Below are 144179 nucleotides of genomic sequence, written 5' to 3' on the forward strand. Positions count from 1 at the left end.
CCGAACTGAAAAGAGGAGCGACCCAGGGATGTGTGTGCTTTGGGGACCTTTAACAGAATGTGACTGGCAGAACGGGTGTTGTATGTGGAGAATGAGGGCTGCAGTAGATATTTCAGATAAGGGGGAGTGAGGCCGAAGAGGGTTTTATAAATAAGCATCAATCAGTGGGTCTTGCGACAGGTATATAGAGATGACCAGTTTACATTTCAGGCTTCAAACATAAAGATATAAAACTGTATTTTTTTGTGAAGAATCAACAACAAGTGCTGCACAATCATGAAGTGGAACGACATTTATTGGATATTTCAAACTTTTTTAACAAATCAAAAACTGATTGGGCGTGCAAAATTATTCAGCCCCCTTAAGTTAATACTTTGTAGCGCCACCTTTTGCTGCGATTACAGCTGTAAGTCGCTTGGGGTATGTCTCTATCAGTTTTGCACATTGAGAGACTGACATTTTTTCCCATTTCCCCAAAAAATACAGTTTTATATCTTTATGTTTGAAGCCTGAAATGTGGCAAAAGGTCGCAAAGTTCAAGGGGGCCGAATACTTTTGCAAGGCACTGTACATGGATGAGAGAGCTTCCTACTGCCTGAGCTATGTTGTTGATGTAAATTGAGAAGAGCGTGGGGCCTAGGATCGAACCTTGGAGTACGCCCTTAGTGACAGGCATTGGCTGAGACAGCAGATGTTCTGATTTTATACACTGCGCTCTTTGAGAGAGGTAGTTAGCAAACCAGTCCAAAGACCCCTCAGAGACACCAATACTCATTAGCCGGCCTATAAAAATGGAATGGTCTACCATATCAAAAGCTTTGGCCAAGTCAATAAAAAATAGCAGCACAATATTGCGTAGAATCAAGGGCAATGGTGACATCACTGAGGATCAGTCCACGGTAAGACAAATTGTCTAGAAATTGAGAAAGTTCAGCACTGTTGCTACTTTCCCTATGAGTGGCCGTGCTGCAAAGATGACTGCAAGAGCACAGTGCAGAATGCTCAATGAGGTTAAGAATAATCCTAGTGTCAGCTAAAGACTTACAGATATCTCTGGGACATACTACCATCTCTGTTGACGAGTCTACGATACATAAAACACAAAAAAAATAATGGTGTTCATGGGAGGACACCATGGAAGAAACCACTGCTGTCCAAATAAAACATTGCTGTGTGTCTAAAGTTTGCAGAAGTGCACCTGGATGTTCCACAGTGCTACTGGCAAAATATTCTGTAGACAGATGAAACTACAGCTGAGTTTGGAGGGAACACACAACACTATGTGTGGAGAAAAAAAAGGCACAGCACACCAACATCAAAACCTCATCCCAACTGTAAAGTATGGTGTTCCCAAGTTTATCAAGACATTTTGACAGGAGAATGTTAGGCTATCTGTCCGCCAATTGTAGCTCAACAGAAGTTGGGTGATGCAACAGGACAACGACCCAAAACACAGAAGTAAACGTACAACAGAATGGCTTCAACAGACGAAAATACGCCTTCTGGAGTGGCCCAGTCAGAGTCCTGACCTCAACCCGATTGAAATGTTGTGGCATAACCTCAAGAGAGTGGTTCACACCAAACATCCCAATAATATTGCTTAACTGGAACAGTTTTGTAAAGAGGAATGGTCCAAAATTCCTCCCGACTGATCTGCAACTACAGAAAACGTTTGGTTGAGGTTGTTGCTGCCAACCAGTTATTAAATCCAAGGGTTCACATAGTTTTTCCACCCTGCACTGTGAATGTTTACATGGTATTAATAAAGACATGAAAATGTATAATTGTGTGTTATTAGTTTAAGCAGACTGTGTTTGTCTATTGTTGTGACCTAATTTTATGACCAATTTATGCAGAAATCCAGATATTTCCAAAGGGTTCACATACTTTTTCTTGCCACAGTATATGCCCTCCAAAGAAAGGTCGGTGGACCAGGATTCAAAGATCAGATTAGGAAAAAAGAGGTGATGTTTGTTCAATTGCATTTAGGACATTGTACATTGAACTCGGCAGGGTAGCCTAGTGGTTAGAGCGTTGGACTAGTAACCGGAAGATTGCAAGTGACCACACACTCCAGTAGGTGGCGGCATGCACGTTGGTTTGTGGACTGCCATTATATCGTAGACGAAGAAGCAAGCAGCAGCAGCAAGCAGCAGCAAGCACCTAGCTAGCTATCTTGACCTAATGTCAAATTTGACTTTGCTTTGAAAGACTAGCTAAAAGGAGCTGTTCACTTGAATACATGGTACAATGTGTTAATATATGTTTTTTTAGCTGTAAAAGTAATGTGTAATATAAACAGGTCCTTAGCTAGCTAGCCAGCTAACATTAGCTAGCAAGTTTGCACATGAATCAGCAATTATTTTCTTATTTTGTTTATGTTTTGGTTGTCAGTTGAGCAGACATTGTAAACAAACAATATACCTACAGTGGGGCAAAAAAGTATTTAGTCAGCCACCAATTGTGCAAGTTCTCCCACTTAAAAAGATGAGAGAGGCCTGTAATTTTCATCATAGGTACACTACAACTATGACAGACAAAATGAGAAGAAAAAATCCAGAAAATCACATTGTAGGATTTGTTATGAATTTATTTGCAAATTATGGTGGAAAATAAGTATTTGGTCAATAACAAAAGTTTATCTCAATACTTTGTTATATACCCTTTGTTGGCAATGACAGAGGTCAAACGTTTTCTGTAAGTCTTCACAAGGTTTTCACACACTGTTGCTGGTATTTTGGCCCATTCCTCCATGCAGATCTCCTCTAGAGCAGTGATGTTTTGGGGCTGTTGCTGGGCAACACGGACTTTCAACTCCCTCCAAAGATTTTCTATGGGGTTGAGATCTGGAGACTGGCTCGGCCACTCCAGGACCTTGAAATGCTTCTTACGAAGCCACTCCTTCGTTGCTCGGGCGGTGTGTTAGGGATCATTGTCATGCTGAAAGACCCAGCCACGTTTCATCTTCAATGCCCTTGCTGATGGAAGGAGGTTTTCACTCAAAATCTCACAATACATGGCCCCATTCATTCTTTCCTTTACATGGATCAGTCGTGGTATGGTGTTCTTTGGATGCAACTCAGCATTCTTTGTCCTCCAAACACGACGAGTTGAGTTTTTACCAAAATGTTATATTTTGGTTTCATCTGACCATGTAACATTCTCCCAATCTTCTTCTGGATCATCCAAATGCTCTCTAGCAAACTTCAGAAGGACCTGGACATGTACTGGCTTAAGCAGGGGACACGTCTGGCACTGCAGGATTTGAGTCCCTGGCGGCATAGTGTGTTACTGATGGTAGGCTTTGTTACTTTGGTCCCAGCTCTCTGCAGGTCATTCACTAGGTCCCCCCGTGTGGTTCTGGGATTTTTGCTCACCGTTCTTGTGATCATTTTGACCCCACGGGGTGAGATCTTGCGTGGAGCCCCAGATCGAGGGAGATTATCAGTGGTCTTGCATGTCTTCCATTTCCTAATAATTGCTCCCACAGTTGATTTCTTCAAACCAAGCTGCTTACCTATTGCAGATTCAGTCTTCCCAGCCTGGTGCAGGTCTACAATTTTGTTTCTGGTGTCCTTTGACAGCTCTTTGGTCTTGGCTATAGTGGAGTTTGGAGTGTGACTGGATCTGGATCTTGAACTTCTTAACCTGCTCCACTACAGCCCCATTGATGAGAATGGGGGTGTGCTCGGCCCTCTTTTTCCTGTAGTCCACAATCATCTCCTTTGTCTTGATCACGTTGAGGAAGAGGTTGTTATCCTGGCACCACACAGCCAGTGTTCTGAACTCCTCCCTATAGGCTATCTCATTGTTTTCGGTGATCAGGCCTACCACTGTTGTGTCATTGGCAAACTTAATGATGGTGTTGGAGTCGTGCCTGGCCATGCAGTCATGAGTGAACAGGGAGTACAGGAGGGGACTGAGCACGCACCCCTGAGGGGCCCCCGTGTTGAAAATCAGCGTGGCGGATGTGTTGTTACCTACCCTTACCACCTGGGGGTGGCTCATCAGGAAGTCTAGGATCCAGTTGCAGAGGGAGGTGTTTAGTCGCAGAGTCCTTAGCTTAGTGATGAGTTTGAGGGCACTATGGTGTTGAACGCTGAGCTGTAATCAATGAATATCATTCTCACATAGGTGTTCCTTTTGTCCAAGTGGGAAAGGGCATTGTGGAGTGCAATAGATATTGAATCATCTGTGGTTCTGTTGGGGCAGTATGCAAATTGGAGTGGGTCTAGGGTTTCTTGGATATTGGTGTTGATGTGAGCCATCACCAGCCTTTCAAAGCAGTTCATGGCTACAGGCGTGAGTTCTACGGGTCGGTCGGTAGTCATTTAGACAGGTTACCTTAGTGTTCTTGGGCACAGGGACTATGGTGGTCTGCTTGAAACATTACAGACTGGTATTAAAGACTCAGTCAGAGACAGGTTGAAAATGTCAGTGAAGACACTTACCAGTTGGTCAGCGCATGCCCTCGCATTATACGTCCTGGTAATCCGTCTGGCCCTGCGGCCTTGTGAATGTTGACCTGTTTAAAGGTCTTACTCACATCGGCTATGGAGAGCGTAATCACACAGTCACCCTGAACAGCTGATGCATGCTTCAGTGTTGCTTGCCTCGAAGCGGGCATAGAAGAAAATGTAGCTTGTCTGGTAGGCTCGTGTCACTGGGCAGCTTGCGGTTGTGCTTCCCTTTGTAGTTTGTAATAGTTTTCAAGTCCTGCCACATCCGACGAGTGTCGGAGCCGGTGTAGTACGATTCAATCTTAGTCATGTATTGATGCTTTGCCTGTTTGATGCTTTGTCGGAGGGCATAGTGGGATTTCTTATAAGCTTCCGGGCTAGAGTCCCGCTCCTTGAAAGCGGCAGCTCTACCCTTTAGCTCATTGCGGATGTTGCCTGTAATCGATGGCTTCTGGTTGGGGTATGTACGGAAAGTCACTGTGGGGACGATGTCATCGATGCATTTCTTGATGAAGTCAGTGACTGATGTGGTGTACTCCTCAATGCCATCAGAAGAATCCCGGAACATATTCCAGTCTATGCTAGTAAAACAGTCCCGTAGTTTAGCATCTGCGTCATCTAACCACTTCTTTATTGACCGAGTCACTGGTGTTTCCTGCTTTAGTTTTTGCATGTAAGCAGGAACCAGGAGGATAGAATTATGGTCAGATTTGCCAAATGGAGGGCGAGGGAGAGCTTTGTTTGCGTCTCTGTGTTTGGAGTAAAGGTGGTTTAGAGTGTTTTTTCCCCTCTGCTTGCACATTTAACATGCTGGTAGATATTAGGAGAAACGTATTTAAGTTTCCTTGCATTAAAGTCCCCGGCCACTAGGAGCACCGTCTCTGGATGAGCGTTTTCCTGTTTGCTTATGGCCGTATACAGCTCATTGAGTGCGGTCTTAGTGCCAGCATCGGTTTGTAGTGGTAAATAGACAGCTACAAAGAATATAGATGAAAACTATCTTGGTAAATATTGTGGTCGACAGCTTATCATGAGTTACTCTACCTCAGGCGAGCAAAATCCTGAGACTTCCTTACTATTATTTTTCGTGCACCAGCTGTTTACAAATAAAGACAGACTACCACTCCTTGTCTCGGAGGCAGCTGTTCTATCTTGCCAATGCACCGAAAACCCAGCCAGCTGTATGTTATTCATGTCGTCGTTCAGCCAAGACTCAGTGAAACATAAGATATTACAGTTTTTAATGTCCCGTTGGTAGGATATACATGATCGTAGTTCAACTATTTTGTTATCCAATGATTGTAGGTTGGCTAATAGGACTAATGGTAAAGGCTGATTACCCACTCGCCGTCGGATCCTTGCAAGTCACCCCGACCTACCTCCCCGATATCTCTGTTTCTTTCTCCTGCGATTGACAGGGATGAGGGCCTTGTCGTGTGTCTGAAGTAAATCCTTTGCCTCCGACTTGTTAAAGAAAAAATCTTCTTCCAGTGTGAGGTGAGTAATCGCTGTCCTGATATCTAGAAGATATTTTCGGTCATAAGAGACGGTGGCAGAAACAGTATGTACAAAATAAGTTACAAATAACGCGAAAAAAACACACACAATAGCACAATTGGTTAGGAGAACGTAAAACGGCAGCCATCTCCTGTGCCATTGGAATACATGACTACCTCCAATTACCTCATACCCCTGAACATCGGCTTGGTATTGGTACTCCCTGTATATAGTCATGCTATTTTTAAAAACGTGTTATTCATTGTTTATTTGTATCATTTTATTCAGATCCCAATTAGCATTTGCCAAAGCAGCAGCTATTCTTTCTGGGTTCCACAAAAAAACACAAGTAATATAACACTGATACACAAGGATAGTCACACAAATGTAAAATACAATGAAATACAAACAATACAACAACAAAAAAATGGTATGTTAGTGTGTCTGTGTGGCCTTGAATTTGTTTTGGACTTGAGGACTGTGAATAGACCCCTGATGGCATGTCTTGTGGGGTATTTTTTACATGTATTTTTATTTCACCTTTATTTAACAAGGTAGGCTAGTTGAGAACAAGTTCTCATTTACAACTGCGATCTGGCCAAGATAAAGCATAGCAGTGTGAACAGACAACACAGAGTTACACATGGAGTAAACAATTAACAAGTCAATAACACAGAAAAAAAGAGAGTCTATATACATTGTGTGCAAAAGGCATGAGGAGGTAGGCGAATAATTACAATTTTGCAGATTAACACAGGAGTGATAAATGATCAGATGGTCATGTACTGGTGTGCAAAAGAGCAGAAAAGTAAATAAATATAAACAGTATGGGGATGAGGTAGGTAAATTGGGTGGGCTATTTACCGATAGACTATGTACAGCTGCAGCGATCGGTTAGCTGCTCAGATAGCAGATGTTTGAAGTTGGTGAGGGAGATAAAACCTTTTTCTGTATGTATGGGTGTCTGAGCTGAATGTTATTTGATTATGCAGACAATCTGGAATTTTCATTACAGTAATACCTCTCATAACTATAAGAGAAGCAGTTAATCTATCGTCAACCCTCAACCAGGATAGACTGGCATGCATGTTGATGTTAGCTCTTTATGCGCAGTTAAGGGCAATGCCTGCTGTTCTGTTTTGAGCCAGCAGCAGCTTTGCTAGTTCTTTCTTTGCTGCACTTGACCATAATACTGGACAGTAATCAAAAGTGTGTGTATTGACATTCATATTGCACTGTACAGCTTTACCTAAGGATAGGGGATCAATGAAATGGGCTATCAGTCTACTCAATACCCAATATATTTTTTTCTAACATCCTCCTCAGAGCTACGATGCTAATGTTCTCTGGGTGTCACTGAGTAGACTGATAACCTAATCCATAGAGGCTGTACAGTGAAATAAGAATGCCTCCAATGCAATTCTAAAGTCTAATAGATCCAGTGTGATTTCAACAGATTTTTGTCAAATTAAACGTTTGTTGAATTTATATAAGAACATTTCAACCTCATTTAGCATGATCTATTTCAGTATGGCATGATTCCACTATTTGTATTATTTGCATTTGACATTCATTGAGAGACCTTTATGTTGAAAGCAAACAGCAAATTCCACTGTTGTGGCTAATCTTTATTGTGGGTCTGACCACCATTAATCAAATAAGAACCGTTTTATAAATTAGGGGTATTTTAGATGTAGTTAGCTAGCTAACTACAGCTACTGAAACAGATTGTCGTTGTAGCTATGTTTTTTGGGAAGAACATAGTTTGCATCCATCAGCTAGCTAGCTTTTTTTAACGACCAGCACTGTCTCTAGAGCTTGTGTCTGCGCTCGTGCAGCAGCGGCATGGGCGCCAACTGTCTCTAGAGCTTGTGTCTGCGCTCGTGCAGCAGCGGCATGGGCGCCAGACACAACTTTACCAGCATCATAGTGTAACAGTATAACTTTAGACCGTCCCCTCGCCGCGAACCAGGGACCCTCTGCACACATCAACAACAGTCACCCACGAAGCATCGCTCCACAAAAGCCGCAGCCCTTGCAGAGCAAGGGGAACCACTACTTCAAGGTCTCAGAGCAAGTGACGTCACCGATTGAAACGCTATTTAGCGCGCACCACCGCTAACTAGCTAGCTATTTCACATCCGTTACAATAGCATACATATTGGTGAATCGTTGTGACATGAAATACGAGTGATAGTGTAATCAATGTGTAATAACTATGTAAAAAATGAAATGTTAAATTATTATGTGACGTGCAGTAATATTCGGGTCCTGATTGGTCAACATGCTTAGACACGTCAAATAGCGTTCCATACCATACAGTGTTTGTTTACATTTATAATGTTTAAAAACATTGGAGCAAAACAAGCTTATATTTTGGGTTCTCATGGAGTGTGTCAGTTTATAAGTTTTTATTTGATAAGTTAGCATTCAGAAGTTATATTCTTCAAAGACCAATTGATATATAATTTAGTCCAAAAATGGATGTAGCAACTACAGATTGACCCTTTTAAGTCTATCAAAAGTGTGCGAGTTTGAGCATATGTCCATTAAGCCTATGGATTTATTTTATCAGCATGAATTGGATTGAGCAATTAAAGCCCCACTTTTATTCCATAGGCTTGGATCAGCACTATGCAGCTGTTACAAGAGAGCATTTTTGACTGGCTGTCCACAGGTTTCAAAAACAATGATTGATAGGCAGTTTAAACTTCTTGAATTGAACCATTATGGGTTCAGCTACACATTTTAGATTTGTGAACAGCCATCCACAACAACCACCATCCGTAAGGCGTAAATAGCTAAATGAGAAAGCAGCAGTGATTCACATCAATGCGCTATGTAGATATCAATAATAAGTGATATCCGTATCACCATAGACTGCACCACTGCTGTCATCCTTACCTCCAAGCGTTTATTCAAATTGGTTAATATTTGGATAACGACAGCAATCTCACTATTGGAAGACATAGCTTGGACTGTAGCCTACAAAAGCCTATTCTTGCTCTTTTCCCGCGATTGATCCAACTAATTTGGCGTGTCATCATAGTTGGCTCTGATTTGTGGTCAGACTCGTTCAGGTGGAACAAATTTAAACTTTCGCATTTTTTCAATACTGATTTGAATGTCATTGAGAAAACAGCAGTGTCCGATTTTTTCTCGCTAACATCCTTTCTGAATGTAAAAGTAATCATCGAAGTAATCATCAAATTTTTCAAAAATATCCAATCTGATTACAATATTTTTGCTGATAATGTAAGATGCTGTTTATTCAGTCTATGGAGATGAATACACAGGGGATTAGTTGGAGAGCAAGACGCATGGTACTACTGTTGCATGACATAGCCTAGGTTTAAAGGCGTTAACCCTCCATCTTCATTGGCCGTGCAGCATTTAGGGTGGGTGATATGGCCTCTGTAGGGCATTCACACTTCTTGCGCTTCACGGAACAGTGCAGAGCTGTTGTGAAGGAAGTTGTCAAGGAAGTGAGTTTGTGTTTATACTAGACCTCCCGCCTCCACTTACCATCAACCAATCATGTCAATGCGGACCTATACGGATCCCTCTGCATTGTTAAAACATTTTCGTTATGCACGGCGATGCGGTACAGAGCTCAATTTGGCCACTGTGTCTCAAGAGGCTCGGCAATTGCGTCACACCATCCATACCGCGACTCCGACCACCTTTCGGATCAAGCATACATTTTATTTTACTGCGTCACCATTTAGACCCATGGACCGTGACTGGTTCTCTTCATTTCTTTCTTAAAAATATTTCAACAGGTAATAAGGATGTAACTATAGGACCTACACTTTTTTCCTTTCCCACTATACTGTATCTGAGGGAGAATGGCTGAAGACAAACATCATGGACAGGGCATATTATCTTACATGGAAGTCCCATGACTGTCACCACGGGTGCGTTCAAGACAAAGTTGATTTCCAGTGTGTAAATGGAGAGTTGAGGTATATTAAGCAATTGTAGCCTACATTTGCATGCATCTTTATTAGTGTAGATGAGCTGTCCACAACTTTCACAATTTGTCTGGAATTCAATGAAACACTGCAAGAACGAAATATTGCACACAAGTCTGTTACTACTGTGGCAACAGCAATTACTTCATAAAACATGTATTTGGTAGAACAACGTGACTGAATTCGGTTTGGATTTGCATGGATTTGGGTGTAAACTATAACAGTATGTCAGGTTTTGAGATTGGCTTCAACTCAAATTAGGGAATCAAGGGAAAAAAAAACGGTATGAAGGCAACTGTATGGGCATGGGGAGTTATTTTACCTGGACAAAGGTCAGCTTTATGAGGGCTTCTGGGTGGACCGAGTGGCCAAATGGACTTTGGAAGAGAAGAGGCAACAACAACAACCACAATATACACAACTCCTAAGGTACATACTTTGTATTTTGAAGCATTTAAAAGTTTGTATTTTACTGGGTGTTGCAGGTATGGTGCTGAGCCCCCAAGCAGACCAGGGTTCAAATATCTCAATTACTATCACATACATTTCAAAGTATTCTGATATTTGTTAAGACAAGTAGTTTAATATTGGAATGTAATTGGGAAAGTATTGGCAGCTATTTGAAAATACTCAAATACACTTCCATGCATTAAACCCAGGTATTTGAAAATACTTTAAAATGACTTCCAAAGTAAGTAATTGCTTCAGGCTGCATTATTTGAAAAATAACAAATAAAATACATGTATTTGAACCCAGGGTGATGATCAATTCACTGTATGGTGAGGTGTCCCACCTTTCTCTGCTTAAGGTACATCTGTTGGATGTAAAATCAGTTTTAATGGAAACATAGTCAACATACCACAGTGAATAGGACATACCACAGAAGGACAACAGGAGGACCACCCTCCTGTTGTGCTTCATCTCTGTTGATCTCTGGACACGTAGTAAAATGCCATTAATTGTTCAATTAAGAGAGCATATCATCATGAGTAAGATCTTAGTAACTTTACTTCTCTGAAACAGGACCACTGAACATGATCAGACTTGTAATGAGGTCACAGCGCCATCTGTCTATCATTCTCCAATGGCAATTTGAGGTATTAAAAAATGTATCCTAGAAGCAAAACAAAAAGAAAAGGTTTAAGGATGTGCGTATGACCAAACTTTTCTATATTTACCAAGACCTACCAACTCAATGTACAAACAAGTCAGAGGGTGCACTTTTGACAGGAAATTAAAGCAACATAACACCTTTTACGAAGTGAATTGTGTTGAGAAAGAATATGTGCAGTTCATTTCTGTATTCACTGTTTAAGCAGCAGTGAAAATAGCTTTTCAATGTCACAAAAACATTGTTCAGACAACCACGGTACAAAATGTTTATTTCAATAACAAATAGTTTACATAGTAGTAAACTGTTGTGAGTTTATGCAGTAACATTTGGACTACAAATAACTTAAGCAGGCCGATTACATTTAATATCAAACGTTAACTCTAAAAAGTAAAAGTCAGAATATTAGGTTGAATACGGAACATATTCACCTCTTACAGAAGTAATGCCACATTCAAGACAACTCGAAACTGACCTTCCCTGCTTGGAAACTCATTGTAGAAAGATGAGGAATGGGTTTCCCACTTCGAAAATATCAGAATCGTCCAATAGGAAGCTCTACGCAAATGTTAACTTGCGAGGTTCAGAGTTGTCTTGAAAACACCATAAGACCTTCAGTGGTGCTCATAACAATAAAGCAAGCCACCTTATCACAATAGATTGTTAATGAGAGCCCTCTTCAGCCCCATGCACTATTACCTGCAAGGTAAATAGATTTTTTTTTAAACTGTCCACAATACAATCCTCCAAGTGCCAGTTAAGACAGTGGTGTTTTTTTCTGTTGAAAATGTGTACATGCGTTAAGTGGCATAGTTTTACAGTTATATGCAAGTAAAAAAAATCTAGAAATGTCAACATTTCAAACAGTGAGTAGCACAACACTTTCATATAAATTATTTTGTGTTTTTAATAGAAATGTCAAACTAATGGCAAAAGTATTGTCGTGGTAGAGATATCTATCTTGTCAGAGTGGTCAGTCTTTAAGGGAATTGAGAGCTGGGGGATTGCATGAGGGACTCCCCTCTGCCGTCCAGCTCATTCTGCAGCCTGGTCAGGTTGGATAGCTCCTCCAGCTCCTGGAACTGCCTATCTGTCTTGTGGCTGACAAGGGAACGGTAGAAATGTACAGCAAATACTATAAATATCAGGCCAAAAGGCACCATGATAGAGGTGGAGGTGATGGCAGCAGCCACACCTGCAGATATGGTCCCATTGTTGGGGTTGTGGTTCTTAGGCCTAATGGGTAGAAATTTGACCCAGCAGAGGAGTACAACCTCAGCCAGGAAGAGCAGGGTGCCAATGACTGTAGAGAAGGCCCAGGCCAGCTCGATGTGGTGGTGCATTCTCTCATGTGGAGACTCCTTCACTGAGTTGAGGTTGTGAACGTTGCTGACTGCCTCAATGTTAGGCAAGATGCAGGTACTAACCATCAGGGCAAAAAGGTGAACGGCCACCAACACAGTGGTGCAGGCACTGAATGCAATGAGGAGACCAGGTGGGTAAGGATAGGTTGTGTCCAACTGTACCTCCACCATTGCTACCTAGAGAGGAGAAAGGGATAGTAACAGTATGAAATGTATCAGAAAAAAATAGCATTCAAGACAGACCGTCTGGAACTAGAGATCTATAAAGGGGGAAAAACGTGCTGTCAAAATTCCATCCAGACATGATCTTTAAAAATGAAGAAAAACTGCAATGCAAAACTAGGGGGTGCAAAGAATCTATACAACATGAGATGAATACACAAGGATTCTGCTTTTGGATGATGCCTAGCCGTCATCATGCTATGGACAGCAAAGACTTGCCTTTGCTGCAATGCATCTTTGGGCGAGTATATTCCTTACCATAGCGAACCCAGATAGTAGAGCAGACGTTCGACTGGAAGCCTTCAGTTTTGCTCGACTCAAGTAAAGCTTCCTCCAAGACAGTGCTTGCAATGAATGCTCGTTCAGACTCATTGTGCCGCTGAAATTGAATAGACTGAACAGGCGTTGTTTGATTCGTATGTGGCTGTTTAATAATAACGATAGGCGTTAGCTAACCAGAGATAACATCCTCGGTGTCCAAATAAATTGATGTAGAAATTGGCAGCAGTTCAGATACTTTCAATCGATTTTCGTTAGCGCTATGTTGACATTAAATAATGACAAAGTATTGTAAGCATAACGCTGTTTAAACTTCATACCGTCTACTTCTTCTGCAGCGCCTCTGAACCGAACACCTAGACCCTGCTGTTTCGCTCGAGCTGGCTGCACCCATAAGCCATTGCGGCGAAGCTTAATAAACTACGCACAATTCTGCCTATCCATAATAAGTATAATAAGTTAGTTGGATCATACAAACAGAAATACTTTAAACTTTCACATTGTAACTAGTTACTCTGAAACGATATTTATAGTGCGTACAATAATTTGGTTACTGTCATTAGTCAGTCATGCAGGGCCACTCGTGGAAAATAGAACCTGGCTATCTGAAACGTATGCCGTTGAAGAATGCGAAACAAACAGTGTCAGTTATACTTGCAAATTATTTATAATAATTTGAACGACAGTGGATGATTATAATTTAGCTATTCGCATGACACGTTGATACAAATGTCTAGCTATTAACTAACAATTTGCAATAATCAATTGAATCATTTTAGACAATGTTCCCACTGCCCATTGTGCCCAATAGCGTACATGCATGCAATATATCCATATTGGAGGGATCTAAACTAGAGCGAGCGAGCATGCATGCGGACTCCAAGCAGCCTTTGTTGTGCATGCAATTGTAGGTCTATGACAGACCGCGAAAAAGTCGGATAAATAAATGTAATAGCATTTGTTTGTTATACATTCAGAACTATTTTCATAGTTGACGTGAAGAATAAGTAGTGTGGGAGGTGACGCATGACGTTGTCCAACAATGTTTTGATTCTGTCGGTGACGTTATCCAGCACAAAACAAATATGGTTACCACTTAGTTGAGTCGAAACGCAGTGATAATTAGTTTAAATGTGATTATAATAATTTTTTTAATGAAGGGCTGAACAGATACACTAGGCAAGGGCTCAGATCATGGAAGCTGGTGCAGATTCTGGACGCAAGCTGGTGTGTAGCATTATTACCCTATTCTAGCATAGCTAGCCTCGCTTTTAACTGGACTAGCTAGCTAGGTTAGCTGAGATATCAGTGGTAGCCTAGTTTATCGTCATTTCATTGACCCTCAGAACAGAAGATGTCATATGTTAAATTTTGACAAACGTCAGCTTTATGTAGTTACTTAGGCTATATTTTACTTGGAAAATGATAGACGTCATTCACAAGCCCACTCAGACTTTGCGTACCGTTGTTATTGTGCATCTTAGCACGTTATGTTAATGTTTGTCTTGGACATAACGATTGAGGTTATTAACTAGCATTGTTTAATCATATGTAAAAGGTGTTTGCAGCTAAAGGCCCACCTACAACCACAAATACAGCATAGCCACGTGCACCACTGTTTTATTGTGGTCTCTTCTCGAGCCTACATAAGATAATGTACTGCCTGGCCTATGCGTTTTCTAATTTGAAACGACCGCCCTTATTCAAAGCTATACTTGCATATTCATTATATACTCTAGTATTTTGAGAACATTATTGGTAAGACGTGATAAATATTGTCTCATACTTTTATAACCTGTATTTTCATTCCTCTACTAGCGCTCCATCTGCCGGACAATGTACGACGAAAATGAGGACTTCTCTGATGTTGAAGAAATTGCAAATGTCAGGGGTTTTAATCTGGAGGAGAAACTTGTTAGCAATTCGTACAACAGACATTTCGTTCAGTTGATGGACGGCAAAGGTAATTTAAAATAAAATGCTTAATTCATAATTTTAGCTTACCACACTCACTGTCCCCTCACTGGTGGACACGCTTAAAGGCCAGGGCAGTCAAACACGTAATTTCCTTGTATTTCATATATTTCCACACTGAGGTTGGAATAATATTGTGATAATGCCCATTTAGTGTAAGAGCTGTTTGAAAAGACTGCCTGAAATTTCAGCCTGTTTTGGTAGGATGGAGTTGTGGTGTGCCTTGTGACATCACCAAGTGGTAAATTAGTTAATACACCAATAAGAAAGAGCATTCCAAACCTCTGCCAATAACAGCTAGTTTTCCCATTTTCCCCTCCCCACTCAGACCACTCCCAGACAGTCTTAGGAAAATGATTGCTTGAGAAATTGTTCTTTGCTAAGAAGCTACTGTATTATTTTTTGTTTGCATTTTAATTGAAAACAATCACAGCAAGGTACTTAATTATTACAGAGAAATGATTTGATATTGAGATAAAAATGTCTGCATTGGGCCTTTAAAATGTTCTTCCTTTTCATCCATTGCATTCACACACATTAGGGGAGAAGTTCCATTTGGTTAATTCGTCTTTGTGCATGATGTCCTCACACATCTATGGCTGTGTTTAGACAGGTAGCTGAATTGTGATATTTTTTCCACTAATTTGTCTTTTGACCAACCACAACAGATCTTTTCACATCAGATCTTTTTCAGAGCTGATCTGAGTCGTCAAAAGACCAATTAGTGGAAAAAAATACCAATTAGTGGGGAAAAAATACCAAAATTGGGTTGCCTGTCTAAACGCAGCCATTGAGACACACACAAATTGTACTCTACTGTACCATGTGCAGAGTGAAGATATAATGAACACCTACACTTTTCTTCTTCTCAGATTTCACTTATGAGTATGTTCAAAGAGAAGCACTTCAGACCCCTCTTATTTTCAAAGCCAAAGATGGACTGGGGCTCAGGTGAGAGATGAGTACAATATGAAGACGTGTGAACAATAAAGTCCTATTTAGCCTATTAAATGTTATTGTTTGCCTTGGTTAAATATTAGGTTTTGTGGAATGGTTTGAAGGTAATATGCTTATCTTGACTTCATTCTTGAAAAAATACAGAATGCCAGACCCGGAGTTCACCGTCAGTGAGATTAAGGGTTTGGTTGGTAAGTCTATCTTTTAAATATTAGGCATATTCCTTTCACTGCATAAATACTTCTCTTAGACTCATCATTTAGTTTGGACAGCGGGGCCCACACTGTACTCAACAATACCCTGCATTTGTTGATGAATGAAAAGCATGCTGCCGGAAAAGGTGTCAAGTCAAAAAGTGTGTGGGTGTTGATGGAAACCTTTTTTAAGCCTGTAATGCAGGGTTCTTTCACTTATGGAACAAACATTAGATGACTCACTTTACCAAGATGCATTTCAGAAATTTCCAGTGCAGACACAATACACATAGGCCTATCCATCTATATTACAGAAAGTCAGACTGAAATCAGTTATAGTTAAATGCCACTTTTTACTAAATTACCTCTAATAGGATCTCTCATGTGACATGGTAGTGTTCAGGTTTACGGTAAGACTGCTGTGTTTGTGTTTGCAGGTAGCCGTCGTGCCGTTGATGTGATGGACGTGAGCACTCAGAAAGGCTCTGAGATGAGCATGGCCCAGTTTGTCCGCTACTATGAGACGCCTGAGGAGGAGCGGGACAAACTCTTTAATGTTATCAGCCTGGAGTTCAGCCACACCAAACTGGAGAACCTCGTCAAGAGGCCCACTGTGGTAAGATGGCACCGCCAGTTTTTGATTAATTTATCCATTATGAACAAGGGCAAATTTGACAGTGAATGCCAACTGTCAACTCTCTCTTATAGGTGGATCTAGTGGACTGGGTGGACAACATGTGGCCCCTTAAACTGAAACAAAGACAAACTGAAGCCACTAATGTCATCTCAGAGATGAAGTACCCCAAAGTACAGAAGTAAGTAATTTGTCTTTTAGAAATTCAGTTAGTTATTGTGTGCAATGTCAAAGTTACTTTTGATGTGTGGACCTGTTACAAAAATGCAGTTGGTTGTACATAACAGGAAAACACTGAAGCACATGCCAAAGTTTATTTTAAAAAGCTGTGAGAAAATTGCTGCTTTGCTGGGAGGAAATATTAGCTTACTCCTCCTTTTTCCAAAGTCCCTTTGCCCTCTCTCTTTTAGCCCCCTGCTGTCATTCACTTCCTCTGATGGTTCTAGATGGTTGCTAGGCAGCAGGGCTCTTTCATGGTAGAGGGCGGTTCTTCACAGGATGCCGAAGTGACTTCATGGCTCATCCTCAGCCAATCAGCTACCAGCATTATGACATAGAGGGCATTCAAGAGCCAATTGTGCCCTCCCTTTCACCCTCACTCTTCCCCTCTCTCTTTCTAGCTCTCTTTTTCACTCTAATATTCTCTCTCTCCTTCTACTCTCACTCCTCTCTATTTTTTACTTAATGGTGCAGGGCAGAAATAAAATCCGGAGCAGTTCTCTCCTGTCTGGTCGGTGACCAGCGCATGGGGGGTAGGGTGGGGGGTGGTCCTGAGCGAACCGGGTCAGAGAGAGGAATAGCTGTCGGGTACGTCTCTGTCTTTTATTGGGAAAAGCTGTTCAGATTGAGAGATGTCGGGAGTATTCTACCATGTCATTTGATTTATTTACCCTATTTTTAATGGAGATGCTCAAGGGCTGGTGTGATTGATCGTGAGTGGTGTTTTGTAGTGGGATGTTGGGCTTCTATAGCCCAGGGTCTGCTCACTCTCTGTCCAGAGGAGAGCTGCAAACTGCTGTGCAATAGGCTGGGGATCTGTGTGTGTGATTATGTGAGTGTCTCACAGGTTCAGCAGATGGGCCCTCAGTGAAGTCTGTAAGCCAGACAGTATTATGCGTCTCGACATGTTCTGTTCAGTGTCGGTGATATGTGTCTATATGGATGAGGTGACCTTCTCCCTCTGAGTGGGAGCATTTATAATGTGCTTACACTGGCAGTTTCCACCATTACCTCAGTCAAGGTCATACTCCGGTCTCCAGCCCATGTGAACCCTCTCCTCCGGTGTCTCTGTGGGAAGGTGCAGATACACTGCTGTGGGATGGATGACAAGCCTGTATCTGTCTGACTGGCCTCATACAGTAAGAGTCAGCCGGGGCTGGAGAACTATAACTTAGCCATGCAACTAGACCAAATCAAATGATATGTATGGACAAAATGAGCCGTGTTGACAGGATGGGAAGTTGTCTGTATTTTATGAGCTACTGCTACTGACTGGATCAGAGGAGGCAAACAAGCTTGTATTGATCAGCTGCCTGGTGTTATTGAGGCTCCTGGAGGGTTTGTTCCCCCTGCATCAGGACCAGGGTTTATGTTGATCAGTGCCAGGTATAGAATTAGTATATGGTTTATTCATCACTCATTTTGGATGTCCCATGGCTTAAAGAGTGGAATTTCTACCCTGCCATATCCACAGTAGAAGTATCACAGCCTTTTTACTAGGGCTGTGATGATACCAGTATCACAATTTTTTCCATGACAAAAATGGAAACATGAAGCAGACCAAAACTCTAAAATATTGTGTGCTATAGCTTGGAATTATTATTTTTTTGACTCTGGAGGACAACATAATGATGTTTGTTTCCAACATTAGGGCTGTGATACATACTGGTATCGTCTCGTCCCTACTTTTTATTTGGCCTTTTTTTAATCTATCACACACTCTGTGTGGTATGCACTTGTTATTAGCAGATTTCAATCTGATAAACCTTGAACGTAGACTAACTGTGCTGGCTGCAAAATGATACCAAGACAACAGATGCACCATTTTACAGTAGCCTACATACAAATAAAACCACCTAACAAAACTCATGACTGTGGCTCTAACAATAATGTGCCATGTAATGATAGTATGGGATGGTACCAGTATCGCGAAACTCATTAGTATCGTGGCAAGGAAACAAAACACAAAGTGTCGCCCCAGGTGGTGAGGGTAGGTAACAACATCTCCACCCCGCTGAACCTCAACACTGGGGCCCCACAAGGGTGGGTTCTGAGCCCTCTCCTGTACTCCCTGTTCACCCACGACTGCGTGGCCATGCATCAATCATCAAGTTTGCGGATGACACTACAGTGGTAGGCTTGATTACCAACAACGACGAGACGGCCTACAGGGAGGAGGTGAGGGCCCTCGGAGTGTGGTGTCAGGAAAATAACCTCACACTCAACGTCAACAGAAACTAAGGAGATGATTGTGGACTTCAGGAAACAGCAGAGGGAGCACCCCCCTATCCACATCGATGGGACAGCAGTGGAGAGGGTAGTAAGTTTTAAGTTCCTCGGCGTACACATCACGGACAAACTGAATTGGTCCACCCACACAGACAGCGTGGTGAAGAAGGCGCAGCAGCGCCTCTTCAACCTCAGGAGGCTGAAGAAATTTGCCTTGTCACCAAAAGCACTCACAAACTTTTACAGATGCACAATCGAGAGCATCCTGTCGGGTTGTATCACCGCCTGGTACGGAAACTGCTCCGCCCACAACCGTAAGGCTCTCCAGAGGGTAGTGAGGTCTGCACAACGCATCACCATCATCAACTACCTGCCCTCCAGGACACCTACACCACCCAATGTCACAGGAAGGCCATAAAGATCATCAAGGACAACAACCACCTGAGCCACTGCCTGTTCACCCCGCTATCATCCAGAAGGCGAGGTCAGTACAGGTGCATCAAAGCAGGGACCGAGTGACTGAAAAACAGCTTCTATCTCAAGGCCATCAGACTGTTAAACAGCCACCACTAACATTGAGTGGCTGCTGCCAACACACTGACTCAACTCCAGCCACTTTAATAATGGGAATTGATGGGAATTGATGTAAAATATATCACTAGCCACTTTAAACAATGCTACTTAATATAATGTTTACATACCCTATATTACTCATCTCATATGTATATGTATATACTGTACTCTATCATCTACTGCATCTTTATGTAATACATGTATCACTAGCCACTTTAAACTATGCCACTTTGTTTACATACCCTACATTACTCATCTCATATGTATATACTATACTCGATACCATCTACTGCATCTTGCCTATGCCGTTCTGTACCATCACTCATTCATATATATTTATGTACATATTCTTTATCCCTTTACACTTGTGTGTATAAGGTAGTAGTTTTGGAATTGTTAGGTTAGATTACTCGTTGGTTATTACTGCATTGTCGGAACTAGAAGCACAAGCATTTCGCTACACTCGCATTAACATCTGCTAACCATGTGTATGTGACAAATAAATTTGATTTGATTTATGTTGTCATTCAGTCACATTCATTTATTTCCCAAGCTATAGCACACTAAGTTACATACAGATGGTTTTTAAAGGATCAAAGAGTTTTGTCTGCTTCGTGTTTTCAGTTTTGTCATGGAAAACATATTGCGATATTGGTATCGTCCCGGTCGTAAATGATACGGTTCCATTTTCTCCACTGAAGCCCTGGAGTCATAGCCTCGCAAGCCGCCTGATTTCGCGAGCTTACATTGTTTTACTATAGCGCAGCGGTATTCATTCTGGTTTATATGAGGCTACTGGAGTCAGTGGTCGGGTCCCATTCTATTAATAGACCTGTTCTCATTCTTATCTCACTGAATTACTGAATGATTTATGTCCCACGGAGCCATAATCATTCCACAATTAACTTCCAGAGGAGAGGCTGTTGTGAGGCTGTCCTCTAAGCTTATTTGTGGTTACTGATTTTTGTTGTTGTTGGTGTTTGTTGGAATAGGGTACTGGCAGTTGTAGTACAGTAGAGAGTAGTGGATTTCAAACAGATGTTGTGGTTGAGCTGCTTGTTTCTTAGAAATTAATCACAAAGATTTATTTTATTTCCCCCTTTCGGTTTCTGATGTTCATTCAGCTCAGCCCCTAACCCATGGTCGTCTTAGTTACATTTGAGTCATTTAGCAGATGCTCTTATCCAGAGTGAATTGTGGGAGCAATTAGGGTTAAGTGCCTTGCTCAAGGGCACATCAACATATTTTTCACCTAGTCGGCTCAGGGATTCAAACCAGGGACCTTTTGGTTACTGGCCCAACGCTCTTAACGTCTAGGCTGTCAAACAAAGAAAATATGCTTCCCTAGGTTCGTCATAACTATTCAGATCCAGTGGGTCATCATTCACCTGTCTCATGTCCCTCTGTAGGTACTGTTTGATGAGCGTGAAGGGCTGCTATACTGACTTCCACATTGATTTCGGGGGCACGTCTGTGTGGTATCACGTGTTCAAGGGAGGAAAGGTAAGTTGTCATGTTTGTTTTCCAGATTGTATGTGGCAAAATAATGCATCCTGAGGCTCTCTGGTATACCCTCCCCCAATCCTGGTACTGTACATGTATTCTATTTCTGTTGAGGCGCTACAAATGAACCTGTTCCCTGTTTGTCTCAGCAATTGCTGCAGAGTCAGCAGACATCAGAGGATTGTTGCTAGGGTGTCCGTATGCACACCTTTGACGGATCACATTATACAAACTTGCAAAGGTCAAGCTAAGGCATGAAGAGGAAGCGAGGGGGAAGAACATTATGTGAAAGGATGAACAAATCTCCGAAATGTGCTGACTTCTCTAATATAAGCTGTAACCTTGAGAAATATATCGCCCTTGTTGTTAGATGACAACCAAAGCCACATCCCCAACTTTTATCTCCCTGTCCTGTGCTCAGGTGTTCTGGCTGGTGCCTCCGACACCTCATAACCTTGCACTGTATGAGGACTGGGTTCTGTCAGGCAAGCAGAGTGACGTCTTCCTGGGAGATCGTGCAGATGGCTGCCAGAGAGTTGAGCTAAAACAGGGCTACACCTTCTTCATCCCCTCTGGTGAGCTGCCTAGCATTTTGTTTTGATCTATTCCTATCATAATATCATGAATATCATTGTAACAAACCATACAGTATATGCACTGCTTTATTCAGGCATGTGTTTGAGAACATGTTTGGACATACCATGTCTGTCTGCCTGAGCATGTTTTGAGTGGGTCAGCTGGTTCTCATGATGTTTGGCTGGCTGTCCCGTTTCAGGCTGGATTCATGCAGTCTACACCCCCGAGGACACACTGGTGTTCGGAGGCAACATTCTGCACAGCTTTAACATTCCCATGCAACTCTCAATCTATGAGATAGAGAACAGGACTAAGGTAGGCTGTCTCATACAGGTGTTCCAGTACTGATGCTTCACTCCACCTCTGACCTGCTCCATTAGTGAAACCATTAGTGAAACTAAACTGTGTCTCTACAATGAAGATGGATGGGGAAAAAGCCTCACCTCATACAAACAAGTCTAGGTCACTTAGTGTGCTATGTCAATGAGTATGAGAACTGAATAGTCTCTTCCTCAGCCCCTACCTCTGTTTTTTTTACAGATCTGAACTGGATAGGGGAAGTTGGGAAGCTAGGGATTGAAACGAGGCAGGAATGTGACACAAAGGCCCAGGTGCTGAACTTTCTGTCATTGGCATTACCATCCAATTGAGAGACAGACTGATGTGCTAATGATGGCACGGATGAGGTCTGTGCCCGCAAACAAAAATCCATCCATATTCATGTGGAAATAGTCTGTGACAGCGGTTCATGTAAAATCAGAATACAGCGCTAAAAGGGCAGAAATGAATCACGGAGCTTGTTGTGTCATATTGGCTTAATCTCTCGTGGAGAGATCCTGTGCGTAAACCAAAGAATCTGACACTGACTATTTGGATGTATAATTGGGCAAAGGCGGTGCTTAAGCAATTTTAAACTCCAGGGGTGATAAACACAGGTTCAATTAGTGAAGGGGAGGGGGTTTTGGCTGAGAGTTTCTTTTTGCTAGGGTGGAGACGCAAACCGAACCGTATGGACCCAACACAGCTGATTAAATGACCCAATATTTAAATTCTGGGTTAACTGAGATTACATACTGGCAGCCTGAGACTGAAATACTTAAAGGAAAGAGTGTTTCTCTTCTTTTCACAAACTCCCAGGGGCTTCTTATGTTGATGAAATATAGTGTATATGAGCCTATTGCTTTTGTGTGTATGCATGTGTTTGTACTGTATATGACCTAATTAGAGGAATGTCTAGAAATATTTCACTATTTTTATTCCGGTATTCTTTCCAATAATAAGATCGGAGTAGTTGCTGTAATGATATGGATGCTTGTCCTGCAGGCTTTGAGATTTATATGGATACTTGGCTAAATGTAGCTTTCTCAGTTATGATGGATAGCTGGTTAGAAGAGTCAGCTTTGCTGAAAGTACAGTACTATTTTTGTTTCTGCTGGAAAAGAGGTATGAGAGAAACAGAGACAGTTTCATATGCTCCCCAGGGCTTGGCACGTTGCGTTCACTCTATTTTTACACCTCAACACAGAAATGGAGCTGGAGAAAGAAAGGATTATCACTGAAAAGTGTTGATCTGTATGAAATCATCTCAGCGAGATAAATATAGCTGTGTTTCTTAGAGGAGAGTGGGAATCAGATCATGCTGCTGTGTCTGAGAGGGCAAGCTCTCCCTGGAGAGATGGGAATGAATGGAAGAGCTTGGCCTTGAACAGGGCCTCTGGTTTGCCAGTGTATGTTTAACGTAACTGTTGTCTCTATCAAATGCAGTTGAATTGTTCAACTAGTTTCTTACACGACATGACCAAAAGTATGCAATCCAGTCAGACACAAGCATTAGTGAGGTCGGAAGCTGATGTTGGATGATTATGCCTGGCTCGCAGTAGGCTTTCCAATTCATCACAAAGGTGTTTTATGGGGTTGAGATCAGGGCTCTGTGTAGGCCAGTTAAGTTCTTACACACCGATCTCGACAAACCATTTCTTTATGGACCTCGCTTTGTGCACTGGGGAATTGTCATGCTGAAACAGGAAAGGGCCTTCCCCCAAACTGTTGCCACCAAGTTGGAAGCACAGAATCGACTAGAATGTAATTGTATGCTGTAGTGTTAAGATTTCTCTTCACTGGAACTAAGGGGCCAAGCCCAAACCATGAAAAACCGCCACAGACCATTATTCCTCCTCCACCAAACTTTACAGTTGGCACTATGTATTAGGGCAGGTAGCGTTCTCCTGGCATCAGCCAAACCCAGATTCGTCCGTCGGACTGCCAGATGGTGAAGCTCGATTCATAAAATCACATTTTATTTGTCACATGCGCCGAATAAAACCGGTGTAGCATTCCACAGTAAGGTCGAGTTTACAAGCCCTTAACCAACAATGCAGTTTTAGAAAAATATTTACTAAATAAACTAATGTAAAAAATAAGAGCAACAATAAAATAACAATAACGAGGCTATATACAGGGGGTACCGGTACTGAGTCAATGTGTGGGGGTACAGGTTAGTTGAGGTAATATGTACGTGTAGGTAGAGGTAAAGCGAAGATGTATAGATAATATACAGCGAGTAGTAGCAGCAGTGTCAAAGGAGAAGGGGGGGGGGTCAGTGCAAATAGTCCGGGTAGCCATTTGATTAGCTGTTCTGCAGTCTTATGGCCTGGGGGTCGAAGCTGTTAAGGAGCCTTTTGGACCTAGACTTGGCACTCCGGTACTGCTTGCCGTGCGGAAGCAGAGAGAACAATCTATGACCAGAGTGGCTGGAGTCTCAGGCAATTTTTAGGTCCTTCCTCTGACACCACCTGGTATAGAGGTCCTGGATTGCAGGAAGCTTGGCCCCAGTGATGTAATGGGCCGTACACACTACCCTCTGTTGTGCCTTGAGGTCGGTGGCCGAGCAGTTGCCATACCAGGCAGTGATGCAGCCAGTTAGGATGCTCTCGAGGGTGCAGTTGTAGAACCTTTTGAGGATCTGAGGACCCATGCCAAATATTTTCAGTCTCCTGAGGGGGAATAGGTTTTGTTTTGCCCTCTTCACGACTGTCTTGGTGTGTTTAGACCATGATAGTTTGTTGGTAATGTGGTCACCAATGAACTTGAAGCTCTCAACCTGCTCCACTACAACCCCATCGACGAGAATGGGGGCGTCCTTGGCCCTCCTTTTCCTGTAGCCCACGATCATCTCCTTTGTCTTGATCACGTTGAGGGAAAGGTTGTTGTCCTGGCACCACACTGTCAGTTCTCTGACCTCCCTATAGGCTGTGTCATTGTTGCCGGTGATCAGGCCTACCACCGTGCTTGGCCGTGCAGTCCTATCAAGAAGTCCAGGATCCAGTTGCAGGGGGAGGTGTTTAGTCCCAGGGTCCTTAACTTAGTGATGAGCTTTGAGGGTACTATGGTGTTGAACGATGAGCTGTTGTCAATTAACAGCATTCTCACATAAGTGTTCCTTTTGTCCAGGTGGGAAAGGGCAGTGTGGAGTGCAATAGAGATTGTGTCATCTGTGGATCTGTTGGGGTGGTAGGCAAGTTGGAGTGGGTCTATGGTTTCTGGGATGATGGTGTTAATGTGAGCCATGACCAGCCTTTCAAAGCACTTCATGGCTACAGATGTGAGTGCTATGGGTCGGTAGTCATTTAGGCAGGTTACCTTGGTGTTCTAGGGCACAGGGACTATGGTGGTCTGCTTGAAACATGTAGGTATTACGGACTCGGCCAGGGACGTGTTGAAAATGTCAGTGAAGACACTTGCCAGTTGGTCAGGGCATGCTCGGAGTACACGTCTTGATAATCCGCCTGGCCTTGTGAATATTGACCTGTTTAAAGGTCATTCTCACGTCGGCTATGGCAAGCGTGATCACACAGTTGTCCGGAACAGCTGGTGCTCTCATGCATGCTTCACTGTTGCTTGCCTCGAAGCGAGCATAGAAGTCATTTAGCTCGTTTGGTAGGGTTCATCACTCCAGAGAACGTGTTTGACCTGCTCCAGAGTTCAATGGCGGCGAGCTTGACACCACTCCAGCTGGCACTTGACATTGCGCATGGTGATCTTAGGCTTGTGTGCGGCTGCTCTGCCATGGTAACCCATTTCATGAAGCTCCCGACGAACAGTTCTTGTGCTGACGATACTTCCAGAGGCAGTTTGAAATACGGAGTGTTTCAACCGAGGACAGACTATTTTTATGCGCTTCAGCACTCTGCGGTCCTGTTGTGAGCTTGTGTGGCCTACCACTTTGCAGCTGAGCCGTTGTTGCTCCTAGACATTTCCACTTCACAATAACCGTACTTACAGTTGACCAGGGCAGAAATTGGACAAACTGACTTTTTTGAAAAGGTGGCATCCTATGACGGTGCCACATTGAAAGTCTCTGAGCTCTTCAGTAAGGCCATTCTACTGCCAATGTTTGTCTATGGAGATTGCATGGCTGTGTGCTTTATTTTTTTTTACATTTTAATAACCCTGTCACCAATGGGTGTGGCTGAAATAGCAGACTCTACAAATTTGAAAGTGTTTCCACATACCTTTGTATTATATAGTAGCAGTAAAAAGTTTGGACATGCTGTGGTAGCCATGCTGGTTAAGTGTGCTTTGAATTCTGAATAAATCACTGACCGTGTCACCAGAAAAACACACCATCACACCACCACCTCCTCCTCCTCACGATGGGAACCACACATGCGGAGATCATCCGGTCACCTAATCTGCGTCTTACGAAGACACGACAGGGAACCAAAAATCTCAAATTTGGACAGATCAAAGGACAGATTTCTACTGGTCTAATGTCCATTGCTTGTGTTTCTTGGCCCAAGCAAGTCTCTTATTCTTATTGGTGTCCGTTAGTTGTAGTTTCTTTGCAGCAATTCGACCATGAAGGCCTGATTTACACAGTTTCCTCTGAACAGTTGATGTTGCGGTGTGTCTGTTACTTGAACTCTGTGAAGCATTTATTTGGGCTGCAATTTCTGAGGCTGGTAGCTCTGATTAATTTACCTTTGCAGCAGAAGTAATTCTGGGTCTTCCTTTCCTGTGGCGATCCTCATGTTTTAGCCTAGAGTAAATGATAACTGTCTAGTCCCAGACATTAGGCCTACTGCTTGAGTATTAATATAGAAGGAAGTAAATAAACCACCAGACCTGCAGTGAAGATTAGGCGTTAACTCTTGTTAATCATTACAAAATGGAGGCAGACTAAACATGGGAATGACTTCCCTCATTGTCTTTTTAGAGACTTTTGTTCTCTTAATTACATTTTCTCTCCAAACTCGTTTCAGGTTCATTCCAAGTTCCGCTACCCGTTCTACAATGAGATGTGCTGGTATGTCCTGGAGAGGTACGTGCACTGCCTGACCAAGCGCTCCCATCTCGCTCCGGAGTTTCACAGAGATCCTCTGCTAATCGGTGAGTGAGCCCAACTAATGGAGCTGTTTAACCAGTTCCCCGGGTGTGTCAATGAATGCTGCTTCAATCTTTCTTCTATCCCGAGAGCTCCTGCCTTGCACTCTTGTTGTAATTACCACTCACAAGTGGGTAACACTCTAATCCTTTGCTAAGAGCCAATGTTATAACACTTCTGACCTCTGTTTAATCAGTGAGACTGCGTTATCACAGAAATGATAGCTAGCATGATGAAAGTGACAGAAATTATAATCTGACCGGAATGGTTACACATATGGAGCACATCAGACTGGTCCTTTAGTCTTCTCTCATCCTCCTCCTGCACTTCTTCAGATTTGGAGACGAAGCTGAGCACTGAGAGCCCCTCCTCTGACTCGCGGAGTCAGGACATGGACGAGGAGGACTCCTGCGAGACGCAGCAGGAACAAGATGAACGGAGTGACAGGTCAGCATTTGATGACCCTTGCTCTCCTGATAACAGGAAGGGTAAACCCAGCGCCCCTCAGCCTCTTAAAGCTGCCTTGGATGATAGCTGCATCCCCACCTCCATCCAGCCTCCAGAGCTCCCCAAAACCCCCTCTGGTTCACCAGGCTCAGAGTCTCAGAGTAAATGGACTCATTTGACTGAGTTTGAACTGAAGGGCCTTAAGGCCCTGGTGGAGAAGCTGGAAGCACTCCCCGAAAATAAGAAATGTGTCCCAGATGGCATGGAGGACCCCCAGGCCCTGCTTGATGACATGAAGGTATGTGCCTAGCCCAGCTCAGCTCTAATGTATTTTCTGTCTCTGTGTAAATATCTGGACGTACCATTACAAAACACAGGAACTTACATTACTCTTTTACCCGTTCCCCAGGTTGTCTTGAAGGAACATGAAGACGATGATCCCAAAATGGCTGCCACTGGTGTACCTGTGGTGTGCTGGCCCAAGAAGTCTTCCAAGGTGAGAATGCGGTGTTTGTAGCCTCATTATTGTCATTCATCTGTCATCTGAAAGCCTGCCCATATTCATACTCTGTCTTGGCCTAGTAGAGCAGGGTGTATATCGTGATTTTGGTACTCGTGTCTCTCTCTCCTCTCTCTCAAACTAGATTATCTTCTTCCCTAGAGCAGTGGTTGTACTTATTTGCATAATTTTGATTTAGCGGGCTGCAGAATTGCCTAACGAGGGAGATAATGAGATTTTCTGTATTTTTTTGCTCCTCATCTCTTCCATGTCACAGCTGGGTCTCATCCACAGTGTCTGTCATTGTTGGATAATTAACACTGTTCTGCTTCATCTTGTTTACGAAGTGAGGGCTTTGAGTTTACTGATAAAAGGTTAACTAAAACTATGCTCCTTATGGGTGATCTATCTAGGCCTATTGATCAGCTTGACAAATAATTTGCAAATAAGTCTGATTTATTATTTTGTATCGAAGTCCCAAAATGCTTAATTGTGTCACTGCATCTCATTAGACATCACTTCTACTGTTGTATTGACTAAGACAGAATGGGGATTGAGGGGAGGAGTGGCGGCATGATAGAAAATGATCTGTGTGAAGCCCCTTTTGATCTTTAACTTCCTGTACTGCATTAAAAGCTCCAACCACAGTACAGCTGGACATAAAGTAGAAGCCAGAGCAGAGCAATCAAAGCCAGATTCACTGATGCAGCGGGCAGGCAGGAAAGCAACAGACTAGATCAATCCCTTACAAAGAAGTGTGCTGTGGACACAGTAGCACATAGCTGCATATGGGATGGATTTTGATCATAGAAATCTGTTGTCTGCTGCTCCCCCTACACGTCGTTGATCAATTTAAAGGCCAGCTGCTGATTCTGTGGGCTCTTTGTGTGTTCCTTTTGGAATAAAACACCATCTGTCTCTCTATTGGCTGAATTTGTCTGGTCTTCCTTCCCAGTGATCCGGCTCATGTAGGAATATTCCCAAACTGGTTCTGCATTCTCCTTCCTAACTGGAAGAAGGTGGGGCTCCACTGCACATATTCAAATACCTTATCTGCATATGGTCTCCCCATTGGCTGCACTGTCTCCCTGTACTCCTTCCTCCCAGAGACCTAACCATTCCCTATTCATGAGCTAGCCTGCTCTGCTCTGCTGTGTATATTGCCTTTGCTGGAAGATTGTGGAGCAGGAGGGAGGGCTGTGCGGTAGACGGCAGCAGCAGCTGGATGAGGAGGAGGCTCAGGCTGGGGCGGGCTGCAGCCATGTCAGTTTGCTGTGAGTTGGTCAGGGTATGAAAAACAGCCATGGCCATGTCGCTGAGCACTGACGATGAGGATTACGACTCAGAGGCTGAGCAGGTTGGTTAGCGCACTGAACTCCTCGGAACATAGCAGAGGAGAGGAGAGAAATGTGTCTGTCGGTGAGGCACAGTTAATTGAGCTGATTGTTGTATGGAAAGGGGCCACCTGAAGAGAAATGCTGCTTCTGTTTCTGTGTTAGCCTCCTTTCTTGTGTTCTTTATTTTCTTCCCTGTGCTTGTAGGTTGATTTACAGGTTGTGTGTGGGTGTGTGTGTGCCTGAGAAATGCAGTAAGGAGGTGAGATGGCACAGACCGTTCAGACAGCAGCGTCAGTCCTCAGGGAAACTACTGGTTGTTCCAGAACAGGGAAGAGAAATGAGATAAACAACAAGAATGTGTGTGAGAGATCAGGCAGAAAGATGCAGATTATAGATGAATATTTAATAGGTTCAGTTGTATGAACAGGGAAGAATACATCTGATGCATTTAATATATTTATTGTGCCTGCAATTGTGTATGATAATGAGGGAATATAGTTGATGTGTACCGTATCAATTGGCCATGTGCATGTAAACGCTGAGGAAGATTGTGTTTGTGTATAGACTCCTCTGCCACATAGTCATAGCACTGCATTCCACAGCCCCTTCCAATTATACACTGACTGTGAGTGTGTTTATCATTGGATACAGTTTAATTCTTTTCGATCCTGCCACAGATGAGATGGCGGAAGATCTTTTTTTCCTCCCTGTTGCCGTTGATATCAACACAGCATTTGTACGTGGTGTTCTTGTTCGATAGGGATGTGCATGTTTTTGGTGTTAAAAAACAACAACATATCACCTCCATCTCAACGGTCTGGTTGCAGATTATTATTTTTTTTTTTACAGTGCCTATGAGATGATAGGTTGATTGAGATAAATGCTTTTGAGTTGTTATATCAAGAGCAAATTCATCAGGCTTGTAAATCCCCCAGAGGCCCACAATAACAGTGTCAATGTTTGGACAACTGTTTTTTTTTTTTTACAGTACTTCTGGGCGCTCACTGTGCCTCAGTCTAAGAGAGCCTTGTATCTATTATTCCTCGCTCGCATTTCCTCTTGAAGTTTACCAGCAGTGGTGTTTTATCTAAGGTCCCACATCGTGTTTGTTTGTGCTGTATGACTGATTGGGCGTGTGCCTGTGTGGATATGGGCTATTCAAGTTGAGCAGGTCTTCCTGTGTTCCACTGTGACGCAGTAGGTTATTACACTGTGGCACATACTCCCAACGCCTCTGCTGAACCTCAGCTTTGCTGAGCTAAGGAATAGCACGCTGGTTTGTAGAGGAATGTTCATCATCATACCTTAGATCTAGGGTCCTGTGTCTTGGTTAATCATGTCACATGACCTGGATTTTCAGCATTATTTTAAGCCTTTTCCAGAAATGAGAATTAGACCAAAAATGAAAGCAATTGTCTGAGGATGGTTCTGGACTATCTGACATAAAAAGAAAATGGGACAGCTTTGATAAAAAAGCTTTAAATAAAGGTTAAAATCCATGTCATGTGACATGATTAACCAAATCACAGGGCCCTACTAGCTAGCTACATAACATGCCTACATGTGTGCTCTGGTAATAAATTACATAGTTTACAGATAACAAACTTTTTAGGCATGGAAGGCTTTGACGCTGATGAGCTGGATAAGCTACATTTCATTGCATGTCCTTGCAAGGAGATATTATGCTCCCTGTACAGTCTCCATTTGGGATATGATGAGGAACATCTTATGTCACTCAGTGACCTGGGCTTCCTGAGACTGACTGATGGGTCAGTTCAGGTTCTGTACAGTTAGTTTCACTTCCTCTTTTTAGATGGAGATTTACACCCTTCTGTCACTGCCCTGCAGGATTCCCAATCCTATTATGTTTTTGTGTTGCTGGGAGACGAGAATTTTCAAGACAATGTGGAGGGCTGTCTGGAACATATTTTCTCATGTAAGGTCCGTTGTCCTTTGGGGTCAGGTCCGATCTGACAGCGATAGATCTACTCCTTTGAGGCAGGTTAACTTGAAAATCACTAAATGCTGTCAGGTAACCTGTTGGGTTATGACTTTTGATATGGGCAAATGGATCCTCTGTCATTGTCTATGGTTGCTTGTGACAGATATGTCAAGGAGGTGACCGGTGACAGGACAGATCATAGAACACTGTATGTTAGGGCTGGGAATTGCCAGGGACCTCACGGTACAATATTATCACGATACTTAGGTGCCGATACGATATGTATTATGATTCTATATGTATTGCGATCCGATAATGCGATTTGATGTTTCAAACATATTGCTGACTGTACAGTGCATTCGGAAAGTATTCAGACCATTTGGACTTTTAACACGTGTTGTTACATTACAGCCTTATTCTAAAATTGATGAAACAAACATTTTTCCATCAATTTACACACAATACCCCATAATGACAAAGAGAAAACAGCTTTTTAGAAGTGTTATCAAATTTATAAAATACAAAAAGCATACCTTGTTTACATAAATATTCAGACTCTTTGCTATGAGACTCGAAATTGAGCTCCGGTCCATCCTGTTTCCATTGATCATCCTCGAGATGTTTCTCCTACTTGATTGAAGTCCACCTGTTGTCCAGAAGGACAACCATCTCTGCAGCACTCCACCAATCAGGCCTCTATGGTAGAGTGGCCAGACGGAAGCCACTCCTCAGTAAAAGGAACATGTCAGCCCGCTTGGATTTTGCCAAAAGGCACTTAAAGAAACAAGATTCCTCTGGGCTTTTGCCAAAAGGCACTTAAAGAAACAAGATTCCTCTGGGCTGATGAAACCAAGATTGAACTCTTTGGCCTGAATGCCAAGTGTTACATCTGGAGGAAACCTGGCACCATCCCTACGGTGAAGCATGGTGTTGGCAGCATCATGCTGTGAATATGTTTTTCAGTGGAAGGGACTGGGAGACTAGTCAGGATCGAAGGAAAGATGAATGGAGCAAAGTACAGGACCTGAGATGGGGCGAAGGTTCACCTTCCAACAGGACAATGACCCTAAGCCAAGACAATGCAGGAGTGGCTTTGGGACAAGTCTCTGAATGTCCTTGAATGGCCCAGCTAGAGCCCGGATTAGAACCCAATCGAACATCTCTGGAGAGACCTGAAAATATCTGTGCAGTAACACTCCCCGTCCAACCTGACAGAGCTTGAGAGGATCTGCAGAGAATAATTGGAGAAACTCCCCAAATACAGCTGTGCCAAGCTTGTAGCGTCATACTCAAAGACTCGAGGCTGTAATCGCTGCCAAAGGTACGTCAACAAAGTACTGAGTAAAGGGTCTGAATACTTATGTAAATGTGATATTTGGCATGGGTCCCCAGATCCTCAAAAGGTTCTACAGCTGCACCATCGAGAGCATCCTGACCGGTTGCATCACCGCCTGGGATGGAAACTGCTCGGCATCTGACCGCAAGGCACTACAGAGGGTAGTGCGAACGGCCCAGCCAAGCTTCCTGCCATTCAGGACCTATATAATGGGCAGTGTCAGAGGAAAGCCCATAAAATTGTCAGAGACTCCAGTCAACCAAGTTATAGGCTGTTTTCCCTGTTACCGCACGGCAAGAGGTACCTGAGCGCCAAGTCTCGTACCAAAAGGCTCCTCAACAGCTTCCACCCCCAAGCCATAAGATGACTGAACAATTCATAAAATCGCCAATGGACAATATACATACATACCCCCCCCCCTTTTTTGTACACTGCTGCTACTCACTGTTTGTTTGTTATCTATGCATAGTCACTTCGCCCCCACCTACATGTACATATTACCTTAACAATGACTCGGTACCGGTGAACCCTGTATATAGCCTTTTTATTCTTATTGTGTTACTTTTTATTCTTATTTATTATTTTAGTCTACTTGGTAAATATTTTCTTCTTCTTGAACTGCACTGTTGGTTAAGGGCTTGTAAGTAAGCATTTCAAGTCTATACTTGTCGTATTCATGTGACAAAGTTTAAAAAACATATTTTAATTTTATCTTGATACATTTTCAGAAATGTCAACCTGTTTTTGCTTTGTGATTATTGGGTATTGTATGTAGACTGATTTAGGGAAAAAACGATTTCATCAATTTTAGAATAAGGCTGTAACGTAACAAAATGTGGAAAAAGTCAAGGGGTCTGAATACTTCCCACTGTATGTCTGCTGCAGAGAGACAAGAGAGAGCATAAGAAAACAAGTCTTCTTTAGTTATCTGCACTTCCTTTCTGGCTCAGTCAGGCCCCGAGTCTGTAATCCAAACAGAGATCCTTGGATTCCACCACAGATTATAGATGCCCCCAATATCTAAAATAAAATATTATTTTGCCTAGATCTCTGATCACCCCAGCCTAGCCACTCTGCTTGGTGTACACTTGTTTTAGGATAAGTCTATAACAAGGCAAGGTTTAGCCTCTGACCCTGATGTTCTTCTCTGATAGGTTATTTGCGTTTTCTCTGTCCAGTGGTAGCAGCACTTGGTTGGCTACCCAACTCTCTCTACATGTCACAGGAATAGTAGGAAGTCTGTTGTTGCTATGCTGATCCTTGGAAAATGTGCACTGCTGATGTTGCTATAGAAATCTGATACACCTGATTGGCTGTGGCTGTTTTTTGTTCCGTTCCTTGCTGTAATTGTGATCACTGATTTCTCTCATCTCTTCCTACTGCTCTCAGTAGGCTAGGTGGAGAATGTTATGATGACATAACCATTCTATTGAATTCAAACACCTCATTACATCATGCAAATTCTTCCGAAGCGGTTTGTGGTTTTATTCTTGCAAAACCTGTTAGTCCCGCTGGTTAGTCATTGAGTGAGGATAGGGAGGAGGTGGAGTGTGCACAGCTTAGTGATTTAGTATGAGGATCAAAGGGATTAGTGAATTAGCAATTTCAATGTTGTTATTATTCTGACTCACATAGTGTTTTGCATAATGCTCTTCAGATAGAAATATAAAGCAGTACACACCCAGTGTTGCTGGTGCAGCTCTGAGCAGTCAGTCAGCATTCACCTGCATTTCCTTAGTACATGCCCTTTCCAACTGAAAATCACAGGATGGTGGGAAAGTAACACATGTTCTGTACCGTGGGTTGCTGTGGAAACAAGTGCCTGCTGGATATCTGCCATTTGAATTCACAGTAACCACATTTCCTCTGGTATAGCTCGTGCCCCATCACCATATACTGTACACAGCTAGGTTATATACTGAACAAAAATATAAACGCAACATGTAAAGTGTTGGTCCCATGTTTCACGAGCTGAAATAATAGATATGAAGTCAGTATGAGGGTTAGCTCAAGATAGAATGAAAGGTGGCTAGTGCGTGGAAGAGTATCTGTAGAGTTCAAAAAGTACTTGCACTCAACCATGAAGAGGAATAACCCAAAGAGGCCAAGATGCAAAAATATTATCATTAATTTAATCCACACTCAAAATAATACAGAAAGTGCAAGGTGCTAATAAAACAAATTCATTAAACTGAGCATACGTTTTGGCCTCATGCCTTCATCAGTGCTGTACAAACAAATTAAGAAGATACGCACTTAAAACACCTGCTGTGCGTAACAGGCGCAACAGGTGCAAGCAGATAGTTAATTAGAGATTGGCAAATGGGGAGTCGATGCATATTAAAAAGGAATATATAAAGTATCAAAAATTGACAATTTGTCAGGTATAATTGGAAAGAGACAATCTGGGCTACATAGCAATATCAGAAGCAATAGATATGAAATACTTGAGTAGGCTAAAAAGCTCAGAGATCCCATACGCACAAAAAGCTTATTTCTCTCAAATTTTGTGCAGACATTTGTTTACATCCCTGTTAGTGAGCGTTTCTCCTTTGCCAAGATAATCCATCCCCCTGACAGGTGTGGCATATCAAGAAGCTGATTAAACAGCATGATCATTACACAGGTGCACCTTGTACTGGGGACAATAAAGGCCACTCAAAATGTGCAGTTTTGTCAAATAACACAATGCCACAGATGTCACAAGTTTTGAGGGAGCGTGCAATTGGCATGCTGACTGCAGGAGTGTCCACCAGAGATGTTTCCAGAGAATGTTATGTTCCTTTCTCTACCAAAAACTGCCTCCAACTTAGTTTTAGAATTTGTCAGTACGTCCAACCAGCCTCACATCCGCAGACTACGTGTATGGTGTTGTGTGGGCGAGCGGTTTGCTGATGTGAACAGAGTGCCCCATGGTGGGGTTATGGGCAGGCATAAGCTACGGACAGTGAACAAAATTACATTTTATACAGTGGGGCAAAAAAGTATTTAGTCAGCCACCAATTGTGCAAGTTCTCCCACTTAAAAATATGAAAGAGGCCTGTAATTTTCATCATAGGTACACTTCAACTATGACAGAAAAAATGAGGAAAAAAAAATCCAGAAAATCACATTGTAGGATTTTTAATGAATTTATTTGCAAATAATATAAGTATTTGGTCACCTACAAACAAGCAAGATTTCTGGGTCTCACAGACCTGTAACTTCTTCTTTAAGAGGCTCCTCTGTCCTCCACTCGTTACCTGTATTATTGGCACCGGTTTGAACTTGTTATCAGTATAAATGACACCTGTCCACAACCTCAAACAGTCACACTCCAAACTCCACTGTGGCCAAGACCAAAGAGCTGTCAAAGGACACCAGAAACAAAATTGTAGACCTGCACCAGGCTGGGAAGACCGAATCTGCAATAGGTAAGCAGCTTGGTTTGAAGAAATCAACTGTGGGAGCAATTATTAGGAAATGGAAGACATACAAGACCACTGATAATCTCCCTCGATCTGGGGCTCCACGCAAGATCTCACCCCGTGGGGTCAAAATGATCACAAGAACGGTGAGCAAAAATCCCAGAACCACACGGGGGGACCTAGTGAATGACCTGCAGAGAGCTGGGACCAAAGTAACAAAGCCTACCATCAGTAACACACTACGCCGCCAGGGACTCAAATCCTGCAGTGCCAGACGTGTCCCCCTGCTTAAGCCAGTACATGTCCAGGCCCGTCTGAAGTTTGCTAGAGAGCATTTGGATGATCCAGAAGAAGATTGGGAGAATGTCATATGGTCAGATGAAACCAAAATATCACTTGTCGTGTTTGGAGGACAAAGAATGCTGAGTTGCATCCAAAGAACACCATACCTACTGTGAAGCATGGGAGTGGAAACATCATGCTTTGGGGCTGTTTTTCTGCAAAGGGACCAGGACGACTGATCCGTGTAAAGGAAAGAATGAATGGGGCCATGTATCGTGAGATTTTGAGTGAAAACCTCCTTCCATCAGCAAGGGCATTGAAGATGAAATGTGGCTGGGTCTTTCAGCATGACAATGATCCCAAACACACCACCCGGGCAACGAAGGAGTGGCTTCATAAGAAGCATTTCAAGGTCCTGGAGTGGCCTAGCCAGTCTCCAGATCTCAACCCTGCTCTAGAGGAGATCTGCATGGAGGAATGGGCCAAAATACCAGCAACAGTATGTGAAAATCTTGTGAAGACTTACAGAAAACGTTTTACCTCTGTCATTGCCAACAAAGGGTATATAACAAAGTATTGAGAAACTTTTGTTATTGACCAAATACTTATTTTCCACCATAATTTGCAAATAAATTCATTAAAAATCCTACAATGTGATTTTCTGGACTTTTTTTCCTCATTTTGTCTGTCATAGTTGAAGTGTACCTATGATGAAAATTACAGGCCTCTCATCTTTTCAAGTGGGAGAACTTACACAATTGGTGGCTGACTAAATACTTTTTTGCCCCACTGTAGATGGCAATTTGAAAGCACAAAGATAACGTGACAAGATCCTGAGACCCATTGTCGTGCCATTCATCCGCCGCCATCATCTAATGTTTGAGCATGATAATGCACGGGCCCATGTCGCAAGGATCTGTACACAATTCCTGGAAGCTGAAAATGTCCCAGTTCTTCCATGGTCTGCATACTCACCAAACATGTCACCGATTTGAGCACGTTTGGAATGCTCTGGATTGACGTTTACGACAGCATGGTCCAGTTCCCGCCAATGTCCAGCAACTTCACACAACCATTGAAGAGTGGGACCACATTCCACAATCAACAGTAAGATCAACTCTATGTGAAGATGTTGCACTGCATGAGGAAAATGGTCACACCAGATACTTACTGGATTTCTGATCCACGCCTCTACTTTAAATTTTTTTTTTAAAAGGTGTCTGTGACCAATCGATGCAGATCTGTTTTCCCAGTCATGTGAAATCCCATAGATTAGGGCCTAATTGACTGATTTCCTTATATGAACTGTAACTCCAGTAAAACTTTTAAAATTATTGCATGTTGTGTTTTGTTATATTTTTGTTCAGTGTATATACAGTACAAAAGTACATGGACACCTGCTCGTCGAATATCTCTTTCCAAAATCATGGGCATTAATATGGATTTGGTCCCTCCTTTGCTGCTATAACAGCCTCCACTCTTCTGGGAAGACTTTCCACTAGACGTTGGAACATTGCTGCTGGGACTTGCTTACATTCAGCCACGAGCATTAGTGAGGTCGGGCACTGATGTTTGGCGATTCGGCCATACCCAAAGAGACTTGCAGCTGTAATTGCTACAAAAGGTGGCTCGACAAAGTATTGACTTTGGGTGGGAGGTGAATAGTTATGCACGCTCAAGTTTTCTGTTTTCTTTGTGTCTTATTTCTTGTTTCTTTCACAATAAAAAATATTTAGCATATTCAAAGTGGTAGGCATGTTGTGTAAATCAAATCATACAAACCCCCAAGAAATCCATTTTAATTCCAGGTTGTAAGGCAACAAAATAGGAAAAATGTCAAGGGGGGTGAATACTTTAGCATGCCACTGTATTAAATTTTAAAAAATCATCTTTGAGAACTAACTCACCAAAATAAAAGCTAGGGGGAAAAAAATAATACATTCGGGATTATTTATTTTATGTTTGAGCATAACACAGCATTAGCCATGGCAAACTGCATAGAATTGCAGGAAATTTGGAACTGCACATTTTTCTCATCTCCACGGCAGGATGTTAAATTGCAGGGAATTTGCAACATTTTTGCTTCGCTCCATGTGTAGAATTGCAGGTAATTGGCTTAAAATGCAAACATTACTCTGCACATGGTCGATGGGCCGACCATGGCATTGCCACATCCCCCTGCCACACCCACCTTTTTGATCCAGAAAAATATTTTAACATGTGTGTGTGTGTTTTATGAGCAGCACATACAACGTTGTCTCAACATTGGCTCAGAGCCAGAAATAAGAGGGGAAAATAAACACTCTCAGGAAGAAATAGACTCAATAATGGAAAATGCTCCACATCAAAGCAGGCCCTCTCCCCTCCCCTCCATCTCTCACTGCCTTCAATTTAATTTTACAGCATATTTAAACTTGTGCCCTCTCGTTGTTACGTAAAAGTGTTAGTGTTTTGGCATACAATGTTGCTAGGGAAACATGGAAATACTTTCAAACCAAGCTTTTAAGATGTTGGAGTGCAGATGATTTGAGTTAGAAAAATTGCATGTTCTCACTTGAGTGTGGTCAGATGTTGATGACTTCAAATTGTATTAGTCACACAGCCGAATTCAACGAGCCATTTGCAATGCAAATAGTCTGGGTAGCCATTTGATTAGATGTTCAGGAATCTTATGGCTTGGGGGTAGAAGCTGTTTAGATGCATCTGGGACCTAGATGTGGCGCTATGGTACCGCTTGCCTTGCGGTAGCAGAGAGAACATTGTACGACTAGTGTGGCTGGAGTCTTTGGCAATTTTTAGGGCCTTCCTCTGACACCACCTGGTATAGAGGTCCTGGATGGCAGGAAGCTTTGCCTCAGTGATGTACTGGGCCGTACGCACTACCCTCTGTATTGGTGGCCAAGCAGTTGCCATACCAGGCAGTGATGCAACCAGTCAGGATGCTCTCGATGGTGTAGCTGTAGAACCTTTTGAGCATCTGAGGACCCATGCAAAATCTTTTCAGTCTCCTGAGGGGGAATATGTTTTGTCGTGCCCTCTTCACGACTGTCTTGGGGTGCTTCCTTGGACCATGTTAGTTTGTTGGTGATGTTGACACCAATTTAACTTGAAGCTCTCAACCTGCTCCACTACAGCCCAGTTGATGAGAATGGGGGTGTGCTCGGTCCTCTTTTTCCTGTAGTCCACAATAATCTCCTTTGTCTTGATCACGTTGAGGGAGAGGTTGTTTGCACCACACGACCAGGTCTCTGACCACCTCCCTATAGGCTGTCTCGTCGTTGTCGGTGACCAGGCCTACCACTGTTGTCATCGACAAACTTAATGATGTTGTTGGAGTTGTGCCTGGCCGTGGAGTCATGAGTGAACATGGAGAACAGGAGGGGACTGACCATTCACCCCTGAGGGGCTCCTGTGTTGAGAATCAATGTGGCGGATGTGTTGCTATCTACCCTTACCACATGGGGGCTGCCCGTCAGGAAGGAAGCTTATTGATGAGCTTTGAGGGCACTATGGTGTTGAACGCTGAGCTGTAGTCAATGTATAGCATTCTCACATAGGTGTTTCTTTTGTTCAGGTGGGAAAGGGCAGTGTGGAGTGCAGTAGAGATTGCATCATCAGTTAGGATGGTATGCAAATTGGAGAGGGTCTATGGTTTCTGAGATAATGGTGTTGCGGTGAGCCATGACCAGCCTTTCAAAACACTTCATGGCTACAGACGTGAGTGCTACGGGTTGGTAGCCATTTATGCAGGATTCCTTAGTGTTCTTGGGCACAGGGACGATGGTGGTCTGCTTGAAACATGTTGGTATTACAGACTCGGACAGGGAGAAGTTGAAAATGTCAGTGAAGACACTTACCAGTTGGTCAACGCATGCTCGCAGTACACATTCTGGTAATCCGTCTGGCCCTGTTGACCTGTTTTAAAGGTCTTACTCACATCAGCTGCGGAGAGCGTGATCACACAGTCTAACGGAACAGCTGATGCTCTCATGCATGTTTCGGTGTTATTTGCCTCGAAGCGAGCATAGAGGTAGTTTAGCTCGTCTGGTAGGCTCGTGTCACTGGGAAGCTCTCGGGTGTGCTTCCCTTTGTAGTCTGTAATGGTTTGCAAGCCCTGCCATATCTGACAAGCGTCAGAGCCGGTATAGTATGATTCGATCTGAGTCCTGTATTGACGCTTTGCCTGTTTGATGGTTCATCGGGGGGGCATAGCGGGATTTCTTATAAGCTTCCGGGTTAGATTCCCACTCCTTGAAAGCGGCAGCTCTAGCCTTTAGCTCAGTGCGAATGTTGCTTGTAATTCATGGCTTCTGGTTGTGGTATGTACGTATGGTCACTGTGGGGATGACGTCATCAATGCATTTATTGATGAAGCCAATGACCAATGTGGTGTACTCCTCAATGCCATCGGAGGAATCCCGGAACATATTCCAGTCTGTGCTAGCAAAACAGTCATGTAGCTTAGCATCTGCTTCATCTGACCCATTTTTTATTGATTAAGTCACTGGTGCTTCCTGCAGGAATCAGGATAGATTTACGGTCAGATTTGCCAAATGGAGGGCGAGGGAGAGCATTGTATGCGTCTCTGTGAGTGGAGTAAAGGTGGTCCAGAGGTGTTGAATTTATTTATTTAAAAAAAAAAAACCTCTTCCTCTGTTTGCACATTTAACATGCTGATAGAAATTTGGTAAGACTGATTTAAGTTTTCCTGCATTAAAGTCCCCAACTACTACGAGCACCGCCTCAGAATACATGGCAGAATACAGCTCATTCAGTGCGGTCTTAGTGCCAGCCATCGCTATCAAAGAGTCTTTTGGCAACAGCAATTAGCTGCTAGGGCATTTACCATGAAGATATTAACTTTGTCTGTTAGCTTGCTAACGGACGTATGTACATTTTTGTAATATAATGTCTGTGGTGGTATGTAGACCACTACGAAAAATACAGATGGACTCTCTAGGTAGGTGTATAGCTTATCAGGAGATGCTCTACCTCAGGTGAGCAAAACCTTGAGACTTCCCTAGATATCGTTCACCAGCTGTTATTTACAAAAATACATAGTCCGCCGACCATTGTCTTACCAGACGCTGCTGTTATATCCTGCCGATACAGTGTAGAACCAGCCAGCTGTATGTTGATAATGTTCTCGTTCAGCCATGACTCCATGAAGCATAAGATATTACAGTTTTGAATGTTGGTAGTTTAATCTTCCGTGTAGGTCATTGATTTTATTTTTCAAAGATCGCACATTTGCTAGCAGAATGGAAGGCAATGGGGTTTATTAGATCGCTAATGAATTCTCAGAAGGGAGCCCGCCCTCTGGCTCCTTTTTCTCTGCATTCTCTTCACTCAAATGACAGGGATCTAGGCCTGATCCCATGGTTCTTTGTTTTCCGTAGTAGATGGTTAGACCAGCGAACTAGGTATCACAGGTCATAATAAAAGCTCTGCTTGTGGCGCAGAACTTAGTTGGTCAACTGCTGGGATTGATTAGATGAGTCAATTCACCTGGTTTCAATAAAAAGCTGCCAATTCCGGGGTCAATATGACAGCAAATACTGCAACACCCTGCAGACCTGATCCTGTATTACGAAGCCTTTTAGAGTAGGACTGTTGATCAAGTGTCAGTCTTTTTGATCATAATGAATTGGGAGTATTGGGACTGATTGGGACCTGTTTCTAGATGAGCACTCCTACTCTGAGATTCTTTGTGAATATAGGCCCAGATCCATCTGTCTATACTAGACCTTGCTTTCTTGCTTTTTGGGTTGTTGTACTATAAAGATACCTGACTCTCCTACCTCTTCCTCTTCTCCATTCAGCAGCAGAGACCTCCTAACAGGCCCAAACCCAAAATGGTGGCCTCGTCTCCTGCGCCTGCGGTCAAGCTGTCGGCCAGCCGGAGCACGTCTGGGGCCCGGAGAAGGAGGACGCGATGTCGGAAGTGTGAGGCGTGCCTGAGGACAGAGTGTGGAGAATGCCACTTCTGTAAAGACATGAAGAAGTTTGGAGGGCCGGGTCGCATGAAACAGTCCTGCATCATGAGGCAGTGTATCGCGGTAGGCCTCATAGTAACCTGCAGAGTATTTGGACATTCTTTGTATGTGTGTGGACATTTTATCTGGTGACTGTGTGCAGAGGGGGAGTTTCTAATATACTAATGTGGTGTTTGTTTGTTGTCTCCAGCCTGTCCTGCCCCACACTGCGGTGTGTCTGGTGTGTGGGGAGGCAGGGAAGGAGGACACGGTGGAGGAAGAGGAGGACAAATTTAACCTCATGCTCATGGAGTGCTCCATCTGCAATGAGATAGTCCATCCCCTCTGCCTAAAGGTAAACTGCTCAAGACATTATGCTGTTTAATTGATTCAGTGTGAGCACTTACATTACTGCAGTGTATTTGTTTATGGTTGCCCTTCCTCCTATAGAGCAGGGGTCGGCGACTGAGAGTGGTTTGGTTTTGTCCCGCACCCCCAAAAAAAAGTATTTCGGATTTTTAAGATTTATGTTTTTGGTCAAAAGCATGTAAAGTCACCAGGAATTCAGCAAAAAATGAGTTTAATTTAGGAAATCTGTTCCCAGGTATTCCCAAAAATAAAGAGACGTACGTGAATGTGTCACAATGTATTCAAGGTATGAAATTATTGTTATTAGGGGTTCACAGCAAAGCCGTGGCGCAGTTATAAGCAGTCTCACTTAAACTCCCATATCCGCTGCTCCGTTTGCCATTTGTTACGTTACAGCCTTATTCTAAAACGGATTACATGTTGTTGTTTTTTCTCAATCTACACACAATACCCCATAATGACAAAGCAAAAACAGGTTTTTAGAAATGTTTTCAAATGTATGAGGGAAAAAAACGGATATCACATTGACATAAGTATTCAGACCCTTTACTCAGTACTTTATTGAAGCACCTTTGGCAGTGATTACAGCCTCAAGTCTTCTTGGGTATGATGCTACAAGCTTGGCACACCATTCTTCTCTGCAGATCCTCTCAAGCTCTGTCAGGTTGGATAGGGAGCGTCGCTGCACAGCTATTTTCAGGTCTCTCCAGAGATGTTCAAATGGGTTCAAGTCCAGACTCTGGCTGGGCCACTGAAGGACAAGGAGACTTGTCCCGAAGCCACTCCTACATTGTCTTGGCTGTGTGCTTAGAGTTATTGTCCTGTTGGAAGGTGAACCTTCGCCCCAGTCTGAGGTCCTGAGCGCTCTGGAGCAGGTTTTCATCAAGGATCTCTGTCCTTTGCACCGTTCATCTTTCCCTTGATCCTGACTAGTCAGTCTCCCAGTCCCCGCCACTGAAAAACATATCCACAGCATGATGCTGCCACCACCATGTTTCACCGTAGGGATGGTGCCAGGTTTCCTCCAGACGTGACGCTTGGCGTTCAGGCCAAAGAGTTCAATCTTGGTTTCATCAGACCAGAGAATCTAAATCTTGTTTCTCATGGTCTGAGAGTTCTTTAGGTGCCTTTTACTGAGGAGTGGCTTCCATCTGGCTCCTCTACCATAAAGGCCTGATTGGTGGAGTGCTGCAGAGATGGGAATACCTTCCAGAAGGACAACCATCTCCACAAAGGAACTCTAGAGCTCTGTCAAAGTGACCATCAGGTTCTTGGTCACCTCCCTGAACAAGGCCCTTCTCCCCCGACTGCTCAATTAGGCCAGGTGGCCAGCTCTAGGAAGAGTCTTGGTGGTTCCAATCTTCTTCCATTTAAGAATGGAGACCACTGTGTTCTTGGGGACCTACAATGCTGCAGAAATGTTTTGGTATCCTTCTCCAGATCTGTGCCTCGATACAATTCTGTCTCGGAGCTCTACGGACAATTCCTTCGACCTCATGGCTTGGTATTTGCTCTGACATGCACTATCAACTGTGGGACCTCATATAGACAGGGAATTGCCTTTCCAAATCATGTCCAATCAATACATTTACCACAGGTGGATTCCAATCAAGTTGTAGAAACATCTCAAGGATGATCAATGGAAACAGGATGAACCTTGAGAAAAGATAAGGGTTTAGTTAAGAGATGGCTGAGTTATTGATAAATCAGGAAATGCTGATTTCATGTGTCAATTTTAAATCCTTTGTAAATCCTGTGTAACGTCATCAAAGACATTACATTGATGAACCATGTTAAGTTTGGCATTGATATCTTAACAAATAAGCAAACTAACAATTCACTTGTTTAACTATGTAATGCTACAACTTAAAATAATCATAACTAATCTTCTCATTGACAAAAGCCAGATTCACTCCACATTTGGTTGTTGGACTCATCACAATGATCCATCAATGTTCGCCAGTAGATGCATATTAGCACATATTTTAAAATATGCCAAAATACTTTCAAAAATAATCTTCTTCTCATGAGCCATAGGACCAAATGACACCAAATTTGGTCCTGATCAGTAAAAGATGGCTGAGTTATTAACAAATCAACTATCGACCGATCAGCCTATCGACTTGAAACTTGTCATTGTTATCATGGACGTCCTTAAGATGTACCACGCTGAATTTGGTATTAATATATTTCTTGGTTTAAAAAAAAATATATCAACAACTCACTCTTTGCGTATGTAACGCTAATGATTTTGTATTTAGTGCACATAGAGGAAGATACAGTAGTTCCTACACGATAGTGCTTTGTTATCCAACTGATCTCGTGTTCCTTTTGTCACACTGTGAACCCTGTTTATTGCTGCTCGTAGCTATATTTTTCACCCCCCAAAAATATGAGGGTCTAAGTTGTGGTCAATTTGCAGTGTACATATTATCATAATTATGTTCCGGCCCCCCCATCATCCGCTCCGACAAAAATTGGTCCGCAGATTAATCTAGTTGCCTTCCCCTTCTATAAAGGACTTATTCTGCTAATGATAAATGATAGCTTTGTTTCGTACTTTATCACTTTTACTTGTGCTTCCTATCACCTTCACCCACTCACTACTTGTGCTCTCTTGTTCAGGTGAAGAATTCTGGTGGAGTTGTAAATGAAGAGTTGCCAAACTGCTGGGAGTGTCCAAAATGCAACCATGCAGGGAAGACCGGGAAAGTAAGCATCTATGTGGTTGTGGAAATTAATGTTCTAGGCAGAATATCTACGCTCTGCACTGTTCAATAAATCACTTTCATTATAAAAATACTTGAATTGTCTGGAAACAAATAGGCAAAAGGTATAAAGTTGTCTTCCCTTGTTTCTTCCCTTTTGGCTGTCAAGCAAAAAAGAGGACCAGGGTTCAAGTACGCGTCCAACCTTCCCGGGTCGCTGCTGAAGGACTCGCGATTAAACCGTGATGTTAAGGAAGAGTCCGACCTGCCCGGGTCGCTACTGAAGGACTCGCGATTGAACCGTGACGTTAAGGAAGAGTCCGACCTGCCCAGTGTGCCAACATCACCCACTGCAGTGAAGAGGAAGGCAGAGCGTGATGACACCCCCAAGAGGAAAGCTGAGGAATATCCTCCTCTGAAGAAACGTTCTCCCATGTTGTTACCTCATCCCCGACCCAGGCCTGAGGACAACCCTCTGAGGAAGAAGAGGAAGCTGTTCGACATCAAAGATGAGGACGAGCCTCCTGTTGTCAAGAAAAAGGTAATTTATCCAGCAGGCTTTGGGCTGGCCATGGATAATTATTTTTATATTGACTGTCTTTACTGAGCATTCCTCTTGATTTGAGAAGAGACAGATTTGATAAGGCCCAGAGTTTATTTTGTCAAGATTCTATTACCAAACAATAACCCTTTTGATTTGAGAATTTGTAGTCCACTTACTTGTCAAACACTGTTTGGAGAAAAATATATGATAAATAAGGTCTTTATAAAAATGAAAATTAAAACTGTAAAGATGATTATGACAAATGAATGTCAGAGTAATTGATATGCTCCCCATGTTCCCTTACAGAAGAAGCCCCCAAAACCTGATGACAACTTCACCTCCAAGCTGTTACGGCCCATCAAGCAAGAGAAAGTTGATGAGGACGAAGACCATGAAGATGACAGATACACAGGGGACAGGGTTGCAGCTAAAGGGAAAAGAGAAGAGGAGGAAGATAAGGAGGATGATGAGGAGGAAGAAGAGGAGAAAGATGGTGTAGAGGACAGTAAAGACGGTAAAATAAAGACTATGCTGAGTCCACTGCTACGGACGTCTGCAGCCAGAGAGAGTGACCAGTCCTGCTCCAGCTCTCCCCGGGCAGGGCCCAGCAGTGAGGGGGGCGATGCCCCAGACAAGACACTTGGCCAGCTGAAGGCACACCAGCGACGCCGCCTACCCAACAAAGAGCTGAGCAAGGAGCTGAGCAAAGAGCTCAACCTGGAGATCCAGAAGACCGAGGACTGCTTGGCCAATCAGAACCGCAGAACACTGAAGGGGGAGAACAGCCCAACCAATAACAACCGTCGACCACTGAAGACTGAGGACTCCTCTATCAATCAGAACCGCAGACCACTAAAAACAGAGGACTCCCCCACCAATCATAACCGCAGGCCAATTAAGACAGAGGATGGCCTATCCAATCACAACCGTCGACCATTGAAGACAGAGGACTGCTTGGCCAATCAGAACCACAGGCCAATGAAGACGGAGCCTGAGAGTGACGGGGAGGAGCCTAAGCCCAAACGGCCACTCGACAACGGCAGCAGTGACCTCGGAGACTGGCTCCACCCCAGGGGGCGGGAGGTGAATGGGACGCCCCGCCAGCTCTCGCCCCTGGGGTGGAACCGCAGCCCTCCGATCACACCTATTTGCCCACGCCCCCCTCCCTGCCACTCACCGCCCAAGTGTGTACAGATGGAGCGTCACGTGATCCGGCCGCCTCCCATCAGCCCCCCACCAGACAGACTTCCCCTGGATGACGGACAGGCCCACGTGATGCGCAGGGAGGTGTGGATGGTCGTGTTCAGCCACCTCGCACACAGAGACCTGTGTGTCTGCATGCGTGTCTGTAAGACCTGGAACAGATGGTGAGCTGTAGCTATCGGATGTCGTGTCTACACTTGACAATTACATGCAACTTCTGCTATCAGAATACGAAGATCGCATGGGTCTAGACGCACAAAAGTCACTTTGGTCTGATTCTGTTCAGATCTGTCTGACCACTTCAGGAGGTGGTCAGGGATGCTTTTGTGCGGATTTGTCCTCAATCTAGATGCAATCAGGCTACCAAAAGCGCATACAGTGGACGACGTCATCAGTGTCTAGAAAACTTGTGTTTTGGGACCGAAAGGCACTTTTATATTTATTTATAAAGCCCTTCTTACATCAGCTGATATCTCAAAGTGCTGTACTGAAACCCAGCCTAAAACCCCAAACAGCAAGCAATGCAGGTGTAGAAGCATGGTGGCTAGGAAAAACTCCCTAGAAAGGCCATCATTATAACATTGGAGGAAATGCGTTCCTAGCGTGTGAGGATCGTGTTTGCTGGCCTCATAAATGCTTTTGTTTGGCTAGAGTTATGCAATCCCTTCAGCATTGCTTGCTAGCTACAGAGGTTAGCTGGCTACTTAGCTATACAGTAGTTAGCTACTGCCGTCTGTTGTTGTTGTTATCATATTTAGCTTATTCCAACTCCATTATCAGAATACTAAAGCTGCATGGACTGTCATGTCCAGACAGGGCCTGATAGACCAAAGCGTCTGATACGAAGTTGGACAAGTCAATCTTGTGAATAGTGGGTTGTGTTTTTCAAAGTGGCCCTTGTTTATTGGAAAGACCGTATGAACACTGAGCTGTAAGGCTCTCTAGCCTTAAGCTCTCACCTCAAGTGTAGTCTTTCCACAGCTGTAGCTATGGTGACTGTGTGATCTTGTAGTTACCTTCGTCCCTACCTCCCCAGGTGCTGTGATAAGAGACTGTGGACGCAGATCGATCTGAACCGCTGTAAGTCAATCACTCCCCTCATGCTGAGTGGCATCATCCGCAGACAGCCTGTGGCTCTGGACCTCAGCTGGACCAACATCTCCAAGAAGCAGCTCAGCTGGCTCATCAACAGACTGCCAGGTATATTAAACACCAGCCAGCAGTGTTGTAACGGAGGCATTGTGCATATCCCTCTTTGGCTTTATAATAGAACGGTCTACAGTATACAGTATACACCTAGCCATTATACTGTGTCTCTGTCCATGGCTTTGGGTACACACTGCAAACCTGATGTCACCACTGCAGCCTGTTACTGTGCTTCTCTGTACTGAGAGCATTGATAGGAACGTATTTAATGTGACTAGTTTGGTGATAATGTAACGCTGTCTTTGTTTCCTTGGTTGGGTGAGCTGGAAGTTTCAGAGAATGCTGCCGTATGACTGCGACTCTGCTCCATAATAATGGTATCCCCAGGGGTTCCTCAGTGTTTCTGACGATTGGCTTTGTTTCTTCTTAGAATTAATTATGCGGTGACTGTAATTACATTTACATAGTGATGGTTTTTGTTTGCTTGATTTTGCACCCTCAGGTTAATGAACTGTTGGAGACTATTAAGATCCCCCCCAAAGGATTGAACGGGGCAGCAGATAATGTTACACATTTTGAGTTACTTAATTAGGACTGACTTAGTCCAAGGGAGGCAAACCCAATTCTGTATTATTATGGCGTTTTGGTTTCGTTCATTTTGACAGTGCTGACAGGGTGTGTTTAGTAGGAATTGAGAGAGCGAGCGATGTCGTTGAGTTTGACCCCTCTTAACCCCTGACTGTTGTCCCTGCAGGTCTGCGGATGCTGCTCCTCTCAGGCTGCTCCTGGGTGGCTGTGTCTGCCCTCTGCACCGCCAGCTGCCCGCTGCTGCGGACCCTGGACGTCCAGTGGGTAGAGGGTCTCAAAGACGCCCAGATGAGGGATCTGCTCTCACCCCCCACAGACAACAGACCAGGTAGGTTTTCGCCATCCTGCACTGTGTTAGTGACCATCTGGACACATGGTGTGAAGTATTGAACAGTATGTCAATCTGCTTTGCATTCCAGTCAGGCTGCTGCAGACCATCCATGTCAGGTCTTGCTGTGCTCTCTGCTGAATGTTTGTGTCGGTCTTTATAGCCACACAGCTGGAAAAGCTTGCATTCAATTTTGCTCCTAGTAGAAGTAAAGAAGCTTTAAAAAAGGATGAAAATGAACTTGACAAGCATTCAATCTTTGTCTCTCTCTCCCTCCCTAGGTCAGCTGGACAACAGGAGTAAGCTGCGAAATGTGGTGGACCTGCGTCTGGCCGGGCTGGACATCACGGACACCTCTCTGCGCCTCTTCATCCGCTACATGCCCCAGCTGACCAGACTGGACCTGAGCTACTGCAACCACGTCACTGACCAGTCAGTCAACATCCTGACCGCTGCAGGGACCACCACCAGAGACTCGCTCACTGACATCAACCTCTCCGGTAGGGGCATACAAGGCCATGTCACAATGCCTACTATCACTATAGACATTGGCCATGTCAGAATGTCTCTACTAAAAGTAATCACTGCTAACAGTACTATTCACTATTTAGAACATACTGGTGACAATCCGGACATGGCCATTGACCTCTCATTGCAAAGTTAATTAATTGCTTCATAGGTCTTATTGAATAACAAATGTTCCCTACTGAGATGAATGTGTGCCTCGTAAAGTCATATCACGACCCCATAAACACCAGTATAAAGTATGAATAGATTTAATTGTCTCTATTTCTGATGCACAGTTGGAGCCATGGGGTGGAGTAAAACTAGGCTCCATTCCAAACACCATAACTGAAGTACCCCCATGGTTCTCCTCTCCCTGAGTAGTGCTGTTAAAGGTTGGGTCAATGTGGGACAGACAGACAGGGCACCACTGTTTTCTAATTATCCACTGTCAGTCACTGTTCATGGGGGAAGCCGTCACCCATTGACTGCACTCAATATGCTCATAACGATGGTGAGGTTTTGGTTGGAGCCTTTATTCTAGAAAACAAATGACTGTTATAGCCAAGTATATAGGAGGCACCTATCTTTGTGTATTAACTGAAGATGATGAATGGTCTCATATTACAACAACTTAATGCTGTATCTTCCTCCTCCCTAATCTCTGCAGTGTGCAACAGAGTCACGGACCAGTCCCTGACTTACTTCAAGCGCTGTGGAAGCATCTGTCATATTGACTTGCGATACTGCAAGCAGGTGACCAAAGAGGGCTGCGAGCAATTCATTGCTGAGATGTCAGTGAGTGTACAGTTTGAACTAGTAGAGGAGAAACTCCTGCTGAAACTCAGCTAGTGGACAAACAGCAGGTTGACGAAGACTGTACTGTATGCACTGGCTAGCTAGGAAACTCGTCAGAATAAGGAACTGGCAAGGGTGATGTTATCACCATGGAGACAGTGTTGTATTTCACGCACCTCTGTGCAAAAAAACAACGGCATAAGACATTTTGAAAGTGACTGTTGCCCTGATACTCATTGAATGGCTCTTGTGCTGCTGAAGCAAGAATGTTTTCCAAAACAGGATGTTCAACATGTAAGGCAGGACACCTGGCTGTACTGGAAATTTGACAGAGCATGTTTTGTTTTTTTTCTTCCTTTGTCTTTGCTAAGATATTGAAGTATTTAATTTTTTCTTTCTGCAAGTGAATACATACATACATAAATACAGTGGGGCAAAAAAGTATTTAGTCAGCCACCAATTGTGCAAGTTCTCCCACTTAAAAAGATGAGAGAGGCCTGTAATTGTCATCATAGGTACACTTCAACTATGACAGACAAAATGAGGGAAAAAATCCAGAATATCACATTGTAGGATTTTTAATGAATTTATTTGCAAATTATGGTGAAAAATAAGTATTTTCAGCTACAAACAAGCAATATTTCTGGCTCTCACAGACTTGTAACTTCTTCTTTAAGAGGCTCCTCTGTCCTCCACTCGTTACCTGGCACCTGTTTGAACTTGTTATCAGTATAAAAGACACCTGTCCACAACCTCAAACAAACAGCCACACTCCAAACTCCACTATGGCCTAGACCAAAGAGCTGTCAAAGGACACCAGAAACAAAATTGTAGACCTGCACCAGGCTGGGAAGACTGAATCTGCAATAGGTAAGCAGCTTGGTTTGAAAAAATCAACTGTGGGAGCAATTATTAGGAAATGGAAGACATACAAGACCACTGATAATCTCCCTCGATCTGGGGCTCCACGCAAGATCTCACCTCGTGGGGTCAAAATGATCACAAGAATGGTGAGCAAAAATCCCAGAACTACACGGGGGAACCTAGTGAATGACCTGCAGAGAGCTGGGACCAAAGTAATAAAGCCTACCATCAGTAACACACTACGCCGCCAGGGACTCAAATCCTGCAGTGCCAGACGTGTCCCCCTGCTTAAGCCAGTACATGTCCAGGCCCGTCTGAAGTTTGCATTTGGATGATCCAGAAGAAGATTGGGAGAATGTCATATGGTCAGATGAAACCAAAATATAACTTTTTGGATAAAACTCAACTCGTCGTGTTTGGAGGACAAAGAATGCTGAGTTGCATCCAAAGAACACCATACCTACTGTGAAGCATGGGGGTGGAAACATGCTTTGGGGCTGTTTTTCTGCAAAGGGACCAGGACGACTGATCCGTGTAAAGGAAAGAATGAATGGGGCCATGTATCGTGAGATTTTGAGTGAAAACCTCCTTCCATCAGCAAGGGCATTGAAGATGAAACGTGGCTGGGTCTTTCAGCATGACAATGATCCCAAACACACCACCAAGGCAACGAAGGAGTCGCTTCGTAAGAAGCATTTCAAGGTCCTGGAGTGGCCTAGCCAGTCTCCAGATCTCAACCCATAGAAAATCTTTGGAGGGAGTTGAAAGTCTGTGTTGCCCAGCAACAGCCCCAAAACATCACTGCTCTAGAGGAGATCTGCATGGAGGAATGGGCCAAAATACCAGCAACAGTGTGTGAAAACCTTACAGAAAACGTTTGACATCTGTCATTGCCAACAAAGGGTATATAACAAAGTATTGAGATAAACTTTGACCAAATACTTATTTTCCACCATAATTTGCAAATAAATTAATAAAAAATCCTACAATGTGATTTTCTGCATTTTTTTTCTAATTTTGTCTGTCATAATTGAAGTGTACCTATGATGAAAATTACAAGCCTCTCTCATCTTTTTAAGTGGGAGAACTTGCACAATTGGTGGCTGACTAAATACTTTTTTGCCCCACTGTACGTACATACATACATACATACATACATACATACAGTTGAAGTCGGAAGTTTACATACACCTTAGCCAAATACATTTAAACTCAGTTTTTCACAATTCCTGACATTTAATCCTAGTAATAATTCCATGTTTTAGGTCAGTTAGGATCACCACTTTATTTTAAGAATGTGAAATGTCATAATAATAGTCGAGAGAATGATTTATGTCAGCTTTTATTTCTTTCATAACATTCCCAGTGGGTCAGAAGTTTACATACACTCAATTAGTATTTGGTAGCTTTGCCTTTAAATTGTTTAACTTGGGTCAAATGTTTCGGGTAGCCTTCCACAAGCTTCCCAAAATAAGTTGGGTGAATTTTGTCCTGTTCCTCCTGACAGAGCTGGTGTGACTGAGTCAGGTTTGTAGGCCTCCTTGCTCGCACACACTTTTTCAGTTCTGCCCACAAATGTTTTATAGGCTTGAGGTCAGGGCTTTGTGATGGCCACTCCAATACCTTGACTTTGTTGTCCTTAAGCCATTTTGCCACAACTTTGGAAGTATACTTGGGGTCATTGTCCATTTGGAAGATGCCTTTGCGACTAAGCTTTAACTTCCTGACTGATGTCTTGAGATGTTGCTTCAATATATCCACATGCTTTTCCCACTTCATGACGCCATCTATTTTGCGATGTGCACCAGTCCCTTCTGCAGCAAAACACCCACACAACATGATGCTGCCACTCTTGTGGTTCACGGTTGGGATTCTTCAGCTTGCAAGCCTCCCCCTTTTTCCTCCAAACATAACGATGGTCATTATGGCCAATCGGTTCTATTTTTGTTTCATCAGACCAGAGGACATTTCTCCAAAAAGTACGATCTTTGTCCCCATGTGCAGTTGCAAACCATAGTCTGGCTTTTTATGGCGGTTTTGGAGCAGTGGCTTCTTCCTTGCTGAGCGGCCTTTCAGGTTATGTCGATATAGGACTCGTTTTACTGTGGATATAGATACTTTTGTACCTGTTTCCTCCAGCATCTTCACAAGGTCCTTTGCTGTTGTTCTGGGATTGATTGGCACTTTTCGCACCAAAGTACGTTCATCTCTAGATGACAGAACGCATCTCCTTCCTGAGCGGTATGCCGGCTGCATGGTCTCATGGTGTTTATACTTGCATACTATTGTTTGTACAGATGAACGTGGTACCTTCAGGCCTTTGGAAATTGCTCCCAATGATGAACCAGACTTGTGGAGGTCTACAATTTATTTTCTGAGGTCTTGGCTGATTTCTTTTGATTTTCCCATGATGTCAAGCAAAGAGGCACTGTGTTTGAAGGTAGGCCTTGAAATACATCCACAGGTACACCTCCAATTGACTCAAATTATATCAATTAGCCTATTAGAAGCTTCTAAAGCCATGACATCCTTTTCTGGAATGTTCCAAGCTTCTGACTCACTGGATTTGTGATACAGTGAATTATAAGTGAAATAATCTGTCTGTAAACAATTGTTGGAAAAATGACTTGTATCATGCACAAAGTAGATGTCCTAACCGACTTGCCAAAACTACAGTTTATTAAAAAAACATTTGTGGAGTGGTTGAAAAACGAGTTTTAATGACTCCAACCTAAGTTTGGGGTCATTTAAAAATGTCCTTATTTTTTTAAAGAAAATATCCGTTTAAAATAACATCAAATTTATCAGAAATGCAGTGTAGACAGTTTTAATGTTGTAAATGACTATTGTAGCTTGAAAAGGCAGATTTTTTTATGGAATATCTACATAGGCGTACAGATGCCCATTATCAGCAACCATCACTCCTGTGTTCCAATGGCACATTGTGTTAGCTAATCCAAGTTTATCATTTTAAAAGGCTAATTGATCATTAGAAAACCCTCATGGAATTATGTTAACACAGCTGAAAACTGTTGTGCTGATTTAAAGAAGAAATACAGCTGAGCAAGAGGACAAGTACATAAGAATGTCTAGGTTGTGAAACAGACGCCTCACACGTCCTCAACTGGCAGCTTCATTAAATAGTACCCGCAAAACATCGTCAACAGTGAAGAGTCGACTCCAGGATGCTGGCCTTCTTGGCAGAGTTGCAAAGAAAAAGCCATATCTCAGACTGGCCAATAAAAAAAAAGAAGATGGGCAACAGATCACAGACACTGGACAGAGGAACTCTGCCTAGAAGACCAGTATCCCGGAGTCGCCTCTTCACTGTTGACGTTGAGACTGGTGTTTTTAAAAAACAAGGACATTTTTAAGTGACCCCAAACTTTTGAACGGTAGTGTATGTATGTACACACACACACACACACTGAGTGAAAAAAACATTAGGAACACCTTCCTAATATGGAGTTGCACCATTTTGCCCTCAACAGCCTCATTACGTTGGGGACTCTACAAGGTGTCAAGTTTTCTCCAATGCTTCCTACAGTTGTGTCAAGTTGGCTGGATGTCCTTTGGGTGGTGGATCATTCTTGATACACACGGGAAACTGTTGCATGTGAAAAACCCAGCAGTGTTGCAGTTCTTGACTCACTCAAACTGGTGTGCCTGGCTCCTACTACCGTAACCTTTTGAAAGGCACTTAGTGTTGCAGTTCTTGACTCACTCAAACTGGTGTGCCTGGCTCCTACTACCGTAACCTTTTGAAAGGCACTTCAATCTTTTGTCTTCCCATTCCACTTCTGAATGGCACACATACACTAGACATGTCTCAATTGTTGCAAGGCTTAGAAATCCTTTTTTAACGGGTCTCCTCCCCTTCATCTACACTGGTTTGAAGTTGATTTAACATCACATTAATAAGGGACCATAGCTTTCACCGGGATTCACCTGGCCAGTCTGTCATGGAAAGAGCAGGTGTTCTCTTTCCACAAGGAATTATTGTTTTGGGTTAAAAACCACTCCAGGCCACTCTTGAACATCTAAAACTAGATAGATATTATAATGGGCCGATATATTTTCAAATAACTGCCTTTTTTTCTGACCTGAAAATTTGCTTTTGACGAACACATCGGTCCGAAAATAAATCTTTGCGGCTCAACGTTTAATTTTGAAAAGCTGATGTGGCCCTCGAGCCAAAATGATAGGCCACCCCTGGTGTACACATTGGTCATGTTTTTCTAATTTGGTTAATTATTTTATTTTGTTGCAGCGCACCGTTTATGCATTATACACAACCATTTTTTTAATCAAAGTGTTTCATACTTTTGTGCAGTACTGAATGTACTGATTTACATGTACCATTTTGATTGAAAAGTGTCAATCTGCCTCACTGTTTGTTATTTACTATTTAGACTCAAACCTCTGAAGATTTATGCCAATAGAGCAGTAGCTTGTTTTCTGTGCAGGTGTTTTATATTGTATTTATTTAAGTGCTGCTATTTCATTTTGATATTTGTATTTGTCTGTACACAGGTACTTTCTCCTTTCCATAGAACAGTTGTTTTTACTCCACTTCAATTTCTAAATATCTATAAAAATCGATTTCCACTGGTTGACAATTTGTTTTATATTACTGTACTTTCCCAGGTTTATCAAGCCAGTGTGAGTTGGCACCAGTGACCGTTTGCTAGAGGAAGCATCATGAGACTGATTTAAAGTCTACTGTCAATCAGTCTCCATATACTAGGCTGTTTTTAATTGTATTTATTTTTTACAAGAGATTCTCACACCTATAGATGCAGGTTTTAAAGACATGCTCCTGAACTTTGCCGACTAGTGAGTCTTTTTTAAACCTCACACTTTCGACTGAATGTGTCAATGCCGTTCATACATGCATAATCTAGGAACAGAATTACTGTTCCACGAAATCGCTAGTTTGAAAGTGACTGTTTACTGGAAACTGTAGGCTCTGCCATTTCCCCCCCACGTGGGCTTGCCCCCTAGCAATTTGAGCTTCAGCCCCTCGCAATCAAATTATATTTGTCACGTGCGCCGAATACAATGGTTGTAGACTTAACCGTATAATGCTTGAGTGACAGCTAGCAAGATGTACACATAATAGAGCGAGAGAGAGAGAGCAATGATGTGCTGCACATATCTGATGTGGTATGCAGTTTTCGGGGACCAGTTTTATCTTATGAGCACTACTTTCAGAGCTACTGGCTAAAAAGTATACAAAAGTACTGAAGAATCTCTTTAACCAGACACAGTATAGTATGTGTATATGGTATAATAATAACCTGCATACACAAGTAAAGCCACTACTTACTACTGGTGTAATATAAGGAATGTAGTTAGTTACCTGTCAGACACTGACATACAGTTCCCCAGTTTGTATTTAACTCGTGTTAATTACAGGAAATAACAAAAGTATGGCTACTGGGGGGTCCTAATGTGTATATAAATCTACTTTTTTTGTATGAGGACAGGCCTAACTACCAACCATGTCTTCCCTGTGCAGTTGGGAAATATTTTAGTACTAGTATGTCATTGGTTCAACTGTATATACTGTATAGAGAACTGTTTGTGACTTGAGTTATAAAAATTAATTCTAAATACTGAACTCTCTATTTTTGGTCATGTTTCCACGATCGTCTTAATTTATCTTTTTGGTCATGTTTTTAAGCATTGTGTGCAATATGTAAACAAAAACATTTGTGAAATATGTTTAAAGTATGTCATATGTTGGAATATCTATTCACGGTTTTTACATTCTGAAATAAAGACCTTAAACATCAACATTTGGAATAGTTTGCCATTTTGTCAACTTGCATTCTTTTAAACTGGGGATAAACAATTGATTTGGGGTAACCGGTCAGATACAGCAGCGTTAAAAAAACAACAGGATCTCTGCTTATTATATGGTACAGTATTTTTATTAAATCTATTAAATACTTGTAATTACCAAAATAAAAAGTTCAACATTCCAAAATACAAAGTTCCAGGATTCCATAGAGTGCTCATAGCTATAACTCATCCTACTTTGACATCATATAGCTGCCTACAAGTGACATCTGAGATATCGCAGCATTATTATAAACATACATGTAAACACAGTGACAGTGTTCGCTACCGTGTGCGATGTACAAATATTCAGAAGGTTTTGAATCCCCTAGCAGGTAAGGACAAGAAATGCTCCAAAATAAAATGAGAACTTTAATGGGGAAATGTCATGATCAGTGATCTCTCTGTTTTTGATTGGAGTCATATTAATTTGATCAAATTAAGGGAATTTACATTCTGAAAAAAATTATTCAGCCTCTTAAAATATCAAATGCTAATAAATTATATTACGACATCCAAAGCAAATGGAAAAATATATATTTATCAATAGCTTACATATCATATGCAATTATTTTACAGCAATAAGCTTTTTGTCTAACGATCTACATGCATTAGTAGATACTTTTTTTTTCAATAGACATTTGAATAAATATAATTTCATGAAAGAACAGAAGTTATATTTGTATAAACAAATCAACTTCGACTGAGTTTATGCATCCTTTTCTTCTCTTGAAAAGAGATATTAAAAGACAAATCCACAACGTGATAAAAGATGTTTAAATATGAGCTCAGAACAGAGGAATTAGCACCTGTCACCTTCAAGAGGTGAACACTGAGCCAATGGACAACACACCTAAGAAAAGTAATGGAATGATATTGCTTAATTAAGCTAAGTAGCAGACACATTGTCAGTCATGCCCGACTTTAATAAAAGATACACCGACGAAGAGCATAGGAACGTAAAGCATGGGATGACCCAGCCACAGTGTATGGTATGTTACCACAGTAGACAGGAGCCTCATCTAAACCAAACAAGACCATCAACATAGACATTAATCATAATGTGATATCACTTGTGACTGATTCAACACATGCAAGGAGAACATGGGTTGGACAGCCTTGAACTGAAGTCCCTATAACCCATAGCATGTGGCTCAAGAGCTTCCCTACAATTCAACCAATCACTGAGCTTGATGGTTTACATATTGATTGGGTTGGATGCTGCTCAAATCTACAATGCATGGTCTGAAGTGAGGAGTGACACTTGGCATAGAAACAGCAATCAGACATCAGTAATGTAGTTGTGGTATGAAGTTTGGCACCTAAAACACCCTCCCCTGTGTGTGTGTGCGCGGGCGTGTGTGTGTGTGCGTGTGCGTGTGTGTGTGTGTGTGTATATAGAATGGAACAGCACAGAGACATGCAGCCTGGTTGAGTTTCTCAGATGAGTTTCATAGACAGACATAGAAGTCTATTTTTTAATATTGCACATACTAAAGAACATTGAAGGAGATACGTATAGTATAGCCTGGTGTGGTATGAGTGTGTAAACCATATTGACTCTAACCCTGGGACATCATAATGATCTCCACCTTAAATCACCTAATACCTACTCACCATGAAACATCCAATTCAAGGATCCATGGAACCCAGGGCCAGACTACTGCATTTGGAACCCTGGGGCACCGACCTCAAGGCACTCCCCCCTCCTTCTACACATTTTATCATGAGGCTAAGAGAATATGTTTCCGTTTTAAAGCTAATTTCCTGCAATTTTACACTATTTGCAATCTGGGGGGCCCACTGACCCACAACCCCCCAAAAATGTAATAATACAAATTTGGTTGAGGAAGGTCAGGGCCCCGGGGCACAAGCCCTGTGTCCGCGTTCGGTATACCGGCCCTGATGGACCAATTCCGCTTCATGGTTTATTAAAAGTAAAAAACTAATTGACATGAAGCACTGTAAAATAAGATATTGGAGAGTTATTTGTGAAACAATTCAGTGTGTATCACACTAAAGACAGAAGGTCAGTGTCCTGGAGCCAGTGGAGATCCAGACACGACAGAGCAGTTTCCTGTGGGGCTCTTGTAGTTCTAGTAGCTGTAGTAAAAGTCAGGCTGTGTGAAGCTGTCTGCTCTGCATGTCATTTGGACTGGAGGATGTGGACATCTGCTGTAGCATTAAGTCCTTGGAAACTTGCAAAATCATTCACACTCCCTCAGGTTTTCAAGCATATGCACACACTACGTCACAGCTTCAATGTCCTTGGCTGACATGCACGCTCAAGGCAGAGTTAAGACTTGAAGACGTGCACGGCCCGCACCACGTACTGCCTGCAGATGGGGCACTCGCTCATCCTCATCCCACATTTGGTACAGGTGACCATGTGACCGCACTCTAGCAGCACACAGTCGATCACAGCGTCCATGCAGATGCGACATAGGTGGTCATCAGAGGCCAGCTGAGCCTTCACACTGTCTGTGGAGAAAAACAACACAAGAAAATAGTATTACTCCACGTAGCTAGCAGCCTGAGGATGGCTGTCTTCTCTAGGGTCATTCACATACTGTACATGATGACGTAGTGCCCAAATAGCCAGTTAAACAGCAGGATGAAGTGGTCTCTCTCAGAACAGCACATAGCATATTACTCAGGAGGAGTTATGGTTGGGATTGAATGGGAAATTAGACTTCAGCATGCATCAATATGGAGAGATGTATTTCAAGACAGTGATGGTTTTGCAGGTGGGATAGTGGTGGAGTTAGACATGCCTACCTTCCACTGCACCATTGCAGATAGGCGGAGGATATGACACCACTTCATTTACAGAAGGAAAGGAGCAGTGACAAAACAACCATTAGTGATTCTAATAGGATAAAAGCTCTTACTCCAATTCTTCTTTCGTACATAGTATTAAAACAATTCCTGTACACAGTCATTTCCTATACACAGTCATTTCCTATACACAATTCCATTATAGTCATTTCCTGTACATAGTCATTTCCTGTACACAACTCAAATATACAGTTGAAGTCAGAGGTTTACATACACCTTGGCCAAATACATTTAAACTCAGTTTTTCACAATTCCTTTTAATCCTAGTAAAAATTCAGTTAGGATCGCCACTTTATTTTAAGAATGTGAAACGTCAGAATAATAGTAGAGAGAATAATTTATTTTAGCTTTAATTTCTTTCATCACATTCCCAGTGGGTCAGAAGTTTACATATGTTCAATTAGTATTTGGTAGCATTGCCTTTAAATTGTTTAACTTGGGTCAAACGTTTCAGGTAGCCATCCACAAGCTTCCCACAATAAGTTGGGTGAATTTTGGCCCATTCTTCCTGACAGAGCTGGTGTAACTGAGTCAGATTTGTAGGCCTCCTTGCTCGCACACTCTTTTTCAGTTCTGCCCACAGATTTTCTATAGGATTGAGGTCAGGGCTTTGTGATGGCCACTCCAAAACCTTGACTTTGTTGTCCTTAAGCCATTTTGCCACAACTTTGGAAGTATACTTGGGTCATTGTCCATTTGGAAGACCCACTTGAGACCAAGCTTTAATTTCCTGACTGATATCTTGAGATGTTGCTTCAATATATCCACATAATTTTTAGTCCCTCCTGCAGCAAAGCACCCCCACAACATGATGCTGCCACCCCCGTGATTCACGCTTGGGAAGTTGTTCTTCAGCTTGCAAGCCTCCCCATTTTTCCTCCAAACATAACGATGGTCATTATGACCAAACAGTCCAATTTTTTGTTTCATCAGACCAGAGGACAGTTCTCCAAAAACAACGATATTTGTCCCCATGTGCAGTTGCAAACCGTAGTCTTTTTTATGGCAGTTTTGGAGCAGTGGTTCTTCCTTGCTGAGCAGCCTTTCAGGTTATGTCGATATAGGACTCGTTTTACTGTGGATATCAATACTTTTGTACCTGTTTCCTCCAGCATCTTCACAAGATCCTTTGCTGTTGTTCTGGGATTGATTTGCACTTTTCGCACCAAAGTACATTCATCTCTAGGAGACAGAACTCGTCTCCTTCCTGAGCGGTATGACGGCTGTGTGGTCCCATGGTGTTTATACTTGCGTATTATTGTTTGTACAAATGAACATGGTAGCTTCAGGCATTTGAAAATTGCTCCAAAGGATGAACCAGACTTGTGGAGGTCTACAATCTTATTTCTGAGGTCTTGCTGATTTATTTTGATTATCCCATGACGTCAAGCGAAGAGACACTGAGTTCGAAGGTTGGCCTTGAAATACATCAACAGGTGCACCTCCAATTGACTCAAATGATGTCAATTAGCCTATCAGCAGCTTCTAAAGCCATGACATCATTTTCTGGAATTTTCCAAGCTGTTTAAAGGCACAGTCAAATTAGTGCATGTAAACTTCTGACCCACTGGAATTGTGATACAATGAATTATAAGTGAAATAATCTGTCTGGAAATAATTGTTGGAAAAATTACTTGTGTCATGCACAAAGTGACTTGCCAAAACTATAGTTTGTTAACAAGAAATTTGTGGAGTGGTTGAAAAACGAGTTTTAATGACCCCAACCTAAGTGTATGTAAACTTCCAACTTCAACCGTATGTACATCATGTAATATACAATACAACCCAAGAAAACAGTATTGAATGCCCTCACCTGCAGACATGCTGTTGATGTTGCTGACATTTTCCACTGGAAGAAAATACAGAAATACATCTTTAATACTGTGTATCTGGACCTGTGAATAATACCAAATCAGAGAAAGATGTTTTAACTTGGACAGTTTCTCTACTGTTCAAACTAGGTTTGAACTAGAGATTGATAATCTATGCAGGTCGTTATCAAAAGGATCAGTAGTGTTCTAGTTAAGATGAGGTTGGTTGGTATAGGGGGACTAAAATGATTCAACGTGGTGCTTACTGGACTTCCTGTTCTGTTCGTTCTCCCTGTAGAGCCGATGCACCCGCTCTATCAGCTCCCACTTCTCACAGCAGCCAGAGTAGTTGACAAAGTTACGGGCCAGAATCTCTTTGAGCTGCCGGACAGACAGGCTCTCAATGTCCCCTTCGTTGTCCAGGTCAGATAGAGAGGCCCGTATTCTCCTCTGTGTCACTGGACTGACCTACAAAGAGAAAAGAGGGGGCACTTCAGAAAACATGTTCATACAAAGTTCAATTATGACTATGTTTGGTCACACCATGGTCATTGAGGTAATACAACTGACCAAGTGAATGCTCTCACAAGAGTGGGTCAGTGATTTCTCTTCAGTTAAATACATGAGGTGGAGACTGAAAGGACAGAGGCAGCTCGAGGTAAAGGGCTGGTCGTCTCACCTCTATGATAGGTTCACTGGCAGGTTCCAGGTGAAGGAGTGGGATGGTCGGAGCTCCCCCATGCTCCTGGAAACACAACACAACACAACACAAAAGAGGATCAACAGCAGTTTAAGAAACAGTACTGGAGCAGATATGACAGTTTTGAAATACTTGTGTTGTCTGATGCTCCTCACCCTTTCTCCCACAAATCAGAACTTCTATAAAACACCACCAGAGGTGCTGTGATCACTTTTTTTATTCATGTTAAACATCCATCAGAGGGAAATAAAAAATAGTACAGTTTGCTATAATAATCATAAATCAAATTCATATCTGATGTCTCTCTTCAAATGTCTGATAAGGAAATGAGGCATGTAGGCGTATCCTCCAGGAGTACGCGGAATGCCGTCGGGGGTCTGGAAAAAAAATTATCTTCACATTTTCAAACAGTACATTTTCAAACAGGCCCATAGATACACATACCAGCTCTACTGGCTGGTATTACTGCTACTACCAGCAGTACTACACCTGCACCTGTCGACAACACAAGTTGTTCTGCTTCCACGAGCACATCCAATGCTAGGATCAGTAATTCTACATTTGTTGTTAGTCCAGCTAGCATGGACACTGACCGTTTTGAATCTGATGCAGCCTAAGAGCTACTGCCCCCTTACCTGGGAAAGCACCGAACAACAGATAGGGACGTTGGACCATCGAAGAGGCACAAATATGATGAGAACTACAATGATTTGGGGTTCACTTATATTGGGAGTAGTGCCTTTCCTAAGCCACAGTGTGTTATATGTGCAGAAGTACTATCTGACAACTCAATTACAAAATGTAGGCTATGATTAAGAAGTTGGAGCACTTCTCTGTCTGCATTAACAAGGACAACACACAGGTCTTTCCATCATTGTATGATTTTTTTGTGTGCAAATGAACTCAAGCTTACAGACAATGTCAAATGTGATATAGCGAAGCACCTGAGTGAGTTGTGTGCGCAATTACGCAGGTACTTTTCCGAAATGGATGACACAAACAAACGGATGACAAACAACTGGATTATTTATTCCTTTCAAGCTCTGCTTCCAGTCCACTTACCGATATCTGAACAAGTGAGCCTCATCGAAATTGCAACAAGCGTTTCTGTGAAAACTGCCAGATTTATGGATGAGGCTGCACTCAGAGTATCATGCCTTGGCAAATCGCGCTGTTAAGACACTGATGCCTTTTGCAACCACGCACCTATGTGAGAGTGGATTCTCGGATCTCACTAGCATGAAAACTAAATACAGGCACAGACTGTGTGTGGAAAATGATTTAAGACAGACTCTCTCCAATACAACCCAACATTGCAGAGTTATGTGCATCCTTTCAAGCATACCCTTCTCATTAACCTGTGGTGATTTATTCACAATTTTCGATGAACAAATAAGGTTTTATATGTAAGATGGTTAAATAAAGAGAAAAAGTATTGATTATTATTATATTATTATTTTTGCCCTGGTCCTATAAGAGCTCTTTGTCACTTCCCACGAGCTGGGTTGTGACAAAAACTCACACTCATTCTTATGTTTAAAAAATGTATCGTATAGTGTGTGTGGCAGGCTTACAATGATGGCAAAAAAAACATTTGAGAGTGCGCTGACCCTGGTGCTAGAGGGGGTATGCAGCTGGAGGTTGAATATTTGAAGGGGTACGAGGCTATAAAAAGTTTGGGAACCACTGCTCTAAAGGTACCATGTTACATTTAGTATTCAGCACCGTTTGCTTCCCCTGTCCGGGGGTGTCCTCGGATGGGGCCACAGTGTCTCCTGACCCCTCCTGTCTCAGCCTCCAGTATTTATGCTGCAGTAGTTTATGTGTCGGGGGGCTAGGGTCAGTTTGTTATATCTGGAGTACTTCTCCTGTCCTATTCGGTGTCCTGTGTGAATTTAAGTGTGCTCTCTCTAATTCTCTCTTTCTCTCTTTCTTTCTCTCTCTCGGAGGACCTGAGCCCTAGGACCATGCCTCAGGACTACCTGACATGATGACTGCTTGCTGTCCCCAGTCCACCTGGCCGTGCTGCTGCTCCAGTTTCAACTGTTCTGCCTTATTATTATTGGACCATGCTGGTCATTTATGAACATTTGAACATCTTGGCCATGTTCTGTTATAATCTCCACCCGGCACAGCCAGAAGAGGACTGGCCACCCCATATAGCCTGGTTCCTCTCTAGGTTTCTTCCTAGTTTTTGGCCTTTCTAGGGAGTTTTTCCTAGCCACCGTGCTTCTACACCTGCATTGCTTGCTGTTTGGGGTTTTAGGCTGGGTTTCTGTACAGCACTTTGAGTTATCAGCTGATGTACGAAGGGCTATATAAATAAATTTGATTTGATTAATTATTCCCTTTGAATATGTTAACTATATTTGGAGTTTGCCTGCAACCAGAATCTAATGGTCTTGGCGGGATGAATCTGATGAGAATGTTTACCTTGTGGCGTATTGACTTGCATTAACTCAGCCATTTATGTGCAATGAAGAGAGAACATAAAACAGCAACGATCATGAAGAGCCTACTCCTCCCTTCCTCTCTGTCTCCACCGGACCACCGCACAAAAAGCAATTAGCTAATGGTGCAGGGCTAATGCATTCTTCCGGTGTGACATCACGATGATGGATGGGGGCTGAGTCTATAGGGGGTCGGGGGAGGCTGATGTTCCTGGGTGTATGTGCACACACATGCTCCCTACGTATTCCACTGGACCAATCAGCTCATTTAATCCTTTATGGATTACAATAGGAGTGGATGATTTTGATGTTTAGGCCAAAATGATCCCACGGTCAGAGATGTGAGCAGTATTGTTGTGTTTCGCTCTCTCTTTTCAATTACAGCTGTGCCGTTGAGAGGAATCAGAAGCCAGCCTGAGCATTGTTACATAACCGACAGCATAACAGACCTAAAAAAGAGAGCTTCAGCTCTGGCTGTTGATGACTGGCTGCAGCTCCCAGGGCTGCACTGCAAGAGCAGCTGTCAGTCACGTGGACGTCAGATCACAGAAAAGAGTGAAATTGTGCAGCATGAAATATGAATGTAGCAGATGATCTGTGTGAGTGAACCTCTTTATTCATGACAAACACAAAGCACCAGACTGTATCAAACTGGCTGCAAAGGACAGGGCTTGACTGCAATAAACTATACTGCAATTACTAGAATGCTTGTAAGCTTTTTATGCTCCTATATTTAGCCTAAATGGTTATCAAAGGGGTTACTTTCAGCAGGGCTGTGGACAATCATAACCCATTTACATCCCAGCACTAGAGATCTAGAGTAGCAATTGCTCGTTGTTGATTGTTATGCTTAGCTGTGACAACTCTACTTCACACTGACTAATATGTTTCCCACATCCATGCCATGTGCTTATCAAGCTTCACATTAATTAACTTTGATACAAGGACAGATGTCAAAAGAGCAGAGAAGATGGTAAACGAAAGGGGGCAGCTGTATGGGGAATGGGACTAGGTTGTGTTTGTGAGTGTGTGTGCATGTGTGTGTGTGTTATGTGTTTGTGTAGTCATACCTGGCTCTGAGCAGTCCCTGAGCTGTCACTCCGGCTGAGAGGAGAGCCTCCTTGAGAGGCGGAGAGAGCCGACTGCTCCGAGGTGGAGAGAGACAACTGCTCTGAAGCGGAGCGGTGTGCGGCTGAGGGGGGCGAGGCGTGGAGGGAGTGGGGGAGCGAGTGCAGGCTGTCTGTGTCTGCATCCTCCTCCTCCTCTTCTTCTTCTTCCTCCTCCTCCTCATCTTCCTCTACACCTCCTTGTGTCAAGGTGCTTTCTCCAGCTTCCTGGTGGCAGAGCACCAGGTCCACCAGGTCTTCCTTCTCCCTGCAGGTGTCTGTAGGGATGTTGCGCAGCAGCAGGTACTGGCGCAGGTCCTTAACACGCAGCGCCATGAGCTGTGGTCTCTGGAAGGCCGTTCCGCGCAGGAGGTGGCAGGTGGTGCAGCAGCGGAGGCTCTCTTGCAGCACCGAGCACATGGCACAGAAACTTTTCTTACAGTCCGAGCATATGTGCTGAGAGAAAGAGAGAGAGAGACAGAGAGAGATACAGTGATAGAGACTCACCACACACATTAAGAAGAGAGGCGATCCCATCAGCCAGTCATGTCCATTCCTCCTGATCAATTAATGAATATATTTAATTAATTATTGGCATCATGGAGTCAATTAACTATCCTGGTTTTAGAACTCTTAATTACAACTAATGAGAGGGATCTGCCAAATCTACCAGACAACAGCTTTCCAATACAAGTACTCATTCCTTATGATGTCACTATGTCCTAGGAAAGAGGATGAGTTTCCCCCATTTGGCACAGACAAGCTAAATAATACTATATGGAATATTCTCTAGCATTTACAAGCTTATCTCGGTTTACTGAGGAAACTCAGATGAATCGACTGACTGGCAGTCTGAATGGAGACAGAAAAAGTGGGATATGGCCAGAAATAATTTCCATATCATTACTGTGCATTGCAAATGAGCTGTGGACCAGAAAGAGGACATTCACACTCTGACAGGTCCATTTATCAATCTTCTGTGTTAGTCCCCCAGAACTTCTCCTTTCTTGACACAGATATCGAGCTGAGCCACACACACACACACACACACACACAGAGAATATATTCCGGGATTGAACCTCAACAGGTGTGAGCGGGCTGATAGAGCAGTCTGAGCCTGGAAGTGCAAGAACGCTGAAGCCTCCAGGGGCTTCTATCGCTGTCCCAGCATGCTACACTGTCAGTCAATGCCTAGATACGCTCTGCCATTTACCTGTCTGCAGTCTAAGCTGATGCCCTGGTGTGACCAGTATGATTGATTATTTCATATGGAAGTTAGTTTTATTAGTTTATAAGGGGCACAGTGTTCTTCCTCATCTTTTTACACACTATTGTCATTATCCTCATCACCACCTACCTTGCGCCTGAAGACGGAGAAGGCCAGTCCACAGGCCTTGCAGAGCTGACCTGCACTCCCTGAGCTGGTGGGGGGATATGTGGAGTACCCGGCGCTGGGGGCAAAGCGGAAGGGCCCCGTTCCGGTCCCAAACCCTGGCTGCTGCCCGCGCACCGTCCCTGTGCCCATCACCTCGTTCAGCAGCCCACAGCATGACGCCCACATGGACGATGCCCCCGCCTATGAAACAAACACACAAAGAATGCACGTCTGTTCTTTTTAAATTAATGTCTCCAAGTTTGAATGCATAGTTTGGAGTCCTATTATCCCTCCCAGTAGGTTCATAAACCATATGCCTTTGGCAGTCCTGAAATCATAGTAGCCTTCAATGCAATCAATACAGTGCCCCAATTTCACCTCCAACACTAAACTAGAGAAAAGTACAACTTTTGTTGTAGGTTGCATTGCTAAGGGAATGGTATCTCAGACTTCTCACATCATTCGTAATTTGTCCTTGAATCCCACAATGCCTCATTGTGACCTTCAGATGCTCAACCACCACCCCCCTCTGATGAACTACCTTTGTAGCTCCTGAGTTCCTCTACAAAAAGCATTGAAGTATTATAATAAAGTCTCTGGGGTGTTCGCACATAAAAAAAAATGTGTAGCAGCGCCTGACGGCAGCTGGCGTATTCAGAACAGGGTCCTGTGAACAGTGTGGAGGTGCAGAGGTGGATGCTATACAGCCTATAGCTCTTCAGAGGAAGGAACTTAAGATCCAAATCAGGGCCGTGCACAGGGTGCAGGTGCTCAAAATGAAAAAAGGGCACCCATCTGCTATTTAGCTAGCTCTATATGTACGCTTGTTTATTCCATGTGTAACTCTGTGTCGTTTGTGTCACACTGCTTTGCTTTATCTTGGCCAGGTCGCAGTTGTAAATGAGAACTGAAAATGTAAAATATATATATATATATTTTTTTTTTTCACTGCTTGTGATTTATCTTCAATGCTCTTAAATAATAACTTCTTAATATAATATTCATAAACTTCGAACTTATGATATATGACTGGCTGGCTAGTGGATATTTTTAGTATATGGTAGTTAGCTAGAGTCTAATAGACTACATGTGTTGCTGCTACTGTTACAGGCTTTGTTTTTTCCATTTATATTTAGAGATTGGATGTTAGCGTGTGGGTCACCTCGTTAGTCAGTATGTGTTACACCTGCACTGGTTTGTCATCTCATTAGTGGGAAGGTGTTTCACCTGTGCTGGGCCAGGTGCTATTTAAGAGCAGCTGGCCCAGTGTTTCTGTTGTCTTGAGAGATGTGGAAGATTAACGCCTTAAGTTGACCCCCCGTTCATTTGCTTTCTAGACAAAATCCTTTATCTGATCTTCTGGTTTAAGTTTTGTGCCACTTTTTCCTTGCATTCTCTTTCCTTGGTTTTTGTTACATTTCCTAGCAAGAAAACCAAAATTGTTCACTCAAAACAGAAAAGGGGAACAACCAAAACGAAACAGGTGGAGTTTTAAGAGGGGTTCTGAAAAACACTCATGGGGGTGTCCACTGAAAGCTGACTAGCAACAACTAGGACCTAAAAGACAGCCACCAAATGTAAAAACATGGAAGTAACCAAAAGGTGGAGCAAAACTGGGAAGATCAGATAAATACTTTTGATTTAGAAATCAAAAATGGGGAGAGTCAAAGGTGTTAACCCTTCACCTCTTCCAAGACAACTGGAGCCCTCGGCCAGCCAATCTTAAAATAGCACCTGGGCCAGCACAGGTGAAACACATTCACACTAATGAGACAATGCAAACCGCATACAAAAATATATATTCCACCACCCAAAGGGCAGTTGGGAGTGGGAGGTCAAAGGTAGACCCCTATCTGTGAACGTGCCTGCTGCAAATACATTATTATGAGAGCTCTTTGGGTCTGTTTGTGGTTGAAAATGGTCAAGCACTAGAGCGTAAACAGCCTGTCCTAATGAGCTATGCCCCAAAAGGGATGTTGGGTTCAATCATTAAAGGTGCAATCCGCAGTTGAAACAATAACAAAGCAGCCTCCCACCCGTTTCAGCAAAAAGCTGAGGGATGGGGCTGAAGTAATGTAACTCTCAAATTTATAGACAGGGCTATGGATGCAAGGCCTGACTCATCCATGATATCAAAATGATAGTTTTAACCATGTTTTGAGGCTTTATAGCCCTCAAACTCAACTCTGGACCTCGAAGCCAATTCTACTGCAGTTTTTCAATGTTTTCTTCTAATCAGGGACTGATTTAGGCCTGGGACACCAGGTGTATGCAATTAATTATCAGGCAGAACAGAAAACTAGCAGGCTCATAGGGTAAGAGTTGAATAACCCTGCTTACATTTACTTTGTTAAAACCAGCTTATATTTTGCATTTTGATGGGGTACGACAGTTGAACTAAGCTCATGAGGCATTTATCAGTTATATTTTTCAAGAATCAATGTGTACATTATCATAAGTCCAAAAATGGATGTAGCAACTTCACATTGCCACATAAGTTTCTGTCCATTATATAATGAATGCCTGGTCACACACAACGCTACAGACATAAATCCCCCCGGTGCTATGGCTCTCATTGAAAACATAATCTCTATGTTAAGACTTGTATGGTTACTGTGTGAGCAGTGGGGTAATTTAACAGATATAACAGCCGTATGACCTAGTAGAGTAGGTGCACTTAGTGATATTAATGTGGTCCTCCAAAAGAAGACCATACAATGGATGTGACATGTTTGCCTGATCAATGTTTACTGACTGCAAGACTGTCTACTCCAAGGCCTGAGACCCAAGATGGCATGATCCCTGGCGCAGCTCCTTGGAGCATATTGATGGGGGAAGAGAGGAGGAGGGCAGGGAGAGAAAATGTATTCTGTTACAGGGCCTGGGGAATCAATAGCTGACATGAGCATACAGTATGTGGCTATGTCTGAGCTCAGTAGAGAATACAGTGAGCGTAGGCTATATTTTACAAGATGAGGCCGCTGCTGTCCACAAATACAGTTCTACTCAGCCATGACCTGCCACAACACACAGCCCTGCTCTATGATCTCACCTCTCTTTGCCTGCTTAGCCAGTCTGCAGTTATATAATCCAGGAGCTAAGTGCTATATGTGGAACTGACTGCACTGAGATGGAGATGGTCTTCCCAGAAATACAGTACAGCAATAAGTTGGTTGTGAAACAACATGATATCATAAGAAAATGTCATCCTGGCAAATTTTTGAATGAAGGTCAAATGTCACAGTAGCTGATGTTTTTCTCAATACAATGTAGTCAATGGGAAAAGATGAGTGTCGCAGTGTTGAGTTTTTCTCAAGACATTGCAGGCAATGGAAATAGATGAGTCCCCTACTCATACATCCGACCAAGCATGCAATGGGGCATAAACCAGGCACACAGAAAGAGTGGTAAAAGATCCACTGTGACTTAGATAATCCCCCTATCTTTGGACAGTTACTCAGTGGGCCATTACTACACCCTTTTGCTAGATTTAGCAGGAGGAGGCACAGTGGTATGGCCATGAAATCACTCATATCTGGCACAGCGCCAAAAGAAGGGCTTTCCCCTGTCACCTCAATTAGCACCCAGTAAGGTCTGCAGGGAAGGACTGACAAAACATACAATAGATAACTGCAAACAAGAGTTACAGTAAAATGCATTCTTTTGTTACCAATATATACACTTTTTTGAGCTTAATAATATCTAATCTACATGAAGATTAAATATTACGTATTACTATAGCATGCCTGGTTTTGGGCAGCTAAGGGGTTTAGGGCCCCTAACTTGCACTTGTCATATCAGACTTTTTGACAGTGAAGCAAACAATCAATCTGCTGATGCGCTGGACCTGCTGAGGAGAGCTGTGGTTTTTTTAAACGTTTTTGAGCATTGATTTCTATTATTCCTTTTGGCAGAATATATGACAGTGTAAAGCCTTGTTTATACCAGGTGCTAACATGCGTTCCTTGTCCTGATCTTGTCCACATTCTAATTGTGCCCACATTTTCAGAAATATCAAATCAAATTGTATTAGTCGCATGTGTCGAATACAACAGCCCCTAACCAACAATGCAGTTAAAACAAATTTGGATAGGAAATAAAAGTAACAAGTAATTAAAGAGCAGCAGTAAAATAACATTAGCGAGACTATATACAGCGGGGGACCGGTACAGAGTCAATGTCCGGGGGCACCGGTTAGTTGAGGTAATGTATGTATAGATGATCTATGTATAGATGATAACAACAGAGAGCAGCAGTGGTGTAAAAGAAGGGTTGGTGGTAGAAGCTGTTTAGAAGCATCCTGGACCTAGACTTGGCGCTCCGGTACAGCTTGCCGTGCGGTATCAGAGAGAACAGTCTATGAATAGGGTGGCTGGAGTCTTTGACAATTTTCAGGGCCTTCCTCTGACACCGCCTGGTATAGAGGTCCTGGATGGCAGGAAGCTTGGTGATGTATTGGGCCGTACACACTACCCTCTGTAGTGCCTTGCTGCCGGAGGCTGAGCAGTTGCCATACCAGGCAGTGATGCAACCAGTTAGGATGCTCTCAATGGTGCAGCTGTAGAACATTTTGAGGATCTAAGGATCCATGACAAATCTTTTCAGTCTCCTAAGGGAGAATAGGTTTTGTTGTACCCTCTTCACAACTGTCTTGGTGTGCTTGGACCATGTCAGTTTGTTGGTGATGTGAACACCAAGGAACTTGAAGCTCTCAACCTGCTCCACTACAGTCCCGTCGATGAGAGTGGGGGCGTGCTCTGTCCTTTTTTTCCTGTAGTCCACAATCATCTCCTTTGTCTTGATCACATTGAGGGAGAGATTGTTGTCCAGGCACCACATGGCCAGGTCTCTGACCTGCTCCGTATAGGCTGTCTTTTCGTTGTCGGTGATTAGGCCTAATATTGTTGTGTCTTCGGCAAACTTAATGGTGTTGGAGTCACGCCTGGCCATGCAGTCATGAGTGAAGAGGGAGTACAGGAGGGGACTGAGCACACACCCCTGAGGGGCCCCTGTGTTGAGGATCATCATGGCAAATGTGTTGTTACCTACCCTTACTACCTGGGGGTGGCCCATCAGAAAGTCCAGGATCCAGTTGCAGAGGGAGGTGTTTAGTTCCGGGGTCCTTAGCTTATTGATGAGCTTTGAGGGCACTATGGTGTTGAACACTGAGCTGTAGTCAACGAATAGCATTCTCACGTAGATGTTCCTTTTGTCCATGTGGGAAAGGGCGGTGTGGAGTGCAATAGAGATTGCATAATCTGTGGATCTGTTAGGGCGGTATGCAAATTGGAGTGGGTCTAGGGTTTCTGGGATAATGGTGTTGATGTGAGCCATGACCAGCCTTTCAAAGCACGTCCTGGTAATCCGTCTGGCCCTGCGGCCTTGTGAATGTTGACCTGTTTAAAGGTCTTATTCACATTGGCGGCGGACAGCGTGATCACACAGTCTTCCGGAACAGCTGGTGATCTCATGCATTTTTCAGTGTTATTGGCCTCGAAGCGAGCTTATAAGTAGTTTAGCTCGTCTGGTAGGCTCGTGTCACTGGGCAGCTCTCGGCTGTTCTTCCCTTGGTAGTCTGTAATGGTTTGCAAGCTCTGCCACATCCGACGAGAGTCAGAGCCGGTGTAGTACGATTCAATCTTAGTCCTGTATTGATGCTTTGCCTGTTTGATGGTTCGTCGGAGGGCATAGCGCGATTTCTTAAGCATCCGGGTTAAAATCCCACTCCTTCAAAGTGGCAGCCCTAGCCTTTAGCTCAGTGCGGATGTTGCCTGTAATCCATGGCTTCTGGTTGGGGTTTGGGGTTTGTATGTACAGTCACTGTGGGGACGACGTCATCGATGCACTTATTGATGAAGCCAATGACTGATTGGCTTCATCAATGCCATTGGAGGAATCCCAGTACATATTCCAGTCTGTGCTAGCAAAACAGTCCTGTAGCTTAGCATCTGCTTCATCTGACCACTTTTTTATTGATTTAGTCACTGGTGCTTCCTGCTTAAATGTTTGCTTGTAAGCAGCAATCAGGAGGATAGAATTATGGTCAGATTTCTATGCGTCTCTGTGTGTGGAGTATAGGTGGTCCAGAGTTAGTTTTTTCCCCTCTGGATGCACATTTAACATGCTGATAGAAATTTGGTAAGATGGAAGTTTCCCTGCATTAAAGTCCCTGGCTAGTAGGAGTGCCGCCTCTGGGTGAGCGTTTTCCTGTTTGCTTACAGCTCATTCAGTGCGGTCTTAGTGCCAGCATCAGTCTGTAGTAGTATGTAGACAGCTATAAAAATACAGATGAATACGCTCTCGGTAGATAGTATGGTCTACAGCTTATCATGAGATACTCTACCTCAGGTGAGCAAAACCTTGAGACTTCCCTAGATATCGTTCACCAGCTGTTGTTTACAAAAATACATAGTCCGCCGCACCTTGTCTCACCAGACGCCGTTGTTCTATCCTGCCAATACAGTGTAGAACCAGCCAGCTGTATGTTTATAATTCAGTCGTTCAGCCACGACTCCGTGAAGCATAAGATATTACAGTTTTGAATGTGCTGTTGATAGTTTAATCTTCCGCGTAGGTCATTGATTTTATTTTCCAAAGTTTTCACATTTTCTATTTGAATGGAAGGAAGTGGGGGTTCATTCGTCTGCCTACGAATTCTCAGAAGGCTGCCCACCCTCTGGACCCTTTTTCTACGCCTTCTCTTAACGCAAATTACACGGATCTGGGCCTGTTCCCGGGAAAGCAGTATATCATTCACGTCAGGCTCATCGGATTTGTTAAAGGAAAAAAAGTATTCTGCCAGTCTGTGGTGAGTAATCCCAGTTCTGATGTCCAGAAGTAATTTATTTTCAGATCCATTTTCAAATATCCATACCTCCTGCGTTTTTTAATCTGAAACACCTGTCTGAAAATGTAAGCACAATCAGAATGTGGACAAGATCAGGACAATTGAACCAGGTAAAAAGAGGGCTTAAGACATTCCCTAAAAAACAAAGACCAGACAACATAGACAAACTGTGACAATAATTACAGATATTACTGTTGACACACCACATTCATTTTTTTTGTTGCCATTAAGCAAACACTCTTATCTAGAGGGAATTACAGGCACAATTAGGGTTAAGTGCCTTGCTCAAGGGCACACCAACAGATTTTCCACCTAGTCGGCTGGGACTCAAACCACTGACCTTTCGGTTACTGGCCCAACACTCTTGTGCCCAACGCTTTTAACCGCTAGCCTACCTGCCACCCCACCAAAACAACCGACCCTGTCCCAGTGTCCCCAGCCTTCACTCTTCCAGCCACGACTCCAATACCATCATTAAGTTAGCAGATGGTGGTAGGCCTGATCACAACAACATTGAGACTGCCTAATGGAAAGAGGTCAGAGACAACAACCTTTCCTACAACATCAGCAAGACAAAAGAGCTGATCGGGAACCACAGTAAACGGAGGGCCGAGCACGCCCCAATTCACATCGTCGGAGCTGTAGTGGATCCGGTCTAGAGCTTCAAGTACACCAACATAGTCGTGAAGAGGGCATGACAACGCCTCTTCACCCTCAGGATAATGAAAAAAATTGGCATGGGCCCTCAGATCCTCAAAAAGTTCTACAGCTGCACCATTGAGAGCATCTTAACTGGCTACATCACCGCTTGGTATGGAAACTGCTTGGCATCCGACCATAAGGCGCAACAGAGGGTAGTGCATACAGCCCAGTACATCACTGGGGCCGAGCTCCCTGCCACCCAGGACCTCTATATCAGGCGATGTCAGAGGTAAACTTGTCAAAGACTCCAGCCACTCGTCATAGACTGTTCCCTCCGCTACCACTTGGCAAGCAGTACCGGAGCACCAAGTCTGGGACCAAAGTCTCCAGGACAGCTTCTACCCCCAAGCCATAAGACTGCTGAACAGTTAATCAAATGGCTACCCACCCACACACACACACTTTCACACTCTTCGTATACACTGCTGCTACTCTGTTTATTATCTATCCTGATAGCCTAGTCACTTTGGCCCCTACCTACATGACATTTACATATTACATCAATACCTCAACTATCTCATACTGCACATTGACTCGGTACGTGTACTCCTTTTATATAGCCTCGTTAATGTTCTTTTAATTGTGTTACCATTTCCTTTATTTAGCTAATTTTCTTACTTTTTAACTCTGCGTTGTTGTGAAAAGGTTGTTAAGCATTTCACAGTAAATTCTACACTTGTGATTTGATGATCAATTTAGTTTGATGATCCTCTCTTCCCTCCCTCTTCTCCACCCCATCATTTCCTCACTGGAGAGTATTGCTTCAGTAGCTTCAGGGGGAGATGCCATTCACATAGTGAAGCGTGCAGTCAGCTGGCAGCCTGCACTAGACTTCATCTCCATTGAGATCAGGAAGTAAAACTGACAGAAAAATCTAGCTGATTCAATCAATCTCTTGCTGCTTTTGTCAGGGAAGGCACAGCAAATCACAATGTATGAATATGTGCTGTTCAAAAGACTGCATTCAAACATGTCAATGATAACTGATGGAGCTTAGAAATGATGGTGCTTAGAAATTATGGCAAATGTCATGTGCATCATACATTTGTACCTTTAAAGCCTTACCTTTGGGGTAGAAGAGGATAGCGCCAACTAATAAAAAAAGAGCGATTTGGATTTTGGGTTGCAGGCAATAAAACCAAAACGATGTGTCTGCTCAGGAGATAATCCTGATATTAAAATATGACTGGCATATTTAATAACGACCGCCACGGAAACTGCTACCTTTCTGAGTCTATCACATTTAACTCCAACAGACCATAGCTCCTAATCTCAGAGTTCCAAATCAATTTTGGAATTCAGAACAGGGTCATGCCAGTCAAACTATCCTGAATTCTCTTGTGCAAATTCTCTCAAATTCTCAGTGAATTCTCTTACACAACAAAACAATATGCCCCAATGAGCAACAGTCCCCATAACTGACAAATCAGTGGAACTCAAGAGAAGTCATGTCGAATAACAGGATCCTTATGACAATGCAGTATCAATGAATTAGATGAAAAACATATGGTACAACTGACTGCAACAAAAACGGTTCATGTGTGGTTCTAAACATATTACAGCCATCATCCTCCATTTCTCATGAGCTGAAAAGCTGCTTTTCAAAATAAACCAGATTAGTCAATACAACGTCACAGCCATCTCTCTGGGGCAGATGATGGTTTGTCATGATCAGACAGAAGACCAGATGACCTTTCACCTGCACTGAGACAACAAACTGATTTAGGCCCCCCACAATACATCACTATTCAAATATTAGGGAAGCGGATAAAGGAAAAGATTGAGTACTTGAGGATATAGACGTTACAAACATGTTTATGATAGACCTCTGAACCATCATAGCCAACTTAGTGTCTTCAGAAAGTATTCAGACCCCTTTTTCCACATTGTGTTACATTACAGCCTTATTCTAAAATTGATGAAATAGTTTCCCCCCTCAATCTACACATAATACCAAATAATGAGAAAGCAAAAACAGATTAAGAAATATATACAAAAAATTAAATATCACATTTACATAAGTATTCAGACCCTTTGCTCAGCACTTTGAAGCACCTTTGGCAGCGATTACAGCTTCAAGTATTTTTGTCAATGATGCTACAAGCTTGGCACACCTGTATTTGGGGAGTTTCTCCCATTCTTCTCTGCAGATCCTTTCAAAATCTGTCAGGTTGGATGAGGAGCGTCGCTGCACAGCTATTTTCAGGTCTTTCCAGAGATGTTAGATCGGCTTCAAGTCCGGGCTCTGGCTGGGCCACTCAAGGACATTCAGAGACTTGTCCCAAAGCCACTCCTGCATTGTCTTGTCTGTGTGCTTAGGGTCGTTGTCCTGTTTTAAGGTGAACCTTTGCCCCAGGCTCAGGACCTGAGCGCTCTGAAGCAGGTTTTAAACAAAGATCTCTCTGTACTTTGCTCCGTTCATCTTTCCCTTGATCCTGACGAGTCTCCCAGTCTCTGCCACTGAAAGAAATCCTCACAGCATGATGCTGCCACCATCATATTTCACTGTAGGGATGGTGCCAGGTTTCCTCCAAACATGACGCTTGGCATTCAGGCCAAAGTGTTCAGTCTTGGTTTCACTAGACAATCTTGTTTCTCATGGTTTGAGAGTCCTTTAGGTGCTTTTTGGCAAACTCAATGCCAGCTGTCATGTGTCTTTTAGTGAGGAGTGGCTTCCATCGGGCCACTCTACCATAAAGGCCTGATTGATGGAGTGCTGCAGAGATGGTTGTCCTTCTGGAAGTTTGTTACATCTCCACAGAGGAACTCTGGAGCTCTGTCAGAGTTTCCATTGGATTCTTGGTCACTTCCCTGACCAAGGCCCTTCTCCCCCGATTTCTCAGTTTGGCCGGACGGCCAGCTCTAGGAAGAGTCTTGGTGGTTCCAAACTTCTTCCATTTAAGAATGATGGAGGCGGGCCTCCCGGGTGGCGCAGTGGTTAAGGGCGCTGTACTGCAGCGCCAGCTGTGCCATCAGAGTCCCTGGGTTCGCGCCCAGGCTCTGTCGTAACCGGCCGCGACCGGGAGGTCCGTGGGGCGACGCACAATTGGCCTAGCGTCGTCCGGGTTAGGGAGGGATTGGTCGGTAGGGATCTCCTTGTCTCATCACGCACCAGCGACTCCTGTGGCGGGCCGGGCACAGTGCGCGCTAGCCAAGGTTGCCAGGTGCACGGTGTAGCCTCCGACACATTGGTGCGGCTGGCTTCCGGGTTGGATACGCGCTGTGTTAAGAAGCAGTACGGCTGGTTGGGTTGTGTATCGGAGGACGCATGACATTCAGCCTTCTTCTCTCCCGAGCCCGTACGGGAGTTGTAGCAATGAGACAAGATAGTAGCTACTACAACAATTGGATACAACGAAATTGGGGAGAAAAAAGGGGTAAAATCTTTTTTTTTAAAAAGAAAAGAAAAAAAAAAAAAAAGAATGATGATGCCACTGTGTTCTTGGGGCCATTCAATGTTGCATAAATGTTTTGGTACCCTTCCCCAGATCTGTGCTTCGACACAGTCCTGTCTCAGAGCTCTACGGACAATTCCTTAAACCTCATGGCTTGTTTTTTTTGCTCTGACATGCACTGTCAACTGTGGGACCTTCTATAGACATGTGTGTGCCTTGCCAAATCATGTCCAATCAATTGAATTCCCCACAGGTGGATTCCAATCAAGTTGTAGAAACATCAAGGATGATCAATGGAAACAGGATGCACCTGAGCTCAATTTCGAGTCTCATAGCAAAGGGTCTGAATACTTGTGTAAATACGGTATTTCAGATTTTTTTTTGTCATTATGGGTGGGGTGTGTTGGGTAGATTGATTAGGAAAATTGTGTTCATCAATTTTAGAATTAGGCTGTTTTATAACAAAATGTAAAAAAAGTGAAGGGTTTCTGAATACTTTCCGAATGCACTTTATGTATTCACAAATGTCTGATATCAAATCAAATGTTATTGGTCACATACATGTGTTTAGGAGATGCTATTGCGGGTGTAGCAAAATTCTTGTGTTTCTAGCTCCGACAGTGCAGTAATCTCTAACAATTTTCACAACATATACCCAATACAGACAAATCTAAGTAAATAAATGGAATTAAGAATTTATAAATATATGGACGAGCAATGTCAGAGCGGCATAGGCTAAGATACAATAGAATACAGCATATTCATATGAGATGAGTAATGCAAAATATGTAAACATTATTATAGTGATATGATGTGATATGTTGACGTTGCATGGCACCTTGTGATACTATAGCAATTTGAAAGACTACTGCCTGCTGCACAACATAACATTGATATGCTGGATCGGAGCCAAACATTGCCAGTGGAAATAATTGCTCAATTTAGAAGATCTTATCTATCGCCTACTCTAAACTATTCTACACTGATACTCATTATTACACTGTTGCAAGAAACAGGATTTAAGGAGTTAGGCTTTGTTAATTAAAATGAGGTAAACAACTTTCCATACATCGGATACTCACACTGAAAAAAATGCTAGGGGGTTATTTATCATAATCATCCATCCTCATCCTCCTCTTCAACAACATCACCATCCCCTCCACGATGGTTGCCTGTTCTAGCACTCCTGGTCAGTGATTAGTGAGTCAAAATACTAGGGACGGGGTATTATCAATAGACCAGACATCTCAAAATATTCCATCACTCGTTGACTGCAGTATACTGATCTCATTATGGCAGATTAACGATGGGGGAAATGAATGGACATTGCACTGTGGTATAGTTCACTGCGAGGGAGATGCAAACTAGTGTCAGACTGAGGATCAGAAAGAGCTCGTGACTATCATCATTTAATGTATCCATGCAATTGTAAATAGAACGCAATATAAATATTTCAACCCTGGAGAAAATATTCCAACCGGCAAAACACTACTGTCACTCACCTTATACATGTATCCGTAAAATCAGAGTTTGCAACCCTTTAAAGCAAACAGACAAACAACAAAATTAATGCATTGTAATTGTATAACAATTATTAGGTTTGATTGGATGCCAAATTTATATTTTGTTACTATTTGTCGACGCACCAGATTTAAAAGTTGTAATATAGATCGATTGCAAGCCGGCTGTGCAAAATATCACAACATAGATATATTGAAATTGCAGTAGGCCTACCATACCTTCATTCTGACTCCCGGTTGTGGAATTTGTTGTGGAATATTAGAATGATGACCATTGCAAGGACACAAGGAATCACACCATTACGTCTTCCTTTTCAGAAGCTCCCTGTGTACTTGTAGAATAGGCATAACGTAATGTACAAGTCACCCTCAACCAATCACGAAATAACCGGAGGTACGGTTATCTTTAGCAGCCAATCGCCTTTTCAATTGCCGCATAGTGGGCGTTCTGAGCTATGCGTAGGTACGCGCATGTCTTGATACGGGCAATCCGCCGTGCACTATCGATATTTAATTTAGATAATGTATATTTATGCAATACTGCTGCTGCAGCTTTTTTTTATTAAGATGTTGACTTCATTTTGTTGCGACAAGTTTTGGGGTGATAGTTAAATTACTGCATAGTGCAGAGTTGAGTTGTAGCCCAGTAGGCTATGATGTAATCTTCGAACAAGCTGCCCATCCATCACTTCACTTCACTGCACTACAACTAATTATAGAGCCTAGCTACCTCTGAATGTTCATTTGATTAGCCTATGATTATCACAAAAAATAAGACCTCTAATGGAAACAAATACAGTATCTACTATGTTTTGCACGATTTTCACCTGATGGCTTGAATATTTATTATTTCACTAAATACAGAATCAGAACATCTAAACTCTGAGATCAATATGAGGCTATCCATCTGGCTCTACAAACGTCAAAGTGGGAGGGAAACAAACAAGTGTGCTTGTGTCAGGGTGATCAGAACTGCAAATGGCCCATAGGCCTGCAGATTGAGAGGGGGAGACAGAGAGACTGAGTATACAAACACATTTCTAATAATGAGTTGCACCCACTATTGCCCTCGAAGGTGTTCCACAGGGATGCTGGCCATGTTGACTACAATGCTTCCCAGTTGTGTCAAGTCACTGTAGCTGGATGTCCTTTGGGTGGTGGATCAATCTTAATACACATGGGAAACTGTTGAGAGTGAAAAACCAAGCAGCGTTACAATTCTTGACACACTCAAACCAGTATGGCACCTACTAACATACCAACTACCATTGAAGTGACATCAATAAGGGATAATAGCTTTCACCTGGATTCACCTGGTCAGTCTATGTAATCGAAAGAGCAGGTGTTCCTAATGTTTTGTATACTGAGTGTATAACAGACTATGATGACATCACTAACAATACAAATAATACTACATACACAGAACAGTACATATTTTGCAGTATAACCCACACAAATCTACATTTTTCACATACTTCAGTAGAGGCAAAATGTTTAGCCTCATGGGTAAATAGTTAGTCTTTCTGAATCAGTCTCTAGCCTGTCCCAAATATTAGGGACATTTGTAACACAAATGTATACTGCCATCACAGTATTACATAATAATAGGCCTACAGTACATCACACAGCCACCATCAGCGCGGTGTTGCCTGCAGTCTATTGCCTCCTGCGTATCAGTGCTTCCAGAGACATTTATTCCAACCTAATCACATTAAGTGATGGCAGTTGAGGTGAACAACGTGGCCTGTAAATGTTGCAGAATCCGCTTCGGAGCGGCAAACATTTGATTACAGGCTTGTAGATGTTGCCAATGGTTGGAGGTGGAAAAAACACTAGTATAGGCAAGGCCCCAACATTCCCCCACACACACACACACACACCTTATCCCCTCACTCTAACCTTAACCCTAGTCCATATCCACATCCTGATTCAACCATTACCCTAACCCTATCCTCATTCATCACCTTAACCCTACACTCAGTGAATGAGAATGCTGAGGAAAAGAGCCATGTAAGATACATGTCTCACAATACAATACACCCTAATGGCCATAAGGTGGCACTGTATGCATGGTAAATGTTGTGAGAAAGCCTTTGGCACTAATAACGTTTCCTGAAACATGTATGGGTAGTAGTTTATTGAGTGTTGGTTCCTGTGGGCCAAAGGTCTGACCCCTGGTAAATAAATACTCTGTTACTCTCCCAAGTCCACCGCTCTGACCTCCTGAAGGGCCTGTAAAAAGTATAGCAACACAAATAAAAAACAAATCAAACTTAAGAGTATGTTTTTATAGATCCTGACCGTCTTTGAGGTTTACCTTGAAGCGAGAAACAAGTACCTCTTCAGTTTCTGGGAAAGCGGATCCTGCTATCCATGCTGAGTATAAAAACGTGGATGTGGCAACTGTAGATTTCCACTTTTTATCCTTCCCCAATATGGAAAACTCATGGATTTGAACATCTTGAAGATGGGACAGAAGTATGCTGAGTAGGATCACTGCCTCATGTACGAACTAGAAACTCCCACACACGTCAAAGGTTTCACAGAGTTTACTGGAAAAACACTGTTCCTAGGAAATGATACATTGTTCATCACTCAAAAATCTCCAAAGTTTCGTAAACCTTTAAGCTGGAAGGGGAAATTTAATCATTGCAGGGATGAATTAACTTAATGGAGGGTATTTTATCAGATCTTGGAATTTCCCCATGTTCGATCCTTTCCAGCTGTGTTTTATGGCCTGTTAGGTTAACAGAATGTGACCCCTTGATGGGGTCCATATTAGGGTTTTCTTCTCCCCCAATGTGAGCTAGATCGTTTTAATCAAACAGAATTCTGAAGCTGTGGAGGGAGACCCTGGGGAACAAATCCATCATCCGTTTCTCTTGCAAGAACCTAGAAATCTCTAGTTTAAATTAACAGATTTTCCAATTAGATTTCAATGCAGGCGCGGACATTAACCCGAGCTTCATATCCACATCCCGTTTAATCCCTAACCCTATCCTTATCCACAACCACAACCCCAGATTGGTTTATTCAGTAAATGTTTTCTTATCTCTATTTTCTTAGAACTGCGTTGTTGGTTAAGGGCTTGTAAGTAAGCATTTTATGATACCTGTTGTATTCAGCGCATGTGTCAATTAAAATTGGATTTGATTTAATACATTGTGCTTACAGCAGAAACCCTAATCCTAACATTGACCCTAGATTGGTAATACATTGCACCCTAACCCTAATCCTAACCTTGACCCTAGATTGGTAATACATTGCACCCTAACCCTAATCCTAACCTTGACCCTAGATTGGTAATACATTGCACCCTAACCCTAATCCTAAACTCAGATATTACACTCAGTGAACAGGAATCTTGAGGAAAAGAGCCATGTAAAATATAGTACGTAAATTATGCTCACTATAAAATACACTTCAATGGCCATAATGTTGTGAGAATGCCTTTGGCACTCGTATGAGTAGCGTGTTAGTAGCTGTTTGTTGAGTGTGGGTTCCTTTGGGGCTGTTTTGGACCAAAATGTTCAAATCTCAGCCAAAGGTCAGACCCCCTGCAAATAAATACTCCACCATTCTCCCAAGTCCACCGCTCTGACCTCCTGAAGGGTCTGTAAAAAGTATAGCAACACAGTAGTAGGCCAAAACACCTGCTAGCAAACACAAATCAAATTTGAGAGTGTGTTTTTTTCTGTTCCTGATCCTCTTTGAGATTTGCTGGGAAGCAAGAAACAAATCCCACGACAGTTTCTGGGAAAGCGGATCCTGTTATCCTTGCTGAGAACAAACAACTGTCCAGGAGACTTTAAAGCTGAAATCAACAATTGAAACAATGAAAAAGCTAAGGGATGGGCTGGAAAATGTAACCACTCTCAAAATCATAGACCGAGCTATAGATGCAAGGACCATCAAAAATGATAGTTTTAACCATGTTTTGAGACTATATAGTGCTTCTTTACGTTTCTTTTGCTTACAAACATTGAAGTAAAACAACCTTATTTTGGGTTTTGATAGGGTACGACATCAATAGGGGTACGACAACAACGGGTGGATATCATTTATTTATAAGTCCAAAACGGTATGTAGCAACTGCAGATTGTCCCTTTAAGATGTCATTGAGATGTTTCTGTGTTATTATCCTTCCGCAATATGGAAAACCGTTGGATTTGAACATCTTGAAGATAAAAAAGTCTGCTGAGTAGGATCACCACCTCATATCAAGGGTAGGACACCACTACTGTATGTCAGAGTACTGGGAAAACACTGTTACCAGGAAGTGATATAGGGGTTATCACTAAAACATTTCCAAAGTTATGAAATCTTTGAAGGGACAATGAAATCAAACAAAGATGAATGGATTTCAAATCAAAATCAAACTATATTAGTCACATGCGCCGAATACAACTGGTGTAGGTAGACCTTACAGTGAAATGCTTACTTACGAGCCCCCAACCAACAATGCAGTTTTAAAAAATATGGACAAGAATAAGAGATAAAAGTAAAGAGTAATTAAAGAGCAGCAGTAAAACAACAATAGCAAGACTATACAGGGGGGTACCAGTACAGAGTCAATGTGCGGGGGCACCGGTTAGTTGAGGCAGTATGTACATGTAGATAGAGTTATTGAAGTGACTATGCATAGATGATAACAACAGAGAGCAGCAGTGGTGTAAAGAGGGGGAGGGGGGGAGGGGGGTAGCCATTTGATTAGATGTTCAGGAGTCTTTTGGCTTGGGGATAGAAGCTGTTTAGTAGCATCTTGGACCTAGACTTGGCGCTCCGGTACCGCTTGCCGTGCGGTAGCATAGAGAACAGTCTATGACTAGGGTGGCTGGAGTCTGGTATAGAGGTCCTGGATGACAGGAATCTTGGCCCCAGTAATGTACTGGGCAGTTTGCACTACCCACTGTAGTGCCTTGCGGCCGGAGGCCGAGCAGTCGCCACACCAGGCAGTGATGCAACCAGATGCTCTCAATGGTGCAGCTGTAGAACCTTTTGAGGATCTGAGGACCCATGACAAATCTTTTCAGTCTCCTGAGGGGGAACAGGTTTTGTTGTGCCGTCTTCACGGCTGTCTTGGTGTGCTTGGACCATGTCAGTTTGTTGGTGATGTGGACACCAAGGAACTTGAAGCTCTCAACCTGCTCCACTACAGGCCTGTTGATGAGATTGGGGGTGTGCTCGGTCCTCTTTTTTCCTGTAGTGCACAATCATCTCCCTTGTCTTGATCACGTTGAGGGAGAGATTTTTGTCCTGGCACCATACGGCCAGGTCTCTGACCTCCTCCCTATAGGCTGTCTCGTCATTGTCGGTGATCAGGCCTACCACTGATTTATTGATGATGTTGGAGTCGTGCCTGGCCGTGGAGTCATGAGTGAAGTACAGGAGGGGACTGAGCACGCACCCCTGAGGGGCCCCTGTGTTGAGGATTAGCGTGGCGGATCTGTTGTTACCTACCCTTACCACCTGCGGGCGGAAGGTCAGGAAGTTCAGGTTTAGTTAATTTTTGTGGTAATGCTGCAATCAGTTGGTTGTAAGTTTGGATTGAGCAGACGTTCCCATATTTTTTTTTTTCGATAGCTGCATATGTGACATAACTCTTCCATTTCTATTCATAATGTCATTCCAAAATATAATATATATTTTTTTAAATCCATAAAGAATGTTTTTTTATTAATCAGTATATTTGAGTTTAACCAAAACATTTGTTGTAATATTTGTTCTATATTTTCTGGAAGATAAAACTGAAATTGCAACCAGTTTTGTATGGCTTGTTTAAGAAAGGGCGATACCTTAAACAAAATGTCATTTTCAATTAGTCGGAAATTTGAAATTGTGATCTGTATAAAGGCAAAAAGGCACATTTTGAAGAAAGGATGAGCCTTTCTTAATAATCTACTGCAGAACCATTTGGGGTTTTAGTATAACTTATGTATGAGGGAAGCTTTTAGTGAGAGGTTTAAAGCTTTAATATTTAATCATTTTAGCACCCCAAACTCATATTCATTATATAAATAGGAATGTTTAATTTTCTAGACTGAAAAGATTGAATTGCCTCAAACAGTTCCTCTTCTGTAACTTGACTTTCACACAGGTCTTTCTGTAAATTTGTTAATTTTACATTATTATTATTATCATTATTACTATTTGGAAACAAATCTTTATAGTTAACATCATTCAGTGGAAATGGAGGAGACTGAAAAGAAAACATATGCTTAAATATTTTGCTTCCTCTTTCAAAATATAATTTGGAGAATCATGGATGACTACATCATTTGTAACAAGTTTCTGTAAATTATTTTTGGTAGCATTTCCATGTTGAAGATTCAAGAAAAATGTTGTGCACTTTATTTACAATTTTCCATCGATTCATTTTATTTTTGTAATACATTACACTTGATTGTTCTTGAATAAGTACCTACAATTCTTTTTGTTTTTCCTCTAACTTATTTTGTGCCTCTATTGTACAGTTTCCATGACCATCTATCTACCTGCTCTGTTACTTCCTCTATTTCCTTTATTAGTCTCATCTCTTCTGACCTAAACTGCCTTTGTTTTAGTGATGAGTATTATATTCAATCAAACAGAATTCTGAAGTAAAGCTCTGCTACCTGACCTGAGCCCCACGGCCCCTACCTTATACGTCGGGTTGGGCTTGTTTTCATCAATAAATTGGGTACGGGCAGGGCTTGAGTATCACTAAATGAATCACTAACATTTTGAAGCTGAGCCATTTGCTTGTACTCTGCTGCGCAGTACAGTCATATTTGTCTAAGATCATAACATGGTGTCAGAAGTGCTTTAACCTCGTCAAATATAAGACAGGAGAGATTATTTCACAGTAAATGTAAATGTTCCTTGAGATTTGTTGGAGTTTAGAGTGGCGAAAAGTATCTAACAGCTACAGTAATTGCTTTCTCGTCTCTTCATTGACCAGAGCCGCCTAAGTGGAGCCGTTGCTATGGATACTCACAGAATTAGAGCCATCATGAGCAGAGCGCATGTAGAGCGAGCTGAGGACAGGGAGTGAGCGACAGACAGTGAGGAGCAGCTAAGTGATTTACTAACGGAGGAAGTTATTTCTGATTTCGGGCAGGGCCGGGCCTTAAATTTGGCAGAAGAAATTGGGCATGGGTAGGGTAGGAATGTCACAGGCATGGGTAGAGCTCGGGCTTGGGCATAAAATTCATGCCCGTGCAGAGCTCTATTTTGAAGCTGTGGATGGAGACCCTGGGGAACAACCCCATCATCTGTCTCTCTTGTTCCTGTCAGCATTGTTAAACTGGAGCCATGGGAAAACTGAGATTGAGTAAAGAGGTGAAACTAACATTACACTCTCACATACACAGACATAAATACACATAAATACATACACTTGCAGGCACTCAAATGTATATATTATGCATACATCCCATAAATAAATGTGTTTGTTTCTAACTTAGTTTTACTGGTAATAATTCCCTTTCACAGTGTCATAGCTAATGAAATACTGTGGAACCGTTAGTGTTTGGAAGACTGGAAAAACAGATTGAAATCAACAGACATTTCCTGTATTGTTAATAGTGAACCAGTTCTGTCATTTTGGAGGTCAGGCCTGTGAGGAGTTAAACTGTAGCGATGGTTTCTGGCCTTGGTCCATATGAGCTGCCATGGGACCAATACCACTACCAGGCGGAGTATGGATTCTGGGAAAAATCATGAGTAATAGCACTTGAACGTTTTGAATACATGAGAATAATAACAAAAACATATATATTTCCCCAGTCACAATGATGACATTGCAACATGACTGAACATAACACAAACACACAGGAATAATGTGAGACAAAACAATGTTTTATTTATACCACCAGACATGGATAAGGTGCTAAATACATTGAGATTACCCCTTGACATTACAAGCTAGTACCCTTTGCATATCCACAGTTAAAACTGAGTGTAATTGCATCGTATTGAAGGGCTTCTTAGACTGTCGGTCTTGAATTCCATGAACATCCAGTCCCAGTAAGAACATCCAGTCCCAGTAAGAACATCCAGTCCCAGTAAGAACATCCAGTCCCAGTAACAGGTAAATGAGGGAGTACGGGTACAATCAGTGTGAGGTTTACCAGTCAGAAGCTGATACACACTGTCCTGCACAGCCTATTCTGTTCATTAACCTCTGACCTCTAATGGCAACATTTTAAAATAAGATTTACCCTGTTTTAGCCAGAAGCTCAGACTTTTCTGTTTCCATCTACATGGGCCTGCACCTCTGTCTCACTGGGCCGTGGCTCTGGCGTCTGCCGGCTTTTCAGCTGGAATTTACATAATTTTTACATTCAATTTTTACCCTTATTTTACCACGTAAGTTGACTGAGAACACATTCTAATTTACAGAAACAACCTTGGAAATAGGTACAGGGGAGAGGAAGGGGGAGAAATGAGCCTATACATAGCCATGGTTAGCTGTGAACTTTAACACCTTCTCACAATGCACCTGTTTTGATAACGCAGATGTTGTTGATTCTGCTCTTCGCAAGTCCTCACTGTCAGCCCTAGCTACGGAAACACTATTTCCCTAGTATAACATAAGGGTCTATACACTAGTGTAACACTGGTGTTACAGTCAAAAAGCAGCATCTGTACACATCCCAGGGCTGAGGAATGGGATTAAAAAACACTGGTCTGTGGAAGCTTGACTAACCACGATCAATGCAAGTGGTGTCCTCTCAGAATCATTATAAAGGCTCACATAGGACATTTTAAAACGGACATTAGGCTGAATTTTGTGAAAAACGAAAACATCTTAGTGTTTTACGTCAGCAGACCCACATTGGTCATGGGAAAGTGATAATCTACTGTACCCTGCAGCAGAGCTTTTGTCATAAGACCATATAGCATGAACCTGTGAATGAGCTCTTTGCCTTGGAGATGCTGTTAGAAGGAATGCTAAGCGTGGTTTATGTTACACTAGTCTGCCTGGATCAACGCCAGCTACACATTGGCCCAGGATCCCCTCTTACCTGACAGCTCCAACATGACTTCTACAGGCCTAATAAGAGCATAAGATGGATGGCCTGACACAACGGTACTTCCCCTATGACCAGGGAAGTGACTACCAAGCAGAGCAGTCACAGTCAAGTACCATGGTGATATTACTCTCACACTGGCAGCTCCATACAGGGCTGGGCCTCACATCCATTTCACTCACCCAAAACACAAACCCTGGCAGAAAATCCAGCTGATGTATTGGAAAGCTATCAAACTATAGAGGGGGATATTCTTGATGAAAATAATGTGAGTAGCTCCCATGGCCTTGTCTTGGGGGAAATTACATCAGTTAATACGGTTAAAAAACAAACAACAAAAATGACCAAATAATTGTAACATGTATTTATTTTGTTGCAGTTAGCAAGAAGTCATATTAACAGTATTCTATCATTTTCAGAGAAAACCATGGTTGTTACTGTAGAGTAAACTGAGGTGGGAAACAAATAGACACGGTATGCTGGAAGTCATATTGTAATGACTATGGTGGTTTGGATGAAGATTGAATATCCACTAGAATGGATCAATGAGAGATTTGTGACTGGATAACAGTCATTGACTTGTTCTTGCATTTAAAGTGCAAACAATAGGCTTCTAGAGGACACCAGGTATGTCCAGAGCACTTACAAACGCACACAGCCACACACCTGGGCACACAGAAACACATACACAACCACATGAGTGCACAAACAAGTACACACACAAAAACATATTTCATCATCATTTCTTTAAAACGTCCTCTGCAGACTATTGTTGAGCTGCAGTAAACATCATGTCACCTTAAAAAAACAATTCAAAATAATGCTCAAGTTGAACACTAAACAAAATATCTAAAAAGACACCTGTGACACGCTCCATTTGACCATCTCATTTACAATTCAGTTTCATATTATGTGCCAACAGCAGTACCGATGATCATTTATTATCTCCTTCTTCATCTCAATATTTTTGCCTTTCATTTGAAAGACAGGGGTACATTTGATTTCTTTATGGTACGATTCACAATTAGAATCTTTCATATAACCCATGGTGAAAGATGCAGTCGAGAGATAATTCTGTTATGCTAGGATATTTTTTTACCCTCTCCCCACCATCTGTCTGCCTTGTCACCTCTTACACAACCTGACAGAGACAGCAGTCAGTTCATCAGCTGCCCACACACACTCCCTCCCAGACAGACAGACAGCCTGGGTGTCCACTCCCCAGCTCACTCCTTCCCAGACAGACAGACAGCCTGGGTGTCCACTCCCCAGCTCACTCCTTCCCAGACAGACAGACAGCCTGGGTGTCCACTCCCCAGCTCACTCCTTCCCAGACAGACAGACAGCCTGGGTGTCCACTCCCCAGCTCACTCCCTCCCAGACAGACAGACAGCCTGGGTGTCCACTCCGCAGCTCCCTCCCTCCGACAGACAGACAGACAGACAGACAGACAGACAGACAGACAGACAGACAGACAGACAGACAGACAGACAGACAGACAGACAGACAGACAGACAGACAGACAGACAGACAGACAGACAGACAGACAGACAGACAGACAGACAGACAGACAGACAGACAGACAGACAGACAGACAGACAGACAGACAGACAGACAGACAGACAGACAGACAGACAGACAGACAGACAGACAGACAGACAGACAGACAGACAGACAGACAGACAGACAGACAGACAGACCAGACAGACAGACAGACAGACAGACAGACAGACAGACAGACAGACAGACAGACAGACAGACAGACAGACAGACAGACAGACAGACAGACAGACAGACAGACAGACAGACAGACAGACAGACAGACAGACAGACAGACAGACAGACAGACAGACAGACAGACAGACAGACAGACAGACAGACAGACAGACAGACAGACAGACAGACAGACAGACAGACAGACAGACAGACAGACAGACAGACAGACAGACAGACAGACAGACAGACAGACAGACAGACAGACAGACAGACAGACAGACAGACAGACAGACAGACAGACAGACAGACAGACAGACAGACAGACAGACAGACAGACAGACAGACAGACAGACAGACACAGACAGACAGACAGACAGACAGACACAGACAGACAGACAGACAGACAGACAGACAGACAGCCTGGGTGTCCACTCCCCAGCTCCCTCCCTCCCTCCCTCCCAGACAGACAGACAGACAGACAGACAGCCTGGGTGTCCACTCCCCAGCTCACTCCCAGACAGACAGACAGACAGACAAGACAGACAGACTGGGTGTCCACTCCCCAGCTCCCTCCCTCCCTCCCTCCTTCCCTCCTTCCCTCCCAGACAGACAGACAGACAGACAGACTGGGTGTCCACTCCCCAGCTCCCTCCCTCCCTCCCTCCCTCCCTCCCTCCCTCCCTCCCTCCTTCCCTCCCAGACAGACAGACAGACAGACAGACAGCCTGGGTGTCCACTCCCCAGCTCACTCCCAGACAGACAGACAGACAGACAGACTGGGTGTCCACTCCCCAGCTCCCTCCCTCCCTCCCAGACAGACAGACAGACAGACTGGGTGTCCTCTCCCCAGCTCAGGGCAAGGGCAGCCTGACCCAGAACCTGCCAGTTGAGGCTCACTCAGAGGTTCACAGCCTAGTCGGGTCTGCTCTACTTGGAAGATAAAAACTATTTTGGGATAAATGTGAATCTGGTGGATGTATAATTAAAATCTGTTTTGAAATCAGCGTTTAGTAAATGTTGTGTGTGCAATAAAACACAGCAGCATATTTATAGAAACAAACCCTCCCACTGTGTCATCCAGTCTGCATGTGCTACATGGAAGTACCTCATTAGAAAAAAGCACTTGACATTAGAAAGCCAAAACAGTCAGGTGAAATCTAATCTGTTTTATTCCTGTAGTGTATGATTGCTTTGCTCATAAAGAATGACATACGCAGGAGGACACAGTAAAAATATCACTGCAGTGCCTAGAAAACCTATGTCTTTACCAACACAAGAACAGTCTGTTTTTTCTCAAATGTACGTTTTCTGACAAAACTGGCTTGAACTCTCTCTGCAATCGGAACATGTAAAGAGACAACACGAAACAGTGAGTGGTTTATGAATTTGGTGACCCCAAGCTTCTCCTGCGATGATGACACATGCTGAAACGGGAGGCAGGGTTCAGGCCAAGGTGAGGGGACAGTAGGGTACAAAGGGTTGTCAAATTACAACGCTGGCTCTGACTCATCACCTCTCACAGTAGTTCAGAGCCACAATCGTGGATACACACTTCTCCCCAAGCTTCTCCCCACCTCCCCATGCCTCTAGCTCCAGTTTATCCTCCTCCTCTTCCCCCTCTTCCTCCTCCTCCTCCTCCTCACCCTCCTCCTCATTCTGGCTGGGTTCTTCAATAGAGGTCTCCAGGGTATAACTACTATAGACCTGCACCTCGCTATACTCGTAGATGGTGGGCAGGCTGCTCCGGAGGCCGAAGCGTCTGCGCAGGGCCACTAGGAGGGGCTGTGGCACAGTGAAGATGTCCACGTTGTTGCCCAAGTCCACCCATGCCAGGCTGGCGAACTGCAGGGGGTTCTTCACCACCTCCGTCAGGTCCTTCAGCACGCCCACCGTCAGACGGTTGCCGTTGATGGCCAGGGTGGTGAGCTTGGGCATGGAGCCCAGGTAGGGCAGCAGTAGACGCAGGCTCTCGTCCTGCAGCTCAGTGAAGCTGAGGTCCACGGCCGACACAGAGTTGCCGTTACTCTGGAGGTAGTAGGCCACCCTGTGGATGTCTCGGCCAGACAGAGGGATGCCAGACAGGTTGGCCACGTCGTTGGTCAGTTTCTTCTTCAGTGTGGTTTTAAGACTGTGAATGGAAAGACCAGAGACAGTTAAAAACTACACAGAGAATAGAATTGAAAAGCCCATCTTCTTTGCAAGTTTTGTTTTGGTTCTCTAGACTCTAGAGCACAGAATAGTCATTTAGTGTAGGTGATAACCAAGCTGGGACCAAGCATCCTATATTGGAAGTTAGGTATCCTCTAGCGCCCTCAAACTCAACTCTGGATCACGAAGCCAGCTCCACTGCGTTTTTACATTGTTGCCCTCTAATCAGGGACTGATTTAGACCTGGGACACCAGGTGGGTGCAATTAATTATCAGGTAGAACAGAAAACCAGCAGGCGCCGGACCTCATAGGTTAAGAGTTGAATACCCCTGCAGCTAGTGTGTGAAGACAAATGATTTTAACTTAAAGGAATAATCGACTCAAAACCAGAAATTAATTTGATTTACATTGTTAAATAACGCAAATAATAATAAATTAGGAAGCAACGTGAAAATGTATGTGCAAATCTGCAGAGCTCAAGTTGACTACAAAATCCACAACGCAATGCTCTCTCTAGAAAGGCTGGCTGGCTAGGTAGCTAGCTAGAAAACATGGCTACCACAGGAGGTTAGTGGCACCTTAATTGGGGAGGACAGTCTGTAATATAAATGATAATGACATGTGGGCATGGAGAGATTTACATATACAGCATTCATGGGAGGATGTACCAGACTACACACACATTGGCCTGAGCTCCCTCTCCTCTTAATCACAGTCCTGTTTGCCTGGGGGTTTGAACGCCCTCTCCTCGCACCTTCTGCTCCTAGGCTGTGTGAGAGCAGGAGCCTCATAGTATAAATGGTTTTCCTCTGGTCCTCACATCTGTCGGCCTTTCGGCTCCGGAGCAGCCAAGGAAAGGCCTGCAGCAGCGGCTAACTGGAGCTCAGAGTTGTGAGTTTATTGATTCATCGAGGTGGCAATAAATCAACTCCCTCTCTCTATTTCCTACTCTCGATTCCCTTCCTTCCCTCGCTCACCATCCATCCTACTCTCCCTTCCTCTGCATTCAGCCTGTGCTGCTCTCTTGTTATTTTGCTCTGCATGTCGTAAGGTCTGTTTTTATCTTGCTATCCTCTTCTCTCTAATAAAACATAAGGATTAGAATGGCAAGCTGATTTCCCCATAGGAATATAAGGTGTACTCAGCCACTCCTTTATATTGTAATAAACCTCATTGGCATTGACTTGTCGCTCCTTCACCCTCCCCTCTGAACACCAGGGATCTCCATCTGTCTCTCCTTAGCTCTCCTCGGCAGAGTGGCTCTGGGGCTTTTGTTTTGTGCAATATCTGTAAGATGTAGGCTACACCTCCTGAGCCAACAGAGCCATGCATCAACTTTTGTTTTGTGTTGCTCTGTTTCTTGGCAGATAGAGGGCTCAGAGGATGTGAGTATTTCCCAGTTCCTGCTGGAGCTGGCTGCTTTCTCACCTCACTGTGTGGGCGGAGAGAGAGAGAGAGAGAGAGAGAGAGAGAGAGTACATAGAAGAGAAAAAGCAAGCGTGAGAGAGCGAAAGAGGGAGAGAGATAAAGAAAGAAAAAGAAAGAAAGAAGGAGCCTGTTCCAGTTAGACAGAGACGGGGCGTGTGGGTGGCGTAGGGGGAGATTCTCTGTAATATTGTTCTAATGAGGCTGAGCAGCAAAAACGGTCTTGGACCGCCCTCCAAATCCACTGCCTCCCAGAAAGAGGGGCAGAATGCCACCCACAGGCCTACGGGTCTGGTTGGTTCAGAGTCACGGATACAACCAACCTTTCTCACACCACAGCCTCTGCCTGTTACCATCAAAAAATAAAACAACAGAAACAACTAAAAGTGTTCTGTCTTGTTCTAATTTAATGTGCCTGCTTTGCTTATAGCCAGCAGTATCATTCTACTTGGACTGGCAGTTTCTACAACACAAACAAAACAAAGAACTGGCAGTTTCTACAACACACAAACAAAAAAAGAACAGGCAGTTTCTACAACACAAATAAAACAAATACTTTCCAAGGCAGCCAGATTCTCTGCATAATAATCAAGATTCATCTCAAGAACACTGAGATTCTCCTGTATTAGGTCTCATTTAACAGTAAACGAGAGGGAAATCCATCTGCGACTCCATCAGAAGGGAATTGATACAGCAGCACAGGAACCAAATGAGAATGGACTCCCTCGAGTAAAGCTAATGGCTGGGTTAATGTAGGGTTAGCTGCTCAGGCTGATTGCTTTTCATAGCTAGAATTTACTCATATCAAATAATTTTATTGGTCACATACTCATGGTTAGCAGATGTTAATGTGAGTGTAGCGAAATGCTTGTGCTTCTACTTCCAACAGTGCAGTAATATCTAACAAGTAATCGAACAATTCCACAACAACTACCTAATACACATAAATCTAAATGGATGGAATAAGAATATGTACATATAAATATATGGATGATAGATGACCGAGCGGCATTGGCAAGATGCAATAGATGGTATAAAATACCATATTTACATACAGTGGGGCAAAAAATTATTTAGTCAGCCACCAATTGAATGAATTTATTTGAAAATTATGGTGGAAAATAAGTATTTGGTCAATAACAAAAGTTTATCTCAATACTTTGTTATATACCCTTTGTTGGCAATGACAGAGGTCAAACATTTTCTGTAAGTCTTCACAAGGTTTTCATACACTGTTGCTGGTATTTTGGCCCATTCCTCCATGCAGATCTCCTCTAGAGCAAAGATGTTTTGGGGCTGTTGCTGGGCAACACAGACTTTCAACTCCTTCCAAAGATTTTCTATGGGGTTGAGATCTGGAACTGGCTAGGCCACTCCAGGACCTTGAAATGCTTCTTACGAAGCCACTCCTTCGTTGCCCGGGCGGTGTGTTTGGGATCATTGTCATGCTGAAAGACCCAGCCACGTTTCATCTTCAATGCCCTTGCTGATGGAAGGAGGTTTTCACTCAAAATCTCACGATGCATGGCCCCATTCATTCTTTCCTTTACACGGATCAGTCGTCCTGGTCCCTTTGCAGAAAAACAGCCCCAAAGCATGATGTTTCCACCCCCATGCTTCACAGTAGGTATGGTGTTCTTTGGATGCAACTCAGCATTCTTTGTCCTCCAAACACGACGAGTTGAGTTTTATCCAAAAAGTTATATTTTGGTTTCATCTGACCATATGACATTCTCCCAATCTTCTTCTGGATCATCCAAATGCTCTCTAGCAAACTTCAGACAGGCCTGGACATGTACTGGCTTGAGCAGGGGGACACGTCTGGCACTGCAGGATTTGAGTCCCTGGCGGCATAGTGTGTTACTGATGGTAGGCTTTGTTACTTTGGTCCCAGCTCTCTGCAGGTCATTCACTAGGTCCCTCCGTGTGGTTCTGGGATTTTTGCTCAACGTTCTTGTGATAATTTTGATCCCACGGGGTGAGATCTTGCGTGGAGCCCCAGATCGAGGGAGATTATCAGTGGTCTTGTATGTCTTCCATGTCCTAATAATTGCTCCCACAGTTGATTTCTTCAAACCAAGCTGCTTACCTATTGCAGATTCGGTCTTCCCAGCCTGGTGCAGGTCTACAATTTTGTTTCTGGTGTCCTTTGACAGCTCTTTGGTCTTGGCCATAGTGGAGTTTGGAGTGTGACTGTTTGAGGTTGTGGACAGGTGTCTTTTATACTGATAACAAGTTCAAACAGGTGCCATTAATACGGGTAACGAGTGGAGGACAGAGGAGCCTCTTAAAGAAGAAGTTTTAGGTCTGTGAGAGCCAGAAATCATGCTTGTTGGTAGGTGACCAAATACTTATTTTCCACCATAATTTGCAAATAAATTCATTAAAAATCCTACAATGTGATTTTCAGATTTTTTTTTCTCATTTTGTATGTCATAGTTGAAGTGTACCTATGATGGCTGACTAAATACTTTTTTGCCCCACTGTATGTGATGAGTAATATAAAATATGTAAACACTATTAAAGTGGCATTCCTTAAAGTGATCGATTTATTAAAGTGGCCAATGACTCAAGTCTGTATGTAGGCAGCAGCCTCTCTGTGTTAGTGATGGCTGTTTAACAGTCTGATAGCCTTGAGGTAGAAGCTGTTTTTCAATCTCTCGGTCCCAGCTTTGATGCACCTGTACTGACCTTGCCTTCTGGATGGTAGTGGGGTGAACAGGCAGTGGCTCAGACGGTTGTTGTCCTTGATGATATTTTTGGCCTTCCTGTGACATCGGGTGCTGTAGGTGTCCTGGAGGGCAGGCAGTATGCCCCCGTTGATGTGTGCAGATCGCACCACCCTCTGGAGAGCCTCGCGGTTGAGGGCGGTGCAGTTGCCGTACCAGGCGGTGATACAGCCCGACAGAATGCTCTCAATTGTGCATCTGTAAAAGTTTGTGAGGTTTTTAGGTGACAAGCCAAACTTCTTCACCACACTTTCTGTGTGGGTGGACCAGTACAGTTTGTCCGTGATGTGTACGCCAAGGACCTTAAAACTTTCCACTTTCTCCACTGCTGTCCCGTCGATGTGGATAGGGGGCTGCTCCCTCTGCTGTTTCCTGAAGTCCACAGTCAACTCCTTTGTTTTGTTGATGTTGAGTGAGAGGTTGTTTTCCTGACACCACACTTCCAAGTGCCCTTACCTCCTCCCTGTAGGCTCGTCATTGTGTCATCTGCAACCTTGATGATTGAGTTGGAGGTGTGCATGGCCACGCAGTCATGGGTGAACAGGGAGTACAGGAGGGGGCTGAGCACGTACCCTTGTGGGGCCCCAGTGTTTTCCCATGGGAAATAGTCTGCTTTGTAGCCCTTTCATACAGTCGAATGACCAAAGGGCCCTCTAGTGGTCTCATGGGTACTGTACGTCAGAACTAAAGACAGAACTAAATATTTCAGTTTCTAAAGCTCTGAACAAACAATCCATTAAGTGAAATAGGGAGAGGCTAGCACCTATGATTTAGTATAAGTTTAAAACATTTCTGGTTTGAGATCAGTGGAGGCTGCTGAGGAAAAGACAGCTCATAATAATGGATGGAATGGAGTTAAATGGAGTGAATGGAATGGTATCAAACATATGAAAACCATATGATACCATTCCATTTACTCCATTCCAGCCATTATTATGAGCTGTTCTCCCGACAGCAGCCTCCACTGGTTGAGATCATACAGGCTATGTTATGGTAACATCCATTTCAAAGCCTGACACAAATCCAGAGATTTCCAGGGAGAGGCAGCATCCGTCTCTACAGTCACGACAGCACAGATAAAACATGTCAACTCATGTTTCAGCCAGAGGAGCTCTGTTTATGCAACCTCACAGAGGATTAAGAATATAAGGCGTCCCCTATTCCCTATTTCAGCACACATCAGCATTAATGTGAATTTGTAATCAGGATGTTGGTTAACATGTTCATTTGTGTAAGCGTTTCTTTTAAACTCTATTAAAGGGACATTTCAAAAATGTTCAACTTCATATTCATCATCTCCAGCACCACCCCAACAGGAATATACTGTTGTTCTATGTTTTATAGTCAAAAATATAGAGGAGGATAAGTGTTTCCGATGACATCATCAACCAATAAGTAGGCAATGCCTATTCATTATTGGTTAAAATCACAATGCACACAGATTATGTCATCGTAAACACTTATCTTCCTTTATCTTTTTTTCTTCAAAACAGAAATGTTCCATTTTCACATACAGTATGTTGCTGTTGGGGTGGTGCTTGAGATTAAGAATATGAAGTTGATTTTTTTTTTCTCCCTTCAAGGTTGAGTCTAGTAATTCTAGGTTAGTCTAGTGAAGACCTTAGCTGTCCCATTGATGTATTTCTTTCCCTTCAATCCTTCTCTTCCTCTCCTTCAATCTCCACCACTCTACTTGTAACGGTCATCTGATGAAGAAGGATCGGACCAAAGCGCAGCTTGGTAATGTTCATGATTTTTATTAACACTGAACACTAGAACAAAATAACAAAGTGGAAGGTGCCTAGGAGCCTTACTCTGGGCGCACACCGAACAGAAAGAGACAAAGAACCTCACGTCCCTAGCCAAGGTGTGCTACCAGTACTTCCCCTTAAGACCCCGCACTGTCCTCGCCACACCAGGATGACCCGAAGGGGGTAATGTGTGAGCCCACCAAATAAATTGAGCACGAACACCAAGCGGCACGTACTTGCGACCCGTAGGACATTGTGTAGGCGCAGGTTCCACCCGTAACGCCCGTTCAATGTCTGTGTCCACCTCCCATACCACCAGTGCCACCAGCCTAGAGGTTGGTAGGATGGGAGTAGGATCGATGGGCCGATCCTCTGTGTCATAGAGACGGGAGAGCGATTCGGCCTTCATGTTCAGGGAACCTGGTCTATACGAGACGGTGAACCTAAATCGGGTGAAGAACATGGTGCCACCAGCCTAGAGGCTGGAAGGATGGGAGTAGAATCGATGGGCCGATCCTCTGTGTCATAGAGACGGGACAGCGCATCGGCCTTCATGTTCAGGGAACCTGGTCTATACGAGATGGTGAACCTAAATCGGGTGAAGAACATGGCCCACCTTGCCTGACGCGGATTCAGTCTCCTAGCTGCCCGGATACACTCCAGATTCCGGTGGTCAGTCCAGATGAGAAAAGGGTGCTTAGCCCCCTCAAGCCAGTGTCTAGACACCTTCAGGGCCTTTACCACAGCTAACAACTCCCGGTCCCCCACATCATAGTTACGCTTCGTCGGGCCGAGCTTCTTCGAAAAGAAAGCGCAGGGGTGGAGTTTTGGTGGCGTACCCGAGCGCTGTGATAGCATGGCACCCACCCCAGCCCCGGACGCGTCCACCTCCACAATGAACGCTAAAGAGGGGTCCGGGTGCACCAACACGGGCGCATCAGTGAACAGCGCCTTCAACCTATTGAAGGCTCTGTCAGACTCTGCCGACCTCCATAAACGCACCGGCTACCTGGCCAAAGGTGTCCTTTTACGCACAGCCTTAACGCAGTCACACTCCATCACCAACCCCGAGGTGGAAATGTGATAACCCAGGAAGGAGAAGGCTCATTTGGAGAACACACACTTCTCAGCCTTGACGTATAGGTCATACTCTAGCAGTCTACCAAGCACCTTGCGCACCAGAGACACATGCGTGTTGCGGAATAGATCAGGATATCATCGATATATACAACCACGACCGTGCAGTGTCCCTGAGAATCTCGTCTACAAAGGATTGAAAGACGGCTGGAGCATTCTTTAACCCATACGGCATGACGAGGTACTCATAATGGCCCGATGTGGTACTAAACGCGGTTTTCCACTCGTCTCCCTCCCGAATACGCCCCAGATTATACGCGCTCCTGAGGTCCAGTTTCGTGAAAAACCACACTCCGTAAAATGATTCCACCGCTGTAGCGATGAGAGGTAGCAGGTAACTAAACCCCACTGTGATGGAATTGAGACCTCTATAATCAATGCACGGACGCAGACCTCCCTCCTTTTTCTTCACAAAAAAGAAACTCGAGGAGACGGGTGAAATGGAGGGCCGAATGTACCCCTGTCCCAGAGATTCCGTGACATACAGTGGGGCAAAAAAGTATTTAGTCAGCCACCAATTGTGCAAGTTCTCCCACTTAAAAAGATGAGAGAGGACTGAAATTTTCATCATAGGTACACTTCAACTATGACAGACAAAATGAGAAAAACATTCCAGAAAATCACATTGTAGGATTTTTAATGAATTCATTAGCAAATTATGGTGGAAAATAAGTATTTGGTCACCTACAAACAAGCACGATTTCTGGCTCTCACAGACCTGTAACTTCTTCTTTAAGAGGCTCCTCTGTCCTCCACTCATTACCTGTATTAATGGCACCTGTTTGATCTTGTTATCAGTATAAAATACACCTGTCCACAACCTCAAACAGTCACACTCCAAACTCCACTATGGCCAAGACCAAAGAGCTGTGAAAGGACACTAGAAACAAAATTGTAGACCTGCACCAGGCTGGGAAGACTGAATCTGCAATAGGTAAGCAGCTTGGTTTGAAGAAATCAACTGTGGGAGCAATTATTAGGACATGGAAGACATACAAGACCACTGATAATCTCCCTCGATCTGGGGCTCCACGCAAGATCTTACCCCGTGGGGTCAAAATGATCACAAGAACGGTGAGCAAAAATCCCAGAACCACATGGGGGGACCTAGTGAATGACTTGCAGAGAGCTGGGACAAAAGTAACAAAGCCTACCATCAGTAACACACTACGCCGCCAGGGACTCAAATCCTGCAGTGCCAGACGTGTCCCCCTGCTTAAGCCAGTACATGCCCAGGCCCGTCTGAAGTTTGCTAGAGAGCATTTGGATGATCCAGAAGAAGATTGGGAGAATGTCATATGGTCAGATGAAACCAAAATATAACTCGTCGTGTTTGGAGGACAAAGAATGCTGAGTTGCATCCAAAGAACACCATACCTACTGTGAAGCATGGGGGTGGAAACATCATGCTTTGGGGCTGTTTTTCTGCAAAGGGACCAGGACGACTGATCCGTGTAAAGGAAAGAATGAATGGGGCCATGTATCGTGAGATTTTGAGTGAAAACCTCCTTCCATCAGCAAGGGCATTGAAGATGAAACGTGGCTGGGTCTTTCAGCATGACAATGATCCCAAACACACCGCCGGGGCAACGAAGGAGTGGCTTCGTAAGAAGCATTTCAAGGTCCTGGAGTGGCCTAGCCAGTTCCAGATCTCAACCCCATAGAAAATCTTTGGAGGGAGTTGAAAGTCTGTGTTGCCCAGCAACAGCCCCAAAACATCACTGCTCTAGAGGAGATCTGCATGGAGGAATGGGCCAAAATACCAGCAACAGTGTGTGAAAACCTTGTGAAGACTTACAGAAAATGTTTGACCTCTGTCATTGCCAACAAAGGGTATATAGCAAAGTATTGAGATAAACTTTTGTTATTGACCAAATACTTATTTTCCACCATAATTTGCAAATAAATTCATAAAAAATCCTACAATGTGATTTTCTGGATTTTTTCTTTTCTCATTTTGTCTTTCATCTTTGAAGTGTACCTTTGATGAAAATTACAGGACTCTCTCATCTTTTTAAGTGGGAGAACTTGCACAATTGGTGGCTGACTAAATACTTTTTTGCCCCACTGTATGTCCACATAGCCAACGTCTCCTCCTGTGACAATGGGTACACGTGACTCCTGGGAAGCGCAGCGTTTACCTGGAGGTTTATCACACAATCCCCCTGTCGATGAGGTGGTAATTTAGTCACCCTCGATAGCCAAATCGGCATACTCAGAGGGAATGCACACAGTGGAAACCTGGTCTGGACTCTCCACCGACATGGCACTGATGGAAACGTCCATACACCTACCTGAACACTCCTCTGACCACCCCTGGAGAACCCCGTCTCCACAAAATCCTGGGATTGTGACTGGCCAGCCAGGGAATCCCCAGCACCACTGGAAACGCAGCTGAATCGATAAGAAAGAGACTAATCCGCTCCCTATGATCCCCCTGCGTTACCATGTCCAGTGGAACCGTGGCCTCCCTGACCAGCCCTGACCCAAGCCATGAGATCGAAGGAATTGTCTGTAGAGCTCCGAAACAGGATTGTGTCGACGCACAGATCTAGGGAAGAGTTCCCAAAAAATGTCTGCAGCATTGAAAGCCCCCAAGAACACAGTGGCCACAGAAACAAGATTCTCTGGTCTGATGAAACCAAGATTGAGCTCTTTATCCTAAATGCCAAGTGTCACGTCTGGAGGAAACGTGGCAACATCACTGCGTGTTCGCATTGTGGCAGCATCAGACCCTAGACCCAGTTAAATTTGCTTACCGCCCCAATAGATCCACAGACGATGCAATCACCATCACTCTGCACACTGCCCTATCCCATCTGGGCAAGAGCAATACCTATGTAAGAATGCTGTTTATTGACTAAAGCTCAGCATTCAACACCATAGTACCCTCCAAGCTCAACATTAAGCTTGAGGCCCTGGGTCTGAACCCCATCCTGACGGGTCACCACCAGGTGGTGAAGAAAGGAAACATCCCCTCCAGTCTCCTGATCTTCAACAAGGGTGCATGCTCAGCTCCCACCTATACTCCCTGTTCACCCATGACTGCGTGGCCAACTCAATTATCACGTTTGCAGACGACACAACAGTAGTAAGCTTGATTACCAACGATGACGAGACAGCCTACAGGGAGGAGGTGAGGGCTCGGAGTGTGGTGCCTGGAAAACTACCTCTCACTCAACGTCAACAAAAAAAAAGGAGATGATTGTGGACTTCAGGAAACAGCAGAGGGTGCACACTATCATCTACATCGACAGGACTTCAGTGGAGAAGGTGGAAACTTCAAGTTCCTTGGCGTACACATCACTGACAAACTGAAATGGACCACCCACACAGACAGTGTGGTGAAGAAGGTGCAACAGAGCCTCTTCAACCTCAAGAGGCTAAAGAAATTGTCACCTTAAACCCCCACAAATGCACAATTGAAAGCATCCTGTCGGGCTGTATTTTTCTTTATTTAACTAGGCAAATCAGTTATGAACAAATTCTTATTTTCAATGACGGCCTAGGAACAGTGGGTTAAACTGCCTTGTTCAGGGGCAGAACGACAGATTTTTACCTTGTCAGCTCAGGGATTCAATCTTGCAACCTTTCGGCTACTAGTCCAACGCTCTAACCACTAGGCTGCCTACCACCCCGTATCACTGCATGGTACGGCAACTGCACCCTCCGCAATCGCAAGGCTCTCCAGAGGGTGGTGCGATCTGCCCCAACGCATTACCGAGGGCACACTTCCTGCCCTCCAGGACACCTACAGCACCCGATGTCACAAGAAGGCCAAAAAGATAATCAAGGACATCAACCACCCAAGCTACTGCCTGTTCACCCCACTTCTATCCAGAAGGCGAGGTCAGTACAGGTGCATCAAAGCTGGGTCCGAGAGACTGAAAAACAGCTTCCATCTCAAGGCCATCAGACTGTTAACCAGCTATCCCTAACACACAGAGGCTGTTGCCTACATACAGACTTGAAATCATTGGCCACTTTAGTAAATGGATCACTAGTCACTTTAATAATGCCACTTTATTAATGTTTACATATCTTGCATATGTATATACTATATTTTATATCATCTATTGCATCTTGCCAATTCTGCTCTGTCATTGCTCATTCATATATGTATGTATTCTTATTCCATTCCTTTACTTAGATTTGAGTGTATTAGGTAGTTGTTGTGGAATTGTTAGATTACTTGTTCCGACAGTGCAGCAATATCTAACGAGTAGCACAAGCATTTCGCTACACTCACAATAACACCTGCTAACCATGTGTATGTGACCAATAACATTTGATTTGAGATTATTACAGACACCTGTGATAATCTAAAGTACTCAAAAGGGCCACTAGATGCATTGTGATAGATGATATAAAATCCTTGAAAGATAACAAAATAATTGTAGTTTACTGGTACACTTTAACATTTTCCACTAATATACCCTCCATTTGCAACCCTTAGTAAAGTACACAAAAAGCCTATACTACTTGTATACTTATTATATATATGAGGAGGCAATTATACTCAATCAAATGGTTAGAGGATAGACAATATGAGGCAATGTTCACATAAGGTACTTACAATTTGAGATTTCCTTAAATCAGCTCCACTCTTTAATGTCATGTTCGTATTCTGAGTAAGCATTTCACTCTGCTCTAAAAGTTCTGTGCCAAAGGGAACTCTTCATTTCGATATCTATCTTCCTCCCACGTGTTTACTCATTTTGGCTCCTTTCCCTCACCTTGAGCATCTCTCTCAGGTTATTAAAGGGTCAGGAGAGATTAGTCAGAGCTGTCGTGACCATTCTGTAAAACGACATCAGGGGATGCCTGCCGAGTCTCTCTGGAAATAGGCCAAACACATTCAAACAGCAGACACTGGGGCAACAGGCATTGGAGTGATGTAAGTAAAGGAATGAAGGAGAAGTGCTTCAGTATCATTAACCACTTTGGTGTAGAGTCAAAGTCTTTTGGAGTCACTTAACTATGGTAGTGATACAACAGGTAGTGGTAGTGATATCATGACAGAACACTGTTGTGCTCTTGAGCAGGATAGCTAATTAACCTGAACTGCCGGAGTTAACCAATGCAAAGTTGTATACAATACTGCATGCTTATTGAAAAATAATGTATGTTTTATTGTCACATTCAACAGATGGGTGCAGCAAAATGTGTTGTTCTATAGGGTCAGCCATACTAGTACGGTGCCCCTGGAGAAAATTAGGGTTAAGTGCCTTGCTCAAGGACACATCAACAGATTTTTCACCTTGTAGGTTCGGTTATACCAACCGGCGCCTCTTTGGTTACTGGCCCAACGCTCTAACCGCTAGGCTGCCTACCACCCTCATAACCTTGGAGGTATCTGTTTCACACATTTGGATCAGTGTGAAATTGCCAGTCAGTCAAACAGGGCCTGACACGTGCTGAGTTGACTGAAAGCCTACCTGCTCCATCTGCCTTGGATAAACTTTTTACCATGTCACAACCTGTGTGTGTGAGTGTGTGTGTGTGTGTGTGTGTGTGTGTCCATGTCCGTAACTGTGTGTGTACTGAACGTGTGCCAGTGATAAACAACCTGTCAAATGCATGATTAGTACTATACGTAACCTAATCGTCTGACCCTGTAGCCACATAGAATTAGGAATTAGAAATAAGAATTAGAATACTAGAATGGCCATGAACCTTCTTATGATGAGATAAAGGTGAGGGATTTGGTCAACCATGGTTTGGAAACTGCGGTATAACACTGCTAGCCTGCATCTAGTCTGGGTCAGATATCAGTGCCCCAGGTGGACAGCTCCACGTGTAGCAGAAAGATGGGGGTCAGAGTGGGTATTATATTCAATCAAATCCAATTTTATTTGTCATATGCTTGGAACCCTGACCTGTTCACTGGATGTGCTACCTTGTCCTGGACCTGCTGTTTTGGACTCTCTCTCTACCACACCTGCTCTCCCTAACTCTAAATGATCGGCTATGAAAAGCCAACTGACATTTACTCCTGAGGTGCTGACCTGTTGCACCCTCTACAACCACTGTGATTATTATTATCTGACGCTGCTGGTTATCTATGATCATTTGAACATCTTGGCCATGTTCTGTTATGATCTCCACTCGGCACAGCCTGAAGAGGACTTGCCACCCCTCAGAGCCTGGTTCCTCTCTAGGTTTCTTCCTAGGTTCTGGCCTGTCTAGGGAGTTTTTCCTTGCCACCGTGCTTCTACATCTGCATTGCTTGCTGTTTGGGGTTTTAGGCTGGGTTTTGTACAGCACTTTGTGACATTAGCCGATGTAAAAAAAAAAAAAAAGGGCTTTATAAATAAATTTGATTGATGCTTCGCAAACAGGCATAGACTAACTGCGAAATGCTTACTTACGGGCCCTTCCCAACTATGCACACCCACAGCTGACAGCTAACAGCCCAACAGCCATAAAGCACGCATAGCCAGTATCTTACTCTTTCACCATTCACCTCAAGTTGATAATGCTTTCTATTGGGCTGCTTGGACAACCATTGACCCTCGCCCGCTGAGTGTAGTACCATATAAAGTGATTAAAGGTATATAGTTATAACTTTGTGACCAATTGAGTTGGTCAGTAAAGAGAATTTAACTCCCATCCATTGACATAATTTCTAACTTTCAAACCCTCATCAGATACAGATGTACAGTGGGGCAAAAAAGTATTTAGTCAGCCACCAATTGTGCAAGTTCTCCCACTTAAAAAGATGAGAGAGGCCTGTCATTTTCATCATAGGTATACTTCAATACTTATTTTCCACCATAATTTGCAAATAAATTCATTAAAAATCGTACAATGTGATTTTCTGGATTTTTTTTCTCATTTTGTCTGTCATAGTTGAAGTGTACCTATGATGAAAATTACAGGCCTCTCTCATCTTTTTAAGTGGGAGAACTTGCACAATTGGTGGCTGACTAAATACTTTTTCGCCCCACTGTAGGATCTTCATTTGAGCCCGTTTGCTACAGTAGGAAAATAATCTTGCAGCAACAGGAAATGTGGATTATAATTAATGGACATTTTTGTAGGGGTTGATACATATTTCGTTAGGGCAAATCAAGTCTAAAATGTCAGTGTAAAGTACTGTACAAACTTGAAGCCTTTTTAAAACTCATACACTATACGTTTATATTTCCTACAGTGCAGGAAAATGATCAGCGATCAAAATAAGTGCTGTGCAATGCATGAGTGGATTTAATTATACCTGGGGAATGTTGTCTTATGCTATGTGCTGAATATGGCCCTTGATTGGCTACAGTCAGTGCTTCTTCTTGTTTTTGTTGAGCTAGATAACATGCTATTGTAGACACAAATTAAATGAAGATTTTGATCTATCTCTCCTGGGACATGATTCCGAACAATACAGGACAAAATGGCTCTGCACCTTTCACACTGTTATAGGACTGAGCTGACAAGTAACAAAGCAAGGTCTGGGTTTCATTTATGCATGAGCTCTGAAATTAATACAGTGACTTTCTGTCACTGGAAAGCATGCTATTGTACAAGTAATACTCCTTTTTTTCCTATAAATGAGAGAACATGCCTATAGCTGTAACCTTTACTCTAAGACTAGGCAGGGGGAATTAATGAAACACAGGGCTTCTAATGGGTAGCCCTGCAGTCCCCCCCACACTCTCTCTCACTCTTTCTTTCCCTCCCTACCTCGCTCTCTCCCTCCCCCTTTCTCCTTCTCTCAATTTTAGGGCTTTATTGGCATGGGAAACCTGTTTACATATGTCTCTCTCTCTCGTTTACCCTAGAGCCCCAGCTAAGACCGCTGAACAGCTCTGTGCTCTCTCTGAGGCAACTGTTGAACAAAATCGACACAAAGAAAATCATCTGGGAGAAGCAAGAGAACAAAATCAATGTGAGAAATTATTTTAACGATGGGACCAACTTGAGATATAGGGAGCATGAGAGAAACAGAGAGAACACCAGAGAGGTTAGATGGGGAAGAATACTCTATAGCATAAATACAACAATTGAGGAAAAGCATCACTTTATGTGAAGTATACCCATTATCAAACAACAAATGATCAAATACCCATTATCAGTTAAACCATTATGAATTGTGCCCTAAATGCTACTAGTATTCACAGCACAATCTCTTACGCACTTTTTCAGTAAGCCGTGAAATTTACTTGAATAGGAATGGTGTTGACAGTGTTCCAGTGCAGTATGGCTGAGGCTGCCTGGCTGGGTAGTTAGGGTAAAGGCTGTGAGAAGATGGATGATTTACAGAGAGGAGCATGCTGTCAGAGTAGAGCCTGCAAATGAACACAGTGGGAGACCCTTGGTAGTTAGTGTTGAGGCTATGAGTAGAGAGGCTGCTATTTAAAACAATGTTTAACCTTTATTTAACTAGGCAAGTCAGTTAAGAACAAATTCTTATTTTACAATGACGGCCTAGCCCAGCCAAACCCTCCCCTAACCCGGACAATGCTGGGCCAATTGTGCACCGCCTTATGGGACTCCCGATCACGTCCGGTTGTGATATAGCCCGGGATCGAACCAGGCTCTGTAGTGATGCCTCTAGCACCTAGATGCAGTGCCTTAAACTGCTGCGCCACTCAGGAGCCTGAATAGTTAGGGTGGAGGCTGTCAAGGGTAGGCAGAGGTCAGTAATCCAGATCAGAGTCAAAAGGTACAGAACGGCAGGCAGTCTCAGGGTCAGGGTAGGCAGAGGTTAATAATCCCGGGCAGTGACAAGGTACAGAACGGAAGGCAGGCTCAGGGCAGGCAGAATGGTCAAAACTAGAAAAAAGGAACAATAGAAAGACCGACACAAGGGGTAAACCGCTGGTAGGCTTGACAGACAAAACAAACTGGCAACAGACAGAGAACACAGGTATAAATACACTGGGGATCATGGGGAAGATGGGCGACACCTGGAGGGGGGTGGAGACACACACAAAGATAGGTGAAACAGATCAGGGTGTGACAGTACAAGTCAAAAGTTTGGACACCTACTCATTATAGGGTTTTTCTTAATTTGGACTATTTTCTACATTGTAGAACTTTTAAACTCGGACAAAACAGAGATGATTGTTCTAGGTCCCAAGAAACAAAGAGATCTTCTGTTGAATCTGACAATTAATCTTAATGGTTGTACAGTCGTCTCAAATAAAACTGTGAAGGACCTCGCGTTACTCTGGACCCTGATCTCTCTTTTGAAGAACATATCAAGACCATTTCAAGGACAGCTTTTTTTCCATCTACGTAACATTGCAAAAATCTGAAACTTTCTGTCCAAAAATGATGCAGAAAAATGAATCCATGCTTTTGTCACTTCTAGGTTAGACTACTGCAATGCTCTACTTTCCGGCTACCCGGATAAAGCACTAAATTAACTTCAGTTAGTGCTAAATACGGCTGCTAGAATCCTGACTAGAACCAAAAAATGTGATCATATTACTCCAGTGCTAGCCTCCCTACACTGGCTTCCTGTCAAAGCAAGGGCTGATTTCAAGGTTTTACTGCTAACCTACAAAGCATTACATGGGCTTGCTCCTACCTATCTCTCCGATTTGGTCCTGCCGTACATACCTACAAGTACGCTACGGTCACAAGACGCAGGCCTCCTAATTGTCCCTAGAATTTCTAAACAAACAGCTGGAGGCAGGGCTTTCTCCTATAGAGCTCCATTTTTATGGAACGGTCTGCCTTCCCATGTCAGAGACGCAAACTCGGTCTCAACCTTTAAGTCTTTACTGAAGACTCATCTCTTCAGTGGGTCATATGATTGAGTGTAGTCTGGCCCAGGAGTGGGAAGGTGAACGGAAAGGCTCTGGAGCAACGAACCGCCCTTGCTGTCTCTGCCTGGCCGGTTCCCCTCTTTCCACTGGGATTCTCTGCCTCTAACCCTATTACAGGGGCTGAGTCACTGGCTTACTGGGGCTCTCTCATACCGTCCCTGGGAGGGGTGCGTCACCTGAGTGGGTTGAGTCACTGATGTGATCATCCTGTCTGGGTTGGCGCCCCCCCCTTGGGTTGTGCCGTGGCGGAGATCTTTGTGGGCTATACTCAGCCTTGTTTCAGGATGGTAAGTTGGTGGTTGAAGATATCCCTCTAGTGGTGTGTGGGCTGTGCTTTGGCAAAGTGGGTGGGGTTTTATCCTTCCTGTTTGGCCCTGTCCGGGGGTGTCCTCGGATGGGGCCACAGTGTCCCCTGACCCCTCCTGACTCAGCCTCCAGTATTTATGCTGCAGTAGTTTATGTGTCGGGGGGCTAGGGTCAGTTTGTTATATCTGGAGTACTTCTCCTGTCCTATTCGGTGTCCTGTGTGAATTTAAGTGTGCTCTCTCTAATTCTCTCTTTCTTTCTCTCTCTCGGAGGACCTGAGCCCTAGGACCATGCCTCAGGACTACCTGACATGATGACTACTTGCTGTCCCCAGTCCACCTGGCCGTGCTGCTGCTCCAGTTTCAACTGTTCTGCCTTATTATTATTGGACCATGCTGGTCATTTATGAACATTTGAACATCTTGGCCATGTTCTGTTATAATCTCCACCCGGCACAGCCAGAAGAGGACTGGCCACCCCACATAGCCTGGTTCCTCTCTAGGTTTCTTCCTAGGTTTTGGCCTTTCTAGGGAGTTTTTCCTAGCCACCGTGCATTTCCTAGCCACCTGCATTGCTTGCTGTTTGGGGTTTTAGGCTGGGTTTCTGTACAGCACTTTGAGATATCAGCTGATGTACGAAGGGCTATATAAATCCATTTGATTTGAAGACATCAAAACTATGAAATAACAAATATGGAATCATGCAGTAAGCAAAAAAGTGTTAAACAAAATATATTATATATTTTAGATTCTTCAAAATAGCCACACTTTGCCTTTGACAGCTTTGCACACTCTTGGCATTCTCTCAACCAGCCTCATGAGGTAGTCACCTGGAATGCATTTCAATTAACAGGTGTGCCTTAAGTTAATTTGTGGAATATCTTTCCTTAATGCGTTTGAGCCAATCAACTGTGTGGTGACAGGGTCAATCCAAGATGGCATAGCAGTCAGACATCTTTGTCCTCGTCTAGTCGTGTCCCATGTATAAATCGTTTGATCTATTTTTCTTCGCATATCTTTTTTTAAAAACATTTTTCTAAACCTCAACTTCAAAATAGTCTCCTGCAACACACCTCACCCAATGTGGTGTAGATCAGATTTTTTTCTAAAGTATTTTTCTTTACTTCTGAACTGAAATCCCCCAACAGAAGCTAGCCCGCTAACTAGCTACTAGCAAGTAGTCAGCTAACCCCTGCTAGCGGTCATCAGCTAACCTATAGCTCAGAAAACTCTTGCCAGTTTGCACAACGCGATTCAAACCAGAGCATACAAGACCTATTTTCTCTCCATATCCCCGGATTCCTATCGCAAGCTCTGAACCTTTTCACCTGGATCATCGCAGCTAGCTAGCTGCAAGCCAGGAGTAGCCACTCGGATAACGTCTCTGTCCCAAAGCAAGCACCAGTTAGCCTGGAGCTAGCCCATGCTAGGCCCATCTCCCGGCTAGCTGAAGAGGTCCATCAGCCACTTCGGGGCTACAATACCTATTTTGTCAATTGGCCCGGACCCCTTTTACTGCCGGTACGGAGCTCCTTCACAACTGGACTACCGACGTAATCTGCCCAAGGGGGTTATTCAACTGGCTCCTACGTCATGACGTACACTGAATGCCCATCTGCTAGCCTGCTAGCCGCGGCCCGCTAGCTGTCTAGAGCATATCAGACTGTTAGCTGAATAGGTCCATCGGACAATTTTTTGCGCCACTATACCTATTTTGCCAATTGGCTTGGACCCCCTTTACTACACGAAGCCCTGCTTATCCATCACAACTGGACTACCGACGTAATCTGCCCGAGGGTTGTTTTTTTCCAACAGGCCCCTTCGTCGCGACGTCCCCTGAATGCCCATTTGCTAGCCTGCTAGCCGGGACCCGCTAGCTGTCTAGAGCATATTGGACTGTTTAGCTGAAGAGATCCATCGGCCAATTTCTCGGGCCACTATACCTATTTTGCCAATTAGACTGGACCCCTTTGATATACGGAACCTTACTAATCCACATGAGGAGGCTATCACAGACTTCTTCCGTCGCGACGTCCCTCTAAGGCCCTTCTGCTAGCTTGCTAGCCCCGGCCTGCTAGCTGTCTGAATCGCCGTGTCTCCAGCCAGCCTAACTACTCACTGGACCCCTATGATCACTCGGCTACGCATGCCTCTCCCTAATGTCAATATGCCTTTTCCACTGCTGTTCTGGTTAGTGATTATTGTCTTATTTCACTGTAGAGCCTCTAGCCCTGCGCAATATGCCTTAGCCAACCCTTTAGTTCCACCTCCACACGTGATGACATCAGCTGGTTTAAAGGTTTCTAGAGACAATCTCTCATCAATCAATGCCTAGGTTTACATCCAATGTATTCACATCCCACCATACCTTTGTCTGTACATTATGCCTTGAATCTATTCTATCACGTCCAGAAACCTGCTCCTTTTACTAACGTACTAGACGGCCAGTTCTTATAGCCTTTAGCCGTACCCTTATCCTACTCCTCCTCTGTTCTTCTGAGAGGTTATAGAGAGTAGAGGTTATTCCAGGCCATGCAGTGCCTAGCTCCACTCCTATTCCCCAGGTGCTCTCATTTTTCCCGCCCCACCTTTATTTAACCAGGTAGGCTAGTTGAGAACAAGTTCTCATTTACAACTGCGACCTGGCCAAGATAAAACATAGCATTGTGAACAGACAACACAGAATTACACATGGAGTAAACAATTAACAAGTCAATAACACAGTATAAAAAAAAGAGTCTATATACATTGTGTGCAAAAGGCATGAGAAGGTAGGTGAATAATTACAATTTTGCAGATTAACACTGGAGTGATAAATGATCAGATGGTCATGTACAGGTAGAGATACTGGTGTGCAAAAGAGCAGAAAAGTAAATAAATATAAACAGTATGGGGATGAGGTAGATAAAATTGGGTGGGCTATTTACAGATAGACTATGTACAGCTGCAGCGATCGGTTAGCTGCTCAGATAGCAGATGTTTGAAGTTGGTGAGGGAGATAAGTCTCCAACTTCAGCGATTTTTGCAATTCGTTCCAGTCACAGGCAGCAGAGAACTGGAACGAAAGGCAGCCAAATGAGGTGTTGGCTTTAGGGATGATCAGTGAGATACACCTTCTGGAGCGCGTGCTACGGGTGGGTGTTGCCATCGTGACCAGTGAACTGAGATAAGGCGGAGCTTTACCTAGCATGGACTTGTAGATGACCTGGAGCCAGTGGGTCTGGCAACGAATATGTAGCGAGGGCCAGCCGACTAGAGCATACAGGTCGCAGTGGTGGGTGGTATAACAAAACGGATGGCACTGTGATAAACTGCATCCAGTTTGCTGAGTAGAGTATTGGAAGCTATTTTGTAGATGACATCGCCGAAGTCGAGGATCGGTAGGATAGTCAGTTTTACTAGGGTAAGTTTGGCGGTGTGAGTGAAAGAGGCTTTGTTGCGGAATAGAAAGCCGACTCTAGATTTGATTTTAGATTGGAGATGTTTGATATGAGTCTGGAAGGAGAGTTTACAGTCTAGCCAGACACCTAGGTACTTATAGATGTCCACATATTCTAGGTCGGAACCATCCAGGGTGGTGATGCTAGTCGGGCGTGCGGGTGCAGGCAGCGAATGGTTGAAAAGCATGCATTTGGTTTTACTAGCGTTTAAGAGCAGTTGGAGGCCACGGAAGGAGTGTTGTATGGCATTGAAGCTTGTTTGGAGGTTAGATAGCACAGTGTCCAAGGAAGGGACGGAAGTATACAGAATGGTGTCGTCTGCGTAGAGGTGGATCAGGGAATCGCCCGCAGCAAGAGCAACATCATTGATATATCCAGAGAAAAGAGTCGGCCCGAGAATTTAACCCTGTGGCACCCCCATAGAGACTGCCAGATGACCGGACAACATGCCCTCCGATTTTACACACTGAACTCTGTCTGCAAAGTAGTTGGTGAACCAGGCAAGGCAGTCATTAGAAAAACCAAGGCAAATGAGTCTGCCGATAAGAATATGGTGATTGACAGAGTTGAAAGCCTTGGCCAGGTCGATGAAGACGGCTGCACAGTACTGTCTTCTATCGATGGCGGTTGTGATATCGTTTAGTACCTTGAGCGTGGCTGAGGTGCACCCGTGACCGGCTCGGAAACCAGATTGCACAGCGGAGAAGGTACGGTGGGATTCGAGATGGTCAGTGACCTGTTTGTTGACTTGGCTTTCGAAGACCTTAGATAGGCAGTTTGGGTCCAGGGTGTCTCCCCCTTTGAAGAGGGGGATGACTGCCACAGCTTTCCAATCTTTGGGGATCGAAGACAATATGAAAGAGAGGTTGAACAGGCTGGTAATAGAGGTTGCGACAATGGCGGCGGATCGTTTCAGAAATAGAGGGTCCAGATTGTCAAGCCCAGCTGATTTGTACGGGTCCAGCTCTTTCAGAACATCTGCTATCTGGATTTGGGTAAAGGAGAACCTGGAGAGGCTTGGGCGAGTAGCTGCGGGGGGGGGGGGGGGGGGGAAGCTGTTGGCAGAGGTTGGAGTAGCCTGGAGGAAGGCATGGCCAGCCGTTGAGAAGTTTTCGATAATCATGGATTTATCCGTGGTGACCGTGTTACCTAGCCTCAGTGCAGTGGGCAGCTGGGAGGAGGTGCTCTTGTTCTCCATGGACTTTACAGTGTCCCAGAACATTTTGGAGTTAGCGCTACAGGATGCAAATTTCTGCCTGAAGAAGCTGGCCTTTGCTTTCCTGACTGACTGCGTGAATTGGTTCCTGACTTCCCTGAACAGTTGCATATCGCGGGGACTATTCGATGCTATTGCAGTCCGCCACAGGATGTTTTTGTGCTGGTCGAGGGCAGTCAGGTCTGGAGTGAACCAAGGGCTATATCTGTTCTTAGTTCTGCATTTTTTGAACGGAGCATGCTTATCTAAAATGGTGAGGAAGTTACTTTTAAAGAATGACCAGGCATCCTCAACTGACGGGATGAGGTCAATATCCTTCCAGGATACCCGGGCCAGGTCGATTAGAAAGGCCTGCTCGCAGAAGTGTTTTAGGGAGCGTTTGACAGTGATGAGGGGTGGTCGTTTGACTGCGGATCCGTAGCGGATACAGGCAATGAGGCAGTGATCGCTGAGATCCTGGTTGAAGACAGCGGAGGTGTATTTGGAGGGCCAGTTGGTCAGGATGACGTCTATGAGGGTGCCCTTGTTTACAGATTTAGGGTTGTACCTGGTGGGTTCCTTGATGATTTGTGTGAGATTGAGGGCATCTAACTTAGATTGTAGGACTGCCGGGGTGTTAAGCATATCCCAGTTTAGGTCACCTAACAGAACAAACTCTGAAGCTAGATGGGGGGCGATCAATTCACAAATGGTGTCCAGGGCACAGCTGGGAGCTGAGGGGGGTCGGTAGCAGGCGGAAACAGGGAACAAATACTTATTTTCCACCATAATTTGCAAACAAATTCAGTAAAAATCCTACAATATGATTTTTCTGGATTTTTTTTTCTCATTTTGTCTGTCATAGTTGAAGTGTACCTATAATGAAAATTACAGGCCTCTCTCATCTTTTTAAGTGGGAGAACTTGCACAATTGGTGGCTGACTAAATACTTTTTTACCCCACTGTACCTAGGTGTCTGGCTAGACTGTAAACTCTCCTTCCAGACTCACATTAAGCATCTCCAATCCAAAATTAAATCTAGAACCAGCTTCCTATTTCACAACAAAGCATCCTTCATTCATGCTGCCAAACATACCCTCATAAAACTGACCATCCTGCCGAACCTCGACTTCGGCGATGTCATTTACAAAATAGCCTCCAACACTCTACTCAACAAATTGGATGCAGTCTATCACAGTACAATCCGTACAGTTTTGTCACCAAAGCCCCATATACTACCCACCACTGCGATCTGTATGCTCTCGTTGGCTGGCCCTCGCTTCATACTCGTCGCCAAACCCACTGGCTCCAGGTCATCTATTAGTCTTTGCTAGGTAAAGCCCAGCCTTATCTCAGCTCACTTGTCACCATAGCATCACCCACCTGTAGCACGCGCTCCAGTAGGTATATTTAACTGGTCACCCCCAAAGCCAATTACTCATTTGGCCGCCTTTCCTTCCAGTTCTCTGCTGCCAATGACTGGAACGAACTGCAAAAATCACTGAAGCTGGATACTCGTATCTCCCTCACTAGCTTTAAGTACCAGCTGTCAGAGCAGCTCACAGATCACTGCACCTGTACATTGCCCATCCAACTACCTCATCCCCATACTTTTATTTATTTGATTTATTTAGCTCCTTTGCACCCCAGTATCTCTACTTGCACATTCATCTTCTGCATATCTATCACCCCAGTGTTTAATTGGTATATTGTAATTACTTCGCCACCATGGCCTATTTATTGCCTTACCTCCCTTATCTTACCTCATATGCACACATTGTATTTAGACTTTTTCTACTGTATTATTGACTGTTTCTGTATTCCATGTGTAACTCTGTGTTGTTGTATGTGTTGAACTGCTTTGCTTTATCTTGGCCAGGTCACAGTTGTAAATGAGAACTTGTTCTCAACTATCCTACCTGGTTAAATAAAGGTGAAAGAAGTTGGGGTGGTATACAGAAGATAGGACTATTTGGTAAAAGACCAAGTCCATATTATGGCAAAAGAGCTCAAATAAGCAAAGAGAAATGACAGTCCATCATAACTTTAAGACATAGAGGTCAGTCAATGTGTACTTTGAAAGTTTCTTCAAGTGCAGTCGCAAAAACCAAGCGCTATGATGAAACTGGCTCTCATGAGGACCGCCACAGGAAAGGAAGACCCAGAGTTAGCTCTGCTGCAGAGGACAAGTTCATTAGAGTTACCAGCCTCAAAAATTGCAGCCAAATAAATGCTTCACAGAGTTCAAGTAACAGACACATCTCAACCTCCACTGTTCAGAGAAGCCTGCGTGAATCAGGCCTTCATGGTCGGATTGCTGCATAGAAACCACTACTAAAGGACGCCAATAAGAAGATACTTGCTTTGGCCAAGAAACACAAGCAACGGACATTAGACCGGTGGAAATCTGTCCTTTGGTCGGAGTCCAAATGTTTTATATTTGGTTCCAACTGCTGTGTCTTTGTGAGAAGCGGAGCAGGTGAACAGATGATCTCCACATGTGTGGTTCCCACCACGAAGCATGGAGGAGGAAGTGTGATGGTGCTTTGCTGGTGACAGAGTCAGTGCTTTATTTATAATTCATGGCACACTTAACCAGCATGGCTACCACAGCATTCTGCAGCGATACGCCATACCATCTGGTTTGCACGTAATGGGACTATCATTTGTTTTTCAACAGGACAATGACCCAACACACCTTCAGGCTGTGTAAGGGCTATTTGACAAAGGAGAGTGATGGAGTGTATCAGATGACCTGGCCTACACAATCACCTGACCTCAACCCATTTGAGATGGTTTGGGATGAGTTGGACCGCAGAGTGAAGGAAAAGCAGCCAACAAGTGCTCAGCATATGTGGGAACTCCTTCAAGACTGTTGGAAAAGCATTCTAGGTGAAGCTGGTTGAGAGACTGCCAAGTGTGTGATTTGTTTAACACTTTTTTGTTTACTACATGATTCCATGTGTTATTTCATAGTTTTGATGTCTACACTATTATTCTACAATGTAGAAAGTAGTAAAAATAAAGAAACCCTTGAATAAGTAATTGTGTCCAAAAAAACTGGTACTGTCCATCATAACTGTAGCAGTGTTGACTAAATACATTTCCATTGGGGTGGAGGCAGAGTAAACTGTTGAGAGGGTGGGGGGAATGACTATTGGGGGAGCAACATGACCATTGAGGGGGTTTGGGAACCAAGTTAAATTAAAAACAAAAATGGTAATAAAAGAAGTACTAATATATATATATTAACAACAACAACAGTGATGCCTGTCGTTGGGGTGGGGGCAGAGTAAAAATCAGTTGGGGGGGAATGTCCATATGGGGGGGAATGACGATGACGACAGAAGCCGTTTCTCTCTCCTATCTCAAGGCCATCAGACTGTTAACTAGCCATCACTAGCCGGTTTCCACCCGGTTACGCAACCCTGCACCTTAGAGGCTGCTGCCTTATATATATATATATATATAGACGTGGACTCCCTGGCCACCTTAATAATGGAGCACTAGTAACTAGTAATGTTTACATACTGCTTTACTCATCTCATATGTATATATTGTATTCTATTCTACTGTTCTTTTAGGCAATACCACTCCAACATTGAGCAATATAATATTTATATATTTCTTAATTCCATTATTTTACTTTTAGATTTGTGTGTGTTGCTGTGAATTGATAGATACTACTGCACTGTAGGAACTAGGAACACAAGCATTTTGCTACACCTGCAATAACATCTGCTAAATATGTGTACGTGACTGATCAAATTTGACTGTCGTCAGCATACTTGATGATGAAGTTGGAACTGTGTCGTGGGTATACCCACGCAGGGAATAGAGGAGGGGACTGATGACGCACCCTTCTGGGCCTCTGTGTTGAGGAGGTAATGTTGCCTACCATCACCACCTGGGAGCGGCCCGTCAGGAAGTCCAGGACCCAGTTGCATAGGGAGGAGACCCAGGGCCTTGAGTTCTGAAATGAGCTTATAGGGCATTATGGTATTGCAGGCAGAGCTGGAGTCGATGAACAGCATCCTCGCATATGCATTCCTTTTGTCCAGGTGGGTAATGGCAATGTGAAGCGCAATGGCAATTGTGTTGTCATTGGATCTGTCAGGGCTGTAGGTGAATTGGAGAGGGTCTAGTGTGTCGGGGAGGTAGGAGGTGATATGGTCTTTGACAAGCCTCTTGAAGCACTTTATGATGACGTAAGTGAGTGCATCTGGTCGGTAGTCGTTCAGTTACTTTCGTTTTGGGCACAGGGATGATAGCGGACATCTTGAAGCAGATGGGTATAGCGGCCTGAGCTAGGGAGATTTAAAATGTCAGAGATCACAACAGCCAGCTGGTCTGAACATGCTCTGAGGGCATGGCTAGGGATGCCGTCTGGGCCGGCAGCCTGCGAGGGTTAACACGTTTGCATGACTTACAGTTGAAGTTGGAAGTTTACATACACTTAGGTTGGAGTCATTAAAACTTGTTTTTCAATCACTCCACAAATTTCTTGTTAACAAACTATAGTTTTGGCAAGTCAGTTAGGACATCTACTTTGTGCATGCCACAAGTAATTTTTCCAACAATTGTTTACAGATTATTTCACTTATATTTCACTGTATCACAATTCCAGTGGGTCAGAAGTTTACACACTAAGTTGACTGTGCTTTTAAACAGCTTGGAAAATTCTAGAAAATGATGTCATGCTTTAGAAGCTTCTGATAGGCTCATTGACATCATTTGAGTCAATTGGAGGTGTACCTGTGGATGTATTTCAAGGCCTACCTTCAAATTCAGTGCATCTTTGCTTGATATCATGGGAAAATCAAAAGAAATCAGCCAAGACCGCAGGAAAAAAAATGGTAGACTTTGTAGACTGATTCATACTTGGGGGCATTTTTCAACCGCCTGAAGGTACCACCTTCATCTGTACAAACAATAGTACGCAAGTATAAACACCATGGGACCACACAACAGTCATACCGCTCAGGAAGGAGACACGTTCTGTCTCCTAGAGATGAACGTACTTTGATGCGAAAAGTGCAAATCAATCCCAGAACAACAGCAAAGGCCCTTGTGAAGATGCTGGAGGAAACAGGTACAAAAGTAACTATATCCACAGTAAAACGAGTCCTATATTGACATAACCTGAAATGTAACTCAGCAAGGAAGAAGCCACAACTCCAAAACCTCCATAAAAAAGCCAGACTACAGTTTGCAACTGGACACGGGGACAAAGATTGTACTTTTTGGAGAAATGTCCTCTTGTCTGATGAAACAAATAGAATTGTTTGGCCATAATGACCATCGTTATGTTTGGAGGAAAAAAGGGGAGGTTTGCAAGCCGAAGAACACTGTAACGGCCATTGGTGGAAGAAGGTGAGGACCAAGGTGCAGCGTGGTAAGTGTTCATCATTTTAATGGTAAAACTGAACACTATCAAACAAGCACACAAATGAACAACCAAAACAGCTCCGTCAGGTGCAAAACACACTAAACAGAAAATAACTACCCACAACCCATAGTGGGAAAACAGGCTGCCTAAGTATGGTTCTCAATCAGAGACAACAATCGACAGCTGCCTCTGATTGGGAACCATACCAGGCCAAACACAGAAATACAAAACCTAAAATACACAGTATAGAATGCCCACCCCAACTCACGCCCTGACCAAACTAAAACAGAGACATAAAAAAGTAACTTAGGTCAGGACGTGACAAACACCATCCCAACTGTGAAGCACGGGAGTGGCAGCATCATGTTGTGGGGGTGTTTTGCTGCAGGAGGGACTGGTGCACTTCACAAAATAGATGGCATCATGAGGAAGAGAAAAGCATATGGATATATTGAAGCAACATCTCAAGACATCAGTCAGGAAGTTCAAGTTTGGTCGCAAATGGGTCTTCCAAATGGACAATGACCCAAAGCATACTTACAAAGTTGTGGCAAAATGGCTTAAAGGACAACAATGTCAAGGTATTGGAGAGGCCATCACAAATCTCTGACCTCAATCCTATAGAAAATTTGTGGGCAGAACTGAAAAAGCTTGTGCGAGCAATGAGGGAACCAAACCTCACTCAGTTACACCAGCTCTGTCAGGAGGAATGGGACACAATTCTTATTGTGGGAAGCTTGTGGAAGGCTACCCAAAACGTTTGACCCAATTTAAACAATTTAAAGGCAATGCTACCAAATACTAATTGAGTGTTGTAAACTTCTGACCCACTGGAAATGTGATGAAAGAAATAAAAGCTGAAATAAATCACTCTACTATTATTCTGACATTTCAAATTCTTAAAATAAAGTGGCAATCCTAACTGACCTAAGACAGGACATTTTACAAGGATTAAATGTCATTGTGAAACTGAGTTTAAATGTATTTAGCTAAGGTGTATGTAAACGTCCGACTTCAACTGTACATACGTCCTCAATGGAGACTGTGATTGTGTAGCCCTGGGGCTCTCTGGGGCTCTCCTGGCAGCCTAGGGTCATTGTGCTCGAATCTTGAGAAAAGGGTGTTTAGCTCACCCGGTAAGGTGGTGTTGGTGATCATGATGTGGCTGGCTTTCCTTTTTGTAATCTGTAAATGTTAAGAGCCCCTGCCACATATGCCTTGTGTTCGACCCGCTGAATTGCTCCTCCACATGTCCCTATACTTGTGATTCACCATCTTGATCCATCTGTATAAGTCATATTTGTACTGTTTAAAAGCAGCTTCTCTTTCAATTTCCCTACAAGGCTGCTATCAATCCACGTTTTGAAGTGGGTTTGTTTTGAAAGATACTATTGGTATCACGTCATCTATGCATTTTTTTATGAATCCGGTGACTGCGTTGGCATATTCATTGACGTTATCTCCAGCGGCGTCCACGTGATCAAAATAGTCTTGGAGCATGAATTCTGATTGGTCGGACCAATGCTGTTCAGACCTGACCCTCAGAATTTCCCTCTTGAGTCTTTGTTTGTAGGAGGGGGGAAGTAATGGAGTCATGGTCGGATTTTCTAAAAGTAGGATGGGAGGGGGCCTTATGCCTGTGTCGAAAAGGCATGTATTAGTGGTCAAGAGTAGAATTTCCGCGAGTTAGACAGTCGATGTGTTAGTAATAATTTGTGAGCACGGTACTCAAATTAGTTTTGTTAAAGTCCCCAAAACAATGAATGCTGCCTCCGAGAATGCAATCTCTAGTTTGATCAGGGTCCAATGAAGATCTCCGAGAGCCTTTTTTGTGTCAGCTCTGGGTGGGATGTACACAGCCATGGCGATAATCCCTGAGAAATCTCTCGAAGGTATTTGATGACTAAGTATTCCAAGTCGGGGGAGCAGAAGCGTGCATGTTCCTGTACGTTTCCCCCGTCGCATCATGTGTTGGTCCTAAATCAGAGGCCACCACCAATGGTCTTGACAGAGAGAGGCTGCTTCCTATCCGCTAAAAAAACTAAAACCTGCTGGTTGTATATAATCCCTATGTTGCAGGATCTGATGTCCCTCTGGAAGGAGATCCTTGCTACTTTTGTTTGTTCATTATTGATTGAACATTGGCGAGTAGTATGCTCGGTAATGGAGGACGTCTTAATCTCACTAAGACCCCACCACGTCTGCGTCTCCGTTGGTATTTTCGCTTCCTACACTCCGGTAGGACTCCAAAGCAGCTTGGTGCCTCGCCAAAGAAGCTAGTCCATTGTTTTTCCATCTCAGGGAGGTCGGGTAGATTGTGAGTACCCAGCGATTTGTATTCCAATAGTTCTACCCAGGTGTATGCAGTAATGCACAAAACAAACTGATTAAGAAAAACCGAAACCTGCAATGTTTTTTAATCAGAGCTCGAGGCGAGGCGCCCTCTGTTGGCGCCATCTTAGTACCCGAGCTGGATCTGTCTGATATTTTTCTAATTGAAACCGACCTCTTTCTGTTATTTATTAGGATTGATCTGTTCATTTATTCCTCGGTTAGATAGGTCCACAGTACCATGACAGTTGTTAAGCTGTGCAGTGGGGCGTGGAACAATTACACTACAGTATACTCCCTTACAAACTTATTCTGCACCAAGTAAACATGATATGATATACTGCCCAACACAATAGGATACTACACAGGCCTATATTATATGACCTCAAGATTAGGGTTGCAAAGGCGGGTATATTACTGGTAACTTTATATATCTCTGGCCCTCTGTGTGGCCTTATAACATTTAAAATATGAAATAATAAAATATGATTTTAAAATAAAAAATAGAAAGGAAAAGCTGTAAAACATTATCCTAAATATAACCCATAAATTTAGTGAATACTGTGGATGTTAAATAGGAGGGTTTCGGAATGACTGATTCGTTATAAATATTTTTTTAAACACTTAGTAAAATAAATATGTCAGTACAGTGCCTAGCAAAACTATTCACCTCCCTTGGCATTTCAACTATTTTGTTGGATTACAACCTGTCATTTAAATGGATTTTTATTTCGATTTCATGAAATGGACATACACAAAATAGTCCAAATTTGTGAAGTAAAATGAAAAAACGAACATGTTTAAAAATATTTAACGGAAAAGTGGTGTGTGCATATGTATTAACTCCCTTTGCTTCAGAAGTCACATAATTAGTTAAATAAAGTCCACCTGTGTGCAATCTAAGTGTCACATTATCTCAGTATATACACACCTGTTCTGAAAGGCCACAGAGTCTGCAACACCACTAAGCAAGGGGCACCACCAAGCAAGCTGCACCATGAAGACCAAGGAGCTCTCCAAACAGATCTTGGACAAAGTTGTGGAGAACTACAGATCAGGGTTGGGTTATAAAAAAATATCCGAAACTTTGAACATCCCACGGAGCACAAATAAATCCATTATTAAAAAATGTAAAGAATATGGCACCATAACAAACCTGCCAAGAGAGGGCAGCACACCAAAACTCATGGACCAAGCAAGGAGGGCATTAATCAGAGGCAACATAGAGACCGAAGATGACCCTGAAGGAGCTGCAAAGCTCCATAGCAGAGATTGGAGTATCTGTCCATAGGACCACTTTAAGCCATACACTCCACTGAGCTGTGCTTTACAGAATGGCCTGAAAAGCTATTGCTGAAAGAAAAAAAAATAAGCAAACACGTTTGGTGTTCGGCAAAAGGCATGTGGGAAACTACCAAAACATAGGGAAGAAAGTACTCTGGTCAGATTAGACTAAAATGTAGCTTTTTGGCCATCAAGGAAAATGCTATGTCTGGCGCAAACCCAACACCTCATCACCCCGAGAACACCATCCCGACAGTGAAAAACATCCCCACAGCATGATGCTGCCACCACCATGCTTGGTGGTGGCAGCATCATGCTGTGGGGATGTTTTTCATTGGCAGGGATTGGGAAATTTGTCAGAATTGAAGGAATGATGGATGGCATGAAATACAGGGTAATTCTTGAGGGTAACCTGTTTCAGTCTTTGAGACTGGGATGGAGGTTCACCTTCCAGCAGGACAATTTCCCTAAACATACTGCTAAATCAACACTTGAGTGGTTTAAGGGGAAACAGTTAAATGTCTTGGAATGGCCAAGTCCAAGCCCAGACCTCAATCCAATTGAGAATCTGTGGTATGACTTAAAGATTGCTGTACACCAGCGGAACCCATCCAACTTGATGAAGCTGGAGCAGTTTTGCCTTGAATGGGCAAAAATCCCAGTGGCTAGATGTGCCAAGTTTATAGAGACATACCCCAAGAGACTTGCAGCTGTAATTGCTGAAAAAGGTGGCTCTACAAACTATTGACTTTGGGGGGGGGGGGGGGGTGAATAGTTATGCAAGCTCAACTTCTGTTTTTTTGTCTTATTTGTTTGATTCACAAGAAAAAATCATTAGCATCTTCAAAGTGGTAGGCATGCTGTGTAAATCAAATGATACAACCTCCCCCCCAAAAATACAATTTTAATTCCTGGTTGTAAGGCAACAAAAAAGGAAAAATGCCAAGGGGGGTGAATACCTTCGCAAGCCACTAAGTATTTGTTGTAAAAGTTTGGCGCCAAACTAGTGGCAGTTGTGAACACATTCAATAGTTGCAGTTAATTGAAAATAATGCCATTGTTGATTAGATGCTTTTTTCATTAATTAGACTATTTTCTCTTAACAATGTGGTCTACAGTGCCTTGCGAAAGTATTCGGCCCCCTTGAACTTTGCGACCTTTTGCCACATTTCAGGCTTCAAACATAAAGATATAAAACTGTATTTTTTTGTGAAGAATCAACAACAAGTGGGACACAATCATGAAGTGGAACGACATTTATTGGATATTTCAAACTTTTTTAACAAATCAAAAACTGAAAAATTGGGCGTGCAAAATTATTCAGCCCCTTTACTTTCAGTGCAGCAAACTCTCTCCAGAAGTTCAGTGAGGATCTCTGAATGATCCAATGTTGACCTAAATGACTAATGATGATAAATACAATCCACCTGTGTGTAATCAAGTCTCCGTATAAATGCACCTGCACTGTGATAGTCTCAGAGGTCCGTTAAAAGTGCAGAGAGCATCATGAAGAACAAGGAACACACCAGGCAGGTCCAAGATACTGTTGTGAAGAAGTTTAAAGCCGGATTTGGATACAAAAAGATTTCCCAAGCTTTAAACATCCCAAGGAGCACTGTGCAAGCGATAATATTGAAATGGAAGGAGTATCAGACCACTGCAAATCTACCAAGACCTGGCCGTCCCTCTAAACTTTCAGCTCATACAAGGAGAAGACTGATCAGAGATGCAGCCAAGAGGCCCATGATCACTCTGGATGAACTGCAGAGATCTACAGCTGAGGTGGGAGACTCTGTCCATAGGACAACAATCAGTCGTATATTGCACAAATCTGGCCTTTATGGAAGAGTGGCAAGAAGAAAGCCATTTCTTAAAGATATCCATAAAAAGTGTCGTTTAAAGTTTGCCACAAGCCACCTGGGAGACACACCAAACATGTGGAAGAAGGTGCTCTGGTCAGATGAAACCAAAATTGAACTTTTTGGCAACAATGCAAAACGTTATGTTTGGCGTAAAAGCAACACAGCTGAACACACCATCCCCACTGTCAAACATGGTGGTGGCAGCATCATGGTTTGGGCCTGCTTTTCTTCAGAAGGGACAGGGAAGATGGTTAAAATTGATGGGAAGATGGAGCCAAATACAGGACCATTCTGGAAGAAAACCTGATGGAGTCTGCAAAAGACCTGAGACTGGGACGGAGATTTGTCTTCCAACAAGACAATGATCCAAACCATAAAGCAAAATCTACAATGGAATGGTTCAAAAATAAACATATCCAGGTGTTAGAATGGCCAAGTCAAAGTCCAGACCTGAATCCAAAAAAGAACTGAAAACTGCTGTTCACAAATGCTCTCCATCCAACCTCACTGAGCTCGAGCTGTTTTGCAAGGAGGAATGGGAAAAAAATTCAGTCTCTCGATGTGCAAAACTGATAGAGACATACCCCAAGTGACTTACAGCTGTAATCGCAGCAAAAGGTGGCGCTACAAAGTATTAACTTAAGGGGGCTGAATAATTTTTCAGTTTTTGATTTGTTAAAAAAGTTTGAAATATCCAATAAATGTCGTTCCACTTCATGATTGTGTCCCACTTGTTGTTGATTCTTCACAAAAAAATACAGTTTTATATCTTTATGTTTGAAGCCTGAAATGTGGCAAAAGGTCGCAAAGTTCAAGGGGGCCGAATACTTTCGCAAGGCACTGTATCTACTAGAAACTCATGGACAATATGGACACAGATATAATAAATGAATACTATATAAAAAATATATATTTTTAAAGTTATTCAAGAATAAATGACCAGAATGACGATACATTGCCATAGATTTTCTGTTAATTACTGAAGATTGCAGTAACTTCGGTAAATTGCCGGTAGCTTTGCAACCCTATCCAAGAAACTAACAAAATAGACTTGGTGGAAGCTGGTGCTACTGTGTAATTATCTAACACATGAAATCCTTGCTGTTATTGTACAGTAAAGCACCCAATATCAGGAGTGACTAATCTCTAACAAACACTCACTGAACACGAGACTGTTCTGTTTCAGAGATGTTAGTGGGCTTAAGTAGGTTTTTGGGGCCGTGCATACAGTATCACTCCTCTGATGTCCGTTTGCTGTTCGCTGTTCATTTGTTTGCAGTGGAGTTATGGCAGTAGCTGTCCCAGTTAGTGGATGTGCCAGCGATAGATGGACAGATCGGCAGACGGACAGACTCACCAGGCTTGCGACTTCCTCCTGGGAAGGCTTTGTCTCATCCACTTGGAGTGAGGGGTCAGGTGGAATATCAGCTGTCTGCAGATCTTGTTGGATGACTTCAGTGTATCTCTTTCCTGTAATATATACACACACACTACATTACATTACTTACATACATGCATACATAGGGTGAAAGTGTCAAAGTGACTGCTCTTGTTGACTCTGAACTGAATACATTTAATGAAAATAGGCCTATTTTCCTTTCCGACATCATGAACAATGGAATTAGACCCCTGCATTTTCCTTCATATGATGTCAAATGCATCATACGGGGATGATTTCTGTAAAACATTTTGCGACTATGTCAACAATGCACTAATGAAACAAATACCCAAATATTGTTTTTGAGTGGAATTTTCCTTTAAACCACATTTAGGACAACAGGTAACATTGTGACGCCTAATAATTAATTGATACATTTTAGAAGCCCAAGGCAGAACATCTTGGATACACATATTTCAATGGACCACTGTTTCACTTATGTCCTTGCAACCCCTATTATGCCACATTGAGGTGTGTAGTGATGGGGCTGTTTCCTTTGTTCTTCGAATGTTGGTTTAAAATGTGAAGGTTATTTATATTGTCTGATCCCCTTCACTTATCCCACTACAAACAATCCAACCATTTGGCTGCTATCACCACATTATCTCAAGGCCCTTCTCCCTTGTCCATCCAACATTGTTATACATCAAAATATACTTTAGCATCTCTGTCAGTCCCCCTCTCCTTGGTCTTGCTCTTGTTCCATTGCTCTTTCTCCCTCATAATAACATGTTTTTCTCTTTGATGTGAATTGGGGCATTGTCAACATGGAATCAAATTCAAAATTGATTCAGAATATGCACAGGCAGTAGCCACCACATGGCTTTTGAGATATAGATACACAGTACTATGGTTGAATGCACAATAAAGGTAATGTTTTGAAGCAGTGAAACTGGTTCTTCACGTTTTGATGAGTTGTTGTTGACATTGGATTGTACTTTTGACAGTTGTAGAAATGACACCACACTGTGACTGACCTACTTATTGTCATTAGTTATAAATAGGCGCCCCATGTCTCCAGCACCTTGAGTGAATACCTGCACACACACACAAATGCGTCATTCAGAGCCTAATCATAACTGTATGATTTATGGCAGCAGTTGGAAGGCTGGAACCAAACCAAATGGCCTAGCAGTCATATTTCTAAGACCATCATCTATTTGCTCTTGAATTGACCCTTGCAGCCGTGGATTCCTAAACGTTCAATTTTCTGTGCCTGCTCATTTGATGTTCCCTGACAACAGCACGGCTGAGGTGGTTGAGACAAACAGACAAACAGACAGCTCAACAGTCAGACATTACAATGGGCTTACCCTCTTTGGACACTGCATGTCTTTGGCCAGGCTGAGCAAGAGCTCATGGGAGATTGGATCCACCAGGTTGAGAAAGGCTGAGTTCTTATAGAGGATATCATTGAGGGATGTTCCCTGGAGTCCCAAGTCCTGTGGGAACACAGAGCAAGAGAGAATAATCTACCATTGGTGTTTCTTTTCAATCATTCCAAGATCCAACAAGGGGGGAATTACAATATTTTTAAGTGCAAGTCATGCATCATTAAGTATTCAAGTGACATGATGTGGACTGCTTAATGGTAACAGATTATCAATGTATTTACATAATCCTTTCATCAGCCACTTTCATTGTTATGTTCATTTATCAAGCTGAGAGGATTTTACACTAAGAGTGCCAAACGGGACAAGGCACAGGATAGGCAGAGGTGTGGGATGGGGGTTTAAAAGCAGGACAATTTCTCCCAAAATGACATTTCAAACACACAACAACTAAAGTGATGTGCTGTGCCCTCAGTCACCCCTAACAGTAAAATGATGTTCTATTGCATAACATGCACTCTAGGGACAGTGACTTTACTGCTGTGATCTGCATGGGGTCTGCAATGTGCCTTAGGACACTTCCATCCCTAAAAGCCTTGGGTTTTTACACACAACACTGAACATACTCCAGAGCTATCCAAAAAATACCTCTAAAAACACCACGCAGGCACTTAGAGAAATGGTTCAAGTCTACAGCACTCCCGCTCCCCACCATCTTCTATGGAATTCAAATGGCATGCGTGTGTGATGTGCAGAAGGGTTTAATAAAAACGAGGAATGAGAACCTCCCCAGAGGTTGTTCTTACTAGTATCATCTGCAGGGCTGCTGCTATTTGCAGTGAGTGTAAATAGAGTGAGGCAAAGGAAGCTGCAACGTCAGGTAATGCTCTGAGGGCTGCTCTGAGGGCTGCTCTGAGGGCTGCTCTGAGGGCTGCTGCTGGTGAGGGGGATTGATGTCATCGTGAGCCCGGGTTTGAGACGTAACGCTTTGACACACATCAAAAGGCCTTCGATGCAACCCTCAGCAACCTCCCATATCGAGGAGGATGAGATCAACCAAACACACACCTCCCTGAAACAAATGAGCTGAAACTGCAGGCAAGCCGTGACAGAAAGCCTCGAAAACAAAACCTCCACCACAATGAAAGGTTAAGGCGGAGTAGAGCAGAGGAGAACAAAACTAAATTCAGGAAAACATATATCCCTTCATAATTCATTTGTTTCAGGACTTGGTTTACTAACGGGTTCTAAGTCAAATGGGGGCTATATGATATCAAGGTAAATCATACAAAATAGGATTTTCTCCATTTCTGTTCTACAGTACGTGCAAAGCTGCTGTTGGTCTGTTTACTTGCTGGACTCCATGCAATGTGAATATGGTAGTGTAATGAACACAAGGGGAGACAGAGAGCTGGTTTCAAGCACAGGGTGCAGCAGGTGTTTATTGTAAAGGACCACCTCAGGAGGCAGGTAGCTGGGTCCAGGAGCAGGCAGAAGGTCATAAACGGGGTCCAAAAGGGCAACAGTACAGTCAGGGAAAAGGCTAGTAATGTAGTCTGGGAGATCAGGCAATAGGTAGATAACAGGAAATCCGCTAGGCTAAAGTACAGGCAGGGAATAGGCAGAAGGTGTTGTTAGTGAGGCAGGCAAAACTATCATACACGGGAGGAGGAAATTGAGGGAAACACAGTGCTCCGTAAGCCATGTGTCACAAAACAAACAGCACCTCACAGTGATGGGGTGCAGAACTGAACTAAATAGTGTGTGATAATGACATACAGGTGTGTGAACAGGTGATTAGAATTCAGGTGATTGGGATCTGGAGAGTGAGCTGCGTTCAGGGGATCTAGGTGTTTGAGTATGTGAGCTGCATTCAAGGGATCTACGTGTTTGAGTTGGAAGCAGATGTTACTGAGCAGGGGGCCTCCCCCAGGAACGTGGAGCTGGGCGGTCAGGACGGTTACAGTGGAAAGCGGCTGGGTCGAAGATGTCCTGGACTGGGACCCAGGACCCCAGGACCATTCTTCTGGTTCGTACCCCTCCCAATCCATCAGGTGGTGGATGCGACCAACCAGGCGCTTGGAATCAAGGAGGGCTTGAAAGGAATAAGCCGGTGCACCGCCGACGTCAAATAGATGGGGTGCGTCGAGGTGCGCCACAGGAGGATGGAGAGGGCTGTACCTCACAGGCTTGAGAAGGGACACATGGAAAGATGTGGAGACGGTAGGTGACAGGATTGATGCAGTGTGTTATTTTGAAGGGACCAATGAACAGTGGACTGAACTTTTTGCATGGGTCACGAAGCCGGATGTCCAGTGTAGAGAGCCACACACGTTGCCCAAACTGGCTCACTCTGTCGAAACCACTCATCGACGGCAGGCACAGTTCCCGGGTTCTGTCTCCCATGGGAACACGGGGGGTTGGTATCCGAGGACACACTGAAAAGGAGTGAGATGGAGTGAGGAATGCACCAGGGAGTTCTGTGCATATTCGGCCCAGGCTAGATAGCGACTCTTGTGTGGTTGGTGGGTGCAGTGTTGGCGAAGTTATTTCCCTATTTCCTGATTCAGGTGTTCCATCTGCATGTTGGTTTGGGGATGGTATCCGGAGGATAGGCTGATGGAGACCCCCAGTCGGTCGCAGAAGGCTCGCCACACCCTGGAGACGAACTGGGGTCTCCGAAACAATGTCTTCAGGGATCCCATACAGACGGAACACCTGTTGGAACATGCACTCAGCCATTTCCATGGCATTAGGTAGATGCGGAAGGGGGATGAGTCGGCACAGCTTGGAGAACCTGCGTTCAGGGGATCTAGGTGAGCTGCGTTCAGGGGATCTAGGTGTTTGAGAGTGTGAGCTAAGTTCAGGGGATGTACGTGTTTGAGGGTGTGTTGGAAGCAGACATTACAAGTAGCACATCTTGGAGAACCTGCGTTCAGGGGATCTAGGTGTTTGAGAGTGTGAGCTAAGTTCAGGGGATGTACGTGTTTGAGGGTGTGAGTTGGAAGCAGACATTACAAGTAGCAGACGAGGGCATAGGGCTATACATGTACAGTGCCTTTGGAAAGTATTCAGACCACTTTACTTTTTCCACATTTTGTTAGGTTACAGCCTTATTCAAAAATGTATTAAATTGTTTTTCCCCTCATCAGTCTACACACAATACTCCATTATGACAAAGCAAAAACTGTTTTTTAGACACTTTCAGTTTTAGAATAAGGCTGTAACGCAACAAAATGTGGAAATGTCAAGAGGTTTGAATACCTGTCAAGGGGTTTTCCAGTCCGGAGCCTCCGGAGACGATCCACGGTCCGGAGCCTCCGGCGACAATCCACGGTCTGGATCCTCTGGCGACTATCCACGGCCCCGATTCCTCCGGCGACGATCCACGGTCCGGAGTCCCCGGCGACGATACACGGTCCGGAGCTTCTGGCGACGATCCATGGTCCGGTTCCTCCGGCGACGATCCACGGCCCGGTTCCTCTGGCGACTATCCACGGTCCAGAGTCCCCGGCGATGATCCACGGTCCGGTTCCTCCGGCGACGATCCCTGCACCAGAGACGCCACCGAAGTTTTCTGCAATTCTACACGTTTCCATGGCTTATGACGTGTTCATATGCTATCTGGGGGGGGGGGGGGGGGGGGGGGGCAGCCAACTTGTTCATATGCTATCTGGGGGGCCCCGACCTCCAGGGGGCCCAAAACCGACATGTTTATATGCTATTTGTATTTTTTGAGGGGTTGGGGGTCAGTGCCCTGCGTACCCGGTCGGTAATCCAGCCATGGACAAGAGAAGGTGGAGCTGAGCAAGTTTTCATTAATGTAACTTCAGGGCTACAGGGAAGCAGAGCAGCGCAAGGTCACGCCTTTTGCCGCTGTTTCAATTTGATGATTGGAACGTGGCTCAGATAATTCATACATTTGTGTGCAATTCACAAGCACCATCCAGCATGGCAGGATAAATATGTGGACACATTTAATGTACACTATGTAGAACTGTGTAATGTAGGAAAACATTGCATTTCTGTGTCCCTGAGAATAATATCTAAGGAATAGAAAATTGGCCTTTCGTTTTACATATTCAGTGGTTGCCCTCTATATACTCCATTTGTAACGATCGTCGTAGGAAGGAGACCAAAGCGCAGCTTGGTGTGAATACATACTTTTAATGTAAGACGAATGAACACGAAGTACTCTAAACAAACAAACAAACAAACAAACGTGACCGCTATCAACACTGAGTGCAAACGTGCAACATCACATAGACAATCACCAACGAATTACCCAAGGCATATGGCTGCCTAAATATGGTTCCCAATCAGAGACCGATAAACAGCTGCCTTTAATTGAGAACCAATCTAGGCAACCATAGACATACAAAACACCTAGACTAGTAAACAACCCCATAAACATACCAAAACCCTAAACAATACAAAAACACAACAAAACACCCCTTGTCACACCCTGACCTAACCAAAATAATAAAGAAAACAAAGAACTAAGGTCAGGGCGTGACAGTACCCCCCTTCCCCAAAGGTGCGGACTCCCGGGCCGCCAACCTAAACGGGAGGGTCTGGGTGGGCATTACTCCGCGGTGGCAGTTCTGGTGAGGGACGTGGGCCCCGCTGCACTTCTGACTCGGCCCACTTACGTAATGTCTCTGGAGCGGGAACACTCACCACCTACCCCAGAATAGAGGACGCCACTGGAGTGAGTGGCGCCTCTGGACTGGCAGGAGACTCTGGAAGCGCCGGACAGGGGGGAGCACCTGTAGGGAGGAGACGGAGAGACAGCCTGGTGCGGGGGGCTGCCACCAGAGGCCTAGTGTGTGGAGGAGGCACCGGATAGACCGGACCATGGAGGCGCACTGGAGGTCTCGAGCACCGAGCCTGCACAACCCTACCTGGCTGCATATTCCCCGTAGCCAGGCCAGTGCTGTGAGGTGGAATAGACCGCACTGGGCTGTGCTGGCGAACCAGGGACACCATGCGTAGGGCTGGTGCCATGTACCCTGGCCAGAGGAGAGGCACTGGAGACCAGATGCGCTGAGCCGGCTTCATGGCACTTGGCTCGATGCCCACTCTAGCCCGGCCGATGAGGCGCTGCTATGTAACGCACCGGGCTATGCCTGCGCCCCGGGGACACCGTCCGCCTCACGGCATAACACGGAGCCTGCCCGGTCCACCTCTCTCCACGGTAAGCACAGGGAGTTGGCGAAGGTCTCCTATCTGACTTAGCCACACTCCCGTGTGCCCCCCCCATACATTTTTGGGGCGTCCTCTCGTGCTGCCTCCTCATACCACCGCCGCTCAGCTTTCGCTGCATCCAGCTCTGCTTTGGGTCGGCGATATTCCATAGCCTGTGCCCAGGGTCCCTTGCCGTCCAGAATCTCCTCCCATGTCCAGGAGTCTTGAGATTTCTGCCGCTGCCCGTTACCACGCTGCTTGGTCCTTGGTTGGTGGGTGATTCTGTCACGATAGTCGTAGTGAAGAGACCAAAGCGCAGATTGATGTGAATACATACTTTTAATGTAAGACGAATGAACACGAAGTACACCAAACAAACAAACAAACAAACAAACCAAAACAAAACAAAACAAAACAACCATGACCGCTATCAACACTGAGTGCAAACATGCAACATCAAATCGACAATCACCCACGAATTACCCAAGGAATATGGCTGCCTAAATATGGTTCCCAATCAGAGACAACGATAAACAGATGCCTCTAATTGAGAACCAATCTAGGCAACCATAGACATACAAAACACCTAGACTAGTAAAACAACCCCATAAACATACCAAAACCCTAGACAGGACAAAAACACAACAAAACACCCCTTGTCACATCCTGACCTAAACAAAATAATAAAGAAAATAATGATAACTAAGGTCAGGGCGTGACACTATTTCAGTCTCCGTTTGTCACCTTTCTGAAATGTGATATTCCACGAAGAGCCTGAAGACCTACACCTCAACAGCAGTGAAGGTGTTACCATACATACCTGAGCCAGACAAGGCAGACAATCTGACACAGTAGTTACAATTTGGATCTGTGATTATGTAATGGGCAAGCCACTGAATAATTGTACCCTAAACTACCCTAAACTAAATTACACTATATATACAAAAGTATGTGGACACCCCTTCAAATGAGTTGTTGCTTAAAGGTGTATAACATCGAGCACACAACCATGCAATCTCCATAGACAAACATTGACAGTAGAATGGCCTTAATGAAGAGCTCAGTGACATTCAATGTGTCACGTCATAGGATGCCACCTTTCAAACTAGTCAGTTCATCACATTTCTGCCCTGCAAGAGCTGCCCGGTCAACTGTAAGTGCTGTTATTGTGAAGTGGAAACGTCTAGGAGCAACAACGGGTCAGCCGTGAAGTGGTAGGTCACACAAGGCGAACAGAGCGGTAGAGAGCGCAGTGTGATAAAATTGTCTGTCCTCGGTTGCAACTCTCACCAGCGAGTTCCAAACTGCCTTTGGAAGCAATGCCAAGTGTCTGCTGGAGTGGTGTAAACCTCGCTGCCGTTCTCTGCAGGGATGAATTACGCTTCACCATCTGGCAGTCCGACGGACAAATCTGGATTTGGGGAATGCCAGGAGAACGCTACCTGCCCCCAATGCATAGTGCCTACTGTAACGTTTGGTGGAGGAATAATGGTCTGGGGCTTAATGTCACTAGATGATTCTGTGCTTCCAACTTTGTGGCAACAGTTTGGGGAAGGCCCTTTCCTGTTTCAGCATGACAATGCCCCCTTGCACAAAGCAAGGTCCATACAGAAATGGTTTGTCGAGAATGGTGTGGAAGAACTTGACTGGCCTGCACATAGCCCTGACCTCAACTCCATCGAACACGTTTGGCATGAATTGGAACACTGACTGCGAGCAACAACAAAAAAGCCTAATCACCCAACATCAGTGCCCAACCTCACTAATGCTCTTGTGGCTGAATGGGGAAACCCCAAAATAAAGGGGAAACCCCAAAATATGAAGTAACACGCCTAATTTACAAACAAACCTACAGTCACTTACACAGGCATAATAATCTAACATGAATAATAAATGCAGCATTTTACCAGTACATTTCATATTTTTGATCAGGCTGACTTGAGTGACAACTTGTGGATACTGCTGATCTAACAGCATCAAATTCTGCAGGTGCACCAAATAATCTACGGACGGACACATTTTATGAAGTTTAGGAGAAGTAAACTATTATTCAATGTTAAACATTCTCTCTTACCTTTCTTAGCAATTTGAGCACCTCGACTGCATGTTCGTGTTTCTGTTCTCGAAGAAGCTTCTGTATTTCACGGATCCATGCCACCCGTCTCACATAGGGGCTGTGCTTGGTTTTCCGCAGCATCCCTGGGAGCTTATCTGACTTCAGCATCAGGGATGTAAACAATAATTCCCCGCCTCCCTTGCCACCACTCCGCTCAGTTTCTCCGGAGCTGTCATGCTGCTGGCGTCTCCTGTTGGAAAATGTGGTTTCTATTTGGTCCAGACTTCTTTGCCTGGTCAATTTAGAACCCATTACTTCACAGAATGTTTCAGTTGAACAACAGTTCCTAGACGCTATATACATGTACCTGACAGAATGTAGCCATAACAGTTACACAGTAGCCTAAACTTGGATATTGAGTAACGCACACACGTTTTTTTTTTATCTGAACAGAATGAAAACAAAGGGAGAAAATATAGGTTGATAAATTACTATATTCTCTATTAGATTACATTTAGAGCATTAAACCAGCAGTATTGATTAGCTTTCTATTCATATTCAAATAATTTCCACCGTCTTGCCGTTATAACCATGCACTGCCACGACAGAGCTCGAGCAGTCAGTGTAGCCTACTACAACATCACGTGGCGATCGTGTTCTTCGCTTCCAATAAGAATCCGCGCTGCCTCGATCAGTCATGGGATTACTCTCTCAGTAAACTCGACTGTCCAAGACCAGTTATGTTGTTTAGCAGCTCATGATGGTTTAGCTTTCTATTTGAGAGGGATGATTTAATGCTAATACATTTTGTACACAGTTTGTCAATTATCATAGTAATTATCATATCACATACTATCAGTCTGAATAATGACCCAGGAGGAGATGGCTGCGGTTTTAAGATATACTAACTAATTGTGATATTGTGTGTTTTTTTCTCGTTATTTGTAACTTATTTTGTACATAATGTTTCTGCCACCATGTCTTATGACCAAAAAGAGCTTCTAGATATCAGGACAGTGATTACTCACCCCATACTGGATGAATACTTTTTCTTTAACAAGTCGGAAGGGAAGGATTTACTTCAGATGCCCGACAAGACCCTCACCGCTGTCATTCGCAGGAGAAAGAGACAGAGATATCAGACAAAGGTCTGGGTAATCTCCCTTTACCATCGGTCCTATTAGCCAACGTACAATCATTGGATAATAAAATAGACAAACTATGATCACGTATATCCTACCAACGGGACATTTAAAAACTGTAATATCTTATGTTTCACCAAGTCCTGGCTGAACGATGACATGAATAACATACAGCTGGCGGGTTCTACGCTTTTTCGGCAGGATAGAACAGCGGCCTCTGGTAAGACAAGGGGCGGCCTCTATGTTTATTTGTAAACAACAGCTGGTGCACAAAATCTAAGGAAGTCTTAAGGTTTTGCTCGCCTGATAAGCTGTAGACCACACTATTTACCAAGAATTTTCACCTATATTCTTCGTAAATGTCTATTTACCATCACAAACCGATGCTGGCACTAAGTTCGCACTAAATGAGCTTCATGCGCCATAAGAAAACAGGAAACCGCTCACCCAGAGGTGATGCTCCTAGTGTCCGGGGACTTTAATGCAGGGAAACTTAAATCCGTTTTACCTCATTTCTACCAGCCTGTTAAATGTGCAACCAGAGGGGGAAAAAACTCTAGACCACCTTTACTCCACACACAGAGATGCTTACAAAGCACTTCTTCGCCCTCCATTTAGAAAGTCTTACCATCATTCTATCCTATTGATTGCTGCTAACATCGATGTGTCTGCTTGGGGGGAATATATCACAGCCGTATATATTACCCCCCAAGCAGACACATCGATGGCCCTGAACAAACTTTATTGGACTCTATGTAAACTGGAAACCACATATCCTGAGGCTGCATTCATTGTATCTGGGGATTTAAACAAGGCTAATCTGAAAAAAAGACTCCCTAAATTCTATCAGCATATCGATTGCACAACCAGGGCTGGTAAAACCCTGGATCCTTGTTATTCTTCCACGATGCATATAAGGCCCTCCCCCGCCCTCCTTTCGGAAAAGCTGACCACGACTCCACTTTGTTGCTTCCAGCCTACAGACAGAGACTAAAACAAGAAGCTCTCACGCTCAGGTCTGCTCAACGCTGGTCCGACCAATCTGATTCCACGCTCCATGCTTTGATCACGTGGATTGGGATTTGTTCCGCACTACGTCCAAAAACAACATTGACGAATAAGCTGATTCAGTGAGCGAGTTCATTAGAAAGTGCATTGACGATGTTATACCCACAGCAACGATTAAAACATTCCCAAACCAGAAACCGTGGATTGAAAAGCGCGAACCACTGCTTTTAACCAGGGCAAGGTGACCGGAAACATGACCGAATACAAGAGACAAAGTAGTCGCAATTCAAAGGCTCAGACACAAGAGGTATGTGGCAGGGTCTACAGTCAATCACGGATTAAAAAAAGAAAAACCAGCCCCGTCGCGGACCAGGATGTCTTGCTCCCAGACAGACTAAATAACTTTTTTGCCCGCTTTGAGGACAATACAGTGCCACTGACATGGCCAGCTACCAAAACCTGCGTACTCTCCTTCACTGCAGCCAATGTGAGTAAAACATTTAAACTTGTTAACCCTCGCAAGGCTGCGGGCCCAGACGGCATCCCCAGCCGCGTCCTCAGAGCATGTGCAGACCAGCTGGCTGGTGTGTTTACAGACATATTCAATCAATCCTTATCCCAGTCTGCTGTTCCCACATGCTTCAAGAGGGCCACCTTTGTTCCTGTTCCCAAGAAAGCTAAGGTAACTGAGCTAAACGACTACCGTAGCACTCACTTCCGTCATCATGAAGTGCTTTGAGAGACTAGTCAAGGACCATATCACCTCCACCCTACCTGACATCCTAGACCCACTCCAATTTGCTTACCGCCCCAATAGGTCCACAGACGATGCAATCGCACCCACACTGCACACTGCCCTAACCCATCTGGACAAGAGGAATACCTATGTGAGAATGCTGTTCATCGACTACAGCTCAGCATTTAACACCATAGTACCCTCCAAACTCGTCATCAAGCTCGAGACCCTGGGTCTCGACCCCGCCCTGTGCAACTGGGTACTGGACTTCCTGACGGGCCGCCCCCAGGTGGTGAGGTTAGGTAACAACATCTCCACCCCGCTGATCCTCAACACAGGGGCCCCACAAGGGTGTGTTCTGAGCCCTCTCCTGTACTCCCTGTTCACCCTAGACTGCGTGGCCATGCACGCCTCCAACTCAATCATCAAGTTTGCGGACGACACTACAGTGGTAGGCTTGATTACCAACAACGACGAGACGGCCTACAGGGAGGAGGTGAGGGCCCTCGGAGTGTGTCAGGAAAATAACCTCACACTCAACGTCAACAAAACGAAGGAGATGATTGTGGACTTCAGGAAACAGCAGCGGGAGCACCCCCCTATCCACATCGACGGGACAGTAGTGGAGAGGGTAGTAAGTTTTAAGTTCCTCGGCGTACACATCACGGGAAAACTGAATTGGTCCACCCACACAGACCGCGTTGTGAAGAAGGCACAGCAGCCTCAGGAGGCTGAAGAAATTCGGCTTGTCACCAAAAGCACTCACAAACTTCTACAGATGCACGATCGAGAGCATCCTGTCGGGCTGTATCACCGCCTGGTACGGCAACTGCTCCGCCCACAACTGTAAGGCTCTCCAGAGGGTAGTGAGGTCTGCACAACGCGTCACCGGGGACAAACTACCTGCCGTCCAGGACACCTACACCACCCGATGTCACAGGAAGGCCATAAAGATCATCAAGGACAACAACCACCCGAGCCACTGCCTGTTCACCCCGCTATCATCCAGAAGGCGAGGTCAGTACAGGTGCATCAAAGCAGGGACCGAGAGACTGAAAAACAGCTTCTATCTCAAGGCCATCAGACTGTTAAACAGCCACCACTAACATTGAGTGGCTGCTGCCAACATACTGACTCAACTCCAGCCACTTTAATACTGGAAATTGATGGGAATTGATGTAAAAATGTATCACTAGCCACTTTAAACAATGCCAGTTAATATAATGTTTACATACCCTACATTACTCATCTCATATGAATATACTGTACTCAATATCATGTTAGCTAACGTTGTGACATGATGTGTGTGATCTTACATGTTGTTTACCTAGCTAGGTTAATTGTTTACCTAGCTAGCTAGGTACATGTCTTAAGCTAAAGTGTACTGTTAGCTGGCTGGATCCCTAGAGAACGTTGTGTGTATGACATCATTATTATTATTATTGTCATTATTATTCATGCAGGGGTAGTAATGACATGATTTGGCTCTGTTCATTGTTGTTTAACTAGCTAACTTTAGGTGACGTGATGTGTGTGATCGTACATGTTGTTTACCTAGCTAGGTTAATTGTTTACCTAGGTAGCTAGCTACATGTCTTGAGCGAAAGTGTCCAACACCCATTGAATATGGTCGGTGTCAATAAACATCAGAAAAAAAGCATAATGAAATTGTTGCCATCAGTGCTGGTTAGGCTGTTTTCATGTTATCCAGAGGTAAACAAATCATCGGCCAGAGCGTCAAGCGTGCGCTCTGAATGCAACAAGATGGGTGGGGCTAAAGCTTAAGAGGGTGTGAACAATGCTGAATGGGTGTAGACAAAGAAGATCTCTCTCACTGAAACACTAAAATGCCATTTACTCAAAAGTGAGTTTACAAGTGAATCAACTTTCAAAGCGGAATTACTTTCCCATTGTTCCTCAAAAATGCAGTGTATGATATACCATTTTGTAGCTCTGAGTCTCTGTTTTACCAATGTAAAAAACCCAATTTAAAATGTTGCTACATAAGACCAAATCCAGGTGGAGTCACATATTACCTCAATTACCTTGACTAAACCTTGACATTGACTCTATACCTGTACATATATGTATATTGCCTCGCTATTGTTATTTTACTGCTGCTATTAAATTATTTGTAACTTTTAGTTTCAATGTTTTACTTATCTATTTTTTACTTAACACTTATTTTTTAAACTGCATTGTTGGTTAAGGGCTTGTAAGTAAGTATTTCACTGTAAGGTCTACTACACCTGTTGTATTCAGCGCATTGATTTGATCATATCACAATTGATGTAGAAAATATGGATTCATTAATGTTTTCATTTGATACATTTATTTTTTGGACTCTCTTTCTCTCTCACATTTAGCCATCAGAGTATTACAGAGTATTCTATACTTAAATAATATACACTACCGGTCAAAAGGTTTAGAACACCTACTCATTCAAGGGTTCTTCTTTATTTTTACTATTTTCTACATTGTAGAATAATAGTGAAGACATCAAAACTATGAAATAACACATATGGAATCATGTTGTAACCAAAAAAGTGTTAAACAAATCAAAACATGTTTTATATTTGAGATTCTTCAAATAGCCACCCTTTGCCTTGATGACAGCTTTGCACACTCCTGGCATTCTCTCAACCAGTTTCACCTGGAATACTTTTCCAACAGTCTTGAAGGAGTTCCCACATACGCTGAGCACTTGTTGGCTGCTTTTCCTTCACTCTGCTGTCCAATTCATCCCAAACCATCTCAATTTGGAGGCCAGGTCATCTGATGCAGCACTCGATCACTCTCCTTCTTAGTAAAATAGCCCTTACACGGCATGGAGGTGTGTTGGGTCATTGTCCTGTTGAAAAACAAATGATAGTCCCACTAAGCCCAAACCTGATGAGATGGTGTATCGCTGCAGAATGCTGTGGTATACATGCTGGTTAAGTGTGCCTTGAATTCAAAATAAATCACAGACAGTGTCACCAGCAAAGCAACCCCACACCATAACACCTCCTCCTCCATGCTTTACGGTGGGAACCACACATGCTGAGATCATCCGTTCACCCACACCGCATCTCACAGAGACACGATGGTTGGAACCAAAAATCTCAAATTTAGACTCCTGACCAAAGGACAGATTTCCACCGGTCTTGCTCATGTTTTTTAGCCCAAGCAAGTCTCTTCTTCTTATCGGTGTCCTTTAGTGGTGGTTTCTGTGCAGCAATTCGACCATGAAGTCCTGATTTACACAGTCTCTTCTAAACAGTTGATGTTGGGATGTGTATGTTACTTGAACTAGGTGAAGCATATATTTGGGCTGCAATTTCTGAGGCTGGTAACTAATGATCTTATCCTCTGCAGCAGACACAACTCTTGGTCTTCCTTTCCTGTGGCGGTCCTCAAGAGATGCAGTTTCATCACAGCACTTGATGGTTTTTGCAACTGCACTTGAAGAAACTTTAAAAGTTCTTTACATTTTCCATATTGACTGACCTTCATGTCTTAAAGTAATGATGGACTGTCGTTTCTCTTTGCTTATTTGAGCTGTTCTTGCCATAATATTAACTTGGTCTGTTACCAAACTATTTTCTGTATACCACCCCCACCTTGTCACAACACAACTGATTGGCTCAAACGCACTAAGAAGGAAGAAATTCCACAAATTAACTTTTGAAGAATGCACACCTGTTAATTGAAATGTATTTCAGGTGATTACCTCATGAAGCTGGTTGAGAGAATGCCAAGAGTGTGCAAAGCTGTCATCAAGGCAAAGGGTGGCTATTTGAAGAATCTCAAATATAAAACATATTTTGATTTGTTTAGCACTTTTGGTTACTATATGATACCATATGTGTTATTTCATAGGTTTGATGTCTTCACTATTATTATACAATGTAAAAGGAAAGATAAACCAAAGGATAAAATACGTTATGGAGTTGCTGTATTGTCAAGAAATAGCCTACTGAAAGTCTGGTGTGAAACGAGGTGATGTTTTGTCATTCTAGAATAAAAAATATGTATATTTATAAACCTCAGCAATATAGGCGTGTTAAAAATATATACCATTTCAACCATTGTTGAACACTTTGAAGTTAAACATTACATTTGAAAAAAGTCAAACCAATCCATGTGTGATGTTCCTAGCAGAGAATATAGATCTACTACAAATCATGGCTGGGGCCAATTCAAATTGAAGGCAGTCAGTTCAGGAAGTGATTTTATAAAAAATCAATTTAAAAAAAGCTTCTACACCTCAGTTTATTGAGAAGTCATTGGAAATATATGCATTATTTTGTTTCTATTATTGTTATTTAAGTCTACTTCCTGAATTGACTGCCTTCACTTCGAATTGACCCCTTTTACAAATAATGTGCCACTACCTTTTCGGGTGTTAGAATGCTGCATTGATTATGTGCATCAAGATGTTGAAGGGGTGGCAGGTAGCCTGGTGGTTAGAGCATTGGGCTTGCTGGATCGAATCCCCGACCTGACAAGGTCAAAATCTGTCGTACTGCCCCTGAGCAAGGCAGTTGACCAACTATTCCCCGGGTGCCGTGGATGTCGATTAAGACAGCCCTTGCACCCTTCTGATTCAGAGGGGGTTGGGTTAAATGTGGAAGACACATTTCAGTTGAAGGCATTCAGCTGTACAACTGACCCATTTCCCTCATCTAGCATGGTTTTACAGGTGTACAACTTTCACTGAGGACATTCTGAAATTGCATTTTTGTCCCCCCCAGTTTTATAATTGCAATGTGATACAAAACGAGGCAACGGTGTGCTTTAGGACCATGTAGACTTCTCTGAGAGGTCGGGTAGGCTGTTTGGAGTGTTTATCTGATTGGAAAAATAAAAAAATTGATGTCTCCCCAACTTCTAAAAGCAAAGTTACGCCCCTGTGGTTTTCTACCCTGGAGTCATGTCTGTTCACCTCTTTGAAATCATCTCCAACAACCATGTTGTTTGATGTGGTTAATACTACAATAGCAGTCTATTTGTTAATAAAGAGATAATTTATTCCATTGTTTAGACATCCAGTCTCTGGTGCAACAAAATAACATCATAGAAGGTTTTATATTGGTGTTAGGTTGTCAATTATTTCCCTCATAAGAGAGGTGGGTTTTATGTTAATGTTTTCTGAATGTGCTCCTCTGTTCCTACATTTTTGTAGACACTCTTATCCAGAGATACTTACAGGAGCAGTTAGGGTTAATTAAGTGCCTTGCTGAAGGGCATAGAGACAGATTGTTCACCTAGTTGACTCAGGGATTCAAACCAGCGACTTTTCAGTTTCTGGGCCAACGCTCTTAACCGCTAGGCGACCTACTTCTGTTCCTGTCTGCTTTTTCCAGAGTAACACCAATCAGGTGCTTTTATGGAGGTGTAGGTTAAAGTTGAACATCATTGTAATAGTTACACATTGAGAGCTATTGCCTAGATGGTGCTATGTACTGCTCAACTTACTGAGAGGACCGTGACAAACCCACTGCCAACCAGTCTGTTCCAGAGGCCTGAGAGACACCAAGGTAAGAGGAAGATCTGATCTTTTACTAGTTAGGTGATCGATAGCTAAAAAAAAAAAATCCTATTAAGTGTGAGGACAGGGAATAATTCAGTCTGAATGGTTTGTGTATTTTCATCAAATGTACCTGTGCTGCATAAGCTAAATGAAGTGTCCAGAGATGTTACATGCATGGAACACTGTTTTGACAGGCTAAGGAATTTGCATGGCAGTAAATACATAGCACTGAAGGGAGGAGGTATTATCTGATT

General features: G+C 43.6%; 4 protein-coding genes and 1 pseudogene across 11 annotated transcripts; 2 read left to right on the plus strand and 3 right to left on the minus strand.

Annotated features, from left to right (window-relative positions):
• The first annotated feature begins 9516 nt into the window (after nucleotides 1-9516).
• On the plus strand, nucleotides 9517-51051 carry LOC110537201 (lysine-specific demethylase 2B). 6 transcript variants are annotated; one of them, XM_021623053.2, is made up of 21 exons: nucleotides 9517-10360; nucleotides 14727-14871; nucleotides 15755-15833; nucleotides 15984-16030; nucleotides 16471-16649; nucleotides 16742-16848; nucleotides 21098-21191; nucleotides 21613-21766; nucleotides 21967-22082; nucleotides 27029-27155; nucleotides 27486-27895; nucleotides 28007-28093; nucleotides 42223-42459; nucleotides 42587-42730; nucleotides 45370-45456; nucleotides 45613-45993; nucleotides 46303-47363; nucleotides 48236-48399; nucleotides 49100-49261; nucleotides 49543-49761; nucleotides 50436-51051. In XM_021623053.2, the coding sequence occupies exons 1-21, from the start codon at nucleotides 10304-10306 to the stop codon at nucleotides 50615-50617; spliced, it is 4239 nt and encodes a 1412-aa protein (XP_021478728.2). In that variant the 5' UTR covers nucleotides 9517-10303; the 3' UTR covers nucleotides 50618-51051. The 6 variants fall into 6 exon arrangements, with proteins under 6 accessions (XP_021478728.2, XP_021478730.2, XP_021478729.2 ...); XM_021623055.2 differs by having other exon boundaries at nucleotides 45622-45993; XM_021623054.2 differs by having other exon boundaries at nucleotides 42226-42459.
• On the minus strand, nucleotides 11298-15055 carry LOC110537204 (calcium release-activated calcium channel protein 1). Of its 2 annotated transcripts, none has more exons than XM_036937206.1 (2): nucleotides 14913-15055; nucleotides 11298-12584 (listed from the first exon to the last, which is right to left on the minus strand). In XM_036937206.1, the coding sequence occupies exon 2, from the start codon at nucleotides 12576-12578 to the stop codon at nucleotides 12024-12026; it is 555 nt and encodes a 184-aa protein (XP_036793101.1). In that variant the 5' UTR covers nucleotides 12579-12584; nucleotides 14913-15055; the 3' UTR covers nucleotides 11298-12023. The 2 variants fall into 2 exon arrangements, with proteins under 2 accessions (XP_036793101.1, XP_021478735.1); XM_021623060.2 differs by lacking the exon at nucleotides 14913-15055 and adding an exon at nucleotides 12888-13312.
• A 6296-nt stretch (nucleotides 51052-57347) lies between the features above and the next one.
• LOC110537202 (E3 ubiquitin-protein ligase RNF34) lies at nucleotides 57348-80859 on the minus strand. The gene is made up of 9 exons (XM_021623059.2): nucleotides 80235-80859; nucleotides 79998-80033; nucleotides 67534-67752; nucleotides 66141-66632; nucleotides 62600-62665; nucleotides 62187-62388; nucleotides 61923-61958; nucleotides 60050-60091; nucleotides 57348-59752 (listed from the first exon to the last, which is right to left on the minus strand). Exons 2-9 carry the CDS (start codon nucleotides 80004-80006, stop codon nucleotides 59568-59570), a joined length of 1251 nt encoding a protein of 416 aa, XP_021478734.2. The 5' UTR covers nucleotides 80007-80033; nucleotides 80235-80859; the 3' UTR covers nucleotides 57348-59567.
• A 10680-nt stretch (nucleotides 80860-91539) lies between these two features.
• On the minus strand, nucleotides 91540-136161 carry LOC110537205 (leucine-rich repeat-containing protein 75B-like). Of its 2 annotated transcripts, XM_021623062.2 has the most exons (5): nucleotides 135892-136161; nucleotides 135543-135774; nucleotides 128264-128392; nucleotides 126870-126982; nucleotides 91540-92873 (listed from the first exon to the last, which is right to left on the minus strand). In XM_021623062.2, the coding sequence occupies exons 2-5, from the start codon at nucleotides 135690-135692 to the stop codon at nucleotides 92255-92257; spliced, it is 1011 nt and encodes a 336-aa protein (XP_021478737.2). In that variant the 5' UTR covers nucleotides 135693-135774; nucleotides 135892-136161; the 3' UTR covers nucleotides 91540-92254. The 2 variants fall into 2 exon arrangements, with proteins under 2 accessions (XP_021478737.2, XP_021478736.2); XM_021623061.2 differs by having other exon boundaries at nucleotides 135543-136161.
• A 7290-nt stretch (nucleotides 136162-143451) lies between these two features.
• The window catches only part of LOC110536818, an 8775-nt pseudogene continuing 8047 nt past the window's right edge, over nucleotides 143452-144179 (plus strand).

Source organism: Oncorhynchus mykiss, chromosome 12, assembly GCF_013265735.2.
Source record: "Oncorhynchus mykiss isolate Arlee chromosome 12, USDA_OmykA_1.1, whole genome shotgun sequence".
Classification (NCBI taxonomy): Eukaryota; Metazoa; Chordata; class Actinopteri; order Salmoniformes; family Salmonidae; genus Oncorhynchus; species Oncorhynchus mykiss.

Excerpts from the sequence above, each read along its gene's own strand:
- LOC110537201 (XM_021623053.2), top strand. The coding sequence starts at position 10,304 with ATGGACTTTGGAAGAGAAGAGGCAACAACAACAACCACAATATACACA. Across the intron at positions 21,767-21,966 it reads CACCTTCTTCATCCCCTCTG|GCTGGATTCATGCAGTCTAC; the intron begins GTGAGCTGCCTA and ends GTCCCGTTTCAG. Across the intron at positions 42,731-45,369 it reads TCCATCCCCTCTGCCTAAAG|GTGAAGAATTCTGGTGGAGT; the intron begins GTAAACTGCTCA and ends TCTCTTGTTCAG.
- LOC110537204 (XM_021623060.2), bottom strand. The coding sequence starts at position 13,001 with ATGAGTCTGAACGAGCATTCATTGCAAGCACTGTCTTGGAGGAAGCTT. Across the intron at positions 12,585-12,887 it reads TACTATCTGGGTTCGCTATG|GTAGCAATGGTGGAGGTACA; the intron begins GTAAGGAATATA and ends TCTCCTCTCTAG.
- LOC110537205 (XM_021623061.2), bottom strand. The coding sequence starts at position 135,887 with ATGTATATAGCGTCTAGGAACTGTTGTTCAACTGAAACATTCTGTGAA. Across the intron at positions 128,393-135,542 it reads TGCTCAAATTGCTAAGAAAG|GACTTGGGACTCCAGGGAAC; the intron begins GTAAGAGAGAAT and ends GTGTTCCCACAG. Across the intron at positions 92,874-126,869 it reads AGGAGGAAGTCGCAAGCCTG|TCTTAAAACCACACTGAAGA; the intron begins GTGAGTCTGTCC and ends TTCCATTCACAG.
- LOC110537202 (XM_021623059.2), bottom strand. Across the intron at positions 62,389-62,599 it reads CCAGTGAACCTATCATAGAG|GTCAGTCCAGTGACACAGAG; the intron begins GTGAGACGACCA and ends TTCTCTTTGTAG. Across the intron at positions 59,753-60,049 it reads CTGCAATGGTGCAGTGGAAG|ACAGTGTGAAGGCTCAGCTG; the intron begins GTAGGCATGTCT and ends TTTTCTCCACAG.